The 130,327-nt window shown below is 48.9% G+C and overlaps 1 protein-coding gene and 1 long non-coding RNA gene across 3 annotated transcripts; one reads left to right on the top strand and one right to left on the bottom strand.

The window, feature by feature from the left end:
- Nucleotides 1-10,468: 10,468 nt before the first annotated feature.
- Nucleotides 10,469-66,334, top strand: VWA5B1 (von Willebrand factor A domain containing 5B1). Of its 2 annotated transcripts, none has more exons than XM_077151019.1 (22): nt 10,469-10,691; nt 18,345-18,507; nt 20,421-20,573; nt 21,829-22,099; nt 23,048-23,193; nt 24,103-24,234; nt 24,854-24,978; nt 29,192-29,368; nt 33,430-33,540; nt 35,073-35,275; nt 35,749-35,863; nt 37,308-37,493; nt 49,425-49,608; nt 50,466-50,677; nt 54,139-54,340; nt 54,769-55,086; nt 56,966-57,103; nt 59,391-59,522; nt 61,679-61,753; nt 62,342-62,411; nt 63,089-63,206; nt 64,682-66,334. In XM_077151019.1, the coding sequence occupies exons 2-22, from the start codon at nt 18,369-18,371 to the stop codon at nt 65,186-65,188; spliced, it is 3,714 nt and encodes a 1,237-aa protein (XP_077007134.1). In that variant the 5' UTR covers nt 10,469-10,691; nt 18,345-18,368; the 3' UTR covers nt 65,189-66,334. The 2 variants fall into 2 exon arrangements, with proteins under 2 accessions (XP_077007134.1, XP_077007135.1); XM_077151020.1 differs by having other exon boundaries at nt 10,470-10,691; nt 50,487-50,677.
- Nucleotides 66,335-88,930: 22,596 nt separating this feature from the next.
- Nucleotides 88,931-94,959, bottom strand: LOC143664248 (uncharacterized). The gene is made up of 4 exons (XR_013166393.1): nt 94,913-94,959; nt 94,286-94,413; nt 90,088-90,164; nt 88,931-89,043 (listed from the first exon to the last, which is right to left on the bottom strand). It is a non-coding gene; the product is annotated as an uncharacterized LOC143664248 (long non-coding RNA).
- Nucleotides 94,960-130,327: the final 35,368 nt, after the last annotated feature.

Genomic DNA, 130,327 nt, shown 5'->3' with positions numbered 1-130,327 from the left:
TGAGAGAGTATGTGAGTATATATGTGTGAGATGTGTATGGAAGTATGTGTGTGTGTGTGTGAGAGACAGAGAATGTGTGTGTGTGTGTGTGTCCGGGTGTGTACCCCATGGACTCACACTCGTGGAGAGGGGGAGCAACAGAAGTGGGGCACAGGATATGCCCGCAGTTAGAAGTGAGAGGTAACGACCACATGTTGCTCAGGTCATATACCCCTCCCCCTCCCCCTCCCCCCACCCCCGTCTGTCCATTTCTCTGTCTTTTCTCGGTGTGACTCTCCGTGTCTCCCCGCCTGTGTCTCTCCGTCTCTGCCCCCTCCTCCTCCCGCGCTCACCCCCGCCCCATCCCTGCCACCTGTTTCCCTCATCTCCGGCCCGCCCCCCCCCCCCCCCCCCCCCCCCCCCCCCCGTCTCTCGTCTGTCCTGCGGGCCGCCCACCCCCGGCTGCCAGGCTCGTGCCCGCTGCCCTCCGGGTGCCCGGCGTGTGATTGTCCCCAAAGCCGCGGGCCGAGCGCGCGCCCTGCTCTGTGCCCCGCGTTCCTCGGCCCCTGCACGGTAAGCGGGCTCCGGGGGGGAGACGGGGTCGGCGGGGCGGCCGGGCGAGGGGAGCGGGCCCCGGCGCGGCGCGGCGTCTGGCGGGCACGTCAAGCCCCCGCCGGCGGTCCGGTCACAGCCTCCCCTGCGGCCGCCCTCGCAGCTCCTGCCCGCTGCCCCTGCACGCCCGGCGGGCCGCAGACGGGCGCGGTGCCGCGGAAGCCGGGCGGAAAGCGTCCCCTCCTCACCTCCCCCCAACCCGGAGAGCAACAGGCGGCTCCCTGCCTCTGCTCCTACTCCCCTTTCTTTCTTTTTTTTAAAAGAAGACTTAGGAGGAGGCAGAGCGCTCTTCCCCTCTTCCCGGCTGGGACACTTGCTGGTCTCTGGGTTCACGGGTCTGTGCCCAGCCAGGTCAGTGGACCTGGGCAGAGGCTCACAGGGCACTGGAGGAACCCCAGGCCTTCTGGTCAGGGGTGGAGGGTACAGGGCCATGGAGGCTCGCGGGACTACTGGGGAGGGGCGTGTGTGTGCGCACACAGGTGAGTGCGTGTGTGCATATACAGCGTGCGGTGTATGGGGCACATGGCCGTAGGGCTATGTCCCTGGAGAGGACTGTGTTAGTGGGTGATGGCATGTCCGGAGTGAGCCATGGGAGTGGCAAGGGGGCTGTGGTGTGTGTAAACATGTTTACGTGCTTAGGGGTGCACCTGTGGGATGTGTGTGCAGGGGCAGGTGTGTGTGTGCATGCACACACCCAGGGGGTCGTGGGTGGAACCTGACCCAGAAGAAGCTGGGCCGGATGCCCAAGGCCTGACTTGGTGGCTGCAGTGCCCTTGTCACCCAGCCCTGCTAGCGTCCACCCCCGTGGTCAGTGATTTGGCCGTTTCCAATCCCAGCCCCACCCGGCAATGGTGCAGGGGCTGAGGTGGGGTGGTCGCTGTGCCCGCGTGGATGGGCTGTGGCTCCTGGTTGTTCTTCTGACTTGAAACAGGGCAAGGCTGCTGGCCTAGGGACGGCTCAGGCTCTGAGCACCCTCCCCCGCCTCAGTATCAGGGGTGGGCAAACTCAGGGGTTTGTGGCCTCCCCCCAAAAAATGGTGTTAAGAGCAGCCCCACACATGGCCCAGATGAAGCCCTCAGAAAGTACTTCGGTCATGGGTTTGCGCCTCGTGGAATGGGTACCTGGCAAAGTTGTCCTGGATAGGGCGAGGAGGGAGGAGACAGGGACCCTAGCAGGGCACTGACAAAGGTGCGCTGTTCGGAGGGCTGGAACGCCCACTCAGTACCCCCTGCTCCCCACCCCTGCAACTGAACTGCCCGTTCTCCCTCCCTCCTGCACGTTGTCTGCGCCCCTCTTCCACGCCCTCGGTCTCCCTCGGAGCAGAGCAAGCGCTTTCACTGGCTGGCCACCCTCTTATTACCAGACAAATGATGCTGATTATGTTTGTGCTGGAGGCCAGCACCCTGGTGGTGGGAAAGAGAAAGTCCCCAGGAAGTGGTAGCAAATAGAAGCAGCACCCAGGGGCCCAGGTCAGCTGCTCCTCAAGGACCCTGGCCTCAGTCTTGCTCAGGTTCAAGTTCTGTCTGCTGGGAGCTTTGGTCTCTCTCAGCACCTCCTGGCCAATTCCCTCTAACTGCAGGCAGCGGGTAACCAATGGCCAAGCAGTGCAGGAAGATTTCTCCTGGTTTCATGGGGTCCTCACCCCACCCAGACTGGGAAGACAGCTTTGGGCTACGCCAAGGAGAGGGTCTCCATAAATAATAAGTCAACAGACATTCCTAGGAGTATTGGAGTCAGCCTCCAGAGGGGTCAGTGGACAATGTATGGCTCTAGGTCAGTAGGGGTGCACAGATCCTTTCACCCCATCAACACTTTAAATTACTATGACCACTAGGCTTTCTCGTGTGAAAACCCAGCCGTACACCTTCCCCTTCCCCATGCCCTCCCAGGTCTCTCACCCAGCCACACGCTAACAGATATGAAACCCCCTGGGGTCATATATTGCTTAAGGGAGAGGGGGTTGTGGTCAGCGTGCTCAGTGTGAGGCCATAAAGGCTTCCTGCAGGAGGTAGTGTAAGAGCAAGTCCTAACAGGAAACAGTCAATGGATATGGACACGTGGATGGACAAGGGGGAGCAGTGGAGGTGTTTCAAGCATGGCTAGGGGTGTGAGTACAAGCAGGATTAAGTGAGAGCAGCAGTCTTGGTTGATTGGTGTTAAGACAACCAGTTTGAACTAACAGAAATGCTAAGGTGGTAATAGGGAAAGGATGACATTCATGCAGCACTCAACAAATATTTCCTGGATACCCACTTTATGCTAGGTTCTGGGCTGGGTTTTGGAGTCTCTGTCCTCAACAAGCTTGCATTCTCAACTGGAGAGACTGACATTAATCAGTTTCCCAAGCTTATGTAAAGTAGCACCCATGAGAAGAGCTCTTGGGCTTGAGATCTCTTTAAACTAGCCAAGAGGAGAAATGCCAAGGGGACTTTTATGGGTGTGAGGCCCAGAGGCAAGGGCTGGACTGGAGAGTCACATTTGTGAGCCATCTGCCCGTGCATGGGGCGGGAAAAGGGTCAGCCACTTTGGGAGAGAGCAGAGAATTGATAGACGAGAAGATTTGAGATTGAACTTTGAATCTCACCTCCAATATCCAGGAAGATGAGCAAGGCTGGGATTAGGGTAAGGTAAACGAGGCACTTGAGGCACATCTAAGGAGGTTCCCACTCTCAGGGCCAGGCACGTGTCATGGAGCCTCACTTGGCTTACCCTACTCTGAGCCCTGAGGATGAACCTGCAAAAAAGACAGAGAAGAGACAGTGGAGAGTGAGGACAATAGTGACTGTGGTGGACCTCCTGCCCTTATCAGGAACCTTGTCCATGGTATTTTATGTAACCCCCACTTAACCCTGTATTAGGGTTCTCAAGGAATCAGAACCAACGGGATGTATATATATGTAAATATTATGAGGTTTTTGATAGGAATTGGCTCATGTGGTCATGGGATTTGGCACGTCCAAATTCCATAGAGCAGGCTGCAAGCTGGGAACTCCAAAGAGGGTTTCGATGAATTCCCCAGGAGATGCTGGCTGGCTGAGGTTGAGATAAAATTCTACTTTCTGACTGCTGAAATCATTGTTTGAGGCCTTCAACTGATTGGATAAGATGTTGCTCATTGCTGAAGTCAGTCTCCTCTGTTGTTTGTAGATGTAATCAGCCATAGATGCAATCAACTGATTAATGATTTCTTTCCATACAATATACTCACAGTAACAATCAGGCCAGTGCTTGCCTGGGACCAAACAAGTGGACACCATCACCAGGCCAAGTGGACACATGGACTTAACCATCCCAGTCCCTCACATGATGAAACTGAGTCTCAGCTCAAAGAGCTAGATTTGAGGTCACATAGGAAATGAAGTTAGAGAAGCTGGTGGGTTTGTCAAGTATCTCCTGAGCTTGTGCAACAGTCTGGGTGCCACAGAAGAAACTGAGATGAGAAGGGCCTTTATGCCACCCTTTGAAGGGAGACTAGGACAAGTCCATGGATGGTGATCACTAAAGTGAAATAGCTGCATGAAGCTGTGTCCTAAGGAGCTCAGAGAAGGAAGCAATCACATCCAGATATTCAGGGATTAGGAAAGGCTTTAGGGAGGCGGTAGTATTGGAAAGGATCTGAAAGGATTAAGTAGGTTTGGGGACAATGATCTTCTGGGTTGAGAAAACAGGGTAAACAAGGGCATGGAGTTGGGGACTCATGGGTATCTGGACAAAATCAAATATTGTGGTTTGGCTGGAGCATAGGGTAAGGGTGCAGGAGTCACACAGGATCAGGTCACAAGGGTGGATTGGGGAGTGAGCATCAGGAAGGCTGGATTGACATGAAGTAGGTCTTCGGTGAGGCTGTTGAAAACCCTGGAGCAGGGAAACATTGCCATCAGATCAGGGCCTTAGGAAGAAAAATTAAGTAGCCTGGGAAGTTGAAATTTCACTCCTTAAATTGTCACTGACCCAGGTCCGGAATTTGAAATCCTTTTGCTAGATTATTCACTGTGAATATTCCTGAGGCCCAGGACTTCTTCTCCTATTACCGTGTGGAAACCACACTGGGAATCAAGCCTGCTGGGTTCAGGACACACTGCTGAGAGCTTCTGTTCTCGAAACAGTGACAGGACAAAGGTGAGGCAGCTGGAGCAGATGCCCCTAGTACAGCCTAGATGGGGACATGGGTTAAAGTGCTGGAGGGCAATGAGTGGGTCTGCCTGATTCATCTCTGTATTCCCTATTCCTTCTTCAGACCCAGCCCAGCAAGCCCTTTCTACCTGCCTAATCATTATCCAAGACCCCATAATTGTAATGTTGTAGGTGAAAATGTCATTACGGTAGGTGAATACTAATGGATCAACCACTTATAAAAGGAGTCCCTGTGCAAACTTCCCTCCCTGCTCATCTTAACGTCTAGGGCCACCGGTTTCTCTGAGTTTATTGGGTAATGTAAGCATCTGACCATACAATTCAAAAGGATTACACAGTGAAGCTGAAATCTTGCAAAAGTTGGGGGATTGAATGAAGTCAGTCAAAGGGGTCCTTTGGAGGACTCTTTGAATCCCAAACAAAGCCACAGACAAATGAGGTCCTGGCAGAGTCAGACAGTTAACAATAAAAGAAGATAAAATCAATGATGATGTCATAATAGAAACTTTTAATCATTATGCTTTGACAGTAAAATATGAAATAAAAAATGTCATATCATGCTAGCATATAATTTTGTTAAAAAAATATGTTCCCCCACCCAATTAATGCTTAATTTGTTCTTTGTGCATTGAAAGCTTTATCACATATTGTAATTATAATTTTGATTTGGTCAAATATAAGGTTCTATTTTCAGATTTTTAAAGTTTCGATTTTCAAAATAAAATGCCAATCGAGACCTTTTTTCCCACTCAAAATTCTGGTCCCTGTTTTGAACTGTTCTTTCCCCAGTCCATTTATTTAGAGAAATGCAGACCTTCTATAGTGAGTTTTTAATATTTGTTGAGAGTACGAATGAATGATTATGGATCCCCTTTCAGGATGTATTCAGGTCTCTTGCTTCTGTATTGTCTGCTCCGCCTTAGGTCATTATTTAATAAGCATGACCTAATGATTGCCAGCACCCTTTTAGGCACTAGGGATATAATAGTGGACAAAATAGAGAAAACACTCTGCCTTCATGGAACTGATACTCTGAGGGACTCACTGACCAATTTCCCTTTCCCCCACCAATTACTCCTTTCCTGATATTGTGGTTTCTGACCCTGTGGCATCTTTGCTCAGAGACCCAGACATACACAGCTCCATTAATCAAGTTAGATTAGGTTATGCTGCAGATAAAAAAAACAGCCAAGTTTTCATTCTTGCCCATGCTGCATGTCCAAAGTCAAACAATGCAATTACCCCTGGGTCCTGGTTCATAGCGGCTCCTGGTTGCCACATGCCTCCGTGGTCACAGTGGCAGGGAACGGTCCATGGCAGATCGCACACTGATTTCTTTTGTAACTTCTTATTGTGGTAGCATATGCAGAACTCAACATTACCCACTTTAACCACTTTCAAGTATATAATTCATTGGTGGTCATTGCATTCACCTTATTATGCTGCCATCACCCACATCCGTAACCCATACTTTTTCTTCACCCCAAATAGAAACTCTGCACTTGTTAAGCAATAACTACCCTCCACCCCTTATCCCTGTTTCCTGGTTACCTGTAATCTATTGTCTCTATGAATTTGCATATTCTAGCTATTTCAGATAAGTGAGCTCATACAGTATTTGTGTCTTTGTCAGTAGTCTGTTTCACTCAACATGATGTCCTCAAGTTTCATTCACCTTGTGGCATGTACCAGAACTTCTTCCTTTTTACAGTTGGATAACATTCCATGGAGAGTGTATACCACATTTTGTTTATGCATTCTTCTACTGATGGACTCTTCGGTTGCTTCCACCTTCTGGTTAGCACGAATAATGCTGCTGTGAACATTGGTGCACAAATATCTGTTTGAGTCCGTACTTTCAATTCTTTGAGGTACAGGCCAAGAAATGGGATTGCTGGGTTATATGGTAATTCTCTGTTCAGCTTTCTGAGGAACCACCAACTGATTTCCACAGTGGCTGCACTCATGCACTGGCTTTCAAAGCTTCTGCCAAGACATGGCGCAATCACTTCCATACATTGGCCGAAGCAAGTCACCTAGTCATATTTAATTTCATAATGGTCAATGAGAGGGAGGTGTAAGGGGTATGGCATGTATGAGTTTTTTCTTTTTTCTTCCTTTTGCTGGAGAGATGCAAATGTTCAAAAAAAATGATCATGGTGATGAAAAAAAAAAAAGAGGGCAGGGAAGTGTGGTCCTGCCATGGGCCAGAGGAGGATGGGAAAGATTTGTCCAACAGCACAAAAATCATCACGAGGGCTTCTTAAGAAAAGGGTGTCAGAGCTGCTATCGGAATGCTAACAGGAAATGGGGGATGGGGGAAAGGTCATCTTGGTTTGGGTTCCTTCAGGCATCTTAACCCCCAGGCCTGGCTACTGGTGAGCTGCTCTGATAAGCAAATCTGAATACCTAGCAGTCATTGGAGTCAGCTTCTGCCACTCTCAAGCCCCAGCTTAGCAAAGCAGCAGGTTAGTTTTAATGGAGAAAGCCCTGCCCATGGAACTCCATTTCCTTGGGTCAATTTGTCTCTGAACCTCAGTTCTCTGATTCTGAAAATGGAATGATGATCTTTATTTTGCCCCTCTTCATAGAGCTCTAATTAATTCATGGTTGTGAAAATGCTCGGACTATAAATTACTTTGTTGAAGGCATGAATGCACATTATCATTTTTATAACTTAGTGATGTATTTTGAGAGGGTAAATTAGTCAGGGACTCAACATGAAGCAGAATCCCCTCTTCACTACTTTTAAGTCCATCATATTCATTTCTTTAAATCACCAAGGCTCTTCTAAGATACTTCCTTTCTAAGAGATTCCTCACAAGCCTGCTGGGAGGTCCCTGACCAGTTCTGCTCCCTCAGCCCACCTTTCCCCTGGTATGGGCCAATGATGTCCACTCACCTTTAAAAGTCAGTCCTTTTTTTGTTCACATTGGCTTAGTTTGTCTCCTGACTACAGTTGAGTGACACATAGCCATCCAAACTGCAGGAGCACTTACTCTTTGCAGGCTCTACTGCTGTGCCCTTTACACAGATTGGAAAACTGAGGCCCAGAGAGGTGAAGTAACTTACCCATGTCACTCAGTTATACAAATCAGAGTCTGGATTCAAACCTAGAACCTGAGCTCTTCCAGGCCAGCTGACCGGGGGGCTGTGCCCCTGCCTCCTTGCCCCCGATTGGTTCAGTCTCTGTTGCTGACACCCATTTTGTGACTTGGGACCTGAGTGAGAGGACATTTCTCTTGCTTCTGTGAATATCGGGAAGACAGTGCTCGTCTCAGTTCCTCTATTCGGGGGTTTGGGTGGGGGATGGACTTTATCCCTGCTGGAGCTGATCCTAGAGTATAAAATTTGGAGGGAGGGGACCGGATTCATTACCCAGCCCACCTCTTCATGGGTTGGGCAGTGTTGGGGAGACCCTCTCCAGGTCATTCATTTGTTCATTCAACAAATAAGCATTGAGGGGGGTTGATAAAGCCCCGTGGTTATGAACTCGGTCTCTGAAGCCAGGGTCCAGATCCCAGCATCACCACTTAGGAGTATATGACCCTCAGCAGGGAACGGACCCTCGTTGTGATTCAGTTTCCTCAACTACAGAATGGGGTTACTAGGGGCGCCTAGTTATAGGACCTGAGAGCCACCTGAGCTAATTCATGAAGAACACTGAGACCAGTGCCTGGTGTGTGGTAACTATTATTATCATTTTTAAAACTGTTTCTGGCACTTTTCGGGTGCAGGGGGCTATAAAAAAGAACAAGACGCCTTTGCTCCCTGCCTTCTGGGGTTTACATTGTCCTCTAGGGTGTTCGGCCGGACAGACCGGCTGTCCCCATGGGGTGGGTGGCTGAGCCTGTGCCCAGGTTGACTCCCTGTCAAATGTCCTCTGTGACCCCACGTAGCCACTCTGTGCCACCTGAGGTGACAGCATGGGGAGAGGTCGGGGACAGCCTCACAGCTTGGCAGAGACCAACTTGGACTGTAAGGCAGCAAATGTCTTCCTCAATCAGCACCGAGGCTGGAGGCTTCGGAGAGAGGGGAGCCTGGGACATCTGGGTGGTCGGTCCAAGGGCTGTGGATGGCCATGGCAACTGTGGGGGAAATGCCAAGAAGGCAGGTGTTCGGGTTCAGTCTATGCTGGCAGGAGAGTAAGACCAGGAGGACATCCCAAAGAGGAGAAGAAATGAAAGTAACAGCCCACATTCAATGAGCTCTAGAAACCGGGTTAAGCATTTTGCATGCAGTATCTCACTTGTCATCTTCGCAATAATCCTGAAAAATGTTTTCCATACCCATTATACAGATGGTGAAACTGAGTTTCAAATGGGTTCCCAATAAGAGATACTAATTCCTGAGGAGAAAATGTTGGACAAGGAAGAGGAAAAGCAGGTTCCAATTAGGGACTGGCTTCCTAATCCGTCAGTCCACTGCTCGGAGAGGAAGCAGGGCAGTTCCCTCTTCAGTTCTCTAGGAGACCCCAGAGCCAGAGAGCAGCTCCGTAAGGGAAGTGGTCGCAGGTTGGATTCCAGAGGAGCCCGACCTCTGCACCATCGTCCGTGTGCTCCTCAGCAGACAGGAACGGGTGGGCTGGAGGTGAGGGGTGAGGCCCAGGGCACACAGAGGAGCCGCAGCTCTATGAGGTGAGCTCACCTCGCAAGCGTGCCCCTCCCTGGAAAGATGGGTATAAGCTGAATTTGTGTGAGTTGGGTCCAGTCTTCCCAGCAGTTTGTGCGCTCGTCACTGAGCGACCCCAGTGGGCCGAGGCTCTATGTCGGGAGCCTTACTGGGCCCCCTGAGGACAAGCATCCACACCCCACCCCCCACCCCCCCGCCAGCCACCACTTAAGTGCATTTAAACTGCCTTCCTCCTTGATTCTATAAAACAAAATCTTTTCAGAAGCCTTACAGATAGTCCTCATTTATTTGGATTTTTCAAATTGGATGTGCTTATTTCTTCCTCTTTAGCCGGAAGCCTCAGAAGCAGTGGGCGGCTTGGCGCTCAGCTTCCCCGAGCCTCTGTGGGGCCGAGCGGCCCGGACGTTCACGCTGGCCAGACTCCAGTTCTCTCAGGCAGCCAGGGAGGCTCTCAGCGCTGGGAAGGCCTGGGAATCTTCCACCCTGACCCGTTCTACCCCTGACACATTCTGCTCTATTCATTCATTCACTCACTCACTCAGTTGGAGCATATGCCATCCATTCATCAATGCGATCTCTTTTTGAGGAACAACCCCAGGAACTGGGGGGAGAAATTTCTTTCCTTGAATTCTAGGAGCAGACACCTCCTGGTTGAGGGTGGGCTGGAAACAAGACTCAAGACACACAGGCCTGAGGACCAGGGGCCCTGTCCATCTTGCTCACCACTGGGGCCCAGGGCCCAGCAATGCCTAGCACATAGTTGGTGCTCCATACACATTTGTTGAATGGACACATGGACACAGGGGCATACCTCCAAGGAGAGAGAAAACATGAGGGGTGCTGGCTGTGCTAGGGGGGTATGAGTGTGGCTAGTGTGGGATTTCAAAAAGGCTTCATGGCAGTGGTGGCATTTGAACTGGGCCTCAAATAATGGGTAAGATTTCCATTGGGTAAGGGGGAAGATGTGGGGGTGGCACTCCTGGCTATAGAAGCAAAGGAAAGGTAGGCTTGTTCGAAGGACAAGCAAGTAGTCTTGACCAACTGGAGTATGGGGTAAATCGGGTAGGATGGGGACGTGAGTATCAGATGCATGGATTTGTAACCCTCATTGGCTGGGTGTGGGCCCAAGGTGAGGAGGTTTAGATGGAGGATACCAGGACGTGAGGACCCTGGAATTCTAGAAGCTTAGAACAATCACATTGGATCCAGAGAACCCATCAACCTCGCCCCCACTTCACCAGGAGTATTGATGCAGGGCTGGGGTAGGGGGTCCTTGGAGGGCTCCCAGAGGAGGATTCAGGGATGGGGAAGAGAATGTGGATCCCCAAACCAAGGTAAGGGGGCAGGGTGGCAAGCAGCAGATGAATTGCTCAGCTGCTCGCAGTCTGTGTCAAACCCAGGCCAGGCTGAGCCCACTCAGCTGGGGATCCTGATTCTGTGGATGTGCAATCTGGAGGGACATGGCCAGGGTGAGAGAGAGAGGATTCCAGGATGTTTTCCCATGTTGTCTTTGATACAACAATGAAGTGGGGATGAAAGGGGATGGGCTACTGAGGTGAGTAGAGATGAGCCAAGACATTCCCAGCTCTGCCTGTCTTGACAGTCTGGGGGCGCTCAGCCTAACGCAGGACATGCCCTTGCAGGGAGGGCCTAGGAAAGGAGCAGAGAACAGAAGCCCCCAGGCCCCACCAGATCCCTCGGCTTGCCCACGCACTCACTTGACAAGCATTTTTTCTCCTTATCCTCCCAAGTTTCCTTGAAGTGGCACTGTCCCAATTCCGTTCTACAGTTGCAGAAGCTAAGGCATGGAGAGGTTAAGTAACTTGCTCCAGGTCACACAATATGTAAGTGGCAGTGCCCAGGAGAGTAACTGGTCAAGGACCACCCAGGAAGTGGCAGTCCAGGGACGCCAACCCCAGGCACTCCCCGAGCCGAGCCACTACCCCACAAGCCAGCTTTCCCCTTTTCTACCCTCCTCCTCCTGAAAAGATATCCCCTGGCAAGGGGGGGCATGAGACCCCTCTCCTTGACTTCAGGACCCCCATGCAGTTGCCTCAACCCCTGTCTTAATAAGTGAAGACAAAGCAGAGCCCCAGCACTCTGCTCTCTCCCTTCTCTCCACACGCTCCCCCATCACGTCCTAAATGAAGCTGTGCCATGCCTGCTGCAGGCCCCTGCCAGCCCAGTCTCTGCTCCCTGCCTGACTGCTGCCCCTCAGGCCATTCCAAGACAAGCTGGGACCCTAACCACAGGCCTCCGCAGGGAAGGTTGGGCCAGAGGCAGCATCTGGAGCCTGGGGCCTTGGCAGGGGCCAGCCAAGCTCAAGGTACAGTCAGGATCCCAACACAGAGCCTGGAGAAGCCATGTCCCAAAGACCCACAGGCCCTCCCGCCCCACCTGGAGGTTCGTCACATTCCTGGTCCTCCCTCCCTCCCTCCCACCCCCTCCCTCTCTCTCCTCTTTCCTCCCTTGTGCACCAAGCATAGACTAAGGGGCAGCCTGGGAAAGGGAAAAAAACAGGCTTTGGCCATAGGGCTGATTCCCACCCAGCTTGGCCACCCACTGGACAGCCCGTTCTGAACCTTAATTTCCCCAATGTGCAATGGGGTTTGGCATGAAGATTAGTGATGATGAATGTAAAGCACTAGCTTCTTTGGAGCTCTTCCTCTGAACTGAGCCCTGTGCTGGGAGATGGAGCACAGTTAATAAAGGAGATGTTCCCACTGCTCGTACTGCACTTAGAGCCCAGAAGGAGAGGCAAGAATTACAGACAGGCATTTGCAAAGCCTCGCAATGTGGGATGTAATAGATGCATAGACACGTGCCCAAAGTGGGGAGGGTCTGGTAGGCTGGGGTGTCATGGAAGGCTTCATGAAGTGACATCAGAACCAGGCCTTCAATGGTGAACGGAACTTTGAAAGGCAGAGAAGAGGGCAGTGACCACTGCAGGGAAATGGGGAAAAACAGATGCAAAGGCTCATGGGTGGAAAAGAACCTGACCTGTTCAGGGTGGGATAAAAAGGTCAGGGTATTTGGAGCAGAGCAAGCATGAAGGACGTGGCAGGAGATGACACTGGACTGAGGCTAGGGACCCACGGCAGGGAGACTTGAAGGCCGTGATGAAGTGCTGAGAAGAGGCACAGGACATAGGGGTCCTACTGGCCATGGAGTGGCAGTTCCAGAAGGCACAGCAAGAGGTTAGAAGAGGCAGGAGATGGGCAGGGGCTACTTCAAGGGTGCAGAGTTACAGAGCATTCCCTATAGATTGATGGCCCGTTAGAAGATGAATGAGAAGTGGGGGGGGGGGCATACATTGGGGGTTCTGCCTGATGGAAACCGGGATGAGCGCCTGGTGGATTAACTTACCTCAGCTTCTCGGAGTGGTTGCCCTGGGCCTGGAGCCAGAGAACATCTCTCCCTCAGCTGGACCCCTGCGAAACCCAGAAATAGCCAGCTTTGCACTGTGATTGCATATCGATTCATTCATTCAACAAGTATTTATTTACTCTCTGGCAAGCACTCGTCAAGGCATTTGGGATATATTAGTGAGAAAAACAGTCCCCAAATCCCTGCCCTTGGGGAGGGGAGGCAGGTGATAAGCAATAAACATAATCAATAGTTTATATATGGTGTGTTAGTGATTGTGCTGTGAAAACAATAAAAACAGGAAGAGGGATTGAAAGTGACGATGAGTTGCAAATTTAAATACGGTGTTCAAGGCAGGCCACGTGAGGCCAGGCTGGAAGGAGTGAATGAGAGAGCCAATGCGGAGGTCTAGAAGAGCCTTCCTGGAAGTGAGAACAGTCAGTAAAAGTCACTAACCGAGGAAACGGATGTAGGGGGCAGATCAGGGGGACCTTAAGCCACGTGGGGAGCCCCCTGGAGATTTGAGCCAAAGAATCACATTATTGGATCCATGTCTTCAAAGAATCACTCTGGCTGCTTTGTTCGGGAAAGGCTGTAGGGGGACAGCGAGGTGGCAGTGGTGGAGGTGACCTGAAGGGGTCAGATCTTGAACCTGATGACTTGCAACTTTATTTAATGTCTGTCTCTTCACTTGTGTGTGCACTCACGTCTTCTTTGTTTTCCTCTGAGTCCCCAGCACTTAGGGGTTCGCCAAAGGCTAGTGTCCTGTAGTGTCCCTGGGAGACTGCTCACCTTCATTAACGCATATTTTTCTATAACTAATCAACACAGCAATGCTGGGAGATGGGAGCTCTTAGTCCCTTTACCCACCCAATTTTATAGACGAGGGAACCGGCATTCAGGGATTAAAGTGAGGAAGTAGGTTATCAACCACAATTCAAATCTGGGTTTGTCTGGCTCCAAAGAGACCTGCCCAGAAAGAGAGCAATCATTTGGGATTTTTAAGTTCTAGACTGTTAAACAGTCTAGGTATCTGTTCTCGTTTGCTAGCTGCCGGAATGCAATATACCAGAAATGGAATGGCTTTTAACAAGGGGAATTTAATGAGTTGCTAGTTTACAGTTCTAAGGCTGAGAAAATGTCGCAATTAAAACAAATCTGTAGAAATGTCCAATCAAAGGCATCCAGGGGAAGATACCTTGGTTCAAGAAGGCCGATGAAGTTCAGGGTTTCTCTCTCAAGTGAGAAGGCACATGGCGAACATAGTCAGGGCTTCTCTCTCGGCTGGAAGGGCACATGGCGAATATGGTGTCATCTGATAGCTTTCTCTCCTGGCTTCTGGTTTCATGAAGCTCCCCAGGAGGTGTTTTCCTTCTTCATCTCCAGTGGACTCTCTGCTTCGTGGTGCTGCAGCATTCTGTGCTCTCTCTGAATCTCTTATTCTCCAAAATATTTCCTCTTTTATAGGACTCCAATAAACCAATAAAGATCCACCCAAATGGGTGGAGGCATGTCATCCCTTAATCTAGTTTAACAACCACTCTTGACTAAATCACATCATCCAGGGAGATGATCTCATTACAGTTTCAAACATACAGTATTGAATAGAGATTATTCTACCTTTATGAAATGGGATTTATATTAAAACATGGCTTTTCTTATGGGGCATACTTCCTTTCAAACCAGCACAGTATCTAACAATCAAACCAGGAATCTCCTAGAGCCCTTACAAAACTCTCAGGGTCCAGGGTCAGCACATTTCCTTCAAGATTAGCACAGTCCAACACTCCAAATAATTCCAGTCCTTCTCTATGCCTCTTTAAGGAATATAAAATGGGACCCAATTTATAACTTTGGGCCATCCTTCTGAAAATCCTCCTTCTTTCCCTCCCCGATTCTCCCAAGTCACCTGTCTGCTCTAAGGCCTCCCTGTGGCCTCTCTTTAAGACCCTCCCTTCCTGTTCTGCATCCTTCACTCTCTTCTCCAAGGCCCAGCCTACAAAGCAAAAGTTCTTCCTGTTTCTTTTCACTTCCCCAGACCATTTTCCAGATTCAGGGTCCCAAAAGCCAAGGCTCTGGACGGGCAAAGACAGGGACAAAGAGTGGGGCAGGTAAACTCATATTTTGACCCTTTCATGCTAACCCCAGCCTGTCTGACCCCCTTCACACCACTCACCCCAGGCATTCCTGGGGCCGAGCCTCAGCTTCTCACACTCTCTTAGAGCTGCCATTAGCTGCTTCTTCCCCATCAGGTCTCCCCTGGGTGCTTCCTGTGGTCTGATGCTCACTCAGGGCCCAGGTTGGGATGGCATTGGAGGGAGGATGCTGGGCTTTATTTGCTCTGTCCCCACATCTCACGGAGATGGTCTCGGGCTCCCACCAGGAGAATGTCCCTCACAGCCACCTACTGCATCCATATGTCCCTCCAGCTCCTTAAATTCATGTCCAAAACCAAACACTTTTCTCCTGAGGCCTCGATGTCTTCATCTGCAAAAGAATGTGATTTACCTTTATAAGGTTGTTGTGAGGATTCAATGAGGTCATTTTTGTACCTGGCACATTTTTAATGTTCAATAAATTCCAGCTACTGTCAGTACAATCTTTCCCCAGCCACTTGAGAATGGGGACTGTGTCTCAACTCTGAAACTCCAGTGCTTTAATTCAGGGCCTGGAATACAGTTGGTGCTCATAAATGCTTGATGAATTGAAAAATGAATGGATTAGTTAGGCTCCCCACATTTAAAGTTTACTCTTTCCAAGGGGGCTGGCATTCTTAAAGGGTCAGTTCTGAGTGAGTCTGCCCTGGCTCTCTCTCTCACCCTTGCTCCACTGCCTCCTCGAAAGCGTGGTAAGGGCGCCAGGGGCCGGGTGGGAAGATTCTGTTGATGAGATGCCCTTGGCAAAAGTGGACTGAAGCTTAAGTCCGAGCTCACCATCCATCTGGCTGCTAGTTCCCTGACACAGCATCGTCTGATCTGCATTCAGGACAGGTTAGGGCCAGGATGAGAAGGAGGAGGGAGAGAAGGTAGGTGGGCAAGACGCGGCTCAGTCAGGAAATGAACTCCGCCATCTTGTTCCGGGAGCCACCAGGACAGAGAACTCTGAGAGAAGGCAGCTGGGAATAGAGCAGCTCCCTCTTGGAGCCTTATCTACCTCCCGCTGTCAGTCAGCCTGACAGGAGATAAGCCAGCGCTGAGGGCTGTCTGGCCTGAGCCACAAAGGAGAACATAATTAAAAAGACACACCACTGGCCTGGCAGAGAGGGTGAGAGGCACCTGAGGACCTTAGTTAAGGAGATAAAGAGGACCTAGAGAGGACAAGCTTCCTTCTTTGAGAAAGGGCAGAGCCATCAGCATTCGTTGAACAGCCTTGCAAATAAATGGCAACAGGCTACTAGCCCATGAGAGGTTTCTCGGGTTGCTACACCATGGGGAGGAAATCTCCAAAGAGACTCTGACCTCCAACTTGTATTTCACTATCTTTGTTGACTTTTGCTTTCCATTCCAAATTCCGTCTTCCCCATCAAAGACAAATGATTACTTAGAAGGTCTCAGGAGCCTAATAGATAATCGATACATTGCCTGATAAGTGCTATGAAGACCTTCATGTGATGGAAGGCATCCATTCTTTTAATTCATTCAATCAGTCAGCCTTGAGAATACAATGGGAAACAAAAATTGACAAGGTCACTGCATGCACTCTTGGAGCACACACACTAACGGGGATGACTGTCAATAACAAAACAATCACACTAATGAAGATATCATTGCAAACTGGTAGAAATACTCAGAGAGTCACTTGGCTCTGTGAGATGGATGTGGGAAGATGTGGGGCACAGGTGATCAGGCTTCCTTAGGAGGTGTCACTGAAGTTGACACTAAAGGATGAATAGGAGGTTATCGATTAAAAACTGGGTCATATACCTATCATAGCTTGCCAATCCCCAACCAAAACCATTCCTGACAATCCCAAAGGACACCTAGGGTATTATATAAGATTTTACAAAGGTTCCATGCATTAGGGTAACTTTCCAGAAACCTACAACCTCCAGATGGGTCCCTGGACCTGATAAGTCCTAAAATGCAGAGGGCCCAGCCTCCCCAGAACTCAACTGGTTCCATCCCCATATCCCATATTATTCACAGCCCCTTTCAACATGAAAGAGTTAGAATGGGCATAGCCCAAATACCCCTAAGGAGTAGGAGAAAGATCAAAGCTGATGGTGGAGTTGTACAGAGAAAGTAGTGTTTAACAAATGAGTATGATTGCTGAATCATTATATCGATGTTTCTTTTAGTCTTCAGTATCTTAGACCAGCTAGAAGTAAAAGCCTAAAATTGTGGAATAGTAACCCATACCAAATTCTAAAATCTGTTCTATAACTAATTGTTGTGCTATGCTTTGAAATTTATTGCTTTTTTGTATATATGATATTCTTCACAAAAAAAGAAAGTCAATTGGGACGATACATGCACAGCCATATGAAAAAAAATATTTGTATTAATCACTTGCTTAAAGCTCTTCAGTGACTCCCAATACCTAAATTATAAAGTCCAAATATGCAAAAAAAAAAAAAAATGTTGTGGGTTGAGCCTTCCAGGTAGAGAGGGGCAAGTAAAATGGCACTGAGGTGGGAGAAACCAAGAACATTTGAGAAATGGAAAGGAAGCTGGTGAGACCCACAAAGTATGTTTGGGGGAGCATGGTGCCTGGGGGCCTGAGGCCATGTTAAGGGTGTGGGCCATTATTCTCGGAGCAATGGAAAACCAGTGGAGGGTACAGCAGGTGGGGGGGGGGGGGGCGGAGACCTGTCTGGTTTGTGTGTTGGCACATTTGCTCTGGCCCTGGGTGATGACTGGATTCCCAGGAGGAACAGCCGGTCCGAAAAGACGATTAGCAACTACAGTCCAGGGAGCGAGGGTGGTGAGATGGCCAAGGATGCTGGTGGTAGAACAGGAGAGAAGTGAACGGACTCAGGGCTTTTCCAGAGGTAAAATCCCAGGACTTGGCAATGGATCGGGCATGGGGGTTTGGAGCATGAGAGGCCAGGAATGGTTCCCAGATTTTGGGACTCCCTTTACTGCAGGGTCCTTTGCGGTGCTCTTCACTCCCTCACCACCCAGGTGTTAAATATGGCAGGCGAACCCACTGAAGTTAGAGGAGAAGGGCTTGGGAAGCTCGTCCAATCTCCTCATTTTGCAGAGGAAAGTGAGGCTCAGGGGATTCCATACTCTCAAAGGGATGGGGTTCAAGCCCGTCCTTCAACTCTCATCCAGAATTAGGAGCGGGCGGGCTGCTGGAGAGAATTCCAGGCTGGACGTGCAGCTGCTCAGACTCTAGCCCTGACCAGGCTCCCGGCCACCAGGTGAGGTCAGGCAGGGCCCGTCTCTGCAGGCCTCAGCTTTTCTACTTGGGCGATAGAAGGAGATGTCATTACCACCTTTCGCTTCTCAGGGCTACCAAAGCCCCAATTGCTCAGGGCCACCGTTGTCAACTGCAAGGTCCTTGGGGGAAAATAAAGAGAATGGTGTTCGATGGTGGGTGTGGAGTGGGAAACTGGGTTGGGGGATGGGGTGGGGCGATTGGCTCTCCCCACCTCCTGCCCTTGCTGTCTCTTGCAGGCTCTGAAGACAGTAGTTGGCAGGATGCCCGGCCTGCTGAACCAGGGCACAGGGGCGGCCCTGCCCCTCACCGCATCCGATGTCACCTCCTTCGTCAGTGGCTATGCCCTGGGCCTGACGGCCTCCCTCATCTATGGCAACCTGGAAGCTCAGCCCTTCCAGGGTAAGGACCCCTGTGGGTGCTTCCCCCAGGGCCACCCCCTTGTCCAGTTGAATCCCTGTCCCACCATTTACTGGCCAATGGATACGGGGCAAGTCATGCAACCTCTCTCAGACTCAGTTTCCCCATCTGTAAAGGGAATACTCAACAATGATGTTAAGTAGAGTCAGGGTTTGGACCCAGGTCTGGGCTCCGTTCCAGCCCTGCAGCCCCAGCCGACTGCCCCACACTTCTCCCACCCCACAGGTCACACCCAGCTGTGTCCACACTTTCCCCGGGAGCCTCCCAGTAGGAGAGGCATCAAGACTCAGTCCGAGCCAGAGGCTACCTCCCCCCAGTCTAGGTGCATCCCCGCCCTTAACTCACCATGCGGCCTTGGGGACCTCCCCAAATCAGGCTGTTCCTCTCCGCCTGCCCCCACACCTGGGATTGTGGTGAGGGGCGCATGAGGTCATGGATGAAAAAGGACGGCGTGGACTGGCGATGGTCTGCTGACATGAATCACCAGTGCAGGCAGTTAGGAAGGGGAACTCAAGTCGCTTGTCAATCAAAACACTGTCCTTACCCTTAGGGAGGGAGTTGCGGAATGCCTGGCCGGAAGGGGCGCGCGCTGCTACATGTAAAGCGCTGTTGTGGTTGGGGTTCCGTTCCCGTTCACAGGGAGGGGGCCTAACCCCCAAGCTTCACGTCTCTGGACACCCACCCTCCGCCTGATGTTTGTTCTGAAATCCTTTCAGAGCCCTGGGGGCCGACGCTGCCCCAGAGGAACCTGCAGGAAACCTCCTTTCCCCCAGCGATCGCCTGGGCTGGACAGAAGAGCCTGTTTCTCTGTTGGAGGAATCCTAGAGGGAGTGGCTTAAAATAGGACCCAGCTGGGGACCCAAGGGATTAAATTACCAAAAGTTTTTTTACTTTAGATGTGCAAATGATGAAGATGAATGATTTGATAGATGGAGAAAGTGAGGCTCAGAGGGCGGGGAAGCCAGGGTTTATGGATGGTCACCCTGGGTCCTGTGTTGTGCTGCCCCAGTAGTAATGGTTAAATTCATTAATTTACAATCAAATGAGATAAGGCCTTGAGACTCCAAGTGTGGTCCCGGAGCCCCCTGCATCACGCTGGTGAGAAATGCAGAAAGCACAGGCCCAGCCCCAGACCGAATGAATCAGAATCTACATTTAGCAAAAGCCTTAGGTGATCTGCATGCAAATTAAAGTTGGATGAAATATAAAATACTTGGCCATAAAACAGGACACGTAGTTTAATAAACAGCAGCTCTTTTTTTTCTTTGCATGGGCCGGCGCTGGGAATCAAGCCCGGGCCTCGGGCTTGGCAGGCGAGAACTCTGCCTGCGGAGTCACCATGGCCCACCCTGCAGCTCTTTTTTGATTCTCTTAACGACCCTATGAGTTTGGCTTCATTATTCTCGTCTTACAGGCGGGGCGATGAGGCTCAGAGAAGCTAAACGTTGCATCCAAGTTCAGCTAGTAAGCGTGGCAGGGCCCCGTTTAGGACGCCAAAGCCCCAGGTGCTCAGGGCCACAGGTGGCCAACTGGTGGCCCATTGACCAAATCCACCACACAGATGTGTTTTATTAGGTTCACACAATACATCCCATAACTTCCAGGTTTCCAATCTCTTTGCAGGCTCACATGCCTGCAAAATAAAGTTGGCAAGAAGGGGGAGAAGCTGCCCCTTCTTCATTTGCCCTGCCTCCCACATGATGCAAGCTGCTGCACTTACCCCTCCTGGCCCAGAGCCCTTCGTGGGTCCAGCTCCAGGATCTGCAGAGTTCTCTCTGGCATCTGCTAAGTGGCAGAGGGAGCCATCCACCTGGCAGGCCAGAGGCTCAGGCACATTTCCATGGGCGGGGTTTGCAGGGTGGGGCACCCCACGTTGCTGAGCCTTGCTCCGACAGGCCTCTTCGTGTACCCGCTGGATGATTACACCACGGTGATTGGCTTTGAGGCAGTCATTGCTGACCGCGTTGTGACTGTCCAGATCAAGGACAAAGCCAAGCTGGAGAGCAGCCATGTTGATGTACCCCGTGTCCGTGGCACACCTATCACAGGTAAGGAGGCCAGCAGTTTTGTGGCAGGCACTGGGCCTGGTCGGAGCCTCAGGCAGACTTCAAGGGCAGCCATGGGATAGGGTAGAAAAAGCACTGGACTAGGAGTTGGGGATCCCGAGATGGAATCCTGTACAACCTTGGACCTATCATTAACTTCTCCAAACTTCAGTTTCACTGTCTTTAAAGTGAGATAATTCTTATGGTTCTCACCTCAAAAGTGTGGTGGGGATCAAAGAAGGCAATAAAAGAGATTTTTAGGTATCCCTATAGAGCAGAATAGATAGCTGTTCTTAAGCTCAGAGGCTGTGGACTGACTCCCTACCCTGCTACTCACAAGTAGTTGGACATAGATAAAAAAAATTAAACCTCGTCTGAGCAATGAAACAAACAGTTATATTTTCCTGGTGTTCAGTGGAGAGAATTCAGGCCGAACACTCATCACAGTCCCTGGTACCGAGTAAGTACTCAAAGAGTAGCTGCTGATGCCTGCTAATGAGAAAACTGAAGTTCAGAGAGGGTGAGTGGTTGGCTCAAGGTCACACAGCATGTTAGTGGCAGAGCCGGGGCTTGAACTCAGACGAAGTATCACATGATGTAGGAAATTCTTATCTTTAGGTCTTTGACCAACGTACCTGATGTTAATGTGCCCCAGAATCTTCTAATGGGCACTCTCCACGTGTAAGGCACCAAGTTGCCCTCAAGTTGGTATAACTCCCCACAGCCTGGAGTAACCATGATAGGAGGGAGAAAGCAGCTGGGCCAAGAGAATGCTGAATGATGGGAGAGGAAGGGAAGAGGGGGCCAGATGGGGGGCCTGGGAAGTGTTCATGGCCGGGTTAGATGGATGGGGAAGACAGGCTAAGTAGGGTCAAGGGATTGGGCCTTTTGGATAAAAGCAAAGAACATGGGCTGGAGCCCAAAGGTGCAGGACAGGGCGGGGTTCATGCTTGAACTGAGTTCTTGAGGAGAAAAAGAGTCTGCAGGGTGGAGCTGTGACTGCCTGCTGGGTGTTTGTGTGGGTCTGAGTCTCCACAGGTACTATGGAAAGCATCCAGCCTAAAACCAGACCCATGTGGGTTCAGATGATCAACAAGTTAGTTGTCCGCTGAGTAACTTGGGCAAGCCACAGCCCCATGCCAAGGTTTAGTTTCTCCAAACAGCAAAATGGACTATTTTAACCTACTGCCCCGCAAGCTTAGAGAAGCTGAGAGATGCAGATATATGCAGAGCCCCTGATGCCAGTCCTGGCTCTTAGGAAATGCTCTGCGAGAGGGCTCTGGTATCGCCCCGCATTCCTGCACACCAGGAAGGGTGGCTTTGGATGAGGATTTGGAGCGGATCCTGTTCGTGGTCAACCTGGGGACCATCGCGCCAATGGAGAACGTGGCCATCTTCATCAGCACCTCTTCCGAGCTCCCCACACTCCCCAGCGGGGCTGTGAGGGTCCTGCTGCCTGCCGTCTGCGTCCCGACCGTGCCCCAGTTCTGCACCGACAGCCTGAGCCTCTCCACCCAACAGCCCCACAGGTAAGGAGCCCCTGCCCAAATGAGGGTCAGGGTGCCAGGAGGCAGCTGGGTGAAGTCTGGGGTGTGCAGGATGGGGAGATGGTACGGGAGCCTAGAAGGTAAGGCTCAGCCCTAGAGTTGCCACCCTCCATAATAGCTCCTCTACTGCTCGCTTTAAGAGCAATTAAGAATCCCCCCGTAATGGTCCTGGCCGGAAGTTCTGGGATTTAGACAGTGTGGGATCAGAATTTCCAGGGTTTGTATTTTAATTAACTCAAGGTATTTTCTGAGCATCTGCAACATGCTAGACACCGGGGCCAGAGGTTAGGAATGCAACAGGGTCTCTGCTATTTTTTAACTTAGTAGGAGAGATCATTATCCACATAATAACACAAACAACATGTAACTAATTGTTTATATACTTGCATGCACAAGTTATTATGTAAAATGCAATGAAGGAGACAGATATTGGGCTAAGAGTATGAAAGAAGAATCTAACCTGGGGGAACCAGGAGCCAGGTAGGGCTTCTTCAAGGAAGCAGCACTTCAGCTGAGAACTGGACAATAGGGAAGAGGTAGGCATGAGAAAGAGGGTTCCTGTAGGAAAGAACAGCAGGGACAAAAGCAGGATCAGAGCCCCAGAGCACTGGTGGTGCTAGAGGGGGCTGCAGAGCCTCGGGAACCCCTGCGGTCCTGGCAAAGACTTTGAATTTCTCCCCAAAACAACAGGGAGCCATTAAAAGGATTTCCAGCAGAAAAGGGGGGGCAGGACCTGCCCAGTACCAGGTCAGTCAGGCCCCAGTACTTAGTGGGTGAGTAAGGTTCCAGGCATGGGAGGAGCCAGTTCCTCAACACCCTTGGCCAGCTTGGCTTCAGGGGGGCCAGAGCTGCCTGGGTCTCACCATCTCCTCATCTTCCCCCACTGCCCTGGGCTGCCCTCCTTTTCCCTCTTTGCTGCCCCCTTCGCAGCAAAGACAGGCATTGCTTTGGAACCCAAGCCCTGGACTCTTGGAACAAGCTGTCCCTGGCAACTCTCCTGAACACAGAGGTGTCCAATCCCATGGAGTATGAGTTCAACTTCCAGCTGGAGATCCGGGGGCCATGCCTGCTCGCAGGTGAGAGGGAGCTGCCCAGACGGGGGCCTGGCTGGAAAGAACACTTGAGGCCCCTTTTGGGCCAAAAGCTGCTGGGGTATAGATGGGGTATAAAGAGGAAGGGGGAGGTGCCCAGACCCAACAACCCCGTTTCCGCTCTCCAACAAGCAGCCCCAGACAAGCCCCGCACAGGGTCAGCTGTCAAGGCCACCCCCACCTCCAATGGGCTTCCTCAGGGAAATTTCCTGGGCAAATGGTAAGTTCTTGGTCTTCTCCTGGTGGCCAGAGTGGTAAAGATGCTTCCTGGTTCTCACCTTGTCTGCACGTCAGGACCACCAGGAAAGCTTTCAAAATCCTAATATCTGGACCTCAGCCACAGAGATGAAATTGGCCTGGCGTGTATCCTGGGTGTTGGAGCATTTACAAGCTCCCTGGGTGACTCTAGCAGGAAGCCAGGGTTGAAAATCCTGACTCTGGGGGTTCTCCTTCCCAACCCACTCTGGGTGTTAAAAGAACACTGGGATGTGGTTTCTTGTCAGCGAGTGTTTTCCTAAAGCAGTATTACATTCTGATGCAAGCCACATTCATGGAGCAAACACCCCAAAAGCAACCACCGATTAGTGCTGAGCTTTTTCCGCTGCTTGGCAGCATGCTGGGTGCCTTATGTGCCCTATAAGGAAGCAACTCCATCATCACTGCTGGACCCTGAGGTCAGGGCGGGAAGAGTCATTAGACATCATGTATCTAAGCCCAGCTTTTTGCAAATGGGGAAATTGAGGCCCAGAGTGGGGAGGAGACCTATCTAGGGTCACATAGCAGGTTAGGACCCTCTGATGGGCCGGGGAGCCAGTCATCTCTGCTGGGGTCTTTATGCCCCCATCGAGAGGCTCGATGCTTCCGAGCCTATTACGGTCCTTCTGTGCCACTCAGGGGTAGAGAGTCCCACACATGAGATCCGCGCCGACGCAGCCCCATCCGCCTGCTCAGCCAAAAGTATCATCATCACCTTAGCCAACAAGCACACCTTCGACCGGCCTGTGGAGATCCTCATCCACCCGAGCGGTAGGGTGCACCGTGCAGGGGCCCTGGGATGCCTGTGGGAGGGAAAAAGTGCTGATCCAGGAAAGACACATGTGGCCCCCTGGGTCAAGGGTACGGGTGGGAGTGAGTAGCAGAGGGGAGAAGCCCAACCACTTGCCTCCTTGGAAATTTGGCTCCTCCTGAGGAACCGAGTGTCTCCTGCCCTGATTCTAGCTGCAAAGGTCCCAAGGTCTTGTCCAGCCACTGGGGCACTTTGCCCCTCAGACCAGCTGAGCAGAGGACTTTCAAAACCCTCCACTCAGTGAGACCCTAGCAACTCTGTATCCTTGACAAGGAATTATTTTGTCTCTCCTCTTTTGGAATTAATAGAATGTCAGAACCTGAAAAGATCAGAGAGCAATTTAATCCAGGCCCCTTCCCATTTTGCAGATGGGAAAACTGAGATCCAGAGAGGGGCAGTGAGTTGCCCATGATCACTAAGCTTTCTTGACTCCAGCTGAAGAATCTTTCCATGGCCCCACACTGTTTTAGGCTGCCATTGGGAGTCCCATAACCTGAGAAGGTCCTGCCCCCTAAACAAGGACACTGGCACCCTCACATTCGGGATGAGTGCTGAGTGTTGGTCTCCTCGTTCCTGCAGAGCCCCACATGCCGCATGTCCTGATAGAGAAAGGGGACATGACCCTGGGAGAATTTGACCAGCACTTGAAGGGAAGAACAGATTTCATTAAAGGAATGAAGAAGGACAGCAGTGCAGAGCGAAAGGTGAGGGCGACTAAAGCCGGAGTCCATGGATGGCAGAGTTGGGTGGCATGGGGATCCTGTACTCACTGAACCGAAGAGGAGCTGGGGCCTGAGTTGGGGGAGGTGACTTCTCTGAGGTCGCACAGCGAACTGGTGCTCAATCCTGGACAAGTAGTGTTTCTCATCAATATTTCTTTTCCATGGGCTGGGCACTGCAGGGCAAGCGGAAATGGACTTGTGGATGCAGCGGTCACCCCAGCTTGGTCCTCCCACCTCCTGCCAGGTCATCTTTTCCTAGGGCCTGACTTTGGTACCCAAGACAGGCAAAATTCAAGGCTAGTAGTAGAAGCAGCTTTGGCCTTCTCCAGGCTACTTCAATCCCAAGGGGCAGTCAGGAACAATTGGCCCCGCCTAGCTTCATCTTTACCTCTTGGGCCTCCCTTTTCGTACCTACTCAATGGGTCCTTTGCTTTTCCTGCCTTTGTGAATCTCTGCTTGCTGTCACATAAAGAATAAAGGCAGAGCAGAGAAAGACTGAGAAATTTCCCTTCCTGCTTCCCTCCCCACCACACTCATTGGAACTAAGGGATAGGAGGCACCGGCAGTGAAGGCAGGGATGGGGAAAGGAATGGGGGGAGGCTAAGCTGACAGCCACAAGTTCAACGAGCAACTTCAAGATGGTTGGTCTGGGTGTGCAGGGCTGCCTGTGGGCCTGTGTTCTGAAGCCCTCACCCGCACATGACCCCGTACTCCGAGCTGCATCCTGAATGTCAAGATCAGTTTAAGATTGGTGGCACACCATTTTTTAGGTGAGATAAGTGAGGTTCATCACCCAGAAATAATTGATGAGCTGGAGGAAGTGGAAGGAAATTGTCGTCTTGAGAGTTAGATATTGTGACGATGAGGCTAAGGAATTGGAACTGGCCAGGTTGGGTATTTCAGATGTATTTAACAGTCCCTGCCAGTCCCAGCTGGCCCAGCTGGAAGAAGAGGAATGGTGAGACGTCAAATGGGCAGGAAAGTGGAGATGAGGTAGTGCTCATATTATCCCCACTGTTACAGACCCTACTGGAAGTGCCTGCATGGTGGGCATGGGGAATAGAAACTGAGAAGTGGAGATGGCTCGATTCCCATCCCATCATCCCCATGTTGGAGACCCCACTGGAAACAGCTGCCCTCCCAGCACAATCCTCTCATCCAGATTAGTCAGCTGGGAGAAGAAACTGGCTCTTTATTCTCAGATTGGGGGGAGGGGCGGCGGTGGCAAGGGTCTGAGAAAATGCCAGAGTGCCACTGAGCTCTGGTCACTGTGGTATTTGGGCAAGATGGGGCACAAAGGACTCCCCAGGCCTGCAGCTGGTTGCCCTGGCTGGCTTGCCTTAAGTCAGGTAGTTCTGGGACCATGGAAGCAAATGAACATAATTTGCCCCCTTGGTTTGGTTGTGCAAATGTCCCATATTTTCATGAGCTCCAGGGATGACAGCAATCAACCCGCAGCTGCTGAGAAGTGAGCAGTTTTATTGTAGTTGGATAATGGCAGCTCAAGAAGAGACCTTAGAGAATCCCAGGCTAGAGGACCCACCTCACCCCTCTAAGAGACAGACGTCAGGCTCCCCAAAATAACTTCTCTCACTGGCAGACATGGCTGTTTCTGCTTAGACGCTGTTATCAAAAGAGCCAGACTGGGCACTGGCCTGTGGCAGAGGGACTCCATGGAGGAGAAAGAGCTCAATCCCTCAGCAGGAGGGTTGGGGGCAAGCTGTCAACAACCGTGATTTAGCAAAGACAGGGCAAATTACAGAGAGAGATACCATGTACAAGAGAGAGACACACACAGAGAGAAGTAAACAAACAGAGACAGACAGCAAACACACACACACACACACAAATGCACACACAGGGTCAGTAACACACACAAAGACCCACAGTTTCATCCCCTCACTTATTCACTCAATGAACACTAAGTGCCCAATAGATGTCAGCTCTTGACACCAAAAATGATATATGCCCTCCTCATGGAACTTAAATTCTAGAACAGGGAGAAAGACAAGTAGTAAGCAAATGAGCAAGATCGATTGAGAGAGGTATGGGGACCATGAAAGAAAGGAAACAGGGTGATGTGATCATGAGAGATAGGGGCTGGGTGTACTTCAGCCAGGTATTTAGAGAAAGCCTATCTGAGGATAAGACCTGGGGGGTGGCAAAGAGCCCACCGTGAACGGAGAGGGCAATGAACACATTAGATGCAAAAACCAGAAGCATAATCATGGCAACCTGTGTGGGAAACAGAAAGAAGGCCGATACAGCTAAAATAGAACAGGGTAAGGCAGTAGATGAAGTAGAACAGTAGGCAGAGGTCAGATCACATAGGGTGTCATAAACCAGGGGGCAGAGGATAAGCAGAAGCTATTGCTTAAGCAAGAGGATGGCGAGTGGGCGGGCCGCGGTGGCTCAGCGGGCAAAGACTGCTTGCCTGCTATGCCGGAGGACCCCGGTTCAATTCCCGGCCCCAGCCCATGTAAGAAACAAACAAACAAACAAAGTATAATAAAACAAGAAAATGTTTAAAGATGTTTCCCTTTCTTCCTCCCTTCCTTCCTTCCATCCTTCCTTCCTTCTCTCTGTCTTTCCTTCCCTTCCTCCCTCTCTCTTTAAAAAAAAAAAAAAAAAAAGAGGATGGCGAGTAAGATCACTGGCTGTTCTGTTTATCCCTCCAGAGGGAGATAAAATTGGAAAAAAAGAGGCCAGTAAGAGGCTATTTCAAAGGTCCAGGCAAGAGATGATACTGGCCTGAACCTGGGTGGTAGCAGTGGAGACAGAGAGAAGAGGACAAGTTCAGGAAATATTTCAGCTGGAGAACTGACAGTCCTTTGCTGAAGTACGAGATGTTTGGGTGAGGAAGAAAGAAGAATTAACAGCAATTCTGAGGTTCTGGGTGGGTGGTGATGTCATCTATTGAGATGGGGAAGAGACTGAAACTGAGAAATAGACACAAAAAGATACCTGTACAGAGACAGTCAGGTAAAGAGGCGCAGAGAAAGTCAGGGTGGAGACTGAGCAAGGCAGAGTGAGGATGGAGGTTCAATATTGAGTAGGAGGATCAAAAAGAGGGGGTTCAATAGTCAGGGCCAGCTGTGATACTCTACAAAAAAGGTAAAGAACTATGGTGTTCTTCAATGTTTTCTGATTCCCTCTCTATACCAGCCTCTGTGTTAAGTCCTAGAGATGCAAAAGAGACTAAGGGATGACCTGCCTTCAAATAATTTATAAGCTAGAGGGAGGCAGAGAGATGAGCAAAAATCTGCCAGCCAGTGTGAGAAGTGCTGGGGACAAAAAAACAGCACCATCAACAATGATGGCTACTGTTTAGAGACCACTTGAAGTGGGCTTTAAAAGCATTGCATTCAAAATACAACAGCTCGATGAGGTATGTACTCTAATCTTATTTCATGGATGAGGAAACTAAGTAATGAAGTCCACCTGGGAGATTGGGGAAGGCTTTCCAAATAGATAAAATTTGGGGAACGAGTGGTATCAGTGGGAGAGAATCAGTAAACCAGTGAAACAAAACTCAGAGTCAAGGGTACACGGGTGGTTCAGTGATAGAATGCTCATATTTCATGAGGGTGACCCAGGTTCAATTCCTGGACCATGCACCCCCCCCAAAGGAAAGAAACTCAGAGTCAAGATGAGCTAGAGTATGGCTCCCACACTGAATGTGAAAGCTAAAGAGGCTGCTACCTGAGGCCCTGGTGTATGCCAAGAGATTCCTGAGGGTATTTAGATCGAGTCTGATGCAAAAGCCCTGGATGTGCTAACTCAGTTCAAGACACCCCCAGGAAGTGGATGTTATTTGGCCCATTTTACAAGGAAGGAGACAGACCCAGAGAAGGGACTTGGCCGAGATCATACAGCCAGAGGTTGCCAGGGCTGGGATCCAGGTCCTTCAGCTTCCAAAGTCCATGCTTGCCATTGACCTGTGAGTGTCTAGTAGCAAAGTCCATGCTTGCCATTGACCTGTGAGTGTCTAGTAGCAAAGTCCATGCTTGCCATTGACCTGTGAGTGTCTAGTAGGCACAGGAGCCAGGTGCAGTCTACCTGGACTTTCGTGCAGACTGTGACTAGGATCTTGATAATTCATGACAAGTATAATAAGAGACCAGAATTCATCCTCTGGGAGCAGCTTTGGACCCCTTTCATTGCCCAAGTGAGAGGGTTTTCCTTTTTCCTCCAGACAGAAATCATCCGGAAGCGCCTCCACAAGGACATTCTCCACCACTCTGTCATCATGCTCAACTTCTGTCCTGACCTCCAATCAGTCCAGCCCAACCTGAGGAAGACCCATGGGGAGTTCATCTTCCTTGTCGACAGAAGTGGCAGCATGAGTGGGACCAACATCCATCGTGTAAAGGTATTTCCCTCTGGGTCCAGGGCTCCTCCTCCTACTGGCTTCCCCAGGACTTTGTTCCAAGCTGTGTTACTTCCACACCTGAACCGCTTGCTTAAATGACTATGCACAGGTAAGCAGAACAATGAACAACTTTGTGATTGGTCTAGACAGAGACACCCAAACTCAACTCTCCCAAAATAAAACCCTGGAACGGTATGAGCAGAGGCAGAACTGTTGTCCATTTCCAAGAGATGAAGTCTTCATCCTTGGCACTCTACAAAGCTTTTGTCATGTTTGGCACCTTGGCATTCGACAAGCTTTTGTCATTTTGTTCTGGCTAAAACACCTCACCTGGATATTGAGAGGAATTTACAGAGAGAAGAAGAAGGAACACAACATTTGCAGATGGCCTAATATGTATCAGATACTGCGCTAGACACTAAATGCAAAATTTGGTATTTAATCCAGACGATAAACATATGAAGTTGGTCCTATTTTGTCACCATCTTCTAAATTGGGAAATTGGATCCTGAGAGGTTAAGTAACTTACCAAGGTCACACAGCTACTGGGTCTAAGATTAAACCCATGTCTGACTGTTCTTACCATGCCAACATCAGAGATTCGCTGAACATAACCCTTACTGTGTGACCAAATGGCAAAGAACCAAGTCATCATTTTTTATTTCTTTGTTTTAACAACTAATATGCATAAGGCACTGTGCTTGGCCATCTGGAAAGACAGCAGGATGTAAATACAGTTCCTGCCCTCCAGGGACTTGCAGTCCAGTGGGGAACATGGGCTGCAAACCAATCAGATGCCTGGGAGCATGGCCTCAATGTTAAAGAGAGTTCTGTAGGAGTGCAGAAGAAAGAGTAATAAAACCCTCCTACACACATCCAGAAGAGTTGCATCTCCCTTAGGAGATTATTGGCCTCGATTATGGCGTTATCAAACTCTCCTTTGTGTTTTTGCTGTGCAGATGTCTATCTCTCCCTCTGGACTTATGAATTCATTAAAGAAAAGGACCAGGTCTTTCTCTTCTGTTCCTCCCCTCTAGCTCTATGTTTATGCATTGAAGGCTCTCAATTGTTGTTTATTGAAGGAGAAAAAGGATCACAGTTCAGAAAAAATAGGGGATGAGGGGAAAAAGAAGAGAGAGGGGCTTTGCTGTCACCTGGAATTTCATTCCTCCATTTGGTTTATCCATGGAGCAAATTCTTGTTTCCAGGGCAACAGAACCAGTGGGAAGGGGAAGGAGATAGGTGGGCTCTGAGATGCCAGCTCTCCCCTCAGGATTACTAAGGTTGGGTTTTGTTTTGACGTATGATATATATAGACCCAAGGTTCTGACTGAGGCTGCCTGATACAGGGATACAGGTCTGGGTACCTTCTCTGCACATTGCCCCCTTCATAAGCAAGACTTGCCATTGGGACACTGTCCATGGTGCTGGAGCATCAGCACTGAGGGGCCATCAGTACTCCATTTCATAGCCTTACCATTCATAAGCCGCCTCCTCAGTTACTTTAGAGCACCAAGACTCATAAAGCTAAAACATCCCTCAGAGAAAATTTAATTCATTTTCCCTTCCATGTTCCAGGTAAGGAAACCGAACCCCCAAGAGGCTAGGGGGTTCTCATCTAGGACTGATGAGAGAGCTAGCCTTCTCTATCTTAGTTCAGTGCTCATTTTCCTTACATTTCTGACTGGGAATGGACATACTTTTCCACTAAGAAAATCTCTCCTTGATTATGTCATTTCTGCTGCATGGCATAGATGAAAGAACAATGCCTAGCAGGCAAGTAGCCTGGGTTCCAGGATTATTTCTGCCACTGACTTGCTATGTGGCCTTGAACAAGTTAATTCTCAATAATGGACTTCATTTGTCCATTCTATAAAATGAGATGGAAGCATTAATTGATAAGGGCAAATACCTGTCAGGCTCTCCTCCCCTAAATCCAGGCAGACATCAATAATTGATCATGAGATTTTAATTTCCCTTCTGAGCTTGGGTTCAGTCTCTTTACCTTCCACATCCCAACATTCCAGGAAATTACTACCAGTTAAACAGAGTTGGCTTAAGAGTGGAAATCCACTTGCCATTCCTGAACCAAAGACCTTGCCTGTCCTTATATTCCAGTATTCTCTGACGATAACCTTCTCTGGCTCTCTTTCCTTTGCTCTTTTCTTTAGTTTGCTCACTGAGCTCAAGGTCAGTCTTTCACAAAAAGTTTTGCATTGGCACAACCTATTCTGCTGAACGTGTCCCTTTTAGAGGAAGACACAGAAATTACTCAGGCTACTTGCCCCTTTCCCCACTGATAATGAGAACACTGGGAGGTCGCTTGAGTCATTAATTTTGGCCTATTGGGTTGAAGTTTTAGGAAAAAACTGGGATTAAGGAGGTGGGGGAGAATATAAATCCAAACCATGCCAAAGGAGAAAGTTCAGCCAATTTAATTTCCTGCAGCTGGTCTCATTCTTCAGCTGCCACTTGCTGCCAAAAACATGGCTTAAAAATTCTAATAAGTGTGAGCAGAAGCAAACTTATGGCTCAGCAGAGTCTCTTGCTAGCAAGAATATACATTTATGGCTAATGAAAAAATAAGCAGATATTGATTTCTTTTGAGAAAGAAACAAAATGTATTGACACAAGCAATGAAGACAGATTGAGAGAATGCTTAGGTTAGTGTTTACAATGAGGGGATGGGAGGATGGGCTGTAGGTCTGTGATGCCTAGAACACTGTATGGTGTGAGAGTTACCTTTTGGGATTCTGGAAAAAAAAACACTTTGCTTCCCTGAAGCTGTGCTGAGATCCCCAAGATATCATCGATAAACTGTAAGGGGTGTGAGAGAATGGCCCTCATTCCTGAGCTCTGTGCCAAGGCAGAACTTACATAAATAAATATCTTGGAGGTATGTGTTGGAAGCTTTGATCCTATTCTCATATTTTGGGATTTAGTGCAATTCCTTAATGCTGCTGAGCTTCAGTTTTGCTACCTTTATAATGGGAGGGGTGATAATAATATTTATTTGCCAAATGTTTGCTGTATGCCAAGCTAAAGCTCAGAACCCAAGGTCAAGTTAAAAATGGTAAAAGTGCGGGATTTGAACCCAGATCTGTTTAACTCGTCTTAACCACTGTACCATAATACTTGTCAAAGAGATCAAATGAAATAATGATTTCATTGAAATAGTTATATTTAACACTGCTTAGCACAGTATCTTGCACATGATAATTGCTTGATATTTATCATTGCATTAGATCATCAACATCATCATCATTTTCGCTTCTGCCACCACCTGTACCCTCCTGTTTGTGATTCTTTTCTTCAGTATATTTGTATCAAGGTCTCCTGGGGGGCAGGTCAAGCATAACTGAATAGGTTAAAACTCTTTAATGTTAACAGGCTCTGGAGGTAAAGTGACATGTATTTGATTTCTGGCCCCACCATTTACTATCTGGATACCCACTGAGAAGTCACTTCACCTCTCTATATCTCAATGTATCTTCTATATAGTAGAGATAATATTGTCCCTGCCTCAAAGGGTTATTGTGAAGTAATGCATGTAAAGTAAATCTTCTGCACTTAAGAAATATGAGCTAAAGAGACTGTCCCTAAGAGGTTTGTCCCAAGTTAATGGTATTTAGATCGAGTCTGATGCAAAAGCCCTGGATGAAAGCCAGAATCCTGTTCCATCAACCGTGTGACCTGGGCCAGGCAACTTTCCTTAGATGTCAATTTTGCTTTGGCCAAAGGGAGTAAGTACTCCCGGCTCTTCTCTGCATCACATGGTCAGCAGGAGGTGCAAGGGGACTGAGAAGTCATAATAGCATGGCTTTGAGAAGTCAGTTCTGCTGTATGGATGAGAAGATTTGTGATCATGGCTCTGATCCAGCCCTTGGTCAGTGTCAGCAAATTTCTTGATCTGAGAGTGATGTTGGGTACAGACAGAAAGATGAAAGGCATATTTGGAGGCTGCTTCTGTGCTAGGATAAGAACACTGGTGTGTGGTGGCAGGGTGGTAACCCCTTCCCATTCCATCACTGAATCCTGAAAATCTCTTTTTCGCCTGTAAGGATGCTATGCTGGTGGTTCTCAAGAGCCTCATGCCCGCCTGCCTCTTCAATGTCATTGGGTTTGGATCCACATTTAAGACTCTCTTTCCTTCCAGTCAGACCTACAATGAGGTAAGGAGAAGACAAGGTTGAGACCAGTTGAGAATGGGGGGTGGGGAACAGAAGAAAAGAGGTCAGAGGAAAACAGAGATAACCCTGGGCCTGTCTCAGAAGCTGTTTACCCAGGTCAAACCCAGATCACGCCTATGGGCAGAGAACTGAAGAGAAGCTGGCTCTGTTTAGGCAGTTGTCTGACATCTCCCCCTCTCTAAAATAAAATATGGGCATGAAAATGCACTAAGAATGGAACTCACAAGACTCAAGCTACAGTTTGGAATAAGAGGGCTGTAGTACCAGTGGCATGTTGAAAATCAGGTCTAGAAATAGGACAGATAGAGGCAGAGAAGGCAGGAAGGAAGGAAGCAAGGAAAGGCTTGACAAATGGGCTACATTTTCATTAAAAATAACTTTATGGGTTTTTTAAATACAAAAATATTATATGGTGATTTTTCCAAAATTTTTTAAACCAGATAATCAAAAAGAAAATAACTCAAATTTTCCATGATTACATCAGTCAGAGGAAGAAAAGTAAAAACACTGTTAATAGCTTGGTGCAAGTAAGTCCCTCTGGACCTTTTTCTGTGTGTGTACACACATTTTTAATAAAGGTAGGATTAGGTTTTATATACTGTTATGTAATCTATTTTTTCTAACACTATTATGAACATATTTCCATGTCAGTAAGTTTTCATCTGCAACATGATTTTCATGGCTCTCCAGTGTATCATTACACAGATCATGGCCTATTTAACTAATCCCCTACTGTTGGGTATTTAGGTTGTTTCCAAGTTTTTTTCTATGAAGTCATCTTTGTAAAAAGCCTTTTGCATACAACCTTAATTATTCCCTTGGATAAATTCTTAGACTTGCTGTTTCAAAAAGTACATTTACGTATTAAAACTTGATATATGTCATTTAGTTATAAGTCCCGTCTAAGTATGGATGTTGGAAGAGTTTCTCTCTGGGTCAGAAGCATGTGCTGTCCAGTGAGAATATGTCCTTGCAGCAATGACCTTAATGATAGCAATGCCGGTAATTCCTGTCCAGTTGGTCCCGCAGTGTTGGCATAGGAAGGAGGGAATCTGAAGCTCAGATTGGGGAAATGATTTCCTCGAAGTATCAGAGAGACAGTGCCATCGTCAGGATTAAAACTCAAGTTCTAAGATTCCTAGTCTACTGTTCTTTCCACCACATCACCTGCCTCCCTTATCAGAAAAAGGAACCTTATTTGTGCTGAAGAATTAGGGGCTTAATGTGCTACCTTTTCCAGGGATGTTTTAAAGAGGAACCTAGAAAGGACAACTGTAGGTTAATGTACCACTAATATTGGAATTTCAGGCTTTGGTAGGAGGATGTTATTGGACAGGGTCACAACCAGTAAATGGCCACCTACTCTTCCTTATGGATAAGACAGAGATGAAATTGGAACACAGGTCAATTCTAATGAGGTTGAACTAGGAGCTAGGGTTAAAAAAAAAAAAAAATTCATCCTCCAGGGAGCTTACAGTGACTCTGGGGACCACCCTGTGGTCCTTCCCCTGCAGGAGAACTTGGCCAAGGCTTGTGATAATATCCAGAGAATGCGGGCCGACATGGGTGGCACCAACATCCTCTCGCCTCTCAAGTGGATCATCCGGCAGCCAGTGTACCAAGGCCACCCACGGTTGCTCTTCCTGATCACAGATGGTGCTGTCAGCAACACAGGGAAGGTGCTGGAGCTACTGCGAAACCATGCCTTCTCTACCAGGTCCGCCTGGGCTGAAGGCCCAGGACTTGGTCACCCTGGGCTTCCCGGGACTGGGGGTATAACAACCACGGCAAAATATGGAAAATGCTGGAGATAGAAGAGAGGACCCACAATCCCATAGTGCTTTGCTTCCAGGATAGTGTGCATTGACCTCAAAGTTTGTCTTTTTCCCTCAAAATTTCAGGAGAGATGAGCAGCCCACACTGGTGCATGCAATCCCCAAAGAGTAATATGAGCAGCCTGGGGAGAGATTATCCTTCCTGCTGCTTTGGCTGGAATGGGAATTTGTGGGCTCTATATGTGTGTATATGAGTGCCCACTGATGACCCTCCTTCCTTCTCCCTTATTCTCTGCCTGAAGATAAAGCCAGATCTGAGATAGTTCTGTTGGATTATGCTCTGTATGTTTTCCATCAGGAGACAAAGATGGCAGGGAGGTCGAAAGTATCAGCCTCTCTCTTCCCCACCCCCCAGGTGCTATAGCTTTGGAATTGGACCCAATGTTTGCCACAGACTGGTGCAAGGGCTGGCATCTGTATCCAAGGGCAGTGCTGAGTTCCTGGTGGAGGGAGAGCGGCTGCAGCCCAAGGTAGGTGGAAAGGCCCCAATCCTTGCTGGGGGCCTCAGGGGCCTAGACTGGTCATATGACAGATCAGTAGTGGAGCTGGGATTTTACCTCAAAGCTGAGCTCTCCACTAAGCCATACTGCACCCCGATGAGAACTAGAGAAGTACGGGTCACAGAGAGGCAATCCCTGGAGTTACTACAGGACACCAGATGCCCTCGTCTCCAATCACTGGATGGCATGTTCCATACATGGACTGGGCTGGATTGGTGCCCTGAAGGAATCCCTCCCTTTGTGGATAAGGAGTTGTGTCTGAGGTCATTTCTAGCCAAGTTGCTGTTGATGACAATGGTGGCTTAAAAGAACCTAAAAGGCCCAGAAATAAGAAGGGTTATAGCCTTTTCTCCATTACCTTCTCAATTGGCACAAATAATCCCACCCTTAGAAAATCCTTATGTCAGTCCCGGTCCTCCAGGAAGCAGAGACTGAGCTGGAGTTAGGATTGCAGAGAGGTTTATTATAGAATAACATCTGTGAAAGAGGAAGGAGATGGAAGCAGAAGGAAAAGTCTTCAGTCTATGATGCAGATCCAACAACTGCTGAAGGAAAGGGTTTAGGGAGCAGAATTGGGCAGGGAGCGCCTCAGACTACAGTGCAGGTCTGACAAAGTCTCAGTCAACCCAACAGGAAGTCCTGGGGCAAAGATTGTCCATTCGGATGTCTACACTGGGCTGAAATAGCCAGACAGTAGTATCCCTGCCATGCTTGGTCTCTGGCGGGGGGCTTCCAGGAAAATGGGCAGTCTTGGCTTACAACCTAAGACACTGCATATGAAGGTTGTCACCCAACTGCATCCTGTGCAGCAAAGAGGCAGGTCTTGCTTGAAGAGAGATACAAGCAGTGCACCACCACTTCTGCTACAATCCCAACATTATTTTTCTCCAGCTCTGTAGTACACCAGGGGAAATCCACCTGGGCAATGTTAAACTACATCATTTGTGGAACAGTGATCATTTGTTGAGCACCTGTCCCATGGCAGATACTTTATAGCCAGTATGTCAGATAGTTTTCCAAACCATATTGAGAGTGAGGATCATTGACCCCCCTCAACAGAAGAGGAAACTGAGGCCCAGGGAGGCAAATTAACTTGCCCAAATTCACCATCTGGTCGATGCTTTGACACTGAATTTCTGTATGGCCCTGGACAGCACACAGTCCTACTTTGAACCCTGGGTTTTCTCATCTATAAAATGCTAAGCTTAAAGAAGATGACAGCAAAGATCTGTTCCAACTCTGACATTCCAGGAATCTAGAGATCAGAGGCATGTCACTGCTGGGCAAGCCACCCACAGGCCCTTTCCCCTGCTCACCCTCTTTCATGCTCGTGCCTTCAATGACCTGGTGCTCCTCACCTGTGCACACTCTCGTTCACACATACCTCCACCTGTGCTCTGACCTTGCCCAACAGATGGTCAAATCCCTGAAGAAGGCCATGGCCCCTGTCCTGAGCGATGTGACTGTGGACTGGGTCTTCCCTGAGACCACTGAGGTCCTGATCTCACCTGTAAGCACCAACTCCCTTTTTCCTGGAGAACGACTGGTGGGGTATGGCATCGTGTGTGATGCCTCCTTGTACCTCTCCAACACCAGATCTGTAAGTATCTTAGAAATTCCACTGGCCGATGGGGGCCAAACCTATACCCACAAAGCCATATTTAGCTAAAGAATCTCTGTTCATGACAGCTAGAAGCTAGTTAGAATTAAGTTTAGAAATGCCGATTAAGGAATAGATTGCAAAGTCAAGGGCCTTTAATCATGGTAACACCACTTGGGTTGATGCCATCATCTCAAAGTGTGATTCTTAGAGCTCCTGCAGCAGAATAACTTGCAGAATTCATTTAAAATGTAGACCCTCAGTTCTAATCAAGGTCTACTGAGGGTGTGGTCCAAGAATCTGCATTTAAAAGAATCTCCCCTAAGGGATTCTGATGCACATTTCAGTTTAAAAACAAATGCATTCAGGTTTCTTTCTCCAGGTGTTTTTCTAGTCAGCTCATATTTCCTTAGGTAAATTTTTGTTTTATTTATTTACAATTATATGGTGGTGGAAGTGGGATAAAAGTGAGGAACTTTTGAAGGGGAGGGGAAGTGGGAGACTTCTGGAAAGTCATTTCCTCACCCATATTTCCCTTTTAAGGAGAGAAAGTCTCTCTACTCACTCCGTGAAGGATTTCCCATGTTATTTTGCTTTTAAGCAGGAGCCACATAGTTAAATATCTAGAGGGATAAGGCAGGTATATTATGAATGAAATAGACTTGGTGTAAAAATAAGAGATTCAAATGCCATGATGAATAGCAGTTATCACTGAGCTCATAGTTGGAAAGGCAATACAAGTGGGAATAGGGTGATATGGCAAACTGGATAGCACATGCCGTGTCTAAATTAGACAGCCCCTATTTGGCTTTAACAAATATTTAGCATGCAGGAGTGTGAACCATGTTTAAACTTAGAACTTTATTGAAATTTGCAGATTTTTGAATTTACAGAACATCTTAAGAAGCATGATCAAGGTAATGGTTAATGTGTTATCATAGAAATTTCTTTCTATGGAAAGAAATGCTAAATAAAATATTGGCCAGGTCTTTGCATAGTCCAGGCCCTCCTTGGAGGTCTGGGAGGCACCAGATCATTCGCAGACCTTTCCACCAGAAGGGACGCCACGAAATTATTGAAACCAGTCTCTGTTTCTTTCCCACAAGACTGGAAAAGTTCTCTTCTGTATTCAGAGGGTGGGTGGGTAAAAGATACCCTCACCAATGCTGGTATAAACATGATCTGCCAAAGTGCAGTTGGAAAGAAATCTAAAACTCACTAATGAAATTAAAAATACATAGACTTATCAACCTAGAGTCTTAAGACCTTAACCCATAGAAATAAAAATAGCATAATGGGTTTATATCCAAGGATTTATCATAACATTTTTATGGTGGCAAAAATAATTAGCCAGGAGGAGTGGATTCATCAATATGGTGGAACGAGACACTCCATTCCCCCAACAGAATCTTTAAAGAACTAATGAAAACTGACAAACCCATCTTTTTCAGAGATCTTGAAAACAGTTAAAGGGTTGCAATAACTGGGCAAATGCCAAATCAAGAAAAAGGCAACTTAAAAGTCTGGCAGAAAAACCGTAAGATGCCATTAATGGCCCTTCCCCAAATCCCTTCCAGCTTAGCACCGAGGCAGACTATGCTTTCAGTGCAGATCCCTAGTTCTGGCTCCAGAGAAAGCAGAGTAACCTCTCTGTGCATGCTGTGGTACGTGAATGTCTGCACCTATCTAGCTGATGGCAGAATGAAAGACCGAACCAGGACCCTCATCCCTGGCTCACTGTTCTGGAGCTTGCCCTGGATGCAGAAGCAGTTTACAGCCAGCTAAATCAGTTTAGGAATCAACCCAATCCCAGGGGCCTGGGGAAAGGCATTACTGGCTTTAAGATACACAATAGAGCTCCCTGGGCCAAGAGAAAAGACTAATTCATAGGAAGAAAATGTAGCATTAAGATCTATGTAAATGGAGAAATGCCTAAGGCCAAGAGTGCATGTCCAAGATAAAACACATGCTCAGAAAAGACTGAAGAGTACCCTGAACTTTTGCCTTGAGCTGTTCTTCAAGTTTATTGTCAGGAGGGAAAAGCTCTGAAGGACAGCACCGGCCAACATACAGCCAACATGATTTTAAAAGACTAGGAAAGGTGGTTTTTGTTTGATTGATTGCTTTTGTTAGCTCCTGGCATTCAAAAACTCTCTGTCATATCACTAGCGGATCCAAACTTAAGGAACAAATAGCTGTGGGCTGAAATTTCAGAGTTTGTACACTGAAATGTTCAAATGTACAATATGCAAAAAAAGATTGCAAGACAAACAAAGAAACAGGAAATAATGGCCCATCCAAAGGAATAAGACAAAACATCAGAAACCATCAACAAGGAAAACCACGTTTTGAATGTGCCAGACAACAACTTTTCTAAAAAAAATTGTCCTAAATATGCTCAAAGAGCTAAAGGCAAACATGGACAAAGAACGAAAAGATATCAGGAAAAAGAAATTGAAGAGAAGGGAATACTTTCTAAGTTATTCTTTGAAGCCAATGTCATCCTGATACAAAAATCTTGATAAAAATACCACAAGACAAGAGAATTATATACTAATATCCTTTATGAATATCAATGCAAAAATTTTCAACAAACTACTAGCAAACTGTACCCAATAGCACATCAAAAGGATAATACAACACAACTGTGGTGGTTTGGAGTTCTGTACCCCAGAAAAACATGTTCTTAAAATTAATCCATTCCTGTGAGTGTGAACCCTTGAAAGTAGAATCTTTTGATGAGGTTACTTCAGTTAACATGTGCCCCACCTCAATTAGGACTTTTCTTTTCTTCTTTTTCTTTTTAGATTTTTTATTAATTAAAAAAGAATTACCACCAATGTTTATAGCAGCGTTATTTACAATTGCAAAGAGATAGAAACAGCCAAAATGCCCATCAACAGACGAGTGGCTAAACAAACTGTGGTATACACATACGATGGAATATTATGCAGCTTTAAGACAGGATAAACTTATGAAGCATGTAATAACATGGATGGACCTAGAGAACTTTATGCTGAGTGAGTCCAGCCAAAAACTAAAGGACAAATACTGTATGGTCCCAATGATGTGAACCGACATTCGAGAATAAACTTGGAATATGTCATTGGTAACAGAGTCCAGCAGGAGTTAGAAACAGGGTAAGATAATGGGTAATTGGAGCTGAAGGGATACAGACTGTGCAACAGGACTAGATACAAAAACTCAAAAATGGACAGCACAATAATACCTAATTGTAAAGTAATCATGTTAAAACACTGAATGAAGCTGCATCTGAGATATAGGTTTGGTTTTTTTTTTTTACTATTATTATTACTTTTATTTTTTCCTCTATATTAACATTCTATTTCTTTTTCTGTTGTGTTGCTAGTTCTTCTAAACCGATGCAAATGTACTAAGAAACGATGATCATGCATCTATGTGATGATGTTAAAGAATTACTGATTGCATATGTAGAATGGTATGATTTCTAAATGTTGGGTTAATTTCTTTTTTTCCGTTAATTAATAAAAAAAAAAAAGAATTACAAGAAAAAAACACAAACATTCTTATTATATGCTCATTCTGTTCTACATATATAATCAGTAATTCACAATATCATCACATAGTTGCATATTCATCATCATGATCATTTCTTAGAACATTTGCATCAGTTCAGAAAAAGAAATAAAACGAAAACAGAAAAAAAAATTTTACATACCATACCCCTTACCCCTCCCCTTCACCAATTACTAGCATTTCAAATTAAATTTATTTTAACATTTGTTCCCCCATTATTTATTTTTATTCCACATGTTCTGCTCGTCTGCTGACAAGGACCATCAGACACAAGGTTTTCACAATCACACAGACACATTGTGAAAGCTATATCATTATGCAATCATCATCAAGAAACATGGCTCCCGGTGCCTGCCCATGTAAAAAAAAAAAAAAAAAAAGAAAAGAAACATGGCTACTGGAACACAGCTCTACAGTTTCAGGCAGTTCCCTCCAGCCTCTCCATTACATCTTGGATAGCAAGGTGATATCTACTTAATGCATAAGAATAACCTCCAGGATAACCTCTTGACTCTGTTTGGAATCTCTCAGCTATTGACACTTTGTCTCATTTCACTCTTCCCCCTTTTGGTTGAGAAGGTTTTCTCAATCCCTTGATGCTGGGTGTCATCTCATTCTAGAGTTTTTCTCAATCCCTTGATGCTGAGTCTCAGCTCATTCTGGGATTTCTGTCCCACATTGCCAGGAAGGTCTACACCCCTGGGAGTCATGTCCCACATAGACAGGGGGAGGGTGATGAGTTTGCTTGTTGTATTGGCTGGAGAGAGAGGCCACATCTGAGCAAAAAAGAGGCTCTCTTGGGAGTGACTCTTAGGCCTAATTTTAAGAAGGCTTGACCTATCCTTTGTGGAGTTAAGTTTCATATGAACAAACTCCAAGACTGGGGTTGTCCACACTGCCCGTGAGAAAATCAAGAATTCAACTTGGGGAGGCTGAATTTTCCCCCATTCTCACCATTCTCTGAAGGGGATCTTGCAAATACTTTTCCACTCACTGATCAAATCACTCTGGGATTCATTGGGGCATCACTCTGGACAAACCAACAAAATCTCATATCCTACCCCAGGTTCCATGTACCCGTGTTGTTCAATCAACTATCTACATAAGTTATATTAGGGGATGCACTAGTCAAAATATAAATTTTGTACCAAATAAACATTTTTTGCTTTAGTCTCACACACAAGTTGAAGTTTTAAAATATTAATTACCATCTATTTTCAGCACCCTGCAGTAATTACATTCCTTTGTTCTTCCTCATGCAAAAACATTTTTAAATTTGTACATTTAGTCACTATCATTATACACTCTAGGCATTCCTAGATTATACCATCTCAATCTTTATTGTCTATCTTTCTTTCTGATTTCATTTATGCCCCAGCCCTCCTCCCTCTGTCATTCTCACATTCAGCTTCATTCAGTGTTTTAACATAATTGTATTACAGTTAGGTAGTATTGTGCTGTCCATTTCTGGGTTTTTATATTCAGTCCTGTTGCACAATCTGTATCACTTCAGCTCCAGTTACCCAATATCTTACCCTATTTCTATCTCCTGATGGTCTCTGTTAGCAATGAAATATTCCAAGTTTGTTCACTAATGTCAGTTCATATCAGTGAGACCATACAGTATTTGTCCTTTTGTTTTTGGCTAATCACACTCAGCATAATGTCCTTAAGGTCCTTCCATGTTGTTACATACTTCATAACTTTATTCTGTCTTACAGCTGTAATAATATTCCATCGTATGTGTATGCCACAGTTCGTTTAGCCACCCGTTTGTTGATGGACATTTTGGCTGTTTCCATCTCTTGGTAATTGTAAATAATGCTGCTGTAAACATTGGTGTGCAAATGTCCATTTGTGTCCTTGCCCTCATGTCCTTTGAGTAGAGACAGCATATAAACAGGTCCTGTTTTGTAATCCATTCTGCCAGTCTATGTCATTTGATTGGGGAGTTTAATCCATTAACATTTAGTGTTATTACTGCATGGGTAATACTTTCTTCTACTATTTTGCCTTCTGGATTTTATATGTCATATCTAATTTTCCTTCTTTTTACCTTTATTCATAGTCTTCCTTTCTACACTCTTCTCCACACCTCTCTCTTCTGTCTTTTCGTATCTGTCTCTAGTGCTCCCTTTAGTGTTTCTTGCAGAGCTGGTCTCTTGGTCACAAATTCTCTCAGTGATTTTTTGTCTGAAAATGTTTTAATTTCTCCCTCATTTTTGAAGGACAATTTTGCTGGATATAGAATTCTTGGTTGACAGTTTTTCTCTTTTAATAATTTAAATATATATATCATCCCACTGTCTTCTCGCCTCCATGGTTTCTGCTTGGAGATCTGCGCATAGTCTTATTGGGCTTCCCTTGTACATGATGGATTGCTTTTCTCTTGCTGCTTTCAAGATCCTCTCTTTCTCTGAACTTTGACATTCTGATTATTAAATGTCTTGGAGTATGTCTCTTTGAATCTATTCTCTTTGGGGTACGCTGCATTTCTTGAATCTGTAATTTTATGTCTTTCATAAGAGTTGGGAAATTTTCAGTGATAATTTCCTCCATTAGTTTTTCTCCTCCTTTTCCCTTCTCTTCTCCTTCTGGGACACCCACAACACGTATATTCATGTGCTTCATATTGTCCTTCAGTTCCCTGAGTCCCTGCTCATATTTTTCCATTTTTTACCCTACATTTTCTTTTTCTTGCTGGATTTCAGATGTTCCATCCTCCAGTTCACTAATCCTATGTTCTGCCTCTCGGAATCTACCATTGTAGGTTTCCATTGTTTTTTTTTTCATCTCTTCTACCATGTCTTTCATTCCCATAAGTTCTGTGATTTGTTTTTTCAGAATTTTGATTTCTTATTTTTGTTCATTCCTTGCCTTCTTTATATCCTCCTTCAATTCATTGATTTGGTTTTTGATGAGGTTGTCCATGTCTGTTCGTATATTCTGAATTAATTGTTTCAGCTCCTATATCTCATTTGAATTGTTGGTTTGTTCATCTGACTGGGCCATATCTTCAATTTTCCCACTGTGATTTGTTACTTTTTGCTGGTGTCTAGGCATTTAATTACCTTAATTAGTTTATTCTGGAGATTGCTTTCACTTCTTTTACCTAGGGTTTTCTTGCTCGATGAATTTGTTGTCTATTTGTTCTTTGACATTCAGTTCACCTTTATCTGGACCTCTAGCTTAAGTTTTGTCTAACAGAGGAGAATTTTTCAGTTCTTGTTTCTTGCCCTGCTTGTATGGTGCCTTCCCCAACACCATACACTTTAGGAGGGTCTACTTAGGTATTATAGACCCCAGCCAGATTTTCCCAGACCAAACTGGCCTCCTATCAGGAAGAAAGAGTCACCTGTGTCAGTTTTCCCTGAGGGTGAGACCCAGCATGTTGAAAGACTTTCCTGTGAAGTCTCTAGACTCTGTTTTTCTTATCCTGCCCAGTATGTGGTGCTTGTCTGCCTGCAGGTCCCACCAGTATAAGATGATGCAGTACCTTTATCTTTGGCAAACTCTCCCTGCTGGGGGCATGGTGGAGACAGAGGAGAGGTTGTAGGCTGGCTTTAATGGCTTCAAATTACCAAGCCCTGGTGTCTGAATTCCTTACGGGAGGGATTCCACCAGAGTTTGGCTTCACCCCTCCTCTGGGGAAGTCACAGACTCCAGACAAGCCCTCAAACGAGCTTGTTTCTGCCTATGCCTGGGGCAATTGCAGCCTGAGGAGCCCTGCCACTGTATCCAAAGGCAGTCAAGCCTTTGTAAACACACAGCCACAAAAACCTCTGTTTCCTTCTCTTTTTTTCCTTTTTCTGTCAGCCCTGCCCCCTTGGCACCAGGGCAAAATGAGCAACCTCCACTTTGACCAGGTTCACCTGAGCTGGGGGCCTATTTTTAGTAGTCAGAATTTGTTAATTTAATTCCACAATTAGTGTTTGGTTGGGCTCAGCCCCTGCTGCCGGTAAAGTCTCTTTCCTTTCCCCTCTGGGAGGCAGCCTGTGGGAGAGGGGTGCTGGCTGCTGCGACTTGGGGAACTCACGGTTCTGGGGGGGCTCGCAGCCAGCCCAGCTGGTCCAGACTGGTATGCTGTGTATCCAGTCACTGGCATGGCCCCAAGAGCTGTTCTGTACTGTGTCTGGTTATTTAGTAGTTGTTCTGGAAGACAAACTAAAATGTGCACATTGTTAAGCCACCATCTTGGCCCGGAAGTCAGGATCTTAATACTATTACTGGGGTCCTTTATAAACAGAATGAAATTCAGACAGAGAGAAAGCAATGGTCACCAGGAAGCTGAAGGTCAATGGAACCCAGAAGAGAAGGGAGGGAGCAGGAGAGGCCACCATGTGCATTGCTTTGTGACAGAGGAGCCAAGAGCCAAGGATAATTGGCAGTCAAACCCAGAATTCCAGTCTTTGGGAAGAGAGCATTACCTTGCTGATGCCTCAATTGGGACTTCTCCTAGCCTCAAAACCATGAACCAATAAATTCCTATTGTTCAAGCCAACCCACTATTGTTTAAGCCAACCCATTTTGCTTTAGCAAAAAGGAAACTAAAACAATGACCAAAACAATCCCCAAAATGGGATTTAGCCCACAAATGCAAGTGTGGTTTAACATAGGAAAATCAATTAATGTAATATGCCACATTAACAAAATGAAGGAGAAAAAAACACATGATCATCTCAATTGATGTAGAAAAGGCATTTTACCAAACCTAGGACATTTTCTTGATAAAAACACTTAGAAATCTAGAGTAGAAGGAAACATCCTCATTATGATAAAGGGCATATATGAAAAAGCCATAGCTAATATCATATTAAATCGTGAAAGACCAAAAATTTTCCCACTAAGATCAAGAATGAAAAAAAGGATACCTGCTTTCACCAACTGTTATTCAACATTATTTAGGAAATTCTAGTCAGAGAAGATAGTCAGGAAAAGAAATAAAAGGTACCCAAAGTGAAAAGGAAGAAATAAGACTTTCCTTATTCACAGATGACCTTATCCTATGTATAGAAAATCCCAAAGAATCTATCAGAAAGCTGCTAGAGCTAATAAACTATTTCAGCGAAGTGGAGGGGTACAAGATCAACACACGAAAATGGTGATGTTTCTCTACATCGGCAGTGAGAAATCAAGAAAGCAATTCCATTTCCCAAAGCAACTAAAAGAATCAAATATTTAGGAATAAATTTATCCAAGGATGATGTAAGGACAGAAAACTACAAACATTCCTGAAAGCAATTAAATAAAACCTAAATAATTGGAAAAACATTCTTTGTTCATGGATTAGAAGATAAAACATTATTAAGATGTTAATACAACCCAAAGTCATTCAGAGCTTCAATGCAATCACAATCACAATTCCAAAGCCTTCTTCACAGAAATGGAAGTCAGTCATCAAGTACATACAGGAGGGAAAGGGACCCCAAATAGCCAAAAACTTCTTGAAAAAGAACAAAGTTAGAGGACTCAGACTTTCTGATTCAAAATGAATTACAAAGCATCAGTAATCAAAACAGTGTGGTTCTAGCACAAGGACACACATATAGACCAAAAGAACAAAATTGAGCATACAGAAATAAACCCTTGCATCCATGGCCAATTCATTTTTGACAAGGGTTCCAAGTACACTCAATGAGGAAAGTATAATCTCTTCAATAAATTGTCTTGGAAAGCCTGGATATCCACATGCAAATGAAAGTAAACCCCTACCTCATTCCATATCTAAAAAATAACTCAAAATAGATCAAAGACCTAAATATACTCTGTATTAGTTTCTTAGGCTGCTTAAAACAGATACCATGAAATGGACTGGCTGAAACAATGGGACGTTATTAGCTTTCAGTTTGAGGCCAGGAAAATGTCCAAATCAAGGCGTCATCAAGGCGATGCTTGCTTCCCAAAGACCAGATGTTGGCAGTCCTTGGCTCTCCTGCCACATGGCAAGGCACTTGGCGGTGTCTGCTGGTCTCTCCTTTTTCTTCTGGGTTTTGTTGCTTTCAGCTTCTTGCTTCCATGGCTCCCCACCCCCACCCTCCTCAGGCTCTGTATTCATCCCATTCATAAATGACTTCGGTAATCGAATGAAGACTCATCCTGAATATAGTAGCTTCATCAAAAGGTCCTGTTGCAATGGTTAATACCCACAGGAATGGATTAACTTTAAGAACATGTTTTTCTGGGATACATACAGCTTCAAACCACCACAAACTCCTTGAAGAAAACAGAGAGAAATATCTCCAGGACCTTATATTAGGAAATGGATTCTTGGGCTTTACAACAAAAGCATGAACAACAAAAGAAACAAATTGAACTACATCAAAATTTTTTTAATTTTTGCATCAAATAACATTATGGAGAACATGAAAAGGCAATCTACGGAACATACTTGGAAACCATATATCTGATAAGGATTTATATCCAGAGTGTTAAAAAAAAAACAAACACCTACAACTCAACAAAACAAAAAGACAAACAACTCAGTTTTTAAAATTGACCATGACCTTGAATAGACACTTTTTCAAAGATATGCAAATGGCCAATAAGCACATGAAAAGATGCTCAACATCATTAGCTGTTAGGGAAATGCAAATCAAAACCACGCGAGATAACTCTTCATACCCACTGAAACAGCTATTATTATAAAAATAAAAAATAAAAGTACCAAATATTGGCAAGCGTGTGGAGACAGAAGAACACGCATACATTGTGGCTAGCAGTATAAAAAGGTGCACCTACTGTGGAAAACATTTTGATGGTGCCGCAGAAAGTTAAGCATAGAATTACCATATGACCTGGAATTCCTACTACCCCAAAGAAATGAAAGCAAGGACTTGGACAGATATCTGTACCCCAACGTCATAGCAGCATTACTCATAATAGCCAAAAGGTGGAAGTAACCCAAGTGTCCATCAATGGACAAACAGAAAAACTAAATGAGGTATATACATACAATGGATATTATTCAGCCATATAATGAATTAAGTTCTGATATATGCTACAACACGAACCTTGAAATCATCGTGTGTGAAATAACCAAAACACAAAAGGACAACTATTGTATGATCTCACTCATATGAAATAACTAGAATATGCAAACTAATAGAGACAGAAAGTAGATTACGGGTTACCAAAGGTGAGGTGGGGATGAGGAAAGGAGAGTTACCAGTGAATGCTATACTTAAAAATGGTTAAAATGAGAAATTGTACGATATATATATATTACCTAAATAAAACTTTAAAAATAAATAAATAGTTAGTTTGAAATTATTTTGAAATAAAGTGTTTAAAACAAGAAAAATAAAAAATATACAGCCACCAAATGAATGAATTCTTAACTATAGGGTGCAGCAAATACTGTGAAGTCAGATGTTAAAAACAATGATTGACATGCAGGATTTTCAAAGTGTTTTAAGTGCCAAATTCAGGATACTGATAAATGTAAGTGATGTCATTCAATTTTTATAAATAAAAAATAGCCACCAAAAATAACCACCAAAGCCCATTTATTTATATAAAGAGAGATATATATAAAATATATATTGTATATTTGCATGTGTGTATATATGTGTGCTATATATATATATATATCATGGAGAATGGAATGGAACAGAAGGTTAATTTTGTTAGTTTTGGTTACCTGTTTGGGGGCAGGGGTGACATTTATAATTAAAATTTATAAATGTTTAAGAAAGAAGCCAACAACTAAAAATAAGAGCAACGTAAGTGATATGAAAAGGCAATCACACTCACCATCTCTTGAACAGAAGTCTGCCTAAATCCTCCAAACAAGCAAAAATTTTACCTATTATTCTGGTTTTTCAGCAGTGGAACTTCATTCACCTCCCCTTCCACCCTGTTGGGGCCTGAATCATGGATCCCATAAATGGCATGCTTCACTCCCAGCCCCCAGTGTGAGCTGCTTTGTAAATAGGAGCTTTGAAAATGTCATTACTCAAAGTGTGCCCAAACTGAGTAAGGGTGGGCCTTAATCCAATATGGCTGAAGACCTTAAAAGCAAAAGAAATTAAACATGGAAAGGAAGCCACAAGAAGACAAGGGGAGGAACCAGAAGCTGGAAGTCAAAGGAACCCAGAAGAGAAAATAGAAGATGCCACCTCGTGCATTGCCATATAACAGAAAAGCCAAGGAACCCCCAAATTGCCATCCAGGCAGAAAACACCCACCCCAGGAAGAAGCAAGCTCTCTAGTGTCTGAAACCATGAACCAAAAACATTCTTTTTTGTTAAGCTAACCCATGGTATGATATTTGTTTTAGCAGCTAGGGAACAAAAACACACCCCTTGCTGCTTCTCCGAAGGCCTTCGCCATGTCTGGTCTCACTCCCAGCCCCTTTTCTCTCCCTCCCTCCAGGACAAAAGGCAACAGTACAGCATGCTGCACTCTCAGGAGTCCAGAGGCTCCGTCTTCTACCACTCACAGGATGAGGGTCCCGGCCCGGACAGCGGAGACTGTGCCAAGAGCTCAGAGGCACCTTTGAACCTGGGGAAGAACCAGGATGCCAGGCCCTCCAGTGGAGACTCATCCACCAGCCCCGGTTAGCCTGCTGCTGTCCGTACCCCACTCCCTGTCCCCGGGAGACCATATGATTGTTTCCTTTTGTTGAACAACTATTAGGCACTTTATAAAAGCGATCTTATTCAATGGTAAGCAGCTGCACTCAGGTGGGTACTGTTATACCCACTTTACAGATCAGGAAACTGAGCCATGGAGAATTTAATCTACTTGGTTAAATACACAGAGCTTGAAAGAGGTGGAGGCCAAAGGTTCTAGATATGTCTGATCCAAAGCCTTTTTTTTTTTCAGTTTCCTTTCAGAGGGCACTTAATGATCTCCTTCTAATGCTGGGTAGTGATCGCAGAGAAGGAAGTAAAGAGGGCTCAAGCCCTCAAGGGCTCTCCACTGAGTGAGAGAAACAATTGGCCTTAACTCTGATAGAAAGCAGAATGACAGGGGCCAAAGGAAAATATAATAAACCATGGGGATCCCAGGCAAAGAAAGGCAACATCTGGTAGAGGCTATCAACAAAGGCTTAAGGAGGAGAATAGCCCTTAGAAGTGGGAGGGAAAAGAGATTCCAGGCTTCAGAATCTCAGATGTTACCTAAGCAAAGTTAGCCAGGTGTGGCAATTAGAAGACACATACAATACACATTTTGTTACTCATCTAGTTTGTCTGGAGCATATGGTACCTGGAAAAGGGAACAGAAAGGGGAGTAGCTGGAAAGATAGATTAGGGCCGGATCAGGCAAGCTTTTGAATGCCAGGTGAGACACCTGCACATATTTGAGGCAAGAAATGGAGACCCCAGGAGGTTTCCAAGAAGGAAAGGAGCATGCAGGTCTCTCTCTCTCTCTCTTTCCCTGCTCTCCTCCACCCCAATGGCTTCTCTGCAGCCCCCAATGGCTTTTCACCAGGTTTGGACTTCTCCCAGCGACGGCGGGCATACAGCACCAACCAGATCACCAACCACAAGCCCTCCCCAAGAACCCACGCTGCCAGTGATTCCATAGTGGCCACCAGAAGACACCCATTGCAGAAAGCCAAGCTGCAGGACCTCACCAATCAGATCAGCCCAGAGACCCAGCAGTGGCAGATTGATTTGCAGGTACCTGAGCTGGGCAGGTTGTGGCAGGGAGGACATGGTCCGGTGAGAGCTGTATCTCCTGCTCCAACCACAGCCACTCAGCCTGTCCATAACTTAAACTGCAGAGTGATTCACTCCCTTCTCTCTTTGCTGGACCTTCACCTGCTTGATCCCCGATGACACCTTCCTAATAATACCATCCGTCAATGAGACCACCCATTCCCTGCACACAGCACTTCACAGTTGGCAAAAAGCATCCCCATCGACATTCTCATTTGATTTTACAGCCTCCCTGGGAGAAGAGTCATTGTGGGGACTAGCCACCCCCACTTGTACAGGTCTGGAGATTAAGGACCAGAGAGGTAAAGCAACTTATCCAGGGTCACAGGGGATTGCAGCCCAAGTCTTTCTGCCTTCAAAGCCCTTGCTTTAATTCTCATATCACATCACACCTCCTGCAAATTCCAGGGATTGTGCCTTTACCCAAAGCAGAGATAACTGGAGAGAACCAGAGTAGAAACAGTCACCCACTGTCCTTCTAGATCAGGATCTCTCAACCTCCACACTGTTGACATGATAATTTTTGTTTGGGGAGGGGGCTGTCCTGTGCTTTAAAGAATATTTAGCAGCATTTCTCACCTCTGCTTACTAGAAGCTATTAGCACCACCCCTTCCCCACCAAGCTCTGACAACCAAAAATGTCTGGAGACATTGCCAAATGTCCCCTAGAGGGCAAAATCACCCCCTGGTTGAGAACCACTATCCTAAACCAAATTGCCGTTTGGTGTCATCTGCAGGCTCTTGTTTTCTTAAGAATGTGGCATCCATGGAGATTAGCCTTGTGCCTCTGTGGTTCCATAAAAGCAGCCTTTTCATTCTCCTCTCTGAATGCCCCTCCTCTCCCATCCCCGCCCACCATCCCTGTCACCCCCCACATAGCCATAAGACCTTAAACTCCCCAAAGGCAGGGATTTCACTACCTTGTCCCAGGGGCCCTTCGCTGTGCTGAGACAGGGACCACTTGATGCAGAGGGAAATCTGGCCCTAGAGTTCAGCAGACCCTGCTCCTCGGACACTTACTTACCATTCCTGAGCGCCAGCCGCTTCATCTACGAAATGGAAAGGATAGTTTGTGCAGATGATCCGGTTAGCATCCATCAACAGATATTTCGTGGGAGCCCTTTCCCAGGCATTGGTGGGGAAGGGATAAGGTGCCTGGCACAGCACCTGGCACACAGAGGGTGCCCTATAGATGGCAGCCCAACCTTGGTGAAAGCACTGGTGAAGTTGGCTTCTCTTCTCCCTGCTTGCTTCTTAGATCTTCTGGCCCATCTTTCCTCATCTTACCATATGCCCTGCCTGGCTTTTCTCCCTGTCTAATGCTTCCTAACACGCTTGCACATGCGGATACACATGTGTATGCGTACACCGTGCACACACTCCCTGCAGCCTCTGGCAGGGTGAAGGACCGGAGTTTAGGCTAATCTGTTGCCGTGGAAACTGTAGCTGTTTTTGTTTGTCTCTTACCCAGTATGGTGAGAATGATGGGGCAGGAGTGGGGTAAATCCCAGTCTTTCATGGGGGAGGGGGCAGGTTTAGGGATCCCCTGGCCCAGCAGCCATGGTGGGGTACCAGCTCTGACTGAGTCATCTTGAGTATGACCGGGTCCCCACGTATGCCACACCTTGTACCCAGAGGAGGCAGGAAGAAGGATGCCAGCCCCTGCTTCCAGGAGGTCCCACCTCATGAGGAGGCAGTGTCCCTTCAACGAATACTCAATAGGAATGAAAAAGCCCCCAGGATGAACCATTGACCTGAAAACCTGAGCGCAGTTTTTCTCTCCGTTACACCTAGTAAATGCCTTCGTGACCCCACCCCTCCCCCTACGGGGGGGGGGAGGGTACATGTTGCCAGAGACTCTAAACTCATTGTGAATTGTTACTATTCTTTCATTATGAAAATAGTACCTACTCAGAGTTTGAAATAAAATCCCTCAAACAGTTCAGTTGGGTACAAAATAAAAGTGCCATCCCCAATGCCCAAATCCACTTGGTTTTCGATGTTTCTTTCTAGATATATTACACACACACAAATGCATGCTTAAGGTTTTAATAATCATATATACAAGCTGCCCTCCAATTTACTTTTTAAAATATCTTTTAAATTCATTTTCTCTTTCCATAGAGTAAAATGGCTTTTTTGGGGGGGAACCGTCCTATAAGTTTTGATAAATGTATATAAGAATCCAGCCACATTCACAATCACAACAGATCATTTGCAATGTACTTCTTAAAAAATAAGTTTTCTCTCAGACATCTTCCCATACTGGTTATAAAGAAATCGACCTCCTTCTTTTCAGGGTTGTGTGGTGCTCCATTGCATGGGTGTGCCCATAATCTATTTACCAGCCTCTCCTTAGGGATATTTAGATAGTTTCCAGACTTTCACTTTTACAAACAATACTGCAACAAATAAACTTGCACATAGATATTTGCACCCTTGTGTGAGTATTTCCACAGGATTAAATCCCTAAAAGTGGAATTGTTGGATCAGAGGGGCACATATATTTTTCAACCTTGCTAGAAGGTACATTGCTAAACTGGTGTCCCAGTACAGAGACCTGTCTCCCATTGGCCACCCTGCATGCCATCACACTTTTCTAAATATTTGCCAATCTGCAAGATGGAAAAAAAAATGGCAACTTGTTTTAATTTGCAATGCTCTAGTTTTTCATGGGCTTATTGGGTATTTTTGCTACGAACTTCCTGCAAATGCCTTTAACCTATTACTCTATTAAGTTTTTATTTTCTCCCAGTATTTATAAGAGCATCTTCTTGAAAGTGATCTTTGTCATACATATTGCAAATATATTGCAAGTTTATCACTTGCCTTTTTTTTTTTTTTTTTTTTTTGTAGCAGCACAAGAAAAGATTAAAACAAAGCAGAACCAAAAGCCCAGAAATACAGCCAAACATGCGTGAGCGCGTTGTCAGGAGAGAGGTGGGGAACTGATCAACATAGGGACTCCAGGGAAGGGCTGTATTCAATAAATGGTGTTGCAATTGTGCCATTTGGAAAACCAAGTAAAAAGCTGGTTCCGCTCTTTTACCAAAATATATTTTATGTAAATAAAAGATTTAAACATATAAACAAAAACAAAATCCAAAACATTCTAGAATTTTTTTTGTGTGAAGAACTTCCTAAGCATATGAGAAGACATAAGGAAAAAGGTTGATAATTTTAACTACACACACTAGTTTTAAACTTTATGCCAAAAAAGAAAAAGCGGAGTTAGAATTATTGGTGACGGCTGTTTCCGTGCACTGGTGTTTAGCCGTGGTTTGGGATTCGTCACCCTCTGTTCCTCATGAGGTCTGGTGTCCCTGAGACTTGGGGCTGAGATGCGGGGGAAGGAGCTGTGGGGGGAAGGGGCCCTGCCCCCTGGGGCTCAGCCTCCTCTCCTCCTCCTTTCCCACCCCTAGCCCTTGCTGAACAGTGGCCAGGACCTGAGCCAGGGCCCCAAACTCCGGGGCCCAGGGGCCCGCAGGCCCTCTCTGCTGCCCCAAGGCTGCCAACCCTTCCCTCCCTCAGGCCTGGAGCCCCAGGCCTGGAGCCCCATGAAAGAGCCGGATCTTGGGTCCCGCCTGAAGCCTGCCGCAGACAGCCGCAGCCCCCGGGAGCCGGGTAAGTGGCTGCAGGGTCCACGACAGAAGTGGAGACAGGAGAGGGGCAAGGGGGAAGTCTTGGCTGTGGTCCAGATGCAGGTGACAGGCCTGGGGCAGATGGCAGTTCCCAGGGTGGGGGTGGGGTGCACTGCTGTGAGGCTCTCCGAGTCACCCTGCGGCTGCATTCTGTGCACCTGAACTCCTTGTCCCCACCCCACCCTGCCTGGCCTCCTCGGGGAACTGACTTCCTGGGCAGTGGGTCGGTCCCTTCCTCCCTGGGGCAATCCCATGCGGCCCCAGCTGTCCTGGAGAAGGAGATGTCCGTTCCCTGGGCGGGCGATGGAGGAAGGGGTTCTCCTTTCCCAGGGGTGTCTGCTCCCCAGGGAGGGATGATGTCCTCTGGGGACTGGCCGTCTGTCCAGCTCACGCCTGTCCTTCCACCCACAGAGCCGTCTCATCGCCCTCCCCTCACCCGGGAGACCGAGACGTCGTCGGACTGGGAGCCCCAGGCCGAGCCCCAGGAGCAGGCCAGTCCCCGCAGGCCCGCCGCCCCGGGCCCGGTGCTGGGCAAGGCCGTGGTCAAAGGCCTGCGCGACAGCCAGCGCCTGCAGTGGGAGGTGAGCTTCGCGCTGGGGGCCCCGGGCCCCGAACCCGGCGGCGCGCGCGACGCCGACCTGTGGAACGAGACCTTCCACCACCTGGCGGCCCGCGCCATCATCCGCGACTTCGAGCAGCTGGCGGAGCGCGAGGACGAGATCGAGCAGGGTGAGCGCGGCGGGCGGCCTCCGGGCGCCGCCCCTTCCCCCACCCCACCCACCCCTCCTCAGCACCCCGAGCTGCGTCCCTTCCAGGACCCAGCCTCACCCCCCTGCCTGCCCCCTGCCCATTCGAGGCACCTGGGCTCCTCCAGCCCCCACCCCCGCCCCGGGACCCACAGTCTTCTCTCCTCCCCCCCAGCCCCTCCGGGTCTCCCCTCCCCCCCCTTCCCGGTGACCCCCCACCACCACCACCTGCAGCGCCTCCTGTGGGGCTCCTGCTCCCGAGGCTGGACGACCCTATTGCAGGCGCCCCGCTGCGCGGGATCCCACCCTCCCCACAGACGCCTCCCAGAGCTGTGGGGCACTGGCTCCCTCCCTCACTCCGTTTATTGACTGCCCGTGGGGGCTGGGGGGTGGGTGGCAGGCTCTGCCCTGGGCCCTGCAGATGCATTTCAGCAAGGGCAGTGAACAGCACAGCTCCCCTTCCTTCCCCTGAGTGCTTAATGCAGTCCAGCAGGGAAGCAGACATTAATCAAATAGCTACATAAAGAATTAATTGAGTGAGTTTGTCCTACCTGCTATTAAGAAATACAAGAATTCAAGAAATTGTCTAACAGGAAGGGGGAAAGCTAACTTAGTCCAGCAATAGGGGCCAACTTCTCTAGGAAGGTGGCCTGGGGAATCTTGGGAGAGGAATACATTTGGAAAATAGCTATAGACATACATATAAAGAGATACATACTTTATATTATTGTTCTCTTACTAAAGGTTTATATTTGACTTATAGAAATAATATAATGTTTATACTATATTTTATCTTATTTGTATCTCTGTATTTTTTGTCTATATATTTTTTCTTCCCATGAGCACCTCACCTTCAGTGTACAAAGCATTCCCCTTGGCTCCTTGCACAGCCCTCTGGAAGGCAGAAAGCCCAGGAGACTGCTCACCTATTAAATGGAAATAGCTTGGACTTTGGGGAGACAGTCCCAGGTTCTGGCCTCAGGCCCATCACTAACTCTCCATGTGACCCTGTGCGTGCCACTCTCCCTTTCTGATTTTCAATCTTTTCACCAGTTAAATGCACGAAGGCAGTGGTCCCTACCCATCGGCCAGGGGACCTAGAAGTCCTGCCACAAGGTTCTCATTAGACAGCTGCAAAATGGAAAAATAAAATACAGACCACATACAGGGTTTTTTTTTTTTTTTTTAATAACACTAAAGTTATTGAAGGGAAGTAGTTGTCTTTTCTTCTGAGATAATGTCTGTTTCCTTTGGCTGCTCAAGCGAATACCATGAAATGGATCAGGTTAAACAATGGGGGTTTGTTCATTCCTGGTTCTGAGGTTAGGGAGATCCGACTCAAGGCATCCAGGGGAAGCTTTCTCCCCGAGGACTGGGGTGCCCTGGGGCTGGCTGCTGGCCATCCTTGACCCTTAGCTGGTCCCTTGGCGGCATCTCCTGGTCTCTCCTGGGTTCCGTTGATGCTCAGCTTTTGGTTGCCCTCTCTGCCCTCCTCTCAGTTTCATTCCTCTTATAAAGGGCTCGAGTGACAGGATTAAGGTCCATCCTGTTAGAGGGGGGCCACACCTAACCCGAAGTCACCTCGTCAAAAGTCCTACTTACAGTGGGTTCATGCCACAGAAATGGGTTACGTTTAAGAACAAGTTTTTCTGGGGTATGTGCAGCTCCAAACCATCACTCCATCTGACCTTTTTTAAGTTAAAATGTCTTTTGTTTTGAAAAGTGGTAACGTAGGTTCGTCATGTTGGTCTATACATGTGTTTTTAAATGTCCTTAACTGACAAGTTGGCAAGCCCTCCTTTCAGCTCTGGAGCTCCGGTTTCGGGGGCGACCTTCTGAGGGACCCCGACTTCTCCCTGCAGGGTCCAGCCGCCGCTTCCAGGTCAACGCCGTGCACACCAGCAAGGCCTGCAACGTCATCAGCAAGTACACAGCCTTTGTGCCCGTGGACATGAACGAGAGCCGCTACCTGCCCACTGTGGTGGAGTACCCCAACTCCGGTACGCCAGCCAGCTGGCCCCTCTGGGCTGCTGAGCTAGGAAGGAGCTCAGACCTGCAGAGAGGGATGCAAGGAAGGGCCTGGAAGCAGGGAGGACCCGGGCACACGGTTTGGCCAGCTGCCACAGGGGGCGGGGGTGCACAGGCCACCAGCCCACTGCCTGCACAGTGGTGTCTAATCAACCCTCCCACTCCCTTCTCCCCACCAAATGAAAATGACTTTATTGCTTTTTTCCCAGTTGGGACAATGCAGTGTCCTCATTGAAGGAAAATCCGATGTATAGAAAGATATAAAATAAATAAAAATGAACTGGCAGCCATCCCCAGAAATAATTAGCTGCTTTCTTCCTTGATGTAGGAGTACAGACCTTCTAGTCTTCTCTGTATGGATGTCTGCATATAGAGAAATCAAAACACATGATTACATGGTTCTCATGAATGGGCTCATACTGATATGTGCTGGTATTTTACAAAATACAGGTGTGGAAACTATCTTCCCATGAAGATGAATCTATATCACCACTTTAATGGCTGCAGCATATTCCACTGCAGAGAGATATCATTTTCACAATAATGACCAATTAGACACTGTTCCAAAGTGCTTTATAGACATTAAATCATTGAATCCTCAAAGCATCTTTGCAAAGAAGATGCTATTTTTACCCCATTTTACAGATGAGGGGGAAGAGGCAGAAAGGGGTTATTTACCCAAGGTCGCCCAGCCTGTGAGGGGCAGAGCCAAGCTTTGAGTCCAAGTGGCCTGGCTTGGAGTCTGCCCTCACCCACTGCTCTCAATCGCGTTTTAAAACTTGTCATAGTTTATTTAACCAGACCCCATTATTAGACTTTTAGTCTATTCTCATTTTGATTATTTTAAATGATGCTGCAAAGAACATCCTTGTGCACCTTTTCAGTTATTTCCTCGGGCGAAATTAACTTCTGGAAGTAGGATTGCAGTATGAAAGGGTATGCCCATTTAAACTTGTGATGTATGTTAGCAAACTGGCCCCTGCCCCAAAGGCTGTTCCACTGTCCCTTCCTGCCAACACTGAATGTTGTTCATCTTTCTAAATTCTGATATCAACAATCTGATAGATGAGGAAAGAATCCCTCTTTGGGGGCATTTCTTTAATTGTTTAATCTGGAAACTACATCACATATTGTATGTTTATGAATTATACACACTTTTTCTTTTCTGATTTGCTGTCTCCTGACCTTTGTGCTCCCCTTTGCAGCAGACTTCCTGAAAATACTACGTTTGGAAACAAAATGTGCCCCTTCTTTATTCCTCCTGTTCCCCTCCACCGCCCTCTTTTTTTTAATCCGTGGTATCAGGACAACCCACCCTCCCCCTCTCCCTAATCTCTCCTTTCAGGCTCTGGCCAGAAGCTCTCTAGCCCGGCCTGCTGCCCCATAGGGTATTGTGACTGGCTTTGCCAGCCCACTTCTCCCTCTCACTCTCCTCTCACCATCCCTGCCGGCATCTCTAGCCACAGCCTGGGAGGCTCAGGGACCTGCCCTGTATTTTAATCCACGTCCAAAGTCCCCCCTCCCAAGATCTAGAATCAACACTTTCCACATTTGTTCCAAGAAACTGGAACCCTACTTCGGGTCCTTTTGATAGCCATTCAGCCCCCAAAATAGGAAGCACCAGATTAGGAAACAGTGAATTAAATAAAATTTTAAAACTTTCTTTACTACACGACTTCTCAGAGCCTTTAGTACATCAATATACATTAATAGGCTCAGGGAAAATAGCTTTTCCAAAACTTGTTTTCCAACAGAATCTTTTCTATAAGGAGCATTTTACAGATCTAGTGTTCTTAGAGAGGGGGGGGTCCCCAAAACACACTTTAAGGTGCTGTAGCTCCATCTCCCTTCCAGCTGCCCCCCACTGGTGATGCCCTGGGATGTCAGGGCCTGTTCTGTGGGCGTGAAAACTGGGACCTGGGTCTCTGGGACAGCAAACTGGCAGAGAAGGAGAATGGGGTGTTCCTGAGAAAACCAGCGTTTTAACCAGAAAACATTGCTGCTGTAGTATCTACCCAGCAAAGGAACTATTATTGTCCCCATTTTCCAGATTGGAAACTGAGGCTTGCAGTGGTTAACGGATAGGGTGCAGACCCAGGTCTTCTGACTCCAAAGTTGAGGGTTTACCTTGTTCAATGCCTTCCTGCCTGTGGTGAATTAGCTGATTAAAGCCAGAATCATTTCTGTGGCCCTTGGAGCAGGGACAAAGCACCAGCACATCTGCCCCCACCTGACCCCTTTTCTCTGTCCTCCATAAAGGTGCTGCATCACGGATGAGCAGCTATCGGCTCCTGGCCCGCCAGCTGAGGGGCTCCTCTGCCAACTTCGGACGATCCCAGACCATGCTCGGGGAAGATTCAGCAGCAGGAGATGGCAAATATCAGAACCTAAGTAAGAACTGCCTTTGTCACATTCAGAAGCCTGAGCCCCTAAAGCTCGGCACCTGCTGTCTGAGGTCCCAGAGGCCTCTGAGTCTGCCCTCTGGGTCCTTGGGCAGGGGCAGGGCCAGGCCAGGCCTCCCGGGCTCTCTGTGACCTGACATGGGCCTAGGGACTTGGCCTGGCCCGCGCACACCACCGTTCATATGGGAGCTGCTGGGAGCCAGCGAGCCGCATTGCCTCCCTGCCCACCTGCCCACACCAACCCCACACATCTCCCTTTTCAAGGGCCGCCAACCCTGGTGACTATTCCTTACACCAACCTCTGAGTCCTCCCAGGCACCAAATGCCAGGGAATCTAATAAACAGGGAAAACAGCAAAGAACAGAGAGGCGGTTCCATCTGTTTGGGTTCCACCATCTGCTTCTTTCAGGATTCCCAACAGCTTGCTTTCAGCCTTCACCTGGTTTCATTGTGCCTGCGGCTCGGCCCTTGCAGATCTCTGTTCCCTGCATGATCCATGATTTGATCTTTTGATGACCTCGAGCCCCTGGCCTAGCACTAATTCTCAGGGTGGCTTTAACCCTGTGTGTCCTGAATGTGTGTGTCTTTCTGTCTCTCTAGAGACAGTTTTACTGCTGCACGTGTCCTAATTCCTTCCCAGGCACCCTCATGTGCTTTCTGGTATGCAAGAGCAGGACATCAGAGGGCCCACCTGGCGGCCAGCCTGTCCTCCAAGAGGATGAGAATGACTTACCCAAAGGATTAGAAAATGTTCACAGGTGTTGATGGATTAAAACAGAGCGATGTGTGAGGGGGTGGAAATCCAGAGGAACTCTTCAGGATTAAGGAGTTCTGCCAGCTACTTGGTTCCTCCAAAACTGGGGGAAACTGCTCTACCCCAGAGTTGGGCCGAGCTTCCAGTCTTATAGGCAATGTCTGGTGCATCTTCAGCTCTTGATGTAAACCCTGGCTGCCATTAAAATCACAAACCCCTCCCTTTCTGTTATGCTCTGACTCATACACATCTCCAATGACAAAATTCCTATTCTACCCTTATACTTCTCCGCACTTAAGGAGGGCAATGGCTAACATTTACTGAGAGTTTTCTATGTGTGAGACACTCTTCTAATTATCAATTCTGCCTCAAAACCATCTGAAGGAGTTTCTTTTATTTTCCCCATCAGAAGATGAGGACACAGGTTCAGAGAGGTTAAGTGGTTTACCCAAGGTCACACAGCTAATAAGTGGTAGAGTCAAGGTTTAAGTCCAAGCAGCATCTGGCTCCACAACCCATGAGATTAGCCATCATGATATTTGCCTCCTGGTTGCTTCCATCATTCAGTAATTCTGTCATTAGTTCATTCTTGCATTGGCCCTTTGCACCCAGCAATGAACAGAGCTCTGTCTTGACCCTCACAGAACTAATGGTATTATAGGAGAGACAAAGGCTTTAATGAATATATATGTGCGAGAAGCTTTTTTCCATCATTTGGATTATTCCCATAGAGTGGACTATCCCATCACCCTCTGGCCCTTGGAATAATAACCATAATATCAACCACCCTATTAAGCATTTCAAACAAAACATATGCAATTACTATTCCTGCTTTACAATGGGGAAACTGAGGCTCGGGCCCTTCTGACAAGCCAGTGCCATAGTCTGGTGCCTCATAGAGAGCTGGTACGAGTCCCCCTCCTCAGAGAGGCTCAGGCCTGGTAAGGAAATGCCACCTCCCCTCCCACCAACCCTCAGGCCCTACCCACCCCTGCTTCCCTGCTGGCTCTGTAGCTCAGGGCTGCAACTCCACCGTACCGTTCTGAGCTCATACCCTGTGCCAGGCGCAAAGCACTCTCTGTGTAGTACCTCATTTAATCCTCACAACAACTCTGCGGGATAGGTACTATTATTCCCAGTTTGCCACTGAAACTCATAAAGAAAGTAAGTTTCCCCAGGCCACACAGCTAGTCCACAGGGCATCTGGGGTTCAGACCCAGGGTGGGTCAGGCAGTTGGTGATGTCTTTGGAAGATGAAGACCCATGCCAACAGGGATGGAAACCTTGACCTTGGCCTATGCCTCCAGTAACTCATCACTCTCCCGGGGAGATGGGAGGTAAGAAGCGGAGGGCCGGGAGAGGCCGGGCGTCACTGGCTTCCTCTGTTGTAGGCATGGGAGAACGCCCCACTGGTCCCGTCAGCGAGGCCCTGTCCTCCGGCCGCGAGAGGCACATGGCTTCTGAAGGTGAGTGGGCACTTGGGGCCATCAGTCTTCTTAGTTCAGATGGAGATGGCGACTGATCTTTGGGTGAGGAGAGGGTCTGAACCCCACCAAAGTCCCCGGTACTTCATTTATTCCTCAGAACACCTCTGTGAAAGGTGTAGGGGGTCTAATTTACAGTTGAGGAAACTGAGGCTCAGAGAGGTGACGTTACCTGCTTCAGGTCATAAAAGTCATTCTGTCCCCTCATTCTGACCAGAATCCTGTGGCAACATGCCAGGGAGGTAAACTCAATGACCCTATTTGGGGATGAGGGAGGTTGACAGGAAGCTGTCATTGCCCCCACAGGTAACCTTCCAGAAGATGCCAGGGGTCCACCGGCCAAGGAAACTTTGAAACCAGTTCCTCACACGTGGGCCCATACATTTCTCTCCTCCCCTACCAGCTGGGTCAGGAACAGCCCTGCGGCCTAATGGTCAGCTCTGGTCCCTAGGGACAAAGGGAGACAGGCAAGCCCCTGCCCGTCTCTGGGCCTCTCTTTCCCCAGCTGGGCAGAGTCGTTGACCAAGATCTTCTGTTGGGCCTCAACTTTGTCATTCTGTGGCTCTCCAGGTCCCCTGAGCAGTCTGGCCACCAATACCATTTCTTCCATGAAGACGTCAGAGACTCTCTTTGGATCCAGGTAGGAGGGGTTTCTGATGAGGACACGCCCGACCACCACTCATCTTCTTGGGGCTCTCTTTAGCTTGGAAGGCCTAGGCAGGCCCACTCTGATGTTTAGATAAAACAAATGATGGGGCACAATTTGAAGGGTGCTAAGAAGTTCCCCCTACCCACAGATATCACTGTCACCCAGGTATTGCACTACCTGAGCCGCCCCCCTGCCCCCCCCCCCCCCCCGCATTGCATCGCAGCCCATCTCCTACACTTCTATAGCCTCTTTTCTAATGCACAGACCCCTGGGAGGGCCAGCATGGGACTCTCCTGACTCGGCAAGAAGACAATATCAAAAGAAAGTCAGGGTGGCTCCGCAGGCAGAGTTCTCGCCTGCCATGCCAGAGACCCGGGTTCAATTCCCAGTGCCTGCGCATGTAAAAAAAAAAAAAAAGAGTTAGTCATGAAAAAGAAAACTAGCCTGGCTCCTAATTCAGGCTGCTGCTAACTCACTGGGAACTTTGGGCAAGTGCCTCCCCTCTCCTACCAGGCCTCAGCTGTCCAATGAGGAGACTGGAGGAGCCCACCTGTTGGATCTCTTCTGGTCCTGACTTTCAGAGGCGGCTGGGTGGGCACTGGGGATGGGAAGCCCAGGGCGGCCACCGGAGCGGCCCCAGCCACTCTTCCCCGGCTCCAACCCCACAGGCTGAACCTCCGCAAGTCCAGGCTGCTGACACGAGCGGCCAAGGGCTTCCTGAGCAAGCCACTGATGAGGGCTCCAGAGTCAAGCTCAGAGTGCCAGAGCTACGACTACGTACCGCTGGTGAGTCCCCCAGAGCCCAGACCTCAGCCCCCCAGCTCAGCACCAGGGTCTTCCTGAGAGCCTCCCGCCCACCCCTCCTTCTCTACAGAGGGAGGAAAAGCTGGGTCTTGGAACTCAGATCCCCTGAGCCCTGGAGCTTCCTAGATCTTTTCACCCAGCAGCCAGCAGGGCAGAGGGAGTTTACAGGGAGCCACTCTACCCCCAAGGGTCTAGGGGTGTGGCTAGAAGCTAATGCCAGCATCAAGAATATTCCTTGCAATCTGCTGTCTTCACTTTAAAAATTCACAGGATTTATGCATTCTCCTCCACCATCTATGTGTGTCTGCTTTTCAATTTATAAAAATAAGCCTCGAAATGACTCACAAACGAATAAAATTAACACTCCAGGGGCATGCACCATGCTTAGTATGTGGCCCTGCAGAAGTCCCAGCAGGCTGTGGCAGGGTGAGAAGCTCAGTTCTGGGGTGAGCATCTCAGATTTAAAGAGCAGGGGGTGCCTCGCCCTGCCACATGGGGGGCCAGCAGGGCTTGGGGATCAGAGGGTGCTCGAAGGAAGGCACCATCTGAGCGTCTCTGAGTCACCCGTCCCTGTACACAGTGGTACAGAGTGTACTTCTGCATTTGCAAATATCCAGGGCCACAGAGCACAAATGCAGTTCACTCACTCTACAAGCATCTATGGCATCAGGCCCAGTGCTAGGCCCTGGACAAACAACCTTGAACTAGATTAATGCAGTTTCTGCCCCCACGGCACTAAGGATCTAGTGGAGAAGGAGCCAGGCCCTTCTGCTCCTTGGGGCTGTGCTAACAGAGGCCCCATTTGGTCGGAGAAGACAGAGGACAGAGAGAGAGCATGGCAGCTGGGGAATTGAGTTTGAGGGTGCAGGCAACAAGGGTAAACCAAGGCCAGATCAGACTGGGCTTTGTAAGTAAATTTTACAAATCGACTTATTCTAAGAGAAAAATGGAGCCATCAAGCTGATTTAAACCCAAGAATGAGCTGATCTGTGCCTTGCAAAGATCCTGGGGGCGGTGGGGGGGCAGCGGTGGCAGGAAGGATGGATCAGGCAGAGGAGGGAGAAAGTGGAGGCAGATGGTGGATTCCAGAGCTCTTTTGAAAAGAGACCTGATGGGACTTGGAAATTGACTGGTGTGGAGGGAGGAGGAGGGAACTGCACTGTCCACAGACAGCGGGACAGAGTGGACAGTCCCAGTGGCCGAGCTGGGCCCATCCAGGAAGTTTGGAGAGAAGATGTTGAGTTGGGCTTGGCTAGTGTTGAGCCCAAAGGGGGATGAAGGATGGAGATGAACTGTTGGCGTTTAACCAGGAATCAGCAAATGCGCCTGGCAAGGTGCAGTGGTGGGAGATGAACAGGTGGGCTAAGTGGATCCAAAACTTCTGCATGGCCTGGGGCTCCAAGGGTGAAAAAGTTTGAGGCCCACTGAGGGGCTCCCCGCATCACCACCCCCGACAGGTGTCTCTGCAGCTGGCCTCCGGAGCCTTCCTGCTTAACCAAGCCTTCTGTGAGGCCACCCACATCCCCATGGAGAAGCTCAAGTGGACCTCGCCCTTCACTTGCCACCGAGTGTCCCTCACCACCCGCCAGCCTGAGGCTAAGACTCCGACCCCCCACCTGTGCACCAGCCCCTCCCCTCAGCACTCCTCCTGCGACAGCTTCTCTCCGGAGCCTCTGGCGGAGGGCAAGCCGGGCCTGGAGCCGAGGGCTGCGATGGAGCACGCGGGGAAGCTGTGGGCCACCGTGGTGGCGCTGGCGTGGCTGGAGCACAGCTCCGCCTCCTACTTCATTGAGTGGGAGCTGGTGGCTGCCAAGGCCAACGCGTGGCTGGAGCAGCAGGAGGTCCCCGAGGGCCGCACGCGGGGCACGCTCAAGGCCGCTGCCCGCCAGCTGTTCGTGCTCCTGCGGCACTGGGAGGAGAACCTCGAGTTCAATATGCTCTGCTATAACCCGAATTACGTGTAGTGCCGGGAGAGGGGAGGCGGGGGCGGGGGGGGAGAGGAAAGGGGGGTCACTCGGACCTGCTGGGGGATACTTTTGAAGCTGTAGCCAATATATTGGTTGCTAGAAGGAGCCCTGGACTGGCAGTCAGGAAGCCTGAGTTCAATCCCAACTTTGCCACCACCCAACTGTGCAACTTTAGGCCAGTGTCTGCCCCTGTCTGGGCCTTGGTTTCCCCACCTGTAAAGGAAGAGGGGGAGGCAGAGGGGTTGGACTAGCTCACTAGATGATCCAAAGGCTCCTTCCTGCTTAGACATGGGGGAGTTTGTTTCTGAAGCTTTGGGGTTTCCTGACACTAGAGGACTGGGGAGGGGACCACGCAGTTTAAGCCTGGGTGGGCCAGGTGGCATGGAAGAGAAGCAGCAACTTCAAAAAAAGGGTGGATGAGAGAATCCAGCAACTACAAGTAAACAGACCCACAGGCTCGCTTCTAGGCACAGAGAGACCTGCCGGGCCCATTGCACCGTGGGAGAGCCACTTGTCTCCGTGGTGGCAGTACAGGACCCCTAAAGCTCACAGTTAGAGACCCATCGTGACTGATACATTACAAGAGTCACCCAGAAGGGTTTTTTGTTGTTGTTTGTTTTTGGCTGGGATGCTCCCTTAGCACAGTTTAGCCTTGGGTTACAGATTATTTGTGACTTCCTAGCTAAGAAGAGAGGTGAGCAGGACAAGGGGAGACACCCTGCAAGGCCAAGTGTTAGATTTAAGCTGCAGTTGGTGAAAAACAAGTCCAGAGAGAAAAGGCATGCCCACAAGTCAGTGAAGAAACCCCAGATACGATTTCTAATAGTTTACACGCTTTCAGGAATTGCATAAAGGAAAGAAACGCCATCCACTTGTGCTGAGGGGCTAGAGAGGCACCTCCACGTGAACGGCATTCTGGGCTAGTGGGGACCATCTCTAGCCACACCACGTTGTTGAAAGAGGGGCCTTCTTGCCACAGAGAACGTCTTTGCTCTTGGCTGCAGTACTTCAGCATGTTTGGGGATGGCAGCTTCAGCTGAGAGGCGTGAAAGAATCCTGGAGGCGTCCCCTTTTGTCTGCCAAGCAACCCCCATAGGTGCCTGGTGGGCCCAGCCTCAGAGTCCCATCTCAGCTGGTGTCAAACTGCCTGGTCACCTCTGCCCTGCAGACTTTCCTGGTGCTGGGTCTGGACCTCCCCAGGGAGCCCCTCCACCCCAAGCGGAATCTGGACACCCCCCTCTCTCCAAGGATTTAGCCCCTCCCCACCAAATTGCTCATCCCGAAAAGGTCTGTTCAGGCCCCACCGCCCTGGTGGGAAGCCCCCAAAGCTTTCCCACTTCAGGGAGACCTGGAGAGCCCCCAATAGTCATACCGACCGCAGGGGCCCCAGGGCCCTGGCACAAGCCCGAACCTGTAAAGACTGAAGCTGTGTCCCCAGCAGGGGCTGGGGAAGAGGGCGGAGAAGAGGCCCGGACTGCATGCGGGACCTGCCCGCAGCCCCCCCCCCCCCCCCGCCCTGCCCGCAGCCCCCCCCCCCCGCCCTGCCCGCAGCCCCCCCCCCCGCCCCGCCCCGCGCCCCCGCCCTGCCCCCACCTTGCTGCAGAGCCTTCCTGGCAGGGCTCTCACTGCACCAAAACTTTTAAGACTTTCAGGAAAAGCCAGTGATCCATTCCCAAGAGATGTGGGAAAGGGTTAAAGGCCTAAGATAAAATGCCTTCTGCGGCTTCACTGACTTGACTTCAGACTGGCCCTCTCAGGTGGAACCTGGTGGCCCTGCTAGGAGCCAGCCCAGGCCTTTAGCTTCTCTTGCTTGAAGCCTCAAGGGCACGTGTAAAGAGAGCCTTGCCATCTCCCTCCGTGGCTCTCACCCCTCCCCATCCCATAACATTTCTGTGGCTGCAGCCCAGCCCCCCAGGAAGAGCAGAGGGAGGTGGCAGCCTCTTCTGGGCCCACCACAGATGGGAAAACCATCAGGCTGGGAGTGGGAACACCTGGATTCGGGTCCCAGCCTTGGCCCTTGTTGGGCAAGTTGCCCACCTTTGCATGCCCCAAAGCTGAGGGGCCCCTCCTGCTCTGACATTCCATGATTCTCTCCCCCAAAGATGGTTCCTTCTAAGGGAAAATGGATTTGCTCTGGTTGTCTGACCTTGAACATGGCACTTGCACACCCTGGGCCTCCTTCCTCCTCTTACATGACCAGGTGGGACTGGGCTGCCAGCTGCCCGGTGAACCTGCTTCTCAATCTCCAGGCCTCAATATGGGCAGGGACTGGGGCTCAGGGTGGCCCAGTGTGGAACTTGCAAGAGCAGCCAGGCTGATGCTGCAAGATGGTGGAAGGAGTGACTGAGAAACCCAGAGAGGTGGGAGTGGAGGGAGCAACCACCCCCTCTTCTCCAGGGAAAGCTGCTCAGGCCCTGCCCCTGTAGCTGTGGTTGGAGCTCTGTAAGGAGTTTGATACACAAGCAATTTGCTGATCTCTGCAGCTCTGGCTCCACTGCCCAGCACCCTAAGATGCAAAGGAACAAAACCTTATTGGTTTGAAATAACCCAATGGCTTGAAGGGAAAGTCTGGACAAGAGACAATTTTTTAAAACCTCAGTGGTGTTGAGATGTCATGTAGCCTCAGAAGCCTGCTACCAGGATTGCCAAGCTTAAGATGCAAGGGATAGCTGTTAAGGAAAAGATAAGAACCTTAGGTAATTAGCACCTACATTGATGCTGAAGAGGTTCCAAGGGTTCTCCTGTATGTGCAGTGTTGCCTCTGCAATTTGGTTTAGTCTGTTACCAGCCCTTGCACTCTAGGTAATGTAAAGGGACTTTTCCACCTTACACTAGCTAGAGAATTAGGGGACAAAAAGAACCTAATGGCTCTGTTCTACAAAAATCAGCCTCCAAGCTTCCATTAGTGGAACCATGGTATTTAAGTCAGGAAATTTCTTGGTCCCAACTCTGCCACCAGTGTGCTGTGTGACTTTAGGCAAGTTGCTCACTTTGTCTGGGCCCCCATTTCATCTTCTGTAGAATGATAAGTTTCTTGGGTGAAATGTGAATAAGTGATTCATGAGTAACTGTTCTGTAGATAAGGAGGTTGGGGAAACTCTAGGTAAGCAAGTTTCCTTAGGTCAGGAAGACCCAGACCCAGTAATACATTAATGGGCCTTGTCTATTTCCAGTGAAGTGATTCAGCACGCAGCTCTAACCAGGTTACTCAGGTGGGGAAATGCTCAGCTAGGGAAATCTCCCTTTTGGTTCTTCTAGCATTGACATTCAAAAAGCAGTGATTGCGTGCCTACTGTATGCCAGGCCCTGTGCCTGGTGCTGGAATTCCAGGTGCTGTCCCTGACCTTTAAGAGCTGGGCAAGAAGCATTTGGGGAGAAACTACTCCATGAACCATGTCCCCACTTCCTAGCAGTCAGGATTTGCCTTGACTGACCACACACCCACCTCCCCTCGGGGTCCTGCCATCTACGAGTTTGGCCTCGGCCTGTGTACCAACCCCCTGAGCCATCGGATGCTCATTTTTGCTTTGGACAAAGCTGACTACATCCGAATATGGTTATTGCTCAGCCAGAGAGGAGACAGTGTGGGCTGGTGACCAGAGCTCCTGCCAGGGGCCTCCTTTTCACAGGTGGAACAGGGGAGTCACTTTAACAGAGAGCCGCAAGGGCCCACCCTCCTGCCCCACGCAGATGCAGGGACCTTCTCTGAAGCCCCTCCCCTGAGACGATCAACTCCAGCTCCCGTGAAGGCTGGAGCCCGTGGACTTAGGCAGACTTGCACTGGATTTGTAAATGAACAACCTGCTCTGGTGTTTCTCCAGCTCATCCCCTACCTGTGGGTAAAATGAATGGCATCCACTGTCCTCCACTGACCTAAGCTGATACTTGCTGTGACTGATGAATGTAGTAGCTGTTTCCAAGATAGCTTCTGGGGGGTTTTAACCTGTTCTTCAGATGTTTGAGAAAGCAAGGGTTCCTTCTCCCAGCTTGTTCCCCTGGAATAGCTGTCAAAAAAGGCTACTGAAAGTTTTATCTACATCCTGACTGCCCCCAGTTGGTCCCTGCCCTTAAGTAAGGGCAGTGTTTCCTCTTCTTTGCTATGTACCCCTTCTCTCTTCCCTGGCAGCATCCCCAATGAGCGGGAGGGAGGAGAGGTGCCCCCCCCACCATCCGTGTGCAGCCTGCCCCCTCCCCCCACAACTGGCCGCCCCATTCATCTATCTGGCTGGAATCTGCATGAGATCCCAGCATCTGTTGCCGAGAGGGTCTAAATGCCACCTCTCACGACTTGCCATTGGAACATCTCCAAGGGATCCACAGATGAAAATACATTCTGCATCCTTGGTCCCCTGGGAAAGAAAGGGAAGGGCATTCCCCGGGAACAGGTCATGGGTTCATTGCCATGGCACTTGGCAGGTCAATTTCTTCACCAATCTGGCTGGTACAAGAGAAGCAAACAGGGGGAAAAGAAGAAAAGAAAAAAAAAAACATGGGTGTATTGTTCAGCTGTAACATAGCACGCTCCGCAGTGCCAGTGTAAAAATAACCAGGGCAGGGGCGTGTGTGGCATTTTGCAGCTGGATAATCAGATCTGCAGAGATCTGTCCCAAGGTAGGAAGCCTGGCAGCCCCTGGCTGGACCCAAACCCCACCCTACTGTGGAGCTCCCTAACCTGCGTGGCCACCCTGGTCCCACCCTGTGGACTTCAGCCAACAGCACTGCCTCCCCTGGTCACTGGACAAAGTGGGATTTCTCCTGTTCATGCTGCAGATCTCCTTGGCCTGGGGCCAGCTGTCTCGAGCTTACAGCCGCTTCCCAAGGCAAAGCGCCTTGTCTCAGTGTGGGTGACCGTGGTGACACCGTGGTGTAGTTTCTTTATTTGCCCAGGTGGCTTTGGCTCAAGTGGCATGGCTGGTGCTTGTCCCCTCAGAGCCTCAAGTGCCTACAGCGTGCACCCCTCGCCTGCTCACTTGTGATGTCTCCATGGTGCCTGTGACACTCCCTCGTTCTTGGAATACATGCTGTCTTCTTGTCCGGTAGCAGGTCACGCAGGCATTGTGGAAGACCCAACATCAGCCGTCCAATGTCCATCAACAATCAGCAGCTCATTCCCCAGGGCTGTGTGTGTGTGTGTGTGTGTGTGTGTGTGTGTGTGTGTGTGTCCAAAGGAATGGCTTCTCTGTAAATGGTGGCTCCTGTTCTCTTTCAGGCTTTTAGCGCATAAAAATTGTTTATTGAACTTGACAGTATGACAAAATTATACTTGTCTCTGTTCCTTTGGTCTCAAAGTCAATACAAGGCTTTCAAACTCGTGGTTCTCTCACCCGTTCGCCTCACTTAGTCCAGTCACAGCTGTCTTACTTTGGGCTCCCCCCGGGGTGGCCCTGGGACTGGGGGTGGACTATTTGCCATGAGGCAGGACTTCCATCTTTAAAACAGGAAAATAGTCCCAGGAAAGTCAGGACAAGTTGGTCACCCTCGTTTCCCCAGAAACAGAGCCTGAGATAAGGATTCAAGTGCAAATAGTTTATTTGGTGACCCCAGAAAACTCCATTAAGGGAGTATGGAAGTGAAATAGAGATGCAGTGCTACTCAGAAGGTTCCGACTTGGGGTGTGGACCTGCACCCCGCTGGGGAACCCAGAGACAGCACGGAACACGCACCTCAAAAGTCATCCCACCTGATGGGTGAAGGGATGGGGTAAATGGCCGCCAGCTCCGCCTGGCCACTGGTCAGGAGCCACTGCCAGGGACCTTAATTCCTTGGCACTTCTGGCCCCCACCAGTGCATCAGCAGAGCAGCCTCCTGAGAGGTCCCCAGGCAAGCAACGTGGGAGCTGGCTGCTGGGACTCAGGCCTGCACGCACTGAAATGAAACTAGCCAAGGTGCTACAGACGAGACGAGACTGTGACAGCAAGGGCTGCCATCCCTTTCTGGAGCTTCTTTCCACACTCCAGATTTTTTTCCAGAATCAGTTAGGGGTCACAAAATATACTTATTTGAAAATCATTACCGGCCTTCTGTCTTGGAATCCACATAGACTGACCCAAAAACCAAACCTAAGTTTCATCCGGATGTTCTTTATCAGCTTACCTTATTTCCTCAAAATCCGCCATGCCTTTGCAGATTTCAGGGAGCACAGGTGACTAAATTAGGGATTCCGCGAAGGTCAGAGACAGTCCTGCAGTGTGCCAGCAGATCCAGGAGAAACAAGTAGAGGAGCCAGCAGGCTGAGACCAAAAGGGCAACAAAGAGTGCACGGCCTGGCCACAGCACTCAGATGTGTTCAGCTGGGTAGCGGGCTTTCCCTGGGATAGAAAAGCCCTTCACTGAGCCACCACCACAGCTGCCGGGGGCCGGGGCAGGGGGGCAGGGTGCAGTGGCATCTGAAGTCCCTTTAGCACCTCACTGATTTAGAAGAGCCCCGCCTCTCCGAGTTTACCTTCTCCCTCTATGCATCCTATAAAATTGAATTGTATCTGTGTGCGCTGCTGGGATGGCAGTGAGGGTCTCCAAGCCTCTCACATTGAAAAAAACACACTCGAGGAAGCGGGGGCTTGGGACTCTTGGGTTGCTCCAGGAACTCTGGGAAAGGAGGAAATAAGGTGAGCCCGGTGCTTCAGGCCTCCGGGTCCCTTGGATCCTCTGTCCTATGATGGCTGGTGCCCTCCATGCACTCTTTGCTCCTCCTGGGAAACCTGCACTACCTGGGGCTCAATTAACCTTATATCCCCGTCTGTGATGGCTGCACAGCTCTTGTTCTGCCATCAAGCGGTAACTCCTATCTCTGGGCATTGCCTACATCTGCCAATCAGGAATCCCTCCTGGAAGCAGCTGGACCACCCACCCAAAGATCTGGGGCCACGAACGGGGTAAGGGGCACAAGTCCTCTGTGACACAGTGAGACGTGGGTAGACACCTGCTCGGAGGTGGTCCTCTCTTAGCCTGGGGTAGGGAGGGGCCCCAAGCACTCGTAAGAGTGGCCACCCCCAGCTCCTGATGCCCCAATAAGAGCTGGGGAGCTGGGGTAGAGTTCTCTAGGATGGCTCTTTGTCAGTCCACCAAAGCAGAACTAACCACTCCCTACACTCGTGCTCCCCCCCCCCCAAAAAAAAAATCTCTAGATCGTCCAGATTGCGGCCTCCCGGGCGCTGATCCAGCCCGTCTATCCTTCATTCCTGGCTTCAGGAATGGCACTAATTGCCTTGGGACTCAGAGCCTGCAGCGCTGTTCCGACACCGTCCAGCAGAGGGCGACGTGGGTATGTACAGCCTTCCAGGCCCAGGGCCGGTGATGCGAAGACATTTGGGAAAAGAGGAGGGGATGGGATGAAGGGAGGCTTCAAAAGCTATTCCTGTCCCCTGTCAACAGTCTTTCTTCTCTGCTAAAAGCGGGTGATTCGTGATGGCTAGGAAAACCCACTGAAAGGCTGTGCTGGTCACGTATTCACCCGTGTGTCTGGACACCGGGCTGTCTCACCTGGGCCTGGGAAGAAGGTGGCAACGTGGTCCTTCCCTGCTCTGCCCACACCTCCGCTTCGCCACCACACTGGTTCCCCATCCTTCTTCTAGCTCTGCACACAACTCAGTTCTTCTAGGAAGCCTTCCCAGACCCATTCTCAGCAGCGCCGCCTTATGAGATGCTTTATCAGGATGTGTATGTATGCTCCTCCCATCAAGCCAGGAGCCCCCATCAGACTTGGAGTCTCCCCCAGGGCAAGGCCAGGTGTCCCCCACCAGACCGAAGGCTGTCCGGAGGCAGGGATCTTCCCTCCTCCATCAGACCGCACACTCCTTGAGGCCCCCCTTCTGTGGCTCCCAGGGTACCCCAAGCATCTATGGACTCTAGCCACAGTCGGTGATCAGTTTGGGGGTAGCCCTCTTCCCCACTCCTCCAAAAGGAGATCTAAGATGACCCCACATCCCATGAGCTTTTGCAGATTAGGCCAGAGAGATGGAGTTTGGTCAGGAACAGGTCATTCACTACTTTGGGAAAGACCAGAAAAGGGGGCAGATGGGGTTGAAGACACCCCCTTATCTGCACCACACCTTCCCCTGCCACTGCGGGTCCTCCACAGCACCCCCACCGGCACCCAAGATCCTGCCCTCCTCACTGCTCACCTGTACTACTCCAGCCTCCACGCTGAGACCCGGGGAAGCTAGCTAGAACACCTTCACTGGCTCCCCATTGCCTCTGGAGGGAAGTCCAAACTCTTGCCCTGACATTCAAGGCCCTTCTCCACTTTGCCCGACCTAGATTTTCAGTCTCTCCATTTTCACTTCCTGCATGTCACCCACGGTTCATTCATTCAAGAGCTGTGGTTGAGTAACCTACTCAATGCCAGGCCCTCTTCCAGATTCTGGGGACACAGTGATGAAGAAAACAAAGTCCCTGCTCTCATGGGAATGATTTCCTAGTGGAGAGAGACAGGAAATACAAAATCCAGTAAATATATACTAGGGTAAAAGGGAGTAGGACAGAAAAATGAAGCAGCATTTGGGGGAAAGGAGTAACAGAATGAGGGAGGATGCTATTTCATCTGGGGTGGTTAGAGAAGCTCCCTGACAAAGTTAGAGACCAAATTCTCAATATTCCCCAAACAAGCTGCCCTCCCTCCCCCAATTCATGTCTTCGCCATGTTTCCTCTGCCTGTGATGGATGTTTCCCAAGGGCAAACTCGTGTCATCTTTTAAAGCTCAGTGCAGAGCCCACCTCCTCCAGAAACCTTCTCTGACCTGCATCCTCACCACAGATTGACCTTGTCCAACCTCTGCACCCGCATCCCTTTGTCCATATCCCAGGTGACAGCTGTTACGAGCACTTCTCGGTAGAATTTCAGAACTGGGTTGCCATGTGTCTCCTCCATCAGACGCCGAACATCCCAAAGGCAGAGCCCGGGCCCTGCTCACCTGTAGGCACTCTGCAGGGTCCAGAGCGTGCCAGCTGCTCCGTAAACGCATGCGGAGGGCAGGGTTAGAGGATGACCCCGTACTTCCATCTGCAGTGAAAACACTCGGAAGTCCTTCATGGAGTCCTAAATGTCACACGTGAATCTAAGGTTTTTCCATCAGTTCATCTCGTTCATTGTTGGCAGTTCTATGAAGTACCATTTCAGGGTTAACAGGTGAGAAAACTGAAGTTCGGAGGCAATGAGTAACCTGCTCCAGGTCACCCAGCTAGAAACTGACCGGGGACAGAATTCAATCCAGGTCTGTCCAACTCCGGGGCCGGGTCTCTTCACTTCAAGGCATTCATTCATTCACTCCACAAACATTTACTGAACACCTATTACGTACCAGGCACCACTAGGCTCAGGGGCGGGGAGGCGGGAGCAGGTGTTACTGAGCTTTCCATTTTCTCCCCAGTTGCAAGAGGAACTGCTCTTCCCTGCTCAGCTGCTGAGACTGTAGGCTCACTCTCCTCTTGCCTACTAAGGCCCCTCTCCCCATCCCAACCCTAAGAGGCAAATATAGCCCGATTTTTCCTGTCCCTCTGTGGGAAAGCATCCGAGACCAGGAGGCTCGAGGCCCAAGAAGAGAACCAGTGGCAAATCCTTCTGTCTTTTCCCTGTTCGCTGGAGCCCGGAAGCTTGGCCTTTTCTCCACATATTTCCTCCGACACCACGTCCCACCCCTGCCCCAAGCAGAAGTAGTGGTCCCCACGGCCTGGCGAATCCAGCTTGCAGCTGCTTCTGCGGTGGGTAGTTCCAGGATGCGGAAGCCATAAAGTGGACTTAGAGACCTCCAAACACTCCCCACTACCTCCCTCGATGGAGGCACACTGAGGACCCTGGAGGGAAGGACTCGGAGCAAGGTAACTCTGGTCCCCAAAACCCTACCTTCCTGGGCTTTAGATACATTAGCACCACTCTAAGGTACTATCCTCAGAAAAGCCCCTGCAAAAATGTTTGCATGTGTAGAGATAGGTGGTTTACAGAGGGGAGATACCCGCAATCTAGATTATCAGGCTGGGGGCTGTCAGCTCCTAAGACAGCAGATAGAAGAGGAGCAAGGGCTAAAAATCAGCTGGCAGGAAGGCTGGGACACACAGAAAGCAAACCTTGCCCCCCTTCCGATTTTGTAGTAGAACCCAAACCCCTGGATGCCATAAGAAGATGGGGGAAGGCAGGACCTTGTGCCCCTAGGCAAGTCTCTGCCCCTCTCCTGGTCTCTCTTTTCCCATTTGTTAAATGAGGAATGTGAACTGGATAATTCCCCAGCTTACCTCCAACTCTGAGGCTGGTGAGTTTAACATTGAGATCCCAAGACGACAGGGTCCGGGGGTTGCCCCCACCCCACTCTCACGCAGGGGGTTCTATCAGGTCTCCTGTAGACAAGGATGCTTCCCTTGGGCCAAAAGGCTCCAGATGGGGCGGGGGGGGGGGGGGGGGGGGGTGGGGCGGGGAGAGTCACACACAGCTATGTCTGTTCCTACCAGGGAGAAATGGGCTCAGAGCACAAAGCCACTCCCCAGCCTCCAGCAACCCCCACTCAGGCAGACTGACTGGGTCCCATTTCCATAAAGCCCCAGGGCCACTACGGCAATGTCCCTCCTGGCCCGGGAGCCTCATGAAATTACAACCACCGGTGGTCAAAGGGTGGGTCCAGCGGAGCGGAAAAGGCACGAGTCCCTGGGCCAGCTTTCAGTCACTGGCCAGGCAAGTCCCTCCTCCTCTCAGAGCCTGGATGGCACGTGAAGCAAGGTGCTTGGCACAGTGCCGCTTGGAAGAGGCTCCAAGAGGCCCCTTCCCAGCAGACTGCAGACTTTAAACCCGTCTTTATTGACCGGTGGAGGGGCAGGGCACAGCGCAATGGATTTTATTAAACTGCAATTCCCAGCAGGGAGAAAACTTTCAGTGACACCAACAAAGCGTGGGAGTTGGCAGATACTGCATCCCCAGTACAGCACTATTAAATGAAAACTGCCCCCACCCGCGTTAGACCTCCCCCTACCCAAGGCTGCGGCCGGGGCCCACCGTGGCCTTGCAGGGAGGGTACTGGTCCCAGGCAGGCAGCGGAAGCCAAGGCCCCTCTGCCGTCTGGGTGTCACCTGACCTCCATCTCGCCTCTGGTTTTGCCCGCCTACATTTTCTGCCCTTTTTTTATCTGCTTCTCTCTCCCCAGCAGTCACCCACCCCAGCCTTTGTCTCTTCTCTCCCGAGTCGCCCCGCGGGGGTCCCTCAGACCAGCACCCTCCCCCCACCCCTCCCTGCCCACCCCCGCGCGCGCTTCGCCTCCAAAGCCACATCTGTCCTCAACCCCAAATCCTGCCAATTAAACAGCTCCCTCGGGCTCCGGCGGCAGCTGCTGACGTAGAGAGAACCAGGCGAGCCGAGGAGAGGCCGCCGCCTACGGGGCACCGCGGCGGTCCGTCTCTCCGCCCACCGCCCGGCGAGCCCCCCAGAGGCCCGAAGCGCTGCGGGCCCCGAATCTCAGTTCAGCCTGGCGTGGCGCTTCGGCTCCCCCACCCCGTTCCGAGACCCCACCCGGGCCCCCTACACACCTCCCCCCCTTGTGCCCAGGGTTCTCGGCGCCCTCCCAGACCCCCACCCGCGTTCTCTGCAGCCTGGCACTCGGGGTCCCCACCTCTGCAGGCACCGCCTCTCTAGCTCCGCGCGCCCCTCCCCGCGCGCCCCGGGTCCCCGCCTCTCCCGCTGCCTCTCCCACACCCTCTGCGCCCGAGTGCGCGCTCCCCGCGCCCCGAGGCCTCTACCTGGCACCGCAGTCCACACTCCCCACACCCTCGGCGTGCTCGGTCCTCGGTTTCCCCGCTGGGAGTGTCACTTACTCTGCCGCGGTGAAAGCGTCGCGGTGGGAACCGGGAGGGGGCACATTCAGAGCAATTAGCCTACGCACTGTTGGCAGCGATACCTTAATAAATAATAGTCTGAAAGGCATGTAAATACATATTAGAGCGCATTACGCGGGCAGGAGACATTGCACCGGGCCCGCGAGCTGGAGCCCAGACACCGGGAGATTGGCAGACGCCTGCGGCTGCCGGGAGAGCCCCGCGGCGGGGGGGCTGAGCGGGATGGAGTGGAAGGAGAGGCCCGAAAGGACCAGAGAGACACAGAGTCACAGAGAAAGACACAGAGGGAGAGAGGGAAAGAGGGAAAAAGAGAAGAGTACTAAAGAGAAAAGGACAGAATCTGATGGCCCTAGGGATGCAGAGGGGAGGGCTTCCTCCCTCCTACGTCTCAGGCTTTCTCAATTCTCATCCTACTGCACAGACTGCTCCTTTTCAGGCTCTTCTGCTTGCTCCCCACCTCTTCACAGTGGGGTGCTCCAGCCCTCACTCCTGGCACCTCTGCTCTTCTGTCCTCACTCACTCATTAGCTGACCACATCCAGCCTCACTGCTTTAAGTGGCATCCATGTGTGATTCCTACACCAGCCAGACCTCCCCTCCCAACCACAGATTCTAGCACCTCTCTTGGATGCCCACACCTTTAGCATATGACGGCTGAATAACTGCCCTCCCTCTGCAAACTGCTTCACCCCCAGTCTTCACCAGTCCAGTAAGTGGCTGCTCCATCCTTCCCGTGGCTGAGGCCAAAAACCTCCCAGCCATCCCTGACTCCTGGCTCACACAACCCACATGCAGCCCACCAGGGGATCCTCTCTGACTCCATGTGTTTCCAGAATCCTGCCATTCCTCCCAGCTCTGTGGCTGCCACTTTAGTCCAAGCCCCATCTCCTCTCACCTAGACTGCTGCAACATTTCTTTGCACAGCTACCTGGGCCCGTCCCCTTGTCCCCCACAGCCTCTCTGTGGGCATGGGGGAGCTATTAAATAATCAGATCAGGCTGTGCTTCTGCTTAAATGTTTCACTCAGAGGAAAAACCAGATGCTTCAAGTGGCCTGTCAGGTGCTGAGTGATCTGCCCTCCACCCTTCCTCAGTGCTCAGGCCTCACCTCTGACTTCTCTGCGCTCCCCATCTGTCCAAACCAGCAACCCTGACCTCGTTGCTCCTCCTTAAACATGCTAATCCTGTACCCACCTCAGAGCTTTTGCACAGGCTGTTCCCTCTGCCTGGAACATCCTTTCTCCAGAAATCATCATCGTTAGTCCATCACCTCCTTCACGTCTTTGCCTTAAAGTCCCTTTCTTTGGGAGGCTCACATGACTGTCCTGTTAAATCTGAGCCATCCCCCCTCAACCGCAAAAATAAAATCCCTCCTCATCCTCATTGCCTGCTTCCCACTCTTCCATAGCACACATCACCTTCTGATATGCAACATGACTTTCTTATTTTGTTCATTGTGTCTTTCTCCCAAAAAAGAAAGTAAGCTCCATGAAAGCATAGATTTTGTCTGGGTTCTTTTTTTTTTTTAACCCCAACTGCTATATCCCCAGGACCTGGGACAGTGCCAGGAACATAGGAGACACTCAGTAAATATTTGAAGGGAGGGAGAGAAGGAATGGGGACAGAAGTAGAGAGAGTCAGGAGAAGGGAAAAGCAAGGAGGTCCTGGGAGGGCTCTAGCTGGTTAGAGCTCAGAGTGGCCCTGGGGCGGGCGCGCGTGCAATGAACGGGCACCAGGTTGGGGAACTAAAATGCAGCAGCCCAACCTCAGCCAACCCCTGCCCCGCCACCCGTGGCAGGGAGCGCCAGCTTCACCTCCGTCCCCAGCTGGGTGTTGGACCCCAGAGCTGCAGGCGGTACTGTGTGGATAGGCTCCTGGTAACAGCCACGGTAATTACTGGTTGTATGCGATTAGGGGATAATTATGCTTAATAAGTCCAAAAGTAATTACCACGCAGGCTGCTTGCTGCTTTGGAAAACAGAGGCCCCCAGTGAGCGGGAGCCAGAGGTGGAGAATGGAGAACATGGGCATGGTGGAACACCAAGAGCCCTGATCCATTTCTCCAGCAGATGCCAGAATCCTATTGGTGGCGCCCCTACCAGGGGCTTGCTTACCTCCAGTGATAAGGAACTCACTATTGCATAAGGCAGCACCTTCCATCGCTGGAAGTCTGCATGTACAATTTTGCCTATAACTTCAGCAATTCCGGGCTGTACTGTAACCTTTTCACTTTTTCACTCGACATCTTAGCATGTCAATAGATAGTGTTACAGTATCATTCCTAAAATGAGCAAACTGTATCATTGGTGTATTACCACGGATTATCCTATTTGACTCTCACAACCACACTGAGGTTGATTTTCCTATTAGTCCCCCTACACAGGGGAAGAAACTATGGCCCTGGTAGGTCAAGCTCAGAGTGGTGGTAAGTAGTGGGGTCAGAACTCATTTATTATAGTCCATCTACTGCTCAAATTTTACTACTTCCCCCTCGGGTCACACAGAACCACTAACCCATATCCCATTGAGCCTTTTCTTCTTTATTCTAGACAGACGCTGGCGGCTGGAATCACTGCAGCATGCTCAGAAGGCCACAGGTGCTATGAATAGGACAACTGGTTCTTCCTCTTGGTTCTGTTACCACCTAACCCTGTGGCTTTGAGCAAGTCATTTGACCCCTTTAGGCCTCCATTTTCCCATCTGTGCAGAGAGGGCAGAGGGCCTCCAGGTCATGATCTGCTTCCTCAAGCCACCCCTAAGACCTGAGCAGCTCCAGGCACACACTGGCCCAGGGTCCCATGCCAGGGGTCTGGGAAGACTCAGTGACCTTCTCTAACCCCTGGCACAGTCCCTTTCTTCCTCTGGCATTGAGCTACCTTATAGAAACACCTTGGGAAGAGGCCTTATAAGAAGCAAAAAGACCAGTGATCAGTGCTCTGATCTGGACACACAGCCCTACCCTTCCCTGACCCCAAGGAGCTAGCTGCAACTTCATCCTTAGAACTTGATTTCCAAAGGAGGGAGAGAAGAATGGAAGTTCGTAAGACTTCAACAATCTCACATTAAAATACAAATCCCCTTTCTAAGTTTGCAGCCCTCAGCTGGGATAAGAATCATTTGTATGGTTATAACTTATGAATGTTTACAGGATGACACATTGTTGTCCATTTTCTCACTTGGCCTTTACATCAAGCCTGTTTGAGGAATGGCTAGTGCTATCCATAATTTACACATTAGGCAACTGAGGCCAGGAAATGGAAGCGACTTGGCCAACATCACATAGCTAGCATAAGGCAGAGTCAGGATTTGGTCCCACGTCTGGCTCCAAAGGCTGTGCTAGTGATCACTCCTCTACACTTCCTCCCAGCCTCGAGGCTAGCTGCTTGGGCATCTGGGAAATCATATGAGGTCAGATAGGCTGAAATGATAAGATCCATCCTCTCCCGTGCATTAGAGCCAAAGAGGTTTTCAGAGGCTAACTAAGGTCTCCAACCCTGTCCTGCTGACATCTTTTTGGTAGGCCATCCAATGCAACTTTCTCCCCAGAGGAATGTCCTCAGGATCCCAGTGGAAAAGAGAAGTGTCCACAAGAGCACATGTGCAATAGAGGCTCATCTGCGCCTGAGCAGTGCAATGTGGGGAGCACATGAACATAATTAAAACCACTCCTGCTCCCTCAACCACCAGTCTGCAGGCTTGAGGGAAGGAATGGAGTGGGAATAGTTTCCCTCACCCTGATGAGCTTTGGGGGGCTACAGGTATGGAGTCAGGAAGGGGTATGGTCCCTTTAAGTCCCATTAATATGAAGCGTATATCATAATTTAAATTTTTTTCTGTGGCCATGTCAAAATCACAAAATTTTCTGGCAAATCAGAAAATAAAGTCACTGAAAAACCGTAAGACATGGGAGAGGTGAGCTAGGGTTGGGCTACTCAAGAACTCCCCAGAGTAGTGGGGTGACAAACCACCTAGGGAGATTTTCTAACATCCCCAACCCCAAAGGATTCCTATTCTACAGGTGAGATGCAAAGCCCTGAAATCACCGTGTTGAACGGACTTCCTGCAGGGGAATCTGCAACAGCCGCTGCAGGCTGGGCTGCGGTTGGCGACCCTTGCCCAGATGCCCAGCAATGCTTCAGCACCAGGGACAGGGCATGGTCCCACGCTGCCTATGTGGGGCCCTTTTTAAAACCTTAGTCTTTTTTACTTTGTGTGTGTGTGTGTGTGGTGGCTGATGTCTTCGTTTTCCAGGCAGCTGTGACAAATGCCACATAGTGAGTTGCCTTAAACCACAGAAATGTATTGGCTCACCATTTTGGAGGCTGGAAGTCTTGCTTCCTCGGGGATCAGTGGCGTTCCGGCTGGCTGGCAATCCTTGGGTTCCTTGGCTTTCCCATCACAGGGTGATGTCCTCTCCTTTCTCTCCTGGGTTCCTGCTGACTTCCAGCTTCCAGCTCCTTCCCGTGACTTTCTCTTTGTTTGAATTCCTTCTCCTTCTGAAAGATTAAGGCCCAACCTCTTTCAGCTAGGCCACACCTTCAAGAGGTCCTATTTACAATGGATTCACCCCCACAGGAATGCAGATCAAGACCAAAAGCCTGTCTGAATTGGGGTGCACGATCCAATCACCCATAGCGGGGAAGAGTGGGGACTTCTGCCCTCTTCCCTCTCCTCAGTTGGGATTGAAAGCATGTGCTGTCCGTGGCCACTTGCAGGGCATTGAAAAGCCAGTGGTTTGGGGGATGGCAGACTAACAACGAGCTCAGAAATGAGGACCCTCTCCCTAACCCCAGAATAAAGACCTGCTTTCACTTGATGAGGGAGAAGAGAAGGCCTGGCCTGGGAGGCCTGTGTTTCAGCCTTGGGTTCCCTCCCCCCACCACCCACAGCTGGCCACGCTGCCTTGGGCAGGACACTTCCCCTCTCTGGACCTCACTGTGACAGGCCCTGGGCCCTGTGGCTGCTGAGGGCTGGGTTTGACCTCAGAGCTTCTGCTGGCTCAGCTAATGCTTTCTCCTCTACCTCACCGTGGTTGCGAAGCAGCAAAGAATGCCAAACCAGTGTTCCTCGAACTGTGACTCCCAAAAGTGAGAGTGTCCTCAGAAGTGTTTTGTGCCTAAAGAAAGGAAGGGAGTACTATGGTAAAAATAGGTCTGGCAATCACTAAAGTAAACAAAGCTAAACAGGTCTTTCTGCTGAAGGACTTCCCGGACCTTCTTATGTGCTGTCATGTGTTGATTATTTCCAAGAAGGGAGGCAAGAAGTGCAGTGTTTCCCCAGCTCCTATCACTGAAGGCCTTAGGAAAAGCTAACAATACACACAGCACGTACTAAACACCAGGCCCTGGGCTGAGAGCTCCCCATTTTAACTCATTCCATCTTCACAACAACCCCCGGGGCAGGTAGTATTATTACTGACATTTTTCAGAAGGGGAAACTGAGGCATGGAGCCATTACATACTTGCCCAAGGTCACGTGGCTAATGCACGACAGAGCAGGGGTTCCAACCCAGGCAGAGTCTAGTCTGTCCTTTCAACCACTTCACTAAACTGCCTCCCCCTGGGCGCACAGGCCCAGCCCGAAGGGAAATTCTGCCCTGAACGCAAGTCAATTTCACTTTGGAAATTCTTAGAAATAGATTTTCCTTTTCTGTTTTGTTTGGTCTGGGCTAATGTTTAGATTCCCTGAGCAAACAATGGTGGGCCAGATGATGGCTGGGAAGCAGGGGGAACCCAGGGTGGTTTGTTTTAATTTTTTTTTTTTTTCAATTAGGTTTAGCTTCTCTGTGAAAAAGGCAGAGAACTGCTGCATTCCTCCCCTGGGGGAGAAGAGAAAAGAGATAAGAGGAGGGTGGTGAGAGGAAGGAGGGAAGGAGAAGAGAGGTGGTAAAAGAGAAAAGAAGAGAGGGACAGAGCAGGTAGAGGTGGGGAGTGACTTGGAGAGAGGAGGGGAGTATAAAGAGGAGATAAAAAAAGAGAGAAGGAGAGAAAAGAGAGAGGGACAGAGAAAGAACTGAGGGAAAGAGGGAAGCTGAAGCCCTCCCCCCACTCAGCTCCTGGACCCTGGGGCCTTCCCCCTTGTCCCACCTTCCTGCCAGGCCCCCACCCATTCTCTTCCGCTCCCCCAGTGGGGAGAGCGCCTCCCCACTCCGCCCCCTTGGGAAGCGAATCCCCCAGCCCGGGGCAGGCAAGGGCTCTGCGGGAGCCTGGGGAGTGGGGCTCGGTGCTGCTCCTACCTGCGGGCCCCAGGACCCCACATGGGAGCCTCTCCCATCCCCCACACCCCATTCTGGGCCCAGCCCCACCTCCTGGCACTTTTCTCTGCTGTTTCCCCAGAACAACCCAGCACCCGTCACCTGCCTCCGGAAGCCTCCACTCTCTTATTTCTTCCCCGGAACTTCAAAAAGGCCTGACACAGTTTCTCTCCAGCAGTTCCTCCCTCCCTTAGGTGGCTCTGTCTGTTCCAGAACTCAGCTGTGCCTCTCATCTTCCCAGTCTTAATAAAATGAAAAGCCTTGAAACATGGATGCTGCTTCTCTTTGCCAAAGGAGCAGCGACTGGGGCATCCTTGGAGAGAGCCTGTGCTACGGGGCCCAGCCCCAGGGCTCCCTTCAGGGTGCTGTCATCCCACCAGCCTGGGGCAAGCACCTCCAGGCAGGGCTGCCCTCTCCACAGCTTCAGGCCTCTCAGGGGTTCAACCCTCACTCCTAGTGCCTCTAAGAGGGAATTTGGGGCCAACGTTGCCATGGTAACCATGGTACCAGCAACTGCCATTCATTAGGCTCAGGGTGGAGAGTTATATGACCTGGAATCAAAAAATGGGAAGCAGCTCACATCATAGAAAGAGCAGTGGGCTGGTAGGCAGGGGGCTCGGCGTCACCCCAGCAAAGCTGCCATCGTGCACAGCCACTCTCAGCAAGTTACCTGCCCTTGCTGGGGCTCAGCTGCCATGCCCACCAGACGGCACACCTGTGCGAGCACGGGGAGAGCTGGACGAGACCATCCCCAAGGCCTCTGGATCCGGGGCTGCCTCTAGCAGCTCAGTAGCAAGAGGAAGGATGAAAGCCCCTCCCACGTACACCCACCAGCTCCTGGGAGAAGGGTGAAGCACAGTCAAAAGGGTGGCACTGAAAGCTTCACGTCTGACTCACAGAGCAGAAATCAGAAATGCCCCTGTCAGTACAGTACAAAGGAAACCAACCTCCCTCAACGAGCTGCTCTCCCTTAGAAAGAAACTGCTCCCATCCTCACCCCGAGGCAGGCTGTCAGGGACCCCCGGTCCTCTTCCTACCTCCTTAAAAAAAAGAGCAGCCCTTCCTTGGCCCCTTCCAGAAGTCTATATTCAGGGAAAAGCTTGAATGCGAGGATGTGCATCCAGTCTTGCTCATAATAGGGAAAACTTGAAGTCAACCCAAATGTCCAGATGTGGGAGGATGGCTAAGGAAATTAGGAAAGTGAAGGGTACGTACCTGCAGCCAGAATATTAGGGCAGCTACTAAAAATTATATTAACTAAACTTTTACTTATGTAGGAAAATACTTTGCCCTAATATCAAGTAGGAAAAATAAGATATAAAATGGTGTGTGCTAAATGAATTTTGTAAAGGACATAGAAAAAGATACTTAGCTTAAAGTAAATTCCATTTACATTTTTTAAAAAACTTAACTTTCCACATTTTCTACAGCCACCATGCATTATTATATTCCAGAAAAAATAAAAGCTATTTTTAAAAGGTAGGCCTTGACAGGGAAGCAGCTGGTTTTGACAGCCCTTAGTTCAAATCCTGACTCTGACATTTTCTAGCCGTGGGCTTGGTGATGTCGTTGACCTCTCCGTGCGGCTGTTTCCATCCATGGGGGTGGCGAGAATGCCCATGTCTGAAGGCTGGTGCGTGGATGGAAGGAGACAGGGTGCACACAAGCAGCAGCTATTAGCCAGGCTCCACGTGGCCACGGCTCAGACCCGGGCTGGCCGAGTCCTCGGCATTCGTTCTAAGGCTGGCATCTGGCCTCTCGGCCTGCAGAGTCTCCATGGCCTCACCCTCTCTCAGACCTGTTTCCAGTCCCGTCGGGAGAGCCTACCTCCCCAGTGCCCCGGGCTTGTGCTCCAGCCGTGGGCTGGAAGCTTGCTCCAGGATGCCCAGCTGCTTCTCAACTCCCGCCCCGTCCCCCAGCCCAGCCCTGGCACAAGCTGTCTCTAGTATCCCTAGCTAGAGTCTGCTCACCCTGGCCAAGGGCTATCTGACCCCAGCTGCACTGAAAGAGGTGCTTGGTCCCCAGGGACCGTGCCCTTTTCATATCCTTTGCCATGTCTGGGGTAAAGGACACAGCCAGGAGCGCAGTGGGGAGGCACCCAGGGCTGAGGCAGCCTCTGTACCCCGAGCCTAGGGGAAGAAAGCGTCTTTCGATGAATCACTGGTAGCAGCTCCTGCCCTCCCCCACCTCGAAGCCCAGTGACAGACATGTTTTACCTCTGATAATTCCGCCATTTTTGGCACCTAAGAGGCAGGGAGAGACGGAGGAGAGCAGGCAAGAGAACAATGAATATTTTGTGGCAGCCGGAGGCAGCTGAAGGTTTCTGCAGAGTGGCAGGCAGAGTGAACAGGGAGGGGTGCAGGGATGGTTCCGAGGTGTCAGTGCTGAGGGCTGGGAAAAAAGGGGATTCCTGGGGGGCATAAGCCTGAGACCCACCCTCCCTCTCTTTTTTTTCCTTCTGTTTTTTCCCTCCCTCCCTTCCTTTTCCTTTTCCTTCATTGTTTTCTTTTTTCCTTCTTTTCCTCCTCCTTTCTAGCCCTCATTCCCTCCTTTAATCATTTATGTGTTCCTATTTTTAATTGCTTCTTTTTCTTTCACCCATTTATTCAAGTGACACTCCCTTTGGATCTGCTCTGTGTGAAGTCCTGCAGTGGCTTCTGGGGATACTGGAATGCACAGAACTCTCCAGTCCAAGGCACACATGTTGATATTAAAACCCTTTTACAGAGGGTGAAACTGAGGCTCAGTAAGCTGCTGTGACTTGCCAAACTTCACGCAGCCAGTAGGTGGCAGAACTGGGACTTGAATCCAGACCCCGGTGGCTCTAAGGGCCATAATGTGGCCCACTGACTATGATAAACCTTAGTGCAGTGGTTTGCAGAGGTGCAGGCCACCCCCGGCAGGTGGCAGAGGGGCAAACTCCTGCAGCCTCTGGCCACAGATGGTACTTCTGCCCAGAGGCCCCACTGCTGCCTTAAGCCATTGGGGGAAAGCAGGGTGAGCAGGCTTTTGTCTGCTCCTAGCTCGGAGCATCCCTCAGGGTCAGGCAGGGAAGTGAGCCTGAATGGTTTTGAAGGCCAACGTCTCTCCCGTACCCCAGTGCCTCGTTCAAACTGGGCATCTTCCCCCAGCACCTCGGAGAGCCAGCTGCTGGAGATGGCGGCTGAACCACGCAGCAGCCACTTGCTCCCAGCCCTGGCCTGAGCTTCCTGGGATCAGAGCTGCAGACAGTGGGAAGATGTGTGGAGACCATCACTGCCAACGGCCTGTGGGTGGCGCTGCTGAGTACCACCGGATCTCGAAAAACGCAAGTTGTTATTGCCACCTCCTTGTCACTGTTATCTCCTCTTTGTTCATCCAGGGTAAGGAGCAGGAAGGAAGGGGAGCCTGGGAATGGAAAGATGGTGGGTTTTGGAGGCAGAGTCCTGAGTTCAGGTTCCAACTCCAACCCTCCATCAGCCACTTGCCTTCACTCCTGAGCCTCGGTTTCTTTGTGTGCAGGATATTGATAATAACATCTCCCTGACATGTGCTGATACCTCCATAAAATAACACAAATGAAGCTCCAACTACTCTAGCTGCATTCATTCATTCATTCATTCATTCATTTGTATACAGGATGAATGTATTGAGTAACCGTGTGTGCTGAGCAGAGTTAAACTTGGAGGTGATGGTGAGACTAGGACAGACAAGGTCCCTGCTTTAATGGGGCTCACATGCTTGGGGGGGTGGAAATGGGGTGATAAAAATAAAACTGGGTAATGATGGCAAGTGACTGGGTAGCTACTTGAGACAGAGTGATCATGGAAAGCTTCTCTGAACAGGTAAATGGCAAGAAGGAGTCACGAAAAAAGTGGGGAGAGCATGTCGCAGAGGGAGTGGCACGTGCAAAGGCCCTGGGGAGGAAATGGCTGGGGGCGTATGTGGCTGGTGAGGATGAATGACAGGAGTGATGGGGAAAGTGACAGGGGCTGAGGTTGAAACAGCAAGTATGGGACACCCGTGAAAGGAGCATGGCACACAGCAGCAGCTCAATACTAATAGCTGGAGGTATGATCTTGAGGTCTCATGACTTCATTTTCTAGCCGCCAAGACTGAGGCAGACCCACCAGCCGTACCCTTTTCCCACAGGAGGGTGGGCCCCCTTTGGCTGTCAGCCTGTCGTGAAGCAGAGGACCTCTGGGTCCATCAGCCCTCGGGGCTTAAGGTCTGAACAGACAAAGTGGATCCCCACACCTCATGAAATTGCAGGGTCACCTTTCTTAGCCACCCCCAGTCTTGCCTGCTTCGCCTGCTTTGTAAAGTGATGAGCGCCCGAGTGGAGTGACCACTGTGCCCCAGAGAGCCTGTGGGAGGGGCCGGAACCCATGTCGGTCAGGTGGACAGTGAAACTGGCCTGGCTGGGTCTGTTAAGCTGCAGGAGAGGGGGCTGTTTTCCGGGACCTAAACCCCTGACCCTTAGGGGTGAGTGTGGGAGGGGTGTGGGGAGGACCTCCTGCCACCTCCCCCCACCACCTGCAGACAGCGCTCAGGTTTCCGGAGACCGCCCAGGCCCTCTCCAAGAACGACTGCAAATGCTAGGGCCTTTCTGCAGACCCCAGAGCTGCTCAGGGATGTCCCCCCGAACCCCTCCACTCCCATTTGGTACATACCGTCTCCCCTGTGGGTCTCTCCCTGTCTCTTGTTCTCTCCCTCTTTCCCCTCCCACCCTCGTCTCCATCCTCAGTCTCGCTCCCTCTCCTCTCTTATTTCATCTTCTTCCATCATCTCTACTGCTCTCTCCTCTTCTCCCTCTCGTCCCTGGATTGACTAAATGGTTGGTTGGTTGATTGATTTCCCTCTCCTGGTGGCCAACAGATGTCTAGGTAATTTACAGGAACACATAAAACTCAAGGTAAACTATGACCCAAGGTACTCAGGTAGTCAGGCTCAGTCCGGGGAATGATCTCCGTATTCCCAAAGGAAGAAAGGGCTGCCAATCCTTTGGAAAACCCTCCACCAGGAGCGTTTCTCTCCACAGTGCTGTCGATAAGTATGGGAATGGGTCGCAATGAGTTCAAGGGTGCCCCAGCACCCATCTGCAGGGCAGCACCCCCACCCCATGCCGCCCATCACGAGCTAAAGCACTGGCTTCCAGGGGTCCCCAGAGGGCTCCCAGGTGACACAGAATCATCCGAGTTCACTGAAAATACAGAGACTCAGATCCAACCAAGAATACTCAGCTGGATTTTCCAGGGCTGGAGCCCCAGCATTTATGTTGTTGACAAGCTCCCCAGGGATGCTGTTGGACAGTGGGAACTGAGGAAGCCAAGCACGGCAAGGGCTGAAGAGAGGGCAGTTCTCTTTATTCTTTATTCAGTCATTCACCAAATTGCTATACTGAGCATCTTCTACTTTGTGCAAGGCAGTGCGTTCTGCACTGGGTATAAAACAGACACAGCCCCTGCCCTTGCGGTGCTCACTCTGCTACACTCTAGACCCAAATCTCAATGTCCCTCCTGGGTCCCACACAATCCGGGCCTGCCCAGCTCCCCACATGCCAGCTCCCCTGGTTCCCTAACCGCCCCAGACTCTTTCTCCCACCACGCGTCTGCCCACGCAGCCCTGTTCCACCTGCTTGGGATGCTCAGGCCATTGCTCACTTCCCCCCTTGTCCTTGCCACTTACCAGCAGAGACATGAGCAAGGTAACAGGTAGGAGGCTGGACTCCAAAGTTCAAATCCCAGCCCCACCACTTGCTAGTTGTGCATGATCAGGCGATTGACTTGATTCTCTGTGCCTCGGTTTCCCAATCTGTAAAATGCAACAATGGCTTTCATCCTGTAGGGGTGAGGATGATGTGAGTTAATATGAGTGAAGCACTTAGAATGGTGCCTCGCCCTGGAGGTGATGTGTGACATCAAAGCACTGACGCAGAGCACAGATGCTCACCGAGTTAACAGCCAGCACTCCAGCGAAGATCAGCCCCGGTAGCACTCAGTAAGTATTGGCATCATTATTACTTCACGTCTACCCTTACCTCCTCAAGGAAGCCTCTGCTGATTCCAAAAACCACTTCCAGATCCCTGTCCCCACTTCTCTTAGCACTTGCTGCTTTTGCATAGAGCTTAAAACCATTTGAGATTGCATTTCCATCTGTAACTACTACAGACGGCTGCCCTCCCCTCTTCCCTACAAGGGCAGGGGCCACATCTCCTGTGTCCTCACTACTGGGCTCCCCATTCCCAGCATAAGGCCTGGCACTTAGTGGGAGGTCAAAAAATATTTGTTGAATGAGCAAATGAAGGAATCAAGTGAAATGCTCTGAGTGCAAGGGCATCTTGCCTACTCCCTGAACCCAACCTCAGCATGAGTCACATTCAAAGAAATATTCGTTTCTACACAGAAATCATCAAAAGGCAAGTTAAGGCTTTACTGCAGTCTCTTGAGAGGATGCCAAAAGGGGAGTTGCATTCATAATTCAGACAAAATATCTGAAATGCCCTTCCCCTCTCCCTCTTGCTTCTCCAGCCTCTCAGGAGAAAGACCCATCTGCTTGCCCCTGAAAAGAAGCCCACACTGAAATGCTGCTCAATTCATTTTTCTGATGAGGGATCTGGAGACCACACCATGTGCTCCGAAACCTTTCCTCTCTAAGAGGGAGGTCACCTGGCCAGTCAGGGGGAAGGTGAACCCCTGGAGGACCAGTGCACAAAGAGCTCTCAGCTCCCTTCCTGTGCCCACTAAGGACGCCCAGAAGTCCCCTTGGAAGCGACCAAGGGCAGAGAGCAGAAAAAGGAGGCTGGAGCCCACCACCATTTACTGAATAAGCAAACAGCCAAGGGAAGACAGTCTTACCAGGGGTGCTTCCCCTTTCATTCCTGACAAAACTAGAGCCCATAAAGGCATCATAGAATGTCCAAGCTGACAAAGAACTAAAAAAAAAAAAAAAAAAAAAAAGATTACTCAGTGCCTTCAACAAGTTCCTTCCCCTCTCTGAGTCTTGGTTTTCTCCATCTATAAAAGGGCTGCTACCCTCCTTCCCAGCTGGAGACTAAGATGGTGAGTCTGATAAGCCAAGAGCAGCAAAACTAAATTGACCTAGAGCTTAGGCATGTGGAATTAGAGAGAGAGCCAAGTCTTCCTTTGATTTGGCCAGACTCCCGGGGGCAGTCATAAAGGCAAGAAAACTCAAGTAAGAAAAAAAACCAAAACAGACTTTAACAAAATGTGTTTATTATTGGGGTGTCCCTAGGTGCAGGTCTTAACCACATACGATCTTTCTTTCCTATGGCCTCCAGGGAAGTTTGCCTGCATCTCTCTTCACTTACCCTTAGACTGGTTTGTATTAACTATAAAACTATACAGGTCCATCTCCCCCTAGAGAGCTATAAGATCCTTTCCGTCAGGAAACACACTCACCTTTGTGAGTGTGGTGAGGGAGGCACCATACCCTGGGTGCTAATGAACACTCATTAAATGTGTGCTAACTTGAATAAAAAAAAAAAATGACTCCTCCTCTTGTTGGCTATGTACTGTTGGGAAAGTGTCTTAGCCTTTCTGAGCTTCAGTTTTCTCATCTGGAAAATGAAAATGAAAATTGCATCTTCCTCATAGGGTCATTTTGAAAATTAAATAAAACTATGCACCTAACATGCTTAGCTCTATACCAATCACAGGTAAAGCTTTCAATAAAAGTTAATACTTAATAGTGTATTACTTTTGGTGGTATTGGTGGTCATGACAGGAGTGATGATGATGCTTGTGATGGTGGTGGTGATGGTGGCTGTGTCGATAGTAGTGGTGATCATCATGGAGTGGTTGGAGGTGACAGTGGTAATGATGGCCATGGCGATGGTGGTGAGATGCTGTTGAGATGGTGGTGGTGGTGGTGATGGTGGTAATGATGGCCATGGCGATGGTGGTGAGATGCTGTTGAGATGGTGGTGGTGGTGGCGGTGGTGGTAATGATGGCCATGGCCATGGTGGTGAGATGCTGTTGAGATGGTGGTGGTGGTGGTAGTGATGGTGGTAGTGACAGTGGTAATGATGGCCATGGTGATGGTGGTGGTGACGGTGGTAATGATGGCCATGGTGATGGTGGTGGAGATGCCACTGAGATGGTGATGGTGGTGGGGACGGTGGTAATGATGGCCATGGCGATGGTGGTGAGATACTGTTGAGATGGTGGTGGTGGTGGTAGTGATGGTGATAGTGACAGTGGTAATGATGGCCATGGTGATGGTGGTGGTGACAGTGGTAATGATGGCCATGGCGATGGTGGTGAGATGCTGTTGAGATGGTGGTGGTGGTGGTAGTGATGGTGGTAGTAACAGTGGTAATGATGGCCATGGTGATGGTGGTGAGATACTGTTGAGATGGTGGTGGTGGTGGTAGTGATGGTGGTAGTGACAGTGGTAATGATGGCCATGGCGATGGTGGTGAGATACTGTTGAGATGGTGGTGGTGGTGGTAGTGATGGTGGTAGTGACAGTGGTAATGATGGCCATGGCGATGGTGGTGAGATACTGTTGAGATGGTGGTGGTGGTGGTAGTGATGGTGGTAGTGACAGTGGTAATGATGGCCATGGCGATGGTGGTGAGATGCTGTTGAGATGGTGGTGGTGGTGGTGGTGATGGTGGTAGTGACAGTGGCAATGATGGCTATGGTGATGGTGGTGGTGACGGTGGTAATGATGGCCATGGTGATGGTGGTGGAGATGCCACTGAGATGGTGATGGTGTGGTAGTGATGGTGGTGGTGGTAATAAAGGTGGCAGTAATGGTGGCTGTATAGATTGTAATGGTGATCATGGTTTCGATGGATTATGGTTTCGACAGTGGTAATGGTGGCTGTGTAGATGACAGCAGTGTCATTGGGAGAAGCTGGTGGTATGGGGATCATGGTGGTGATAGTAGTGTTGGTGCTGGTTGAGGTGGTGGTGGTGGCAGTAATGGTGGCTGTGTAGACTGTAATGGTGATCGTGGTTTCAATGCTGGAGGTGATGGTGGTAATGGTTGTGTGATGGTGGGTGGTGGTGGTCATGATTACGATGGTGACAGTGGTGGTGGCACTGATAGTAATGAAGATGACAATGATGTGATGATAATAATAGTCCTTCCTAGGTCAACTCAAGCCTAGCCCAAACTCGGTCTCCCCTGGCCCCTTGAACCCAGCCATATCCTTGGCACAGCAGGCACTTGGAACCCTTTCAAGGCCTTTTGGTCTCAGTACTGCTGTTGAGGCGGAAGCAGAAAACATACACCCACACTCAATAAAAGGTTGGGATGTTTCATAAGGCATGTTCTGCCAACAAAAGGTGAATGTAATAATTTTGAAAAGAATATTAGTGCACTTGAGCTGCTTAACAGCCCTTTAATACAGTGCTCAGCAGGAAAGGCAAGACACGTGGGCAATAAGAAATATGTATCCATTATACCCAAGAGGACGGCTGGTGCGTGGGGATCAGAGGCTGGATTCTGTTTGCCTGGGAAGGAGCCGCCTAATGAAACACACCACAACTCTTTGTCAAGCACCGACTATGTGCACGCCTGGCTCTGTAAGGGGTACAACTGAGCATAAGGCCCAGTCTTTATCTTTGCAAAGCTAAGTGCAGAGAAGGGGAAGCAAAACATACAGAATAAAAATGCTGACATCTGCCCATTCATTCAACAATTGTCTGCAAAAGCTCTACTATGCATCAGGCCTGTGTAAGTACTAGGAATACAGAAATAAAAGAAAGGCTCTGATCTCAAGGAGTTCACAGCCTGGTGGGGCAGACAGAAGAGTAAAGAAACAAAACAGTGGGCATCAGGCTATCTACAAGGACCACCACTCACCAACAGCTCACTACGTGCAGGCACTGGGCTAAGAGCTAACTTGCATCATCTCATTATGATCTCCACTCTGTGGAAGAGCAAATATGACCCAGAGAGGTTGAGGGAATTGCCCCAGGTCACGGAGCTCCAAAATGGAGGAGTCAAGATTTGAATCTGGGCTTGGGGCTCTTAGGCACCTGCTTAAGCCCAGTGGAGACCAAGAAGAGAGAGTGGTCACCTCTGCCCAGAGGGTCAGGGGAAGTTCACAGTGGAGACTCTGAGCTGGGTCGTGAATGACAAGGACGAGGAAGAGCACGGCACAGGCTGGGATGTGGCCGGGCCGGCAGGGCTGTGGGCAGGAAAAGGCATCCTGAAAGGAGTGGCAGAGGGAGCAGCAGGGAACCGAGGGAAGACAAAGGTGGCTGGGGTGGAGGGTTCAGGCGGGTGGAGGTGAAGTTGAGGTTGCTAAGTTAGAGGTGGAAGCCAGGTGCAGGCTGTTGAACTAAGGCCAGAGCTATCAGGAGTCGGAAACCGCAGACAGCTGGGCTCTGGGCTCCTGCTGGGCAGTGCAGGAATTAAGCCTGACTCTGCCGCACCCTGATTTCACCTGTTCCTTAAGGAACAAGAGAACCCGAGTTTCCTGGTTGGAACATCCTTCCGGCCTTTGCTGATTTAGGGGCCTCCGTTCCACGGAGGGGCGGTGGGAATAGAAAGATGCAGGAAAGGAAACCCTGAAGGAGCACCAAGGGCCAAAGGAAGGAAGGATTTTATAACCTTGGTCTCTGCGCACCTGGGCTCTAATCCAGCTGCAAGCACCCTGGTGAGAAAAATGTGTTTGCTGCATGTTCTGCTGGGCCTGGCCGACTCTGCATGCAAATTTATGCAGATTATGTGCAAACAGAGTCACTGGCCTCCGTGAGAGAAACCAAATGCCTGGTAGCTAGGGGAGCCATCGAAGACCAGCCCAAGCTAGCAGGTCCACCCAGGCACAGATCCCTGACTAACCCTGTTGGCTGCAAGGCTAAAGTGGGGGGTTGGGCAGAGGTGGGCAGTAGGTGGGAACAACTTCCCTAAATAACCTCTTCTACCCTCCCAGGGCCTTTGGGTGCCGTGAACTGTGGACTTCGATATGTGATTGCTCCAGCCCATTCTTGGCAGAGCTGTAAGAGGGGGGTCTGCTCTGAAGGAGCTGCCCCACCCCCACCTCCCTTAGGAAGGGCCGTCAGGAGAGGCCTCACCCTTTGGCCCGTTTCAGAACCACTGCGAGACGTGCTCAAATACAGCTTCTGGGTGGGCACCGGCGGCTCAGTGGCAGAGTTCTCACCTGCTGTGCTGGGGACCCAGGTTCGATTCCCGGAGTCTGGCCCTGCGGAGGAAAAAAAAGAAAGAAAGAAAAAGAAGCAGCTTCCGTGGCCACCCTCAGAGACAGAACTTGCAGGTGGAGAAGGGACCTCCTCTCGCTTGGCGGACAATCCTCTTCGCCCTCCTGGGGTCTCCTGCAGTCCCTCAATGCCCTCCAGCAATGCTCTGGGTAAGGGTCTGTCTCACCCACTGCACTGGGAAGGCCTAACCTAGCAGTCGGTGGGGGGTGTGTGAATGAATGAATGAACGAATGAATGAGTGGTGGGGAGCAAGGAGAGAATAAACGGAGCATCAGTGAGCTCTTCAGGAAAATCCCAGAGGGTCTGAGCGTGCCAGGGAGGCAGGAGACCGTGTGACTGGGCACACCTGGCCTCCTGCCCCCAGGCAGCCCTGCGGCCACCCAGCCTGGGCTGGCATCTTCCCCTCTTCCCCGCTCCTGCTCCCGCACCCTCCCTCCCCCCACCTCAGCCTAATGGTCTAGAAAGTGAGCTGTTCCTTGAAACCTCACAGCGGGTGATTAGATCTATGGCAGCTTCCTAGGCTGCTCGGTGGTTCCCATGGCAACCCTGCTGGGCCCGGACTGGCAGCGGGCCACCTGGAGGAGAGGGAGGCGGGCAGGTGCGGGGCTGCTGACCAAGGCAGGGCGGCGGGAGGCAATGAGGCGAGATTCAGCAAGGATGGAGCCATCAAGAGACCCTGGGAAGAAGGAAAAGAAAAGGGGTCATGGAGACTGGGGTGAGCTGGGGAGGCTGGGAGAGACAGCAAGAGGTCAGGTGGGGGGCGGTTGAAGGAGGCCAGGAGTTTTGGAGAAGGTAGGAAATGGGGAGACTGGTGGAGTCTGGGAAATGGGGGGAAAGTGAGGACCTGAGATGGGGAAATTCAGGGAGGCTGTTGAGAGAGAGAGGGGAGTAAACCAGGGGAAATGAGAGCAGAGAGCCTGCCAGGCTGGGAAAAGCAGGAAGCCAGAGTCCCAGGCCTGGGGAAGCTAAAGCAGAAAACAACGGCCAGTCCTGACCCACATCTGCACACACCTGCACACACCCCGAATAAGGAAGGGAGTGAGCACAACTGCTGTTCACGAGGGCACTCGGCCTCTGACCACAGCCCGTCTCGGGGCTCAGGGCTCAGGGCCTGGGCACTGCAATGGTGGATTCCAGTGGCAACCACAGAGGGGGCCTGGCAGAGGAAAGTTGTATTTGACATTCAAAAGGACAAAGAGCCCACCAAAAAGTCCCCATGGCTAAGTGCCTGGGTCTGTTTTGACACTGAAGCATTGAGGCTCGGTTTCTGGGAGGAAGCCCGGCCGTCCCCCCAGGCCAGCACTGATGCTGGCACAGAAATGCAAGGACATCATCCACGTCCTGGTCCACCCCCAGTTGCCAACCCAAGAGAACTGATGACTGAGCCTGGGATGAAAGGCCTGGAATCACCTGGTTGGGGTGAGACGGCCCAGAATAGGTACCAGACGGGAACCAGGAATTCCAGCACTGCCCCAACTTGCCGTCTAGCCCTGGACTCACTCGTGGTCACTGTGTGAAAAATGTTTGGATCAGATAATGCACTTTGCAGAGCCCTTTATGGGTAAGTGAAAGGGGCTCAACTCAAAGTGGCTTAAGCACAAATGAAATTTATTTACTCATAAAATTGAAAAGTAACTTCAGGCATAGAGAGGTACTCCAAAATGTCCTCCCCATTTTCTCTTCTTTGTTTTATTCTCAGGAAAACTTTCTCCCTGGGGTGGCACTCTCTCCCTTCTGGCCACCAGAAGCTCCAGGCTTATATTCTCTATTCAGTAGAAAGATGGAGTTTTTTCCTAGTGGTGCCAGCAGAAGTCACAGGCTGGTGCTCACCGGGCAGAACCGGGCTACAAGGTAATGACAGGGGCAGTGAGCCCTCCTGCAGCACAGCTGCTCCAAGCAGTGTGGGTACTAACTCATTTAAACCTCAAAAGGATGCAGACAATTATTATGTGCATTTCACAGATGAGGAGACCGAGGCAGGGTAGAAAACGCACCCAGCTTGACCAAGTTTACACAGCTAGTAAGTGGCAGAGCTGCGATCCCAACCCCAACCCAGGCAGCTTGGCCACAGTGTCCCTGTTTCTAACTGCCTTTCAAGGTTTAGTGGGCATAACAGCCACCCGGGGGGCTTGTGAAAGCACGAACTCCTGGGTCCCTGTCCCAGAATTTTGATTCAGTAGGGCCGAGCGGAGCCCAGAAACTTGCTGCCGCCATCTGCAGACCATGCTCTGAGCAGCGCAGAATCACTTTCAGGTACTTCATGCAAGCCCCTTGGTTCAGCTGCTGGAACCAGTCGTGGGGACTTGACTTGCCATCCCTGGTCCCAAGGCCAACCCATTTGTGCAGGGAGGTGGGGGACCAATAACTAACCCTGCCGACAAAGGAGATGGGGATGGGGCATAAAGAAAGAAAACAGCTTCTGAAATCACAAGAGGACCACTTGGGCATTCTCCCTGAGCCTCAGTTTCCTCAGCTGTGACTTGAGGGTAACAATAGTACCTTTCATAGGATTGTTGTGAGAATGAAATTAGTTGATACGTGTAAAGCACTTAGAATCATGCCTGGAAAATAGTAAGTGTCCAATAAAAGTTACATACATATTTATCACACATGAGCACGACCACACACACACACATATGCCAGTGCTTGTGGAAACACACAAGAGTACAAAGGTATCCAAACACACACTTGCAAACTCACATGGGAAGATGAAAAAATGCAAAACCCACACAACACAACTTTGAGCACACGGCCACGTGCAAGATCTCAAACACACATAAGGACACGTGTGAACACACAAATGGAAATGTGCACACAAGGTAAGTTGGTCCCTGAGTTTATTCTCACAGATCCGCTTTGAATTCACTACTGCCAGGTGCTCACCCAAATCAGCTTCCCTTGGTGGGTCTCAGGAAAGAAGCAAGACTGAGATGGGAAAGCATCATGGTTAAGAACCGCATATTTGAATCAGAGTTAGGCTTATGATCTGCCTTCACCTATTACCAGCTGTGTGACCGGGAGTGAGTTGCTTAACCTCTCTGTTTCCACCTTCATAAAAAGGAAATGACGATGTACCTACTTCCCAGGGTCGATGTGAAGATGAAGCGAGCAAAATACTTAGCACAGCTTCTGGGCTATAGAAAAAACTCAAGAAGTTGGCCATGAGTATTGTTCTATAATTATTAACGTCTCTCGTCTCTGCAGTGGGCCTCCAGGTGTGGGGAGGAATCAAGGCATGTTTGGGAAAAAGAATAGCCGAGATTGGGTCAACCCTCCAGGCGCTACAGAACGGGGCTCTCCTGCCTGCCACCGCGGTGGCGGCAGCATCCACACTGAGTGACTGCTACCCTGTCAGAGCAGCAGCGCGCCCGGTGGCCCGAGAGCTGTTGACAGCCTTCTCCCAGCACTCAGCCCCTCCCCCTGCAGCCATGAGTGGCAGGTGGTGTTTAGAAATTGCAGCTACATGTAATTTTTATTCAGTGGTTTGTATACACGTACAGGATCCATATCGGATGTGGGCAGATGTGATTTGCATTGTGGAATGGCTGGCTCAGCGGGGGGCCGGGGTTGGTGGGTCTATGCCAAGTGATCAGCAACTCCACATTCAAGGTCAAGAGGTGTTAGGGTAAAGATGGCATGTAGGACAGCTCTCCAGGGCCTCCTGAAAGCCAGAACCCAATTCCTGCACTCCCTTCCACCACTTCCTTCTACCCTCCCTGGAAGTGCAGCCAAGTAGTAAGAACGCGCGCTTTAGAGCCAAACAGAAACAGCTTTAAATCCTGACTCTGCACCTTCTGCCCGCATGATCTTAGTTGAGACCCATAAGCTCTTGGAGGTCTCCTGGGGTGGCTGGAGAAACTTGGAGAGACGGAATATATATATATATATGCCTTGGTGTATAGCAAGCGTTCATAAACAGCACTTAGAATTTTTCACCAATCTTGGCTCTTCAGCTGGTACTGCTGTCTCGTCACCCTTTTTTCCCAGAAACAACTTCAGAGCCTTGGCTCTAAGACAATATCACCCATTGGCACTGGCAAGCACTACTTGGCAGAGTCCCTCAAGAAACGACAGCAGTAGCGTATGCACTATAAGATGAATGACTTACTTTTGTGGTTTTTAAACACAAGGACAGAGCTCGGGTCCTAGACCAGTGTCAAGCACATGGTAGGCACTCAATAAATATTTGACTTAATGCATATGTTTATCCACTCATTCATTCTAAAATGTCATTGAGCAGTTTGTGATGTTTTGGGCACCATGAACATAGAGATAAATCAAGCATGGCCTATGGGGAAGGGGGAAGGGGAGACAAAGATGAGGTGAGAAGTAGTTCCACCAAGAGTCCTGACCTCCCCACTCATAGCCCAGTTTTGGCTTTGACCCTGAGCCAAGCTACTACAAGCTACTTGTAGTTTCTACTCAAACACAAGGGTAGTCACTGCCTCCCATAGTATTCATTCATTCAAAAAGTATTTCTAACCCAGCCTTGAACCTGACAATGATCCCAGAGAGCCTGACTAGGTGCTCTCTTCTTCAAGAACTTTTGAGAACAGACACTCCAGATCCTTCCATTTGCTGTCCGGTACTCTAGGGTTGACATCATCTGGATTAATAAGTACACAATCCAGATGTTTTGCTCATGAGAGTGGCTGTGTCCCATCTGGTTCCCATCTGTCTCTAAAACTGGCATGAGGTTGCTTAGAGGTCTCTTCTTGAATTACCTAAGTTTCACTTATCTGGAGACTGCCCCTGCTTAAGCTCTAGTTAGCTTCCAGCATGCATTTACCCTCCTTGACAGCTGTCACAAAAGAGAACTTTCAGTCTAAAGTCCTGAGCATGGCATTCAATGACCATGCATGATCTGGTCCCAATCCTGGATGGATGGATGGCTGGGTCGATAGGTAGATGGATGAACAGTTGACTGCCCTTCCCTGTCAAAGGGGTTGCCCCTCTAGCATGAAAACCTGCATACAAGCCATTCAGGAAAGCAAGCCTCCAACTTTTCTCCATCCATGATGTTGTCCACTCAGCAACAACAGCAGTGAAATAAGGGAGGCAACACAGATAAACACTCATTCGCTCATTCATTAATTCATCCATTCGTTCTTTCAACAAATATTTATTGAGCACTTACTATGTACCAGGCACTCTGTTAGGTACTAAAGATAGAGTGACAAACTAATCACTTGTTAGCTTCAGGAACCCAATCAGGGACAAGAGGAGAAAGAAAAGGCTTGCTTTCTCCTTCATTTCCACATTCACATATTTGAATTTATATGTTTATCTCTCCTTCCCCTACACCTGACCCACTTAGACCTCCCTGCAACCCAGCCCCCAGCAAGGGTACCTTCCTCAGGGTCATCTGTGCTCTTCTTGGGTGGTAACACAGGGCTGTCCTCCTCCAGGCTAAATTAGGCTTGTCCATTCACTTCCTATGACTGCATCATCACATGTTCAGTGATGGATGTGCTGAGCTACTTTGCTGTTCTGGCAATAACCCTAATACCACAGATGTGCCAACCACAGTACTTCTCTGATCAAACCCTGCAGAGAATCAGACATTTATTTTCTCTTTCATCCTACAGATGCTAAATTATAGTTAACAGACCTATCTCTTTTTACTTTCTAACAAAAGCTTGTTTCTCTTGGTTTATATCTACTAATTTTATTTTATTTTATTTTTTCCATGGACAGGCACCGGGAAATGAACCTGGGTCTCTGGCATGGCAGGCAAGAACTCTGCCACTGAGCCACCATTTCCCGCCCTCTACTAATTTTTTTAAACGCTATAAAGAACCAAGTTGACTTCTGGGTCTGAACCAGGATGTAGTAGACAAACTTCCCTACTCCTCCCACTAACTTCAGCTAAAAGCCCTGGACATTATATGTAAAACTAACATAAGTGTATACTGAAACATGGAAAGAAGTCAGCAGACTGGCTAGAGATCTTGGAACCTGAGAACTGATACAACAGTGAGTTCCTCCAGTTTTCTATTATCCTCTTATATACCTCAGTGGGTGCTGGAAATGCCATCTGGGGCAGAGCAAGAAAATATCCAAGAAAAGTTCATTCTCCCTGGCCAAAGGACTTAAACTAGCAGGACAGAGAACTTCTAGACAATAACTGCTCTGCTCCAGACAAATACCATGGAAAAATACCACACATTCTGCATCAGTAAAGACTGAATGGGGAACCCCTCTGCCCTGCCCCTCCATAACCCCACTTGAGTAGTGTCAGAGAAGACCAAGTGGGGAGCCCGAGCTTTCATGCCTGCCAGGTGGTAACAAGCCCATCCCTTACGGTGTCCAGCGAAGGCCACCTGGGGATCCTGGACTTCAACTCCTACCCAGTAGTAACTAGGCACCCTTATCTTCCCCACTGGGAAGAAAGAGAAGCCAAGACATTCACCACTGTTTACCAGCTCTGAGGTTGTCCCCCACTGCGGTATCAGCAGAGGCTGTGATGGGAGCAGTAATGAGGCATCCCTCCCCTTCCTACTAGGGTGGTGTCAGCAGAGATGTAGTGGGGAATCTGCAATCCCACCTCCATCCAGCAATAATAAGCCACCCCTCCCCTCTGGGGTATCAAAGGAGGGTAAGTGGGGAACCTGGACTTTTACCCCCACCTGACAGTAATGAAGTTGCTCTCCCCTTCCCCACTGACATGGTGTCATATTTAAGTCAGATCCAAAATCTCATAATACCCAAAATGTCCAGGATTCAATGGAAGATCATTCATCATACCAAAACCCAGGAAAATCTCAACTTGAATGAGAAGACGCCATCAGCAGATGCCAACACTGGGAAGACATAGTCGTTGAAATTATCTGACAAAGATTTTAAAGCAGCCATCATAAAATACATCAAAGCAATTGTGAACACACTTGAAACAAATGAAAAATACATAAAGTCTCAGGAAAGAAATAGATGATATAAAGAAAAACCAAATGAAAATTTTAGAACTGAAAAATACAATAACCAAAAATGTTTAAAGTAAACAATGAATAGGCTCAAAAAGAAATGGAGAGCACAGAGTAAAGAATCCGTGAACCTGAAGACAGAACATAGAAGTTGCCTAATCTGGACAAGAGAGAAGATAGAGTAATAATTTTTAAAAAATGAACAGAGCTACAGGGGCCGGTGAGACTATAACTAGAGATCTAATATGCACGTCATCAGAAATGTAGAAAAAGAAGGAAAGGAATGTGGGGCTGAAATAATGGCTGATTTTCTCCCAAATTTGGCAAAAGACACAAATCTACAGATTAAAGAAACTGAATGAATCTCAAACAGAGAAATTCTCACTAAGACACATCACAATCAAACTTCAGAAAATTAAAGGCAATGAAAAAACATTGAAAGCAGTCAGAGAGAAAGGACACCTTCTCTAAAAGGAAAAACAACTTGGATAACAGTGAATGTCTTATCATAATCCATGGAGGTCAGAAGAAAGTGGCATAACATTTTTCAAATGCTAAAAGAAATTACATTTTTAACCTGAATTCTATATCTAGTGAAATTATCCTTCAGGAATCAAAGGGAAATCAGGACATCCTTAGACAAAGGAAAACTAAAAAAACTTGTCACCAGCAGACCTATCCTAAAAAAAAAGCTACAGGAAGTTTTTGAAACCATAAGGAAATGAAGGAAACCTGGACAGCAGGGATGAAGAAAGAACAACAGAAAGAGCAAAAATATGTATATATATATATATATATATATATATATATATATATATATATATATATTAAATAGATTTTCCTTCTCCTCTTAGGTTTTATAAATTATATTTGAAGCAAAAAGAAATTGCAACATTTCTGATGGTTCTCTGTATGTGTAGACAATATACTTAAGACAATTACAAACAAAGAAAGATAAAGGGACTTAAAAGAACGTAAGGTTTCTACACTTCACTCAAACTGGGAAAATGCCAATGCCAGTAGATTTGATAAGTTGTATACATATATACAATACAATACCTAGAACAACCACTAAAAGATCTATACAAAGTAGGTGGGCCAGAGTGGCTCAGCAGGCAGAGTTTTCACCTGCCATGCCAGAGACCTGGGTTCAATTCCCAGTGCCTGCCCATGCAAGAAAAAAAAAAAGATCTATGCAAAAAGAAATATTCCAAAGTACTATAGATACATCAAAATGAAATTGTAAAGAATGCTCAAGTAACACATAGGAAGATAAGGAAAAGAAACAGAAATGAAAAATAGAGGGAACAAACATAGAAAAAAAATAAAATGGCAGAATTTAAGCCCTAACATATCAAAAACTACATTAAATGTAAATGGTCTAAATTCATCAGTTAAGAAACTGGCAGAATGAATTAAAAACATGACCCAACTATATACTATCTCCAAGAAATTCACATCAAATATAATGATATAGATAAGTTGAAAGAAAAGAATGGAATAAGATATACACAAGCAAACAATCAAAAGAAAGCAGGAATGGCTCTATATTCATATCAGATACAGTAGCATAGCAGCTTTATTTATATTAGCCAAAATCTGGAAACAACCAAAAGGTCTTTCATTGGTGAATAGTTAAACAAATTTTTATTTATCCATACCATAGAATACTACTCATTAATAAAAAGAAACCTCAACTGATCCATGCAACAGCTTAAATGGACCTCAAGGTTATTGTATTGAGAAGAGAAAAAAAAATTTTCAAAACATCACATACTGTAAGATTTCATTTATATAACATTCTCAGAATTATAAATTCATAGGGATTAAGAACAGATTAGCAGTTCCTGAGGTTTGAGGATGGTGGGGGAGAGGAGGATGTATGTGACTGTAATAGCCTGACTCCATTTTCAGTGTTTAACTAATGGCAGAATTCAATTCACTCCTCCTCCTTCCTCTTCTGCCTTACATCTGGGCAAGCTGATAAAAAAGCCCATGGTCTTCCTTCTTTGGCACCAGCAGGAAGTTTAAACTGTGTGTCATGGTCAGGTTCATGTGTTAACTTGGCCAAGTGGTGGTACCTGTTTGTCTGGTTGGACAAGTGCTGGCCTGTCTGTTGCAATGAAGACATTTCATAGAATTAAATCATGATCACGTCAGCTGCATCCATAGCTGATTCCATTTGCAATCAGCCAAGGGGCATGTCTTCTGCAATGAGTGATGCTTAATCTAATCACTGGAAGCCTTTTTTATTATTATTAATTAAAGAAAAAAAAGAAATAAACACAACATTTAGAAATCATTCCATTCTACATATGCAATCAGTAATTCTTAACATCATCACATAGATGCATGATCATCATTTCTTAGTACATTTGCATCGATTTAGGAAAAGAACTAGCCACTGGAAGCCTTTTAAGGAGGATTCAGAAGAGACAGGCTCTCTTCCTGCTTCTGCTGGTGAGCCTCTCCTGTGGAGTTTGTCCAGACCCTCCATCAGAATCGTCGACTTCACAGCCTGCCCTGCATATTTTGGACTCTGCATTCCCATGGTTACGTGAGACACTTATAAATGTTATATTTGTGAGTGTTTCCTGTTGATTCTGTTTCTCTAGAGAATCCTAACTAATACACTGTGTAAGCCCTGGCCTGCACACCAGCAACCTTCACCTCAATCTTTGAGGTCAATCCATCCATAAAAATCCCAAACCAGCCTCCTTTCCCAGCTCTATCATGCCATTTTCGGACCTGCTTGGGAGCAATCCTGTTCTCTCTAAAAAGCTTTATTATGTTGATATTAAACATGTAATATTCTCTTAGTATGTGTGTGGCATTATCAGTCTCAACATCCAAATCAAATTGGGGTATGATTGTTCATTCACCTTTGTAGGGTGACTACAACAGACCATCATGGGGTAGCACGGGGGAGATCTTTTGGTGATGGGATAGTTCTGTACTGCGGTGGTGACTACCTGACTCAACAGGGGACAAAATGAAACAATATAAATACGTTTCACCAAAGTCAAGTTCCTGGTTTTGATACTGTATTATAGTTATGCAAAATATAACTATTGGGGGGAAACTAAGTGAAGAGTACTCAAGATATCTCGGTATTATCTTTGCAACATGCTGTAAATCTATAATTATCTCAAAAGAAGAAGTTTAAAAAAACTATAGACCCATTTTTATATTTTATTTTACTCTTCAGAATGTTCCTAGGGACAGACCATCCCCCTCCCCCTGCCACACACCACCCACTGCTTTTCTCTAAAAGAGTTCTAAACTTTTTAATTGGCTTATTCGTTCTTATTATTGCCAATTTAACTTTCTGCCTCTTCCACTAGACTTGTAGAGCTCTGCAAGGACATGGCAGTGTCTGCCCAACAAGTGTCTGGCACACAGTAGTCTCAACAGATCGCTCCCAGGAGAGTGAGGTGTAGACAGGGAGAGAAATGAGGAGCTCTGTGGTACAGGGGTGTGCACAGAGGGGCTGAGTGGACCCATGTGGAAGGGGCTAGAGCTGAGGTTCTCCAGGTCCAGCCTTAAATCAGAGAGTGCTACTTGATGAGGTTTATTTGCATTTGGTTCAGTTTAGTCCCATTCTATTAAGCTTCTCTGAAAATGCTTCTGTGTCCAGCCCTGTGGAATAAAAAATGGGTCCCTGCCCTCAGCCATTCCCAGAACAACTGACAGAGCAATAGGGAAGGTCTCAGCCACTCCTGGAGATAAAAACAGGCTGGGGGCTCCTTGAGGCCAGGGATTGTGTCTGAGGTAACTCCAGGTCCTCATGTTTGTAGTGCAAGGTACGTGCTAAACACAGACTTGAAGAATGAATGAATGACCTCTCCTTTGAGCCTTACCAGACAACCTCCCCCACCCTGCATAAGCCAACATAGGAATTTTTGTTCCACCTTCAGAGACGTCAGTGATGCCCCTCCAGAAGGAAGGGAGACAAGGATGAGAAGGGGACTGAAATGTGCTGGGGTGCGGGTGGAGTTTCTCTGGACTGGACTCTCAGGTGGCCCTATGAGTCCAGAGTGAACAAGGTGACGAGGCCCCCAGGCCTGACTTCTGAGCCTGCCAGGCTTCCGTCCAGCTTTGTGGCATCTTTGTTTATTCGTCCTTTAGTGTTCCTGGATTTTGAGAAAAACTCTCAATGGAAATGCCGTTGTTTCTCTGCTGGGCCCAGGGGACTCATGAAAGAGTAGGGGGTCCAGACTGCCCCTTCCCAGGGAGCACGAGCAGCAGAGCAAATCTTAGGAGAAACCTAAGGGCAAGTGAACTCGGGAGCCCCAAGCATGGTGCTGGTGCTTAGCAAGCTAATTCACCGATCTGAGCCTCCATTTATCTTTCTGTAAAATGGGAATTATTATAAGTAGCCCATATGATGGTTGTAAGATCCTCCATGGAAGGGAGGTGACTTTTATTTGTATCTTTGTTTGAGAGGTTGGAAGGAAATGAAATAATGAAAGGAAAGGACTTGGTCTCAATCCTGGCACATGGCTAGCACCATTTAGAATTTTCAGTAAATGAGCAAGTATCTTGGAAAGAAGAGAAACTCAAGGACTGATGGCAATGATGTGGTCAGTGGTGTTATAACAATGATGGTGATGATGGTGATGGTGGGGCTGATGGGGGGGACAGTGAAGATGATGATGATGGTTATGATGAGGCGGTGACGAAAGTATGGTGTTGATGGTGATGATGGGGATGGAAACAATGGTGATGACGGGATGATGGTGGTGATATCAGGAAGTAAAGAAAACGAATCCTTTACTGAGCACCTACCTTATTGTATCAGAAGCTTTAAATGCAACATCTCCTATTGAACCCTTACACCAGCCCCACTGTTAGCCCGTTTCACAAATGAGGAACCAGAGACTCAGAGGTTATGTGACTTATTCAAGATCACATAGCTCAGTCCCAGGACAGCCAGATTGTGGAACTTACCTCTCAACCATACCATCCTTAGTGAAGGGGCATGCAGACGGAGCTCTTCCAGAACCCAAGCCTGGGCCCCCACCCCCATGCACAGCATCTCAAGAGAAGTTTTTCTGAGCTCCCACACTCTGCAGCTTCCTAGCTCCCTCCCTTGATTCATTAATTCAGCACAAATGTTCACTGATTGGATGCTCTGAGTCTGGTCTTAAGGCTGGGGACACTGGGGTGACCCTCATAGTTCTCGTCCTCCAGAGCCCCTCAAGGTGATCTCAGACAGTTGGGGGAGAGGGTCACATAAACAAGTAACTACAAAACAAGGTGGGGGCGGGCCACAGTGGCTCAGCAGGCAGAGTTCTCGCCTGCCATTCCCGAGACCCAGGTTCAATTCCCCGTACCTACCATACAAAAAAAAAAAGAAGGTGATGAGAGCCTGGTGTTGCGAGCACCAGGAGGAAGTGACTTTCCACAAGGAACAATCCCAGAAGGCCTCATAGAAGAGGTAGCTTTTGAGCTGGTGTCAGAGGATGAACAGGAGTTTGAGGATAAGGTGAAAATGGCAGAGGGAACTGCCCAAGCTAAAGCCTGAGGAAGGGGAAGTCAGCCTGTCTAGGGAATGGTGTGGCCAGAGAAGAGATCCTGGAGGGGTGGGGAGGGGCTGGGTCACAAAGGGCCTTGAATGCCAAGCTATGCAGCCTGGACTTTCCCAGGTGGCAGGGAGGATCCATGGGTAGCGAGGTGGCGTTTTTAGAAAGCTAGCAGTGGCATAAGTCGTATGGAGGATGGATTAGGCAGTGATGGGCAAGAAAGAATCTGGAGAGAGGCCTGAGATGGATCTGGGCATCCGTCCCTGTGGGGAGGCAGTAACGGAGTGCTGATAATTCCCCGGATATACTTATCTCCCATCTTCTTCTCCAAAGCCCTCTCCTCAAAGCTCAACTTTCTTTTGAGCAGCCTGACACCCTTGGGTGGAGGTATTGGATCTGGTAAAGCAGCTGGGGTCTGAAGACAGACCCTCTTAGCACTGAGTGATTTTGCAAACATCACTTAACCTCTCGAGCCTCAGTTTCCTCATCTGAAAGATGGATCGTTGTAAGGTTGAATAAAATAACATAAAAATGGCGGTCCAGGGCCTGGCAGAAAATCAGTACCTGGTAGATGCTAATTATGATCATCTCCATTGGATAAATGAAGAAACCAAAGTTCAGAAAAGTGCTGGACCCCAAGGCCACAGCGCTGGAGAGCAGCCCAGCTTGCAGTGGAGACCGGATCTTCTTGCTGCCCGCATCCTTCGCTTTTTATACTTCTCCCCGGAGTGGCTCCCCGGCCCTTGACTTTCAATCCCTCCTGATTGCAGGGATTGGGGGGCAGGGAATTGGCAGATGCCCCAACAACGGTCAGGAGGGAGGGACAAGGGCAGCCTCAGTGAAGCTCGGCGGGTTTAACGAGTTCTCCTCCACGTCCCCAAGTTCCCATTTCCCTCCAGGGTCATCTGGTCTGGACTGCGAGACCCTCCCCTGCCTCCGTGTGCATGGCAACATCCAAGGGGCACAGGACGGCTCCTCCTCTTCCTCCTCCCCTCTCCCTCCTCCCCCTCCTCCCCCTCCTCCCCCTCCTCCCCCTCCTCCCCCTCCTCCCCCTCCTCCCCCCTCCCCCTCCTCTTCCTCCCCCTCCCCCTCCCCCTCCTTCTCCCGTGCCCTACCACTGGGCAGATAAGCTCCCCCACCCAGGAGCAAAGTCCCCATGGGGTCCAAGATGAAAATCCAATAAAAAATTGCTCTTCCTTGAATATCAGGCACCCTGTGTTTGAGTCCTGGCTCCACCATTAACTCACAGAGGAGCCTGGGCTTTCCTTTTGGAGACCTCAGCTTCCCCTTCTCAAAGTGGTGGGAGGGAGGAAACGGGAAGTATTGTTTCATGGGTACAGAGTTTCTGTTTGGGGTGATAATAGCAAAGTTTTGGTAATGGATGGCGGCGATGGTAGCATCATGGTGTGGATAAAATCAATATCACCAAATTAAACACATGGAAATGGCTAAAATAGGAACTTTTGTGTTGTATATGTTACCCCAGTAAAAAGTTTAAAAACTAAAGTGAGTGGATCAAACTCGGTGCTTTCTAAGGGCCCTCACCCCTACACCCTGCAGCAACTCTGCCTCCTGTGCGCCCCTCCTCCCTCCCCTCCTACTCTCTGGGCCCTCCTTGCTTTTCTCCTGGGACTCCCAGGCTCCAAGGGGCACAGGCACAGGCCCGTCCTGAGCACCTTCCTGTGCAGCCCCAAGCAAAAGTGGGCAGCCCCCGGCTGCCACACGCGCTTCGCGTCCCCCGTGTCAGAACCGGTGAGACCCAGAGGAAAAGCCCCCGGCCCCGTCTAAGCCAGCGGCAGAGGTTGGCCCCAGAGCCATGGTTTAAAAATATGATGCCCCAAGTACCCTCAGTGCCAGCTGCCCACGCAGCCTGCAGGCTGTGCTGCCCACCTGCCAGATGCCATCGTGGCCACTGTGGGTGGTGGCACAAGGGAACAAGGTGGGGGGAGGGTGCAGAGAGGCCCGGGGACGGCTGGTGAGGGGGCCGGACATTCCACGGAGTCTGGACCAAGGAACAGGGCTGTTGGTGCCATCTGGCCATACCCAGTTCTCTGGTCTCCAGGGAGAATCAGGCTGGTTCTGTTCAGATTCTGGAGTCTGACAAGCCTGGAATGAGAGCCGCTACCTCCTGGAGGAGAATTAAGAGAGAAGTGTCCATGCAGGGGCTGAGCCAGGCCCTCTCCGTGGCCAGTGACCAGGAACGGGGAGCTGCCTTTGTGGGTTTTGTTGGTATTGTGTGGTGTGGCTGGTCCCTGCCAGGACTTGATCAGGGAACAAAGGAGGGAATGGGGGTGAAATGTCTTGGCCCCTCTCTCTTGTCCTCCCTCCAGGATCCCCAAAGCCCAGGCACATCGGGCACCAGTGAAGCTGCTGGTGGAACTCATTCTCCCGGTTTGAAAGGTGGGAAAATGAGGAACATGCCCGGCTCAAGTAAGCTGGCAACAGAGCCAGAAATTTGGGCATTCTCCTCTGAGTATGAAAAGCAGCACCCCTGAATCTGGGAGGGCCCCAGAGCTTCCCCAGACCACCCCCCTCCGTTTCCGGAAGAGGAAACTGAAGCCTGGAGGAGGGAAGGGATCTGTCCAACTCATGAGAGAGCCAGGAACCAAGCCAGGACCCCTGAACAGAGCTCTTCTCATCCCACTCTGCTGCCTCATCCCGTCCGCTTCTGCCCCAAACTCAGGGCTCAATCCCATGGTGCGCGGCTGAGCAACCTGCGGCCAAGAGCCAGCCCCTGTTCTAGAGGCTTCTGCTGAGGACTGGGGTCCAGCTCTGCTCCCCACCCCCCACCATCTACTGGGCCCTGCTCCATCCTTACATGACCCACTCCTGGTTATATAACCTGCTGCTGCCACCTTCCCGTGTGGGAGCTCAGGAAGCAGAGGCGAGCGTGGGGAGAGGCCATAAGCTGCCTTCATAAGAAAATAGGGTCATGACCAGCACTGAGGTTCCAGTGCCAGCTAATGGCCCTCCTGCCACAGCCTGGGGCCTGGCCACCCCCAGGTCCCCAGGACCTAGAGAGGCCCAGTGTGGCCCGAGCCCAATGCCAGGGCAGGGCACAGAGGGAGGTCTCTGGGTGGGATGGGATGAGGGTCAACTTGAGCCTGGAAGCTGCAGCTCCAGCATCCAAGAGGAACCAGCTTCCAAACCCCAAAGCCCCAGGCAGCTGCACCAGCCCTGAGGAATTCTCCAGACGGAAGCACACTGTGGAAGCCACCAGCCTAGGAACATCAAGTCTGAATTTAAGTTGGTCTATCCTAGTGACTGGCAAGTAACTGTAGATGCATCAATTACCCTGTCTAGTCTTAGTTTCCTTCTCTGGAGAATGACACTTGAAGGGCAGACCTCACTGGTTGCTGTGAGGATTCCATGAAATCCTGACTTGCAGGCACCCAGCACAGCATTTGGCATAAGACAGGTGCTCAGCAGACAGCATTTCCATTCGGCAGATGAAAAAACTGAGGGTCAGAGAGGTGATGCGGTTTTAGGGACATGGTTATACATAAGCCAGGAGACAGTTGCCTGGTACTATCAGGGATTGTCCTCCAAAAAGACAGGTTCAAGTCCTAACCCCAGTCTTGTGAATGTGATCTTTGAAGATGAGGCTAAACTGGATTAGGGTGAGCCCCAATCCAATAAAACCGGTGTCCTCATATGGAGAGGAAATCCAGAGAGGGCGAGGGGGAGAGTGCACCATGGGATGGAGCAGAAATTGAGTTATGCCATCACACCGTGGGCCGCCATGGATCACCAGCTACCCACTAAAGGCCAGGAGAGAGGCGTGGAATGGGTTCTCCCCCTTTTAGAGGAAGCATGGCCCCACTGACACCTTGATTTTGGACTTGTAGCCTCCAGACAATAAATTCCTCTTGTTTAAGCCAACTAATCTGCGGTACTTTGTTTCAGCAGCCGTGACAAACTAAGGCAGGCCCCACCACATGCCAGGCACATTCTTTACATACACTGATGAGCTGCTCCCTAAAGCAACCCCGTGGAATTGCAGTTATTATCATTCCCACTTGGCAAATGAAGACACCTGGGTTGAGGGAACCCCGTAACTTCCTCAAGACCCACAGCGAGGGGGAGGCAGAGCCAGAATTTGAACCCGGGCCTCTGGCTCCAGAGTCTCAGCTCTACGTCACCTTACAAAACAATCAGGACAAATGGCCTGAAACTGCAGCAAGTAGGATTGAAGCAGACAGACAGAAGTCAGGACGAGGCCCCCTCAGCTTGTCACCATCCTCCACAAACACAAGCACCTTCCTTCTCCCTGCTCTGGCCGCTGCTGTGCTCCGTGCCCTCGGCCAAGCCAGCCGACCTCTCTGGACACTTGTGTCCCCCTCTGAGACCCGGAGCCTGCTCTCCTGGCTAACAATTACCAGGGTTCTTGTGAGGACACATTAAGATAACGAGTTGGAAACTGCTTTTCAGCGGAGAGAGTAGCGCACAGCTGCGACGGCTCATCACTTCCTTGGCCTCCAACACGCTCCGACTCAGCAGGAACCGACTAATGGACAGACACCAGGGGCCTCTCAGCAGCTCTAGCTGTTCAAACAAACACCTCTCCCCTCTGCTGCCTGGGCTCCCAGCCGCATTGTGGATACCAAGGCAAAGCTCCTGGCCTCCTCTGTAGCTCTAGGTGGACACCTGAGTCACCACCCCTCTTGTTTCCTTCAAAAGAGCATACATTTAAGCTGAATTCCTACTATGTGCTTCCTGGGAACGTTGGCACTGAATCCTCACAGTTACCTCCATGAAGCTGGGATCCATCTCCCCCATTTTATAGACCAGGAAGCTAGAGCTCAGAGAAGTAAAGTCACCTGCCTGGGGTCACACAGCAGTCAGACAGTGGAACTGGGATTCAAACCAGATCTCCCACTGGAGATCTGAAGGCAGAGGGGATGTTTTGGTTTGCTAAGGCTGCCAGAATGCAATATACCAGAAATGGATTGGCTTTTTTTTCTTTGTTTTGCATGGTCGGGCACCAGGAATTGAACCCAGGTCTCCAGCATGGCGGGCGAGAACTCTGCCACTGCACCACCATCGTCTACCCATGGATTGGCTTTTACAATGGGGATTTATTAATTTACAAATTTACAGTTCTAAGGCCATGGAAATGTCCAAATTAAGGCATCAAAAGGAAGACACCTTCTCTAAGGAAAGGCTGCTGGCATCCAGGCTTCCTTTGTCACATGGGAAAGCACATGGCAATAGCTGCTGTCCTTCTCTCTTGGGTTTTGGTTTCCATGGTTCTCTCAGCAACTCTCTTTTCTCTCTCAGCTCTCTCAGTGTTTCTCTCTGAGCTCTCTCTGGGTGTTTCTGTCTTTTATCCTCATAAAGGACGCCAGTAAAGGATTGAGACCCACCTTGAATTTGGTGGGTCACATCTCAATGGAAACAATGAAATCACAAGGTCCCACCCACAGGCAGTCTGCCCCCAAAGGCATGGTTTAAAAGAACATGGCATTTTGGGGGCTACATAACAGCTTCCAACAGCACAGGGCCCCAGCAGCGTGCTCAAGCCATGTGACCAAGGGTTTCCATGAGTAGGCCTGGGCCGCGGAACTGCAGTCTCCACAGGTGGACAAAAAGTGCTAGATCTGGGCTTGGCTGGGGAGACCTCTTAAGGCCCCTCCAACTCCAGAAGCAGAAGTTCCCAAACCGGGCCGATCCCCTAGACCCCCTGGGAGCTGTGGAAGCTCTCAGTGCTAGACCACACCCAGAGTCTAATCTAGTAGGACGGGGAGAGGCTTAGGAACGCATATTTTACATGCACCATCACCATCTCATACTCCCCCACCCCAAGCTCCTGCAGGCAGCCAAGAATCACAGTCTAGGACAATTTTCACAAGACCACATGGAACCCAGTCCCCTGCCTGCTCTCACCAAGCGCATGGCTAGGGCAGGAGAGAATACTCAAGGAGCGGTTTTATGGGGGTCTGGGGTGGGTTAGGGGTGGTGATGAGGGAGCTCTAATACAGAGACCGCAGCTCTGTGTCTCAACCAGAGCATTCTAGGTGTTGCATCTGGTGGGAAATTGAGATGTGCCCAACTTTCTTATTTGACTAATTCTTCATTTAACAAATATTTCTTGAACACCGACTATGTGTCAGCTGCATTCGGTGCTGGGGGGACAGCAATGAGTCACGCAATGTCCTAGCTCTCGCAATGCTTCTGTGCTGGTGGGGAGGATGGTCTAAACAGCCAGGACCAGCACAGCCCCCTGCAGCTCTCCAGAGCCCTTTCTGTCCATGACCCCTTTCTGTCCATGACCCTTTTCACTCTGACCTGAATCATGAGCTGAGAGATGAGCTCCCATTTTACAGATGAGTCACTGAGGCTCAGAAAGCCATTTCAACAGCCCAGCTCCCCTCTCTAGGCAGGCGACACCACTGACGCTTCCCCACCAACCCTGTGTCTGCCGCTGAGCAGCGCTTTCCCTGTTGCCATGGCAAACCCCCTGGGGAGGCCTGCCCTACTTTGCATTCCTGGCGTGGGGCGGGCAGCCTCACCCCACCCCCTAAGACAGAGAGCCGGGGTTTATCCCACTCAGGGCAAGAACTGGTCCCTCTGGGAAATGAGTTGGGCTCCTTATTCGGACATTTAATCCACATAGAGCAGCGACAACAACATGTCAGTGACTGAGCCAGGCCCTAGGACAGAGGGAAAAATAAGCCATGGTCCCTGTCCTCCAGGACCACACTGCCTGGTAGGGGAGGCTGACCAGTGACCAACCAGATCAAGCCAGAAAGGACTAGAATAAAGACGAGAGCAGCTCAGTGCAATTCTGAGACCTTTCCATGCATGAACTCATACAATCTTCATATTAACTCTCAGGTCACTATCAATATTATCCCCTTTTTACAGATGAAGAAGCTGGGGCTCAGAGAGGTTAAGAAACTTGCCCAAGATCACACAGCTGAGAAGCAGCAGAGCCGGGATTTGGAGCCAGAGAGATGCTAAACCACACAGTAGGTGCTCAAGAAAGGTGCCCCGGACTGGACCATCAGACTGGCCCAGGAGGGCTCCCTGGAAAAGGCATCTGTCCTCAAAAGTGATCTCAATTGGAGGAGGACATGGTGGGATGGGGGCTCTAAGAGCCTCCTGACTATTTGGAAAGACTCAGTATTGGGGTGAATGGCTCTGTTGTCTTCTCTCTGCCTGGTGTGACCCAGCTGGACCTTGGGACATGTAACTTGAGCGAAGATGCACTGAAGGTGGTCAGTGCTGCAGGGGTGGTGGCAGAAGCCACAGAGCACGGGACCCCTGAACACGCTGAAACACTCCTGGCGGTTCCCAAGGGGGGCAGCTTGGGGCAGGTGAGTACAACCTCAGGTAAGGTGGACAGGCCCGAGGTGGGGACCGGCTGGCAGAATCCTTGTCACCAAGTCCATGTAAGGGTTATGCGTGTGGATTCTGAAGCCAGCTGCCTGGGTTCAAGCTCCAGCCCTACCCACTTCCTAGCTGTGGGAACTTATGAAATAACATCCCTGTGCCTCAGTTTTCATACCCGTAAAATGGTGGGGGGATGGGTAATAATACAGTTGAAAATGTGTCCTAGTGCTGTTTTAAGATCTCAATGAATCGACACCCAAATCCTCAGCGCCTGGCACACAGGGTGTGCAACTCAGCGGCTACTATTAGCCTTGCGGCCCATGGGCGTGTACAGTTCCAGTTTCACACAGAGGTACATGTTGGCACACAAGCCCATGCACACGGCGAGTGCACCCCCATGGGAGAGCCCCTTTTGCTCACAGTGTGTGTGCTGGGATTGAGTGGACACTCTTAGCTCTGGGCGAGGAGAGGGCAAGCTAAGCACAAACGCTGGGGGGCTGATGGGTGCCCTGAAGGAGGTGAGCGTGCATGGTGCTCACAATTGCAGGCACGCTGTCCCGCTCCCGGGCGAGAACTGGGTGTGCCCCGGGTGTGCTCACACCTGGGCCTACATGTGGCATGGGCACACGTGATGCCTCTCTATGGCTGACATATGTTATGTGCATGTGTTTTTATTTATGTTGAGGTGAGAGCGGAACTTGCGGAGTTTTTCTCCTTGGACCAATATGAGGAGAAGACATCTCAGCTCTGAAAAACAAAGATCAATCAGCAGGGAGTGTGGGGGGTAGGTGCTTAAGGCTTCAATCTCCTACCACAGGCCCCCAGGGGGTGTTATGGCCACAAACTGGGGAAAAAGAAACACGATTAAGATTAAAGCCAGGAGCCCGCAGAGGGGAAAGTCCAGCCAACCAAGAAGTCCTTTCCTGTTTTCCCAGAAAGAAGGCTCTCCCTAAGGAAGCCAAGTCTCCTTGGAAAACACTCAAAGGCCTGTCCAGGCCCCAGCTGCCCCCAACCAATTGAGGAAATGAGCCTTCCTGGGAGTGAAAAAAAAAAATCCTGCCTGCCCCCTCCAAAGATCTTACTTGGAGAGAAGAGACTAAAAAGAAAAGGCTGCTTAACAAGAACCCTCTTGGGAGTTTGCCTTAAAGCAAGGCCTTCACCCTCCGTGCTTAGGGGATGGAGAGGCAGGGGTCAGCAATAGGATGGGGCGAGGGCAACTGGGATGTAAACTATCAAAAACGATTCAAAACCACAGGCCCAGATAGCCCAGAGGGAAACTGATTCTGAAATGACAATGACCTACCCCCCTGCCCCATCTATTCAGTACTTTAGAATTTTCAAACTCATCTCTGAGGTTCAGAGAGGTTCAGTGGTTTGCTCAAGCTCACACAGCATCTCATTAGTAAAGCTAAGACTTGACTCCAGGGCTGTCCAACTCCACATCTTGGACATTTTCTGTATATTCCAGCACTGTCCAAATGTAATACATCAACAGCAATAATAGTAATAAATAGTAATTGCAATAAATAGTAACAAAACAGCATGGCGCCTGCCCTCAAGGAGTGAGCTGGGTTAAAACTGAACAACAGGAAATAGGGGCCCATTTGTGCAGCTGCGAGTCAAAGGGGCATAGGAGAAAGGGGAGCTGAGATGGCCTGGGGCAGTGAGGAACTAACTTATGGGGGCAAGGGGACTTTTTAGGGGCCTTAAAGGATGAGGAGGGTTCGGACAACTTGAGGAGGAGGAGATTGTCCCAGAGAAGGGAGGGGGACATCAGGAGCAAAAGGGCAAAACCAGAGGAGCTTGGAGTTGGGGATGGGAGGAAGACAAGCCTGTCTGGCCAGGAGAATGTCTGTGGGCAGAAGGGGAGATGAATGCGGTAGAGAGGACCCGAGGGCCGGTCGTGAGCAGTGGGGCCAGGTGAGAAGACACGGACTTCCTGCCGTGTTCAGGCCCACGCCGGTGCATGCACACAGCAGGCATTCACTATCCTTCTGAACGGATGGATAGCTGAGTGAATGAATGAATGAATGCATGCATTAATAGTATGGGGTGGGAGAGGTGATAGCAAGAGCTCTGGGCGGAGAATCAGAAAACAGAAATTCAGGTCCCTGCTCTGCCACTAACCAACCATTGGTGCGATGTCTCTGGGCCTCAGTTTCCCCATTCATAAAGTATTCTTCACCCATGACAGTCTGTAGTTTTGTGGACGGAAGCAGGAGCTTAGGCAAAATGATAATAACAACCTCTTCTAACAGGGGGAAGCTGACAGCAGGGGGGCCATTCCCACAGGAAGAGGCCAGGTTCTGCCTCTTATCTGCTGGCACTTGCCCTCTCTGGACCACAGTTTGGGCAGAAACCCTCTAGCACTGCAGGAGTGGGAGGGGCCCAATCCAAAGGCTTGAGGAGGCCAGCCTCTACCCCTCCCTTACTCCACTGGAGTTGCTAAAGCAATTTAGGAAAAGCATTTTTTCTTGGCTCATGGAATTACCCTTCACTCTCCTGGCAGATAAATGGGGCAAACAGAAGAAGCAGTTGCATTTAAATGGGGTGAGGCAGGCGGAAGTTTATAAGATTTGAATAAGCTTTCTGGCTGCTTTTGAATATTCATTCGCCCAAGGGAGAGTTGGGCAGCCTGATCTATGGGCCTAAAGGGAGGTTATTTAAGGTTGGGGGGAAGGGAGGCACAAAAACAGGGCTGGCAGGAATCCCTGTTCATCAGGCTCTCAGGAGCTAACTGTGATCCTCCACCAGCTGAAATGTCACAGGCTCAGAGTAAATTCCCAGAGCTGATACACCTCCTGGCTACTGTTGCCACAGCAACTGCCTCCCTCTAACCGGGCCTATCAGCAAATCACAGGTGATCAGACCAGCCAAGGAGGTGAATGATGGAGAGCCAGCCCAGGCCTCGCGCCGGCCCCCCAAGCACTGAGCCATGCTCCAGAATTCCAGCATATTCCCTAAGCTTCTCAAACAGCCCTGACAATTCTAGAAATAGAGCCAGAGTTCTGGAACAAGGCTGGAATACTGAAATCTGCCCTCGAATTCCGGAATACTTTCCCAAAGTCCAGAACACATTCTTGACAGTCAAAGAAGACCCTCCACTGCTGGCAGTTTCAACACACTCTCCAGGCATGTGCCCCCAGACCCTAAAACACGCCGCAAGATCTTTAGAACATGTCCTTACATTCTTATCTCCCTCTTGTCCCCTGGATTTGGTTTTCCATCTGCACCGCGAGGATTGTGGCACACTCAGTGCGTGTGCATGGGTCGGAGAAAGTGAAGATCTCGTCCTCACGCTGTGGGAAATGCAAAGCTCTCAGACATACACAGTCCCATGCCACCCTTCAGAGTGGAGATGGCTCTCCTGCCCTGGCTCTCCCAGTACACTCCACAGGGTGCCTTGTTCTCAGCAGCAGGGATGAGGCGTCCCTGAGTCACCCCCACCCTTTGCCAAGTCCCCAGTGTGACCATTAGCGCATTAACCCTGGGGCCCATTCTCCTCTCTGTCCAGGCAGCCCGCAGTGGGGAGCAGCTGAGCTGTGAAGCCGCACACTCCTGGCCCCAGGGGACCGGCAGTTTCCTGCTCTCTCCCACCACCCCTGCCTGGCACACTCAGGCGAAGCCATTGCAGAACAAGAGAGCCGTTGCCACAAGCCAGATAGGAAGCCTCAGCACTAGCTCAGATGATTCCCTCTTCCTCTCCACCACACTCAGCTCAGTGTCAACCCTGCCCCATGCTTAGATCCCCTTTTCTCTGAATCCTGTCCCTCACCCCATCCCCACTGCCTTGGTCCAGGCCTCTCTGTCTCCAGGCCTCCTCCCCAGCCTCCCTGCCTCCACACCTGTCCTTCCATTTTGTCCCCCACGTGCAAGGCCCTGGTGGTCCTGCTGCCCTGCTCCTAAGCCTCGGCGCCCACCCCCATCTGTGGCCGAGCAGGTCCAACCCCCTGAGAGCTGGCCCTGTGGAGCTCACAGATTTAATCCACTCTGACTCCTGACAATCGGGCTGGCCCACCGATGGCTGAGAAAGCCCCACACGCCCCCCTGCCGAGGCCCTTGCTTCTCCTCCCTTCCCACTCCTCAAAGGTTCTTCAGTCCATCTTTTTTCTTAAGTCTCCAGACAAGTTTCAGGATCACCTCCTCAGAGACCACTGAACTAGCCTTGCCTGTCCCTGAAACCACAGCACTTCTTGGTTGTATCACTGTTTTCGGAGTTAGCTATGGATCATCAAAGCTGGAAAGAGCCTTAGAGCTAAGCAAGTCCAAGTGGTTTCCAAGGTGGGCTTTGTGACACCCCAGTGGGCAGGAATCTCAAAGACTGTGAGGGAAGAAGACGGCGCAAGGAGGTGTCTACCAGTAGGGCTCTCAGCCCTCTACTCCTGCTCCATCCCGGAGCAGGTCTTTTTTGTTACTTTTTTTTTTAGGAAGGAAACAGAAAATGACAAGTGCTGGAGAGGATGCGGAGAAAGAAGCACACTTATCCACTGTTGGTGGGAGTGTAAAATGGTACAACCTCTCTGTAAGGCAGTTTGGCAGTTCCTCAGGAAGCTAAGTATGGGATTGCCATATGATCCAGCAATCCCATTGCTAGGTATCTACTCAGAGGAACAGAAGGCAATGATACAAATGGATATTTGTACATGGATGTTTATAGCAGCAATAGTTATGATTGCCAACAAACAGTGACCTGTTTTAGAGGTTCATTCATTTCTTCAATCAGGTATTCATTAGAGGTTCACCATCACTGTGTTAGCTGCTAGGAATACAGCTGCCAATAAGGAGCCAAAACCTCTGCCCTCATGGGACTTCAAGCTAATGGGAGAAACAGACAAAAACTATATTAACCCTAACTAATGCAGAAGGATTCTCCCCCAGAGTCTTTGGAGGGAGCGTGGCCCTGCCAACACCTTGATTTCAGACTCCTGGTCTCCAGAACTATGAGGGAATAAATTTCTGTGGTTTTTAAGCCACACCATTTATGGCAATTTGTTCCAACAACCACAGGAAACTAAGACAAGTGATAAGTGCAGGAGAGACAGTAAAATAGGGATATGAACCCAAGGCCTCTAGGGACAGCTGACATCACTAGATAGCCTGGTCAAGGAAAGCTGACACCTGGATGACAAGGGCCAGCTCTGCTCAGATCAATCTAGGAAAGGATATGCATGCACAAGGAAAGCTAGTGGAAAGGCCCTGAGGCAGATCCAAGCCTTTCTTTAAGAATTACAAAGAAGGCTGGAGAGTAGCAAGGGAAGACCAGGGCCATTCAAGGTGAGGCTTCTGTAAATAATTCCACTTGGGGAAATTAGGTTTCATTGCTTAAAAAAAAAAAAAAAGAAAAGAAAAACCCTACTCTATTCCTGCCATTTCACAGAAGAAAAACTAAGCTCCCATGCATCCAAGGTATGCCTGATATCCCACCCAGTAGGTGGGAGACCCGGGACAAGCACCCAGGTCTCAGGATGCTGCTCTGAGCACCATGTGTCACCCCTCGAGCAGGTCATGAGGCCAGGCCTCCCCAGCCTCTGCTTCCCAGCCCACCCCACCCAGCACACAGGTGAGAAGCATGAATGAGGTAACGTCTCCCAGGCTTGCCCAGCTCCAGGGAGCAAGCAGCCAGACAAATAAAAGGCTTTATTGGATTTGTTAAACACGCATCCTGTGGCCAAGGGCCTCCTGGCACCAGGCAGCATCATAGAGGGGGAAAAAAAAAGAAAGAAAGAAAAGCAGATGAAATTAAAAGGCATTTCATTTCCAAGGCCAAGGCTGACATGAACAAATTAGGAACACGTCTCCTCCTGGCTCTTCCCCCACTGCCCTCCTGTGCCCCTGGCCTCTGGCTGCAGCCACCCTGCTCAGGGTCGCAGCTCACACGGTGACGAGGGGCCTCCTGGGTGCCCACCTTGAGGCACCTGCCCAGGAATGCAGGACCTTGAAGAGATTCCGGGGGAGGAAGGAGGAGCCATGGGAGGTGTGCGCAAGGTCCCAGAGTCCACCCCACTGCTGGGGGCATGACCTGAATTTGACTCCCTCTCCCGGAGGAGAGAGCTCTAACCTGAAGACAGCGGCTCAGGCTGAGGCTTGAGGAGGAAGTCAGTGTACTGCGCGAAGAGGGGAAATCAGACAGATGGCGTTCGAATCCCAGCTCTTCCAACTACCAGCTCTGCAACCTCCGGCATGGCATTAACCTCTGTGTGCCTCGATTTCCTCTGTTGTAAAAGAGAGCAGACAACACTTGCGGGGATGAAATGAGGTCTTCGGCTGCAAAGCTCCTGGCTCGTAGCAGGACCACACAAATGTCCTTTAAATGCACCTGGGGCCCCAGTTTTCTACATGAGCTCCACGGAGCAGGAGGGGGAGCTCACCGTTTTCCCACTCCCCACCCTCACCACCGGACTCTCTCTGGTTTCCCCAGAGCCACAGAGCAGAGCAAACTATCTGTGAATAAATACATTAAATTACATAATAGTTTTCACCGCCTCGCCTGGACAGCATCAGCTGATTTCTCTCCACTCCTTCCTTTCAGGTCGGTCAAGCCATGAAGATATTTTCATGCAGACGAGGGCTGTCTGTTCCCTCCAGTCCCCACCATGATTGTGCAGGAGCGTATGCATGCACACGTGTGTATGTGCATGTGTGTGATGGGGAAGGACGGAGATTTTGCTCAATGGATGTTCCCAAGGCCAAGGTTACCCACCTCCTGTCTGCACCGCCCTGGAAAAAGGGCCATAAGGCAAAGAGATCATGTGTAGAGTATTTTAGAGAAGACCATGGCACTGCTGGCTCTTTTCAAAATTTTTTTTCAACAAATATCTATTGAGCACTTTGGAGTGTGGAAGGCAATGTCTTAAATATATTTTGTTCACAAGAGTAAACAAAACAGACCCACCCTCTCTTTCATCTTGGAGCTTACATGTCAATGCTGGGGGCCTGGATAGTTAAATGGACCTAACCAATCAAATGACTTGATTCAAGGGATGCTGATAAATAAATCAATGTCAGCCTGCAGGTCTCTGAAGATGTGCCTCAGGGCTCTGTCTTTGGTCCTTCTCATCAAGGCTGTGACATTTGAGGGACCCAGGATACAAACAGGCTCAGAGCATTCATGCACAAATGTTTACACAGCAGCCACCCTGGCACTGTTCTAGGCACTGGTGACACAGCCCTAAACAGGACAGACTAAAATCTCTCGTGTCCTGAGGTTTACATTCTAGTTGAGAGATGCAGACAATCACCCAGCAAATAAGTAGAATGAAGACAGTCTTAGATGTTGGTGAGTGCTATGGAAAAATTACAGTGAGGAGCTAGAGACTACTGGGAAGCGAGAGGTGAAAATTTAGATAAGATACAGAGAAGATGCTGAATTATTAAATTTATATCGCTTTTGGTGTCCAGTTTTTTAGAGCAGCTAGAAGTAAAAACCTAAAATTGTAACCCATGTCAAACTCTGAAATATGTTCTGCAACTAGTTGTGGTGCTGTGCTTTGAAATTTATAGCTTTTTTGCATATATGTTATTTTTCACAAAAAAAGAAGGAAAAAAAGTCGATTGTGATGATAAAAAAATATTTAAGCCCTCTATCCTCCTATATTCTGGAGTAGCTAGAAGGAAAAATACGAGAGGATCATATGGTAACCCATGACAAACTCTGGGATCTGTCCTGTAACCACTTGTTGAAGAGTGCTTTGAAAACAGTTACTTTTTTATTTCTTTGCTTTGATATATGTTATACTATACAAAAAAAAAAGTTAAAAAGAAAAAGAGAAAGATATCAGAGAAGGCCTGGCTGAGAAGAAAACATTTCAGCAAAGTCCTGCAGGAGGGGAGGAAGCACACCACCTGGATGGTACCGAGTACACCGGGAAAACAAGTGCAAAGGCCCTGAGGCGGGAGCACACCTGGCATGTCCATGGGGCTGCAAAAGGCCAATGTGGCTGAAGCAGAGCGATCACGGAGAGAGGGCTGGGAGAGGAGGTCAGAGCAGAAACGAAGAGCAGGCCATTACAGAACTCCACATGACAAATGAGGGGGGTTAGAGCAGGGCAGACATACAGTGCCGTGGTTGAAACATGGGCTCTCGAGCCAGGTTGCTGGGGATCAAGACTCACTAGCTATATGACTTTGGATAAGTTACTTTGACTTCTTATGCTTCCGTTTCCTCACCTGTAGACTGGACGTGGTAAGAGTCTCTCCTTCCTAGGGTGGCTGTGAGGATTAAACGAGCTAACACCCATGACAATGTTGGTGCTTTAACTTCACAGTGGAGACACCTGGTAATACTACCATAATCAGGTGATGCAATTAACGTCCCCAGTACTGGGGGGGGGGGGGGGGGCGGTGGAGGAGGAGAGGCTCATGTGTCCCCTGATGTGATGGGATGAAAGATGCCTTGGCTCTGCCATACGCTTTCTAAAATCCCTAACCTCTGTCTGGTGATGAGAAACGCAAGAGACAAGCCCAAGTTGGAGGACACGCTACAGGATACCTGGCCGGAACTGCTCAAGATGCTCCAGGTCAGGAAAACCAAGGACAGACCAAGAAGCTGTCCCCAATGGAGGCGGCTATGGTGACCTGATGACTAAATGCCATGGGGCCGCCTGGATTGGATGCTGGGATGGAAAAAGGACATTAATGGAAAAACCGGTGAAACCCAAATAAAGTCAGCAGTTTGGCCTGTAGTGATGTACCAGTGATGGCCTCTAAGTTTTGACAAATGTACTATGGTCAAGTGAGATGTTGACAATAGGGGAAACTGAGTGAAGGGGGAAATATCAGCTCTTATTTCAAGTTCTAGATTATTAAACCACAGATTACAAAATTCCCCAAGGGCTAGAATTCCGTATTATTCATTCAACAAACGTGTAAAAATGCATCATTCTACAGGAGTCCAGGGAGAACAAGGACAAGCCAGAAGGTGAGCATTGGAAAGGAGACCCCCAGAAGCCAAGGCCATTCACCCACTGACAAGGACAAGGGGCTGGGAGCCTTGGCATTGGAGAACAAATCCTAGGATGGGTGCAAAAGGGTCTCCTTTCCAATGCTCACCTTCTGGCTTGTCCTTGTTCTCCCTGGACTCCTGTAGAATGATGCATTTTTACACGTTTGTTGAATGAATAATACGGAATTCTAGCCCTTGGGGAATTTTGTAATCTGTGGTTTAATAAAAGAAGGAGGGTGCAAAGGCTCCCAGCAGGCTCAAGTCCCCATCAGAACATCCGTGTCTGGTAGATCTCCAAGCCTTACTCCAAGCACTAAATGGGTTGGCCCCAGGTCACACTGTTCTTTTCCACCTCTGGCAAAGAGCTGCATCAGGCAGAAGTAAATCAAACCCTTTACTGTTGGTGCAATCAGCCACCACCGCAGATCGTCACGGCCAGTCATCCAACAAGCTCTTCCTCAATCTGGCGGAGGGAGGGTAACACATCATTCAAAACACGGGTCTTGGAGAGTTCAGAGCTCAGCCATGACACCTCCAGCCACGTGACCAGGGCTGGGCCCCTTAATCTCTCTGAGCCTCAGTTTCCTCATCCAAAAATGGGGCAATAATAGAACCTACTCAGAGTTGGTGTGAGGCATGAATGAAATGATGCATGTGAAGTAGTTGGCTCAGGATCTGAAACATAGGAAATGCTTGGTAAAAGGTGGCTCCTATCATAATTTTGTGACGAGACCTGTGCTGGACACAAGAGGAGCAGAAAGTTGAATAGGTCCAACCCTGACATCCTTTTGCAGGGAGGTCAGGCATTGGAGATGTGGATGGGGTCTCAAAGCACCCACTTCTGGGACCCCAGCCCCAAATCTCAATGCTTCCTGGAAGGAATGCACAGCCTCCTCCTCAAAGGCTTAGGACTCTTGACCTCAGCTGGAGTTTACAACCAGAGATTAGCATTTGAAATCTGCATGCCTTGGTTAGAGAAAAACTGCCTCTGACTTTTAAAGAATACAACTGAAATACAGACTTTCCAAAATGAGGCAGGCAGGCCCCCCCCCCCCCGCCCCCATCATTCCTGCCAGGCTTTGCCTCCTGCGGCAGCCCCTGTCCTGTGTGCTCCCCGGGCACCTCCCCTCTGCCAATGCCCACTGCGTGATGACTGTCCCCAGCTTGGCTGGCAGGCAAGGACATGATGTGTCAGGGCCAGGCTGTTTGGAGGCCAACACTGCGAGCAAACAGGCCAATCCTTAAATGGCCGAGGGCCGAGGCCGCGGGACCAGGAACTCAGCCAGCTGCCCAGGCTCCAGGAGAAAGTCAGGTGGAGGTGCCTGCCGATGGGGAGGGCAGAGCCAGTGGTGGGGGAGGTGGATGGCTGGGGGCAGGAAGGCCTGGCTCCTAATAACAGTAATTTTTATGGCATGCCTACTCTGTGCCAGGGACTGTGCAGAGCGCTTTTGTTCATCAACGTTTCATTCACTGAGTCCTCATGAGCAGGTGACTTGTTTTTCTCCTTATTTTACAGATAAGGACACTGAGCCCCAGAGAGCTGAGGAACATTTCCCCAGGTCACACAGCCAGTGAGTGGCAGAGCTTGGCTTCTGATCCAGGCCCACACTGTAACCATCCCCCCGGTCTGCATCATTCATTCCATTCATTCATGCTTATTTGCCACCTCCCAGGCTGTTGGCCTTGCCCTGGACTCTTAGGACACCGAGCTGAAGAAGACACAGGAACTGCCCCCCAAGGAGCTCAGAGCTGAGGGTGAGGAGCATGGCAGCCACTTACTTAGGAGAGAGCAGAAGCTCTCGCTGATGGCAGGATGCAGCCAGCCCCGCAGCAACTGCTGCACCTGCACAGTCCTGGGGTGGGAGGGAGCTGGACGTCGGGGGTACTCCTCAAGGAACTGCCCTCCAGGGGGAGGAAATCTTATGAGTAAGGGCAGCCTGAGGGCTGGTTTGGTTCTAACTTCTTACCCCAAGTCAAGGAACTGGGTCTTAGTCTGCCCCCTTGGGCCTCACAGAGGGCCTGCTTTAGGCCCCAGCTATAGGAGCTAGGGCTCCGGAGTCAGGCAGCCTGGGGCCAAATCCCCTCTGCCACCTTCAACCTGTGGTACAGTAACATTCACAGCAACAACAATAATAATAATTCATGGATGAGAAATTAATTTGTAAATAATGAAGGCAAGGGTATAGACCCAGGTGTCCTTACATTGCCCTGCCTGGAAGAAAGTCAGTCCAAGGGCCTGGGCTAGGGCTGAGCAAATATTCATCCCCACATGCATGCAACACTTATTTATTGGGCACCTACTACATGCTGGGCACTGTTCTAGATGTCAGGGATTCAGAAGTGAGTGAAATAGAGCAAAATTCAAACCCTCAAGAGCACCCAGGCTGGCGAGGGGAAACAAGCCATGGATAACTAAACAAGGAAATACAAATATATCTGAGCACAATAGTGTCTATGGAAAAAGATAAAGCAGAATAAGGAAGTTAAGGAGAACCCAGTGTAGAAAAGGATTTTACTTTTAAGTAGACCAGTCAGGGAAGCCTCACCGATGGCCTAAAAGAAACGAGGGAGTGACAAGTATTTGGAGCAGGAGTGTTCCAGACAAAAGGAGGGGCCGTGAGGGAGCTTGCTTGTGTGTTATGAGAAGGCAACAACTTTGGCTCCCTTGCCTGGGTGCTAAAACAATAGTAAAGGTATTTCTTTACATGTTTTAAGTCATGGGAGGGTCATGTTTTAAGCATGGAAGCATCAGAGGAGAAAATAGCAACAAAATTTCAAGAGCTGGAAAATGAGTGGAGAAACTGAGGGAAATGAATCAGAAAAAAAAATACCTCAAAGACTCAGGAATTGGCAGCACAAGGTATCTCTAAAAGTTAGGGTAAATGGGGCAGTTAAAGTAAAGAGGATTATCTGAAAGGCTGTATAAGAAGCCGTCATCACTCCAGGCCAGACGTCTCCATACTGGGGGACACCAGGCACAGTGCAAGGGGCGCTTCAGTAAGGGCAGGAGGATTCAGTAAATAGGAACAGACCAGAATGTCAGTACCCCAGGCATCTCCCACCACTCTGCCATCAGAGCACCACGGCCAGACTCAGAACCCCAGAACAACTTAGGACTCTCAGATTTCCAGGCAGATGATTGGAAGAGCCTTTCCTCAGGAACACGACAGATCAAAGAGAAAAGGCCTAGAGATACTAATATTGGATGTTCTCCAGTTAAACAGCCAGATCCCCCTGCAATGAAGCCCCTGGCCCACAAGATCCACCCATGTACTCAGAGCTTCCAATCAGCTCCTACTTTCCTATCCTTAAATGTGTGCAGAAAACTGAGATTCCTACATTTCAGAGAAAAGCATCTTACATGAAAGATTAAGAACAAAACAAACAAGCAGGAAACACCGTCTTGAAGATGGCTGAGCATGGTAGGAGGAAAAATATCAGTCTCAATATCACCCAAAAGACAGAGAATTTCCTCAGGAGGAGAGGCAGACCTTAAAACAGAGCTCTCCTAAGCTTGTCCCAAGGGAATGACTTCATTCGTAACAGAGTGTGAAGAAGCTAAATCTTAAGAGAACCCTCAAAAACAATGGAGGTACTGGTGAACAATAATTAGGAGGAGACTAGTGGATTCATTTGAGATAGAGGCTAAACCACAGACCAGCTAGTTTACCAGATAGAACCAGAAAAAGAGACAACTAAGAAAAACGTTCCTAGGATCAGAATAAATCCCAAACACTGACCTCAATAACTATACCTGCCATGGAGCCCATGTTTAATTGGAACAGTCTAGGAGTAATGTCTGAACCAGGACATTGTTGAAAACAACCAGCCAGCAATTAGAGCTTTACAGCTAGGTGTGGTCTGGGACCAGATAATCCGAGAGAGAGCCCTGCCAAAAACAGTCATCCTAGGGTGAAGGTGAGCATGCCCAAGACTGTACCCCCCTGAGAAGCACCACAAGAGCCTTCACACTGTGGGGAAGGGGGAGGGCAGGGGAAGACTAGACTTCACTAAGATAATTCAGCCATTCACTAAACAAGTAAATCAAGCAAATGACAAAAACAAGCTTAACAGGAGGCAGGGGCAGAGGTGGTGCCCAGAGTTGCTACAATGTATTATCTAAAATACCCAGTTTGCAACAAAAAAAAATTATGAAACACACAAAGAAACAAGAAAGTATGACTCTTACATGGAATAAACAGGCAAAAGAAACTGCCTGTGAGAGTGACCAGGTATTGGATTGAACAAGGCATCCAAAGTAGTCATTATAAATATGCTCAAAGAACTAAAGGAAACCATGCTTAAAGAAGTAAAGGAAAGAATGATGGCAATATCTCATCAGATAGTGATTATCAATAAAGAGATAAAATTATTTTTAAAAAAGAACCAAATGGAAATTCTGGAGCTGAAAAGTATAGGAACTGAAATGAAAAATTCACTAGAGGAGGTCAATAGGAGATTTGAACTGAAGGAAGAAAAAATTAGTGAACTTTAAGATAGACCAATAGATGCTATGCAATCTGAATAACAGAGAGAAAAAAGAATTTTTTAAAGTGAAAAGAGCACAAACAATCTAATTTAAAAATGGGCCAAGGATTTGAATAGACATTTCTTCAAATAAGATATACAAATGGGCAATAAGCACATGAAAGATGCTCAACATCTTTACCCATTAGAGAAATGCAAATCAAAATCACAATGAGATACCACGTCACACCTACTAGGATGGCTATTATTTTAAAAACTGAAAATAACAAGTTTTGATGAAGATGCAGAGAAATAGGAACCTTAGTACACTGTCAGTGGGAATGCAAAATGGTACAGCTATTGTGAAAAAGTTCACCAGCTCCTCAGAAAGTTAAATATAGAGTTACCATATGGCCTAACAATAGCACTCCTAGTTATCTACCCAAAGAATTGAAAGCAGGGACTCAGACAGATATTTGCATAGCAGTGTTCATCACAGCATTATTCACAATAGCCAAAAGGTGATCCAAACAAAAGAGAGAGAAAATGACTCAAATTAGTAGAATCATAACTGAAATAGGGAACATTACTACTGACCTTATAATTATAAGGATTAGGGAGGAATACTATAAACAATTGTGTGTCAATATGCTTGAAAGCTTAAATGGACAATTCCAAGAAAGATACAAACTACCAAAACTTATGCAAGTAGAAAGAGAAAATCTGAATAGGCCTATAACAAGTAAAAGAATTGAATTAATAATTTAAAAACTACCCACAAGAAAAACCCTGGCCAGATTATTTTATCTCTGAATTCTACCAAACATGTAAGGAAATATTAATATAAATTCTTTACAAACATCTTCTAGAAGTCTAGGGAGAGAGAATTCTTTCCAACCCCTTATATGAAGCCAGTATTATCCTAATACCAAAGACATCATGAGAAAAAAAATGCACACCAATATCTCTCATAAGTATAGACACAAACTTCCTCAACAAAATACTAGCAAACCAAATCCAGCAACAAATAAAAAGAATTATATAGCCTGACCAAGTGGGATTTATCCCACAATGCAAGATTGGTTTAGTATCCAAAAATCAATTAATGTAACACACATTATCAATAGAACCATGAAACAAAAATCACATGATCATTTCAATAGATGCAGAAAAAGCACTGGACAAAATCCAACACTTTTTCATGATCAAAATACTCAACAAATTAGGAAAAGAAGGAAACTGTCTCAAGCTGATAAAAGGCATCAGGAAATTTCCACAACTAACATTATATTTAATGATCAAAGACTGGGATGCTTTCCCCCTAAGATCAAAAACCAAAGATGTCTGCTCTCGCCACTTCCACTCTACACTATTTTGGAGGTTCTGGCTTTGGAAATTAAGCAAGAAAATGAAATAAAAGGCATCCAGATTGTAAAGGAAGAAGTAAGACTATCTTTATTTACAGATGGTATGATCTTGCATATAGAAAATTCTCACCCTGAAAACTATAAAACACTGCTGAAAGACATTAAAGATTTGAATAAATGGAAAGATACCCCATGTTTGTGGACCAGAAAGCTTAACGTTAATATAGCAATATTCCCTGATTGATCTACAGATCTATTGCAATACATATCAGACTTTTGTTGATGTTTATGTAAAACTTGATGAGCTGATACTAAGATTCATTTGGAAATGTCAGGAACCCAGAATAGCTAAAGCCATCTTGAAAAAGAACAAAGTTAATTTCAAAACTTACTACAAAACAACAGCTATCAACAATATTGTACTGGTATAATGATAAATATAGAGATAAATGGAATAGAAATGGAAGTTCAGAAATAAACCCACATACCCGTGGTCAACTAGTTTTTGATTAAGGTGCCAATACTACTCAATGAGATAAAAATAGTCTTTTCAACACTCAGCTCTGGGACACATGCAGAAGAAGAAGTTTGACCCTTACCTCACACCATACAAAAATTAACTCAAATTGATCAAAAATCTACATGTAAGAGCCCAAACTATAAAATTCATAAAATAAAATAAATGAATAAATTTTTATCTGTCTTTGACAATGGATTCTTTGATGGGACACCAAAAGCACAAACAACAAAAACAAAAATAGATACGTTAGACTTCAACAAAATCAAATACTTTTGGCTTCAAAGGACATTATCCAGAAAGTGAAAAGACAACCCACAGAAAGGGAGAAAATATTTGCAAATAACATATTTGAGAAAACTTGAATCTAAGATATACAAAGAACTCTTATGCCTCAATGATAAAAAGGCAAATAACCAAATTTAAGAATAGATAAAGGATCTGAACAGATATTTCTCAAGAGAAGATACACAAAGAGCTATTAAGCACATGAAAAAATGCTCAACAGCATTAGCTATCAGGGAAATGCACACCCACGAGGATGGCTAGGATCAAAAAAGTCAGGATGGGAAGAGGTAAAATTCCTCATATACTGCTAATAGGAATATAAAATGGTGTATCCACTTTGGAAAAGTCTGAGAGTTCCTCAAAAAGTTAGATTTAGAGTTATTCAACTCTTCAAGGTAAGTACCAAAAAGAAATGAAAACATGTCCACACAAAAACTTGTACACAAATATTCATAGCACCATTATCCATAATAGTCAAAAAGTAGTAACAGCCCAAATGTCCCTCAACTGCTCAATGAATAAACAAAATATGATA

Source organism: Tamandua tetradactyla, chromosome 2, assembly GCF_023851605.1.
Source record: "Tamandua tetradactyla isolate mTamTet1 chromosome 2, mTamTet1.pri, whole genome shotgun sequence".
NCBI classification, from domain to species: Eukaryota; Metazoa; Chordata; class Mammalia; order Pilosa; family Myrmecophagidae; genus Tamandua; species Tamandua tetradactyla.
This window is presented reverse-complemented; position numbering and strand designations above follow the sequence as displayed.

Coding starts and splice junctions, on each gene's coding strand:
- VWA5B1 (XM_077151019.1), top strand. CDS start 18,369: ATGCCCGGCCTGCTGAACCAGGGCACAGGGGCGGCCCTGCCCCTCACC. Junction 22,100..23,047: donor TCCACCCAACAGCCCCACAG/GTAAGGAGCCCC, acceptor CCCCCTTCGCAG/CAAAGACAGGCATTGCTTTG. Junction 61,754..62,341: donor GAGGCACATGGCTTCTGAAG/GTGAGTGGGCAC, acceptor GTGGCTCTCCAG/GTCCCCTGAGCAGTCTGGCC.